The sequence below is a fragment of the Megascapheus bottae genome, chromosome 9, assembly GCF_031878675.1.
Source record: "Megascapheus bottae isolate mThoBot1 chromosome 9, mThoBot2.hap1, whole genome shotgun sequence".
In the NCBI taxonomy this organism is placed as follows: Eukaryota; Metazoa; Chordata; class Mammalia; order Rodentia; family Geomyidae; genus Megascapheus; species Megascapheus bottae.
Genome location: NC_143517.1, coordinates 61,067,134 through 61,189,029, shown reverse-complemented (window position 1 = coordinate 61,189,029; position 121,896 = coordinate 61,067,134). Strand labels below are relative to the sequence as shown.

Below are 121,896 nucleotides of genomic sequence, written 5' to 3'. Positions count from 1 at the left end.
CCCCTCCCAGATCAGCATGGAGTCATTCACATATCAGTGAAAGGAATCTAAAGAAGAAAATTACTTGCCAATAGGCAAGTGGTTTTGAACCTTGGCTTAGAAAACTCAGGCCCAATGATGAAAATAAGTCATCGGATTTCTTTATATTTTCTCAGAGAGGGGTAGTATAAGGCTACATGACCAAAACAGTTAATACATAAAGGTCATGCTGTCAATTAGTTTACCACCTATGCACAGTAAAAACCCAGCTTCAGGACATTCTACCTATGGATATAGGTGTAGTTACTATGATTATTGGGAACTGGGCTGGTAATTTCCAAGGTGGGCTAAACTACACGATCGCATCTATACCCCTTTTTATTTTTTAATTTTTTATTGTGATTAATAGAAGGGTTACATTGTATTCACCAGATAGACGGTGCATAACTTTACAAACATGGATACCCTTTCTTATGACATGGTACCCATTTCCCTCCCACCCTCCTGCTTATCTTGATTTCCCCCCTTCCCTATCAAATTTCAAATAACCAATTAAGCACATATAAAATATATCAGATAATAAGGTGAAATATTGTAACAGTTTGAGATAACCAAGGGATGGCAAAAGAGATGAGAGATAGCATAGTATATTAAGGACAACAGTCACTCATTATATGGCTTTTGTTTCCTTCTCCTGGAGGTCCTTACATTTAGTGTCATACTATTTGGCCTAATGTCTCTAGATTTTGTTCTATTGTAAATCTCTGCTAGGAGAGCCCAAGGTTTCTACTGATTATGACAAATGAGGGAGACTATTGGGCCTATCTTCCTTTGAGTCTGGCTTACTTCACTTAATATGATTTTTTCTAAGTCTTTCCATTTCCTTACAGATGGGGCAATGTCATTCTTTCTGACAGCAGCATAGAATTCCATTGTGTATAAATACCACATTTTCTTGATCTACTCATCAGCTCAGGGGCATTTGGGCTGTTTCCATATCTTTGCAATGGTAAATAGTGCTGCAATGGACATCATTGTGCTAGTGGGTTTGGTATGTCCTTGTTTCTGGACCATAGGGTAAATGCCAAGTAGTGGAATTGTTGGATCATAGGGGAGCTCTATGTTTAGTCTTTTGAGGAACTGCCACGCTGATTTCCATAGTGGTTGAACGAGTTTGCACACCCACCAACAGTGTAGTAGTGATCCCTCCTGGCCACATCCCCTTCAGCATCTGTTATTAGATTTCTTTTTTTTATGTTTTCTCTTTTTTTTATTAAATTTTTTATTGTAATTAGTAAAAGGGTTACATGATATTTGCCAGATAGAAGGTGCATTAATTCACATACATTGATACCCTTGTTATTAGATTTCTTGATCCTGGCCATTCTAACTGGAGTGAGATGAAATCTTAGAGTTGTTTTGATTTGCATTTCTTTTATGGCCAGAGATGTCGAGCATTTCTTCATGTGTTTATAGGCCATTCTTGTTTCTTCTTCAGAGAAGACTCTCTTTAAGTCTTTGGCCCATCTTTTAGTGGGATGGTTATTACTTTGGAGATTAGTTTGGGAGTGATTCAATTTTTTGGGCTGTTGATATATTTTAGATACGAGGCCTTTGTCTATTGTATGGTTAGTGAAGATCTTCTCCCACTCTGTAGACTTTGTAGTTAATTTGCTTGCTATCTCCTTCCAACACTCTGTTCTGATTCCCATTAGGGAAGAACTTGCTATGTTGGTTAAAGGACTTCTAGTCCGTAAAGAAGGAAAAGGAGAAAAACAAATGGAGAAGAATGCTGAAATATGCTGTACTCTCATTGTACCCATGGCCCCTTAAGCATAAAGATGGTTTCTTGTATTTTCTTAGTAAAATGAGGCATCACTCCAACAAGTTCCCATTTCTTTTTTTGTCCCACTAGGGAATACTTCCAAATAAGTTATAAGTTATTCATCTGTTAAAATATCTGTCCAAAGCATTTAATTATCTTGGCCCAAGTCCTGGATTCACTAAGCTATCCTATTCTGGTTTCCCATTTATATTACTAAAAGAAAGAACATTCTGGTACAACCAATGCAGACTCTTGACCTTCCTAACCTTGTGTTTATCACATCAACATTTCTTCTTATATTCTCTCCTCTCATGATTTTATTTATTATGAATATGCTAGCCAGGGCATACCAAAGCATAGCACACTTTTGGGTCCATTTTTGCACAAATTACCAGATGGCCTCACACAATCTCAACCCCATACCCACTGATAAATGAATATGATTTTCATTACATAAACAAAACTGTACTGAGTGCTTGCTATACAGAAGGTGTTTTGCTGGGTGCTGGAATGAAATTGTCACTAACTCAGAATGATGACTGTAACTAAGCTGAGTTATGAGGACAGTAATTAAGTACATAAGCAAGTAAATAAATTATGAATTGCAAGTGCTGTGCAGCACATAGAAAGCATCATGTGGTAAAGAGAAATTTGAGTACATAGATTTATTCACCAAAGCAGCAAATCTTGTCCATCTCTAATGCAGGCCATCAAAACAAACATTCCTTATAGAGAATTTAACAATGATAATGAACTAGTTAAAGTCTGTCCTTTGTTATTACCATATGCTGACTACTGTAAACCATGTTAGGAATAGAATACACTCTGAAAAAAAGTCTCATCAGCCTATTCCCAACAAATTTCTCTGTGGCCAGTTATGAGTTCTAAAGAAGTTATAAATAGTATGTATTAACCTTTAATAAACAATAACATTCTAGATGGAAGTTACTTCAAAGAACTACCAGATGAGAGAAGACTGTATTTAGCTCAGTCTTTGGAGGCCAATTTGGGCAACATAGCAATACTGTATCATGGGGAGAGATAGAGTCTTGAAGAATAGAGAGGGAAGGGGAGGGGAGAATGGAGAGGAAAGATAAGGGAAGGAGAGAAGAGAGGCGGGCCTTGATGCCTATGAGAGTGATTCTGAATTATGCTGGCTTAGAAGCAAGATTCTGACTCCATCTCTGCATCCTAACTCTGTGGTACAGCAGACTTTTGCAATTAATAACCAAATATAAAATCAGTAATAATAGCACTACAAGCAAGAAAAAATTGAAGTGCTTGAATATTTCATGAATGGTGGAAATTTTCGTTTGTACTTAAACTTTGTGTATTGTGAACTGGGAAGAATATATAATTTGCTAAGTGCAAATTTTGTTCTTACATGAAGTAAATATTTTATGTATTCACTCATCACTTTTAAATTGATTGCTACAAAACTAAAAGCAGGTTGATATGCTTTAGTGCTCTTATTGCTTATTTCACCTTATGGGGTGAACCATGTTAAAATGATTTATTCCAGATGGACTTTGAGATGGGCATCTATTGATGTGGTCAGTCCCACATCTCCAGAAAGACATGCTGCACTCACTCCTACATCAGTCCATTCTCCATCTAGAATTGGAGCTGGAGATGCACAAGAAAATAAGCCAGGTACAAAAGTAGAAATGAGCTATTTTGGTTAAAAGACACGTCCAGTCCATAAAGAAGGAAAAGGTAGAATGGGAAGATAAGGAAAGGATCACATATTAAATCTGAGAGGTGGGTACCTACCCTTCTTTCACGGCATCCTCAATCCTGCCAGCTTTGCAGTGGTTTTCACAAGGAGACACAAGCAGAACTCTGAAAAAAAGGAAGAGAAACTTCAGAGGAACATAAAGTGGGGACTTCCAGGTGCAGCTGCCCACCTTTTTTATTGTATTTTATTGTCAGGGTGATGTATAGAGGGATTACAGTTACGTTCGTCAGGTAGTGGGTACGTTACTTTTTGAACACTGTTACCCGCCCCCTTCCCATGTTTTTCTCCCACTTCCTCTCCCCCAACCTCCTCCCACTCATCTTGTTTTTCCCTTTTCCTTCCCTATTTCAAGTAAACAGATTAATGTATAATACCAAAGTCAGATACAACAGCAACATGAGATTAACCATAAGGGAGAAAAAAGAGAAAAGAAATAACTTCATATAGTACACTAAGAACAATCACGAAGATAAACCTGTCATTCAATATCCTGGAGTTCATTTCACTTAGCCTCATCCTATATGGCCATATGTACATAGCTTTTGAGCTATTGTGATCCTTTGCTATGAGAATCCTAGACATACACTAATTATTGTAAATGAGGGAAACCATGGAGCAGCTTTCCTTTCATTTAAAGTTTTCTCATCCAACTATGAACTTTAAAGGTTTGGGGGTTTGCTTTTGTTAAGGAAGATGGAAATCTTTGTAATTTACAGAAACCTCCAATAATGAAAAAACCTCCAATAAATCACCTGAATTTGGTGGTTTAATACTCACTAGTAAGAATGGGGAGAACATTTCCTACGTAGTAGACTAGTTCACAAATAACTGAAGAAGAAACAAGGTCAGAAGACTTTTGAAAAGCCTCTGAGAGTAGAGATACGGCAAACAAAAAAAGAATTTAATCTCCCAAAGATTAAGAGCAAGCCCCAAATAATCCATGAAAATTGGCAAATGAACTTCTCCATTTTTATTTCAACTTTGTTTTAATGAATTGTTCAGAGCTATAGTAAAGTCACTGCACTTCCAAAAGCCAAGCTTGGTGGATTGCAGGGGTCTGAACATAAGGGACCATTAGATGAGTCAGATAAATAAACCCAGCATGAAGAATGAGCCATGTGGAAAGAGGAGAGAGAAAAGCATCCTGGATTTGCACAGATAGGGCTCTTCGTGAACTGTGGAAGCAAGGCAAGAGAATTTTCGTATGACCAACAAGTGCTAGCATTTAGATATTCAATAAATCAATATTACAATCCTCTAACTCAACTGGCAATCTTTTAATAAGTGCCTCCCCTAAGCTTATCTATTTCATTATTCCAAACTATTGCTCTTAGCGATGTCTGATTAGTTTTAAAATAAAGCATGCCTTTGAATCCATGCTAAGACATGTTAATGAATTTTGTAATCATCTCCCATAAATCAAGGATTCTGCAGCTGCTGTGGTGCTGATGCTGGGTTGGGAGAAGCTTTATTTGATGGGATTAGCTGACAGTCTTTGAGGGCTGTACTGATGGTAGCTAGAGAAAAATACAATCTGTCTACAGGAAAAGATAAGCTTTAAAAGGCAATGTCAATTATGGAGAACCTGGAGAAGATAGAATAGTTTTAATAAGAAAATACTAGTTTTGTTCAGTTCATCTCACTACTCATAAATTAAGACTTTTCCTTCTCCCTGTCAGTTTACCTATTCAAGCTTTAATAATCTCAACAGAAAGTTAAGTTAGGAACTTTTATATATATATATATATATATAAATGAAAAATAAAGGCAATTTTAATTTCAAGGCAATAGTGGAGAACATGTAGTTGAAAAGATTACCCGTTCATGACCAGAGATCAAAAAGAGAAAGAAGAAGAGGTAAGAGCCCTACAATTCCTTTAAAGGAACCTGCCATTAGGCCCCACCTTTGCAATGATTGTGCCATGTCTCTCAGTACTAAGGACTAACCCTTTAAGCCTTTAAGTCTATGGGAGCCTTTCAAGAGCTAAACTCTAACAGTTCTTCAAAGAAGAGGGCTTAAGTGCTGGAAAGACAAAAATCAGGTCAAATACACAGCATTTAATTTTAACCTATTAATTTTCTTTTCCTCGCCTTTTCACTGTGAATATCAGTCTTTTTTCCCCCAGAAACATTGCCTTATATAATGTAAATATCCCTCATAAAATCGAAAATATTTTAATCTCTTCTCATAAAGAAGCCAACACAAGGTCACTGCATGTCCCTACCCTACATTGTGTTCAGGTGGTAAAATACATGTAATGGGAATGACATTTCAGAACCTCACTATTGATCCATTGGGTAGAACTTTTTTTTTTTTGCCAGACCTAAGCTTTGGCTCAGGGCCTGAGCACTGTCCTTGGACTTTCTCAAGGCTAGAGCTCTACCACTTGAGCCTCAGCACCAGCATCACTTCTGGCTTTTTTCCTATGTATGTGATACTGAGGAATTGAACCCGGGTCTTCATGCATGCTAGGCAAGCACTCTACCGCTAGGCCAAACTCCCGGCCCCAAAAATCTAACTTTTGTCAATGTTGAAATCCAATGAATCAGAATAGACAAAACAACTTTGATAAAGATGACAGTTGCTAAGCTCACACTTCCCTATTTCAAAATTTTTTGAAAAAATAATCATTTTCAGATGAACTGAAAAGTGGCATTTTATGGAACATGAGTTAGATTTCAATATTTTGAAATAATATATTATCTATATTAGTTTCTATGTTTAGTTTTTGTTGGGTATCACCAAAGACTGGGACTTCTTTCAAACCATTTGTCACTACTACCTCTTTTTAGACAACTGCTCAAAAAGGAGATTCAATCAAGTAAAGCTTTATGACATGGCTTCTTATAAAGTATCTGTCACAAATTTTATATCCTGTAATCCTAGCTACTCAAGAATATGAGATCTGGAAGAGTATGAGCAGAGAAGTCTGTGAGACTCCATCTCCAAAGTAGTTAATTAGACTGGAGGCGTGGCTCAAGTGGTAAGAATGTCTGAATAGAACTGTTCATTTCACATGAGTTCAAATTACACCATTACTCTATTACTGGTTGTAAAGAATCAATATAAGTATATAGCATAAGTCAGGTGCGATGGCTCATGCCTGTAATCCTAGCTACTCAGGAGGCTGAGATGTTAGGATTGCAGTTCAAAGCCAGCCCAGGCACTAAAGACGGTAGGACTCTTATCTCCAATTAGCTACTAGAAAACTGAAGTAGTGCTGTGGCTCAAGGGGTAGGGTGATAGCCTTGAGCTGAAGAGCTCAGGGACAGTGCTCAGGCCCAGAGTTCCATCCCTGCTACTGACAAAAAAATGGCATGATTCAAGTCAGGAACACTTTACAACCCCCGACATAGACATTATCTTTTATTCTTACAAGTTTTATGTACCCTAAGGGGAATCAAGACCCAGATTGTGTTGTTCTGTGATATCAAGCTGTAACACATTTACTTGCTCATATATAAAATAAAATTGCTCCTATGGCCTGTTTTTTTAAAGAAAGAAATCTAACTTTTGCATCCTAATAATCATATGTAATTATATGTTTTCATAGCCACGTATCTCTAAATGATAATTGCTTCCTTGCTCAACTGTGAACTTTTCCAGAGATATAGGTGTAAAACAAATGCTGTTGAATGGTCTAGAATTTAGTCATTATCTATCTTCTGTGGAATAGGTAATCACACAGGAAAAGACTGGAGAGACTCAGGGGTCTCTGTGTCCTCTTCTTCAGAATGAAAGCAGGTATAGAATGCTGAGCTCTGCCACAGACAGATATGGGACACAGATGGCTGTTTAGCTTTCTCATAACACATCAATGCTGCGGGTATTGCCTTTGACAGATGCACATCAGAACCCTTAACAAGGATTTTTTTCTACTTCAGAATTCTTAGCTGCAAGAATTAAAGTCATTTGTGCTGCTATATTCAAACTACCCACATATTTAGTGGTTTAGAAGAATTTTCTGTCCACTCTCATTGTCCCGTGGTTGACTGGGATCAGACACATTCTATGCCTGGTGCATCTCATGTAGTTGTGGTCAGATCTGAGTTAACAGTGTCAGCATGTGAAGACTCACTCCTGTTGGAAATGTCTTTGGATACTGGGGTGTAGAAATAAAGGCACCAGCTTGAGGCACTAGACAAGGCAAAGTTTTGTGCAGAAGGGTGTGCTACCAACAGGAAGCCAAGTATGAAAGTGTGCTGGGTGAGTAGTCCGCCCAGGTTTTATCTCTAATGTGTCATTGCCCTTTGTTCTGATTGGTCAGAACTTCGGTTCATAATCTTGTATGACTGGTTCATTTGATAGGACTTAAAAGTTTATTTGGGCAATTAATCAAAATTGGGACTCCTGCCTAACTAAAGCAGGAACTCAACAGAAAAATAATTTCTTAATCAGTGGGCTCTTCCACTTGAACAGTGCCTGTAGCTCGTAGTAAAACAATTGTTATAGCAGGATCTTGACTAACGAAAACAGCTTTTTGTAAGATGGTGGCAATGCTTAAAATGGTGGTACTTATGTTAAGCAACCACTTTGATAGAAAATGTTTAACTCCTGTGCCCCCTTGATTAGAAATTGATTCTGGCTATCATTTGAGACCTGGGGTGAGGGATGACAATCAAGTGTGTCCACTGTGAATTAAAAAATGTTACTGGAGAAAGATAGTAGAGAAAGGCATCAGTTTTCTTATAGAGTTATCATAGCATAACCCAGGAAAGAAGAAATATTACAGGCAATTTTATGGGTAGGTGTTAGCCATGAGCCATGAGGATATACCAGGGGAAGGTAAAGATGGAAGAGGAGTTCACAGCTTCTCTGAGAGAAAACCTGTCGTGTTAGTACCCTGTCCCCTCTCTCAGGTCACCTCAGTCTTGTGGACTGGACTCACTGATAGGAACCTATCACAGGGAATCTCAATAATAACTGCATCTACCCAAGGCTCAAGTTCTCAGCTACGTGACAACTGGCTTCCAGTCTATCAAGAGTGTGTCATCACAGGTGTGGGGGCGTGCCCCACTCTCAAGCAGATATCCGTTGACAGAGAAATACCAGAAGACCAGATGGAATGTGGGGAGCTCAGAACACAACACAGGCCAGGAGGAATGAGGAAGCCAGTCAGGCCTATCAAGTGGGCCTGATAGAAGGTCGATATGAAAACTCAGCTCTCAAGGTGTTCCTGCAGGTATGAAATTTGAGCCAGGACTCAAGAACCAGACAGACAGTCAGACCACACGGTCCACATAAAGGGAGATCGACAATCATAGAAATCCCTACTAATGCCCCCAAATCCAATCTCCAGCCACAAATCAATGTAGTACCTCTAGGAACCGCAGAGCTATGTTCCTCTGCCTAGCTGCCCACCATGTCTTTATATATCCAGTCCCCAAGAGGTAGCAACAGACTGCGTGATCACATTGTAATGAAACCATCATGAGACACGGAGAAGCCACCACGTAAAAGGCCAAATTATAAGTCTTTATTGGAGAGCCAGAGGACAGCAAACCATTTAGGGAAACCCTCAGGGGAAATCAAGAGCCAATTATCTAGGGGAAGTGTAGATCCAGTCTCCTTACTTCAATATATTCTTTTCTTGGTAAATACTTTTTACCAACTCATGTCTTGAGAAATATCCACAACACATTGGCGCCTCTAGGTAAAGAGTTGGCAGAATTTCTTCATTTTCACAAGTTGGTAAGTTCAAAAGTGTTTGGAAAGATTATAGGATTTTCCAAAATCAAGATTTAGTAACTCAATGTATTAATTCTATAGTTTAGGGATGTTTGTCTGTCAGTAAATTTTGTTTCTGTGTTTGTATATGGTTGATCCTTGTAAGTTTTCAACTTCTTTGACATTGAGTCTTAACCAAGTCAAAGCTTTTTTGACTATCTGGTTATGTCAAAGCCTCTTGTTTTTTCTTTCTTTTGCCAGTTCTTGTTCTTGAACTAAGGGCCACAGAGCCACAGAGCCGCTTGCCAGGTTTGCTGAGTAGTGCCCTGGAGATAAGAATCTCGTGGATTGAAACCAAGATCTCAGATCTCAGCCTCGGGGTTAGCTAGGATTACAGGCACAAGCTACTGGCACATGCTTGTCAAGGTTTCTCAAATGGGCTTTATACCTCTATCCATCCATCTAGCTGGTGAATATAATGGAACCCTTCTATTAATTACAATGAAAATCTATGGAAAAAAGATTTGGTCTTTTTAGCATATTTGAGTCTAACTCCCAGAGATAGAGACAGGAACAGAAACTCCAGAAATGAAAACACATCACAGCAGGGAAGCCACCGTGAGAGATGACCTGCTAATAGGTGGCATAAGACGTTGTGGGCGGGGCAGCCTCAGTGTTGCTTGTGTCCAGCAGGTTACAGTGCGGGTCTTCCTCACTTTATTTATACAGTACATTGTGTGGCATTTCTTTGATGTGGTGGCTATGGGTCACAGTGAACACAGTGAAGAAGAGCTAGTTCAGCAGCTGGACTCTTGCAAGGGGACGTCTGTGGGAATAGCTTGCCTTGTTCTTAAGTGTCAATGATTGATATGAACACAAAACTTGAAGTCTGTAGTTTTTCTGCCAAATGAGACAAACTTATACAAAATAATGCTTACTGATTGTGATGAATACTTACACGTTTGCTCATAACGATGACTATGCGAGTTGTCTAGCTTTCATGTGATTCTAAAAGGACAATGATGAGGCAGGAGGAGTGAATGTAGGGAGAAAAGGAAAGGCTGGAGGGGATGGTTTTGCATCCTTGGGGACCCCTGTGTTGTGAGATAAAGCCTCCCCTTTGCTCCTCAGTTTTCCATCTCCTGGGGTTAGGAGAGTTGTATTGGGGTGTTCAAGGAAAGTAATGGCTGAAAGGACTTGATGTGGTTAAATGGGTATATTTTGTGTGAGAAAAGAAAAAAAATCAGAGAAGAGATAGGCCAGGGACTAAAGTGAAAGAAAATACACACACACACACACACACACACACACACACACACACACACACACACATCCTCATAACAAAAGAACTTTACCCCAACAACAGAAACCAATCCAAATATTCCCTAACCCCCACCATGCACATGATTGTATTTATTTTATAAAGATTTGGCTTCTACTCTGACCTCAAAAGCCCTCAAGGTATTTGGGCTCTTCTGAATGGAGTCACTGGACTGCTGCCAGGCAAGGAGGCTGGGAGGACTTGATGTGGATCCAGGGTTTGATGCCATGGGCTGGTGGTGAAGGTCTCAGGAGTGACCCTTTCCTGCTGCAGACTTGACTGGCTCCAGGTCTGTATCTTCACAGTGGGTTGTGGCTTCCTTATAGCAAGGGGGGTTTACAGCTCCTTCCTCGCGCACTCAGAGATGGCCTGGATTCACTTGTGAATTTCCACTGTGGGCTGGAAAATGCAGTTGCTCCAGGTCCAGTCTGCCAGTGCAGACAGGCGTGTGGTGGAAGGTGGTAGAATGCAGTGCGCCCAGGAATCTGCCTTTGCAGTGAGCAGGAAGTTCTTGGAGAACCCCATATGTGACTGAACCTCCTTATGGGGACAGTTCTTCCTTTCCTCCATCTCTGGACGGCACTTTAAAGACTCATCTCAGAACTTCCCTTGACCTGATTCTCGGGCTCCCATAGGTATAACTGTCTTACCATCTGTAAATTTGATTCTATACTTAGCTTCTCCGCATTTTAATTTCTTGTTTTGAAGTGAGCTATTTGAAGGCAAAAAAATTATACCCTTCTTCAACATTACAGTTTCAGGAGCTCTTTGAAATTATGCTCAATTACTTTTTTTGTTTCAACTCAGATCCTTGTTCTTTCTTAGCTGTTTCCTTTTCTGGTACTCCACCACTTGAACCATGCCCCTTGTCCTGTATATTGCAGGCTATTTTGGAGATGAACTATAGTAGACTTTTCTTCCCAGATTGGGTTTGGACTGTGACCCCCCGGGATCTCAGCCTTCTGGCTAACTAGGATTATAGGCTTGGGCCACCAGCACCCTGCTCAATTATTTTTGTATTAATTTGTATTTAATTTTGATGTGCAAATGTATTTCTGTGCTCTGATGTCTCTCTTTGACCTTCTAATAGGCTATAAACTACTTTAGGGCGCATGTGGCCCTTATGCCTTTTATTACATATTCTAATGTTTGCTACTGGACTGTTTTCTATTTTTGTTGATTGATTTAAAGGAAATTAATTTGTTTGCTCTGGAGAGAAATCACTTGTGGGGTGAAGTGTCTGCTTCTCAACACGAGGTGGCGCCGCAGGCCCGGTGTACAGATGGGAGGAAGCACTTCCTTCCTCAGCCCTGTGGAGGGAAAGATGCCTTTTCATCGTCACCAGAGGTATTCATTTTCTCTTCTCTGAAGTGGTGCTGGAATTGTTGATCAGGGCTCAGGAGGACCTGCACAGTCCCGTATTAGTGATGAGAAACATTTAAATGTATGTCACTCACTAGCCAAGCAAAAGGGCATTTCTGAGAACCCGTCTTTTCAGAAGGGTATCAGTCCCAGCTTCTCCAGGAACAAAGTTTTCCCTGCTCAGCAGGTGCAGAAGGCCCACCAGCCTCAAAGATACCACTAACCCTTCTTGCTGTCCTCCACAGGTATCTACTGGACCTGCTGTTTTCAAGCATAGTTCAAGAGACTACAACAAAATGGCCCCAGAATGCAGATGCTCTGATTTGCAGCTGTGCAGAGCAGGCCATCAGGAAACAGGGAACTTTTCCCATCTTTTCTTTGCTTGAAGTCACCTGGGTGTTCTTTGGGATGTCTGAGGGAGCTGCCTGTGTCATTGTTCACTCCCTGACCTTGCCAATGTGCTCTCTACCTGAGAGATTATGGGGAGACAGTTCTGGTCCAATTGCATCCTGAATTATACCCTCTTAGAAGAAGCCAGAGCTCTTCAGCAAAGCAATCAGAAATGCTCATGCTTTAGTTCAAAGGTCACTTTTCCTATGCAACCTTTCCTGAAATTTCTTTGATAATAGAAATCCACAGGTAGTGAAGGTTCGAAGCCTAACTGGGATTCTCTAACTGTGGATCATGACTTCATCGTGGCCTGAGAACAATGGAACCAGCAGTCTGTGCAGAGACCTTTGACGTTCTGAGCCAAATCAGTCGTTGTTCCTTTTATGTTGTTTAAGTAACAAATGTAGATGGCGAGCAGTTTGTCTTGGGAACCACACCGAGGCGATGGCAGAGCTGGGATTAGAAGGCTGGTTGGATTTGTGTATGTACTTTTGATTGTATATGTCTAACCAATCACACAGGCCCTAGCCTTCACCCTTCCTCCACGCCCCCATGGTTTGTGACATGGCTCCATATACTTACCACAATGATTGCCTAGTGTTTATACTTTTCAGTTGAGTAATAGCCTTCTACAGAATGAGAAGCCTTTGAAATCTGGAACTGTGTTGCTGCCCAACCTCCCAAATTGCTGTTAAATCGGACAGCTACAAGCATGGGCCATTAGGTGGCACTGTTCCTTTAGTGATCGCACTGAGCTGGCTTACCTCACTATTCCCCCTGTGAGAGTGGGCATGTCTGCTGGTACTCAGGCACCTGGGTGCCCCACCTATGCCTGGATGCAGTGCACTTGCAGTCCTTTCCAGGAAGATCTGATAGCCAGGTCACTTCCTGCCCATTTCCTAATAGCTTTCTAATTTGATGAAGGTGTGGGCCACAGTTCTTCCTCCTTCCTTCCTTTCTCCATTCCCCTCTTTGCCTGCAACTCTTCTTATCTTTCTCAAAGAATCCCCTTTCAATGCCCCATGATGTCTTTCTACCTCTATCCTGTGGCCCTATGACGTTCCCAGGAATGTCTCACCTTCCAGCGTTCTTACAGTTCAGTTCTTTTCCAAGGCACTCTTGGATGCCAGGCAGTGGCGGTACCAAGGGCAGCCAGAGAGCCAAACCCGGGGTGGAGGGAATCAGAGGCATGGATGGCAGATGCTGCCTGATGGAACAGTTGGTGGTGGAAGTAGTCTTTGTGGTATGTGGCTTTTTTTCTTTTTCTAAAATGCTCATTAAGCCTAGCCTTACGAAGTTCAGAACTAACAAAACTTTTGTGAGTTCTAAGTTTAATGAGTTCTTTCCACATATTAGGAAACATCAGTTTTTTTTAAATCAAATACTGAGTCCTGGGAGGCTTGTATTTTAGTGACAGGAGAGAAGGACAGCAGATAGTAAAAGAAGAAAAACAAAACCACGTGATCTGTCACGCACTGGTGTCAAGGAGATTAGGAAGAACAAACGTGTTCTTATAATGAAAATATTACAACTTCCTTTCCAGTTATCATGATCCCATTGGCAGGAGAGCTCTCCTCTCTTTTCCTATCTTCTTCTCTCCAGAGAACACGAGAGACAAGAGACGACTGGAGTTGTTGTCTTGTGCATTTTCCCCCGACCCACTGCTGGGAGGTGAGGATACTAGCAGAATCAGAATAGTCCTGTAGAAGATAATCAGAAGATAAACTGCACTGCTCTTGGAGAAGAACATAACAATTGCTAATTAAAATCAGTTTCTATTAGGTATCACTGGCTCATGCTTATAAGCCTCAAGAAGCTGAGATCTGAGGATCTCAGTTCAAAAATCAATGGAACTTTTGTCTCCAATTAACCTCAAAAAACCTCAAAAAGCCCACTACTTGACTTTAGCTCAAGTAGTAGAGCCCCATCCTTGAAGTGGCATGGTCTTGAGTTCAAGCCCTAGGACTGGCACCAAAAAAAAAAAAACAAACCCAAACACATCTGCCACAAGTTACCTCAACGGCTCTTCTTATACTTTGGTCAATTCCTGTATTCTCATCGATCCTATCAGCTTCTTAGCTTTCTTCCAGCAGTCGATCCTCCAGGAAATGAGAGTTTCACCTTCTGTACTTTGTCCTTACTCGGCGGCCCTGCACTGACTCATGCAACCACACCCACATCCTGTTCCTCAGGTACCCGTGTGACCTTGGAGGGTGGAGATTGTCCCAATTCCTCTCACCGCAAGAGCACACCACCTGGCCCTCGGGGAGGGACGAAGATAACCTTTTGGTTATGCACACAGGCGACCCATGGTTAAAAACATAAGCATGGACATGGTTTCTTCATTCCATCTGGGGCCTCAACTGGAGTGACTCAGCCAGCCAAGGGAAGAACCATCTAGAGGTATCTTCATTCACAAATGGAACTCGACAGCTGTGTTCAGCTGAGATTGTCAGCTGAACACCTACACGAGATCCCTTGGTGAGACCTGTGCCTCTCATGGCATGGCGGCTGTGCTGTAAGAGGGAGCATCTATACAGCTAGGAAGAATGCTGTGCTTTCTTAAGCAAGCCCAGAGCCTAGAACCCGGGTTCTTTATTCTGTTGTGATAATAAGCAGGGCAGAAATAGCTCTTGAATAATAAAAACTTCCCAGGGCAGAAGATATTAATATGAATAGCAGAAACCAGAGACACAGCTCTTGAGTTTGGGAGGCATAAAGAAAGTACACTATACCATCATAGTAAAGGCTTATCCTTGAAATGAATGAGTTCACATATCCATTCCCAAGTAGGAGAAAATGACTTGCCTGGACAATGTGGAACACAATACATAGTGACAGATTTATGAACATTTGCAAAAGAGGCACACCAGCTAAGGTATTTGGTGATTTATTCATATTTCAAACTCTGATGAATGGGGCATTGACTAACCCCTCTAACCAAATTCAAATGAAAGGAAAGTATGTTGTCTAAGCCAGGATCAGAAAGACAATGTTCTTACAAATTGGTGATGTTGGTCAATTTTATTTGAACAAATAAAAATGACCTGACACTTTAAAAAAAATTAACACAATAGCTTTATTGAGATACATTCCACATACCAAAGTTCATATCAACATTTACAAACTCTTTCGTGAACCATACAAAGTTACCACTATCAGTAGACTGCTTACAGGCTGTGACAAGAAGCAAATGAGAAGCATAGGTGTCTGTCCAGTCTTATACTAAACAATACCCCTTCCTGCTGGACATTGAGGATGTTTATGAAATTATCTTTCGATCAAGAGTATTAAATACCTTTACTCAATAATGGGATGAGGCACCTTTTTATTTCACTAGTATTTCTTACACGAAAGAGAGCATGCTTACTACTAAGATGCAAAGTTGTACTAGCTTATCTTCAGGAGCTCACAGTCTAAAATTCAAGAAGAGGTACAGGTGTGCTCTCTGCCTTCTGCACTCCTGTTCCTTTGGAAAGCTGTGGAATTAGGAATGCCAGTTTGGGATCTTCAGCTCACAGGAGTAAATAGGGCTATGACTAAGGCTGGATGATGAACTGTTCATCTTCCCCTAGGCCATAGTGATTCATCCAGAAGGATCAATCTGAGTTCTTATTGCGGAACCAGAAGGATTGAGAGGGGCTGCTTATTGGAATAGATAGAAAATGAGATAATTTAATCTGAGACTTGATTGTCTTTTTCTCTTGCTGGGAAAAGGAGCCCTCCATACCCTATAGAGGAAGCATTCAAGAAATGGAGAAAAGCAATAGTAGTAGGTGTGTGGGAGGGAGGTGGGGGGGAGAACAGGGAGAAAGAGAGAGGGAATCAGAGGGAGGAAGAAAAAGAGAAAGCATTTTGATCATCTCAATTTAGCTCTTTCTTTCTTTTTAATTTAAAAATACATTTCATTGTTATTGTTTTCTTTCTTTCTTTTTATTTCTTTCTTTCTTTTTGCCAATCCTGGGGCTTGAATTCAAGGCCTGGGCACTGTCCTTGAGCTCTCAGGCTAGCTTTCTACCACTTGAGCCACCACACCATTTCCATCTTTTTCTTTGTATGTGATATACTGAGGAATTGAACCCTGGGTTTTGTGCATGCTAGGCAAGCATTTTACCACCAGGCCAAGCTTCTGGCCCCTAATTTAGCTTTCTTTGAACACTACTTTAATTTTTTTTTGAAAGCCAGTCCATTCCATTCACCTTCAAGCTAATCTAGCAATCAGATTCCTAGTATTACACAATAGATATCCGAGCATACTCCCAGAGGAACATGTCATGGAGGGATACATTCAGAAGAGGGGCTAATATAGATGCAACATTCTATTAGTTCAGTGGCATTCACAGTTTGATAACTGTACCAACAGTATAGAAAATAATTTAGATTAACCTCATTGTGAAAATACTAATGGCTATGAATATACAAGTTGGTAAATTATAAATATTCATATTAATGGTTATAAATGTCAATAATTCCAAAAGAGGAACCTAGAAAGTGAAGGTACTTTGGGTCCTCAAAGTTCTCACACAAAAGGTCAAGTATTGTTAAGATGATCAACTTCCCCTCCATCCAAGAATTCTGTGTGGGGAAGAATTTGAATCAGGTGAAGTTTTTTTATAACTGATGAAGAAGAGAACTCACCCATAACCTGCTTTTATGAATGTAAGAAAATCCTGTTCTTAACGCTTATGTGAAAGGAACTTGAGGAAATCTTGGTTTCATTTTGGTCAAACAGAATGCATTTTTTTCAATTGCCATGGTTGAGTTTACTCAGGGTCAAGTTGGGATATTATAATCATGAGTGGTGATTGCAAATGATTCATTATCCTTGAGGGAAGTGTCCAAGTGTGGGGAAGGAGGAATTTGGGATCATTTTCATTGAAAGAGAGAAAGGATAGAGTGGTGTGTTATGGATGCGTCAGCGTATCATACTGTGAAACAAACAAACAAACCAACCAACTATCTCTCCAGAAATCAATGTCTAAGCAGCCAGAAGAGCACAGGGTTTGTGGTCAAAAACAGCAGGGCTTTGAAGAATCAATAGCATCAACCCAGTCGATTTGTTTTCTGTGGCACAATGATAGGGAAATTGAAACACAAAATATGCTTTGACTTCACAAGGGACTGTGATTTCCCTCTGGGAATTTGAGAATTTCTCTTAGAGGGAGGGGGTGATTCACCAGATAGTTTGGGAGATCCTAGTGTGTGTATGCAAACAGATAATTCCATCTGTGGAAAGTCTCATGAGGATAAGGAGTCACATGGGTGGGTAACTAAAAGTCGGAACAAATAGACTTTCATCCAAATATTATCTATAATTTTCCAAAGCAGAATGAATCTAAAGGCCCTAGAAGCCTTTGACGTGGTCTAAGAAAGCCTCCCTCAACAAAGGAAAGCTTCAGTAATCGCTGGGGATCTGATTAGAGAGCATGAGATGAGGACTTTGGGGTCAAGAGAAGGGCATGTGTCTCCAAGAGTTACCACTCATATGAGAATACTTACAAGCTGCCAGGTTTTTCCTAGAGATTGTGGCCCATCTTCTTCCAGGTCCTGGAAGTTGACCTTTAAATTTAGACACCTGGCTATAGTTCTCAGCCCAAGAAAATGAAATGGGATATTAATAAAAAGAAGAATAAGAAGAAAAAAGAAACACACATACCAGGATACAGTATTTTCTTCAAATTCATTATCTGCTGAAATTTTACAAATCCTTGTAATAAGTTCTGTCAACTCTGTAGACAGTAGCTGCCAAAACAATTTTTTTCCTGCTGTCTGACAGATTACACTTTCCTTGCTGGCTAGTGAGTGAAAGGACATGTGATCATACGTGTCTGCTAATCAAGGAACAAATGGAGTATACTTCGTATGAGGCCAATCTTGTCTGCAGAAATAATGCAGAAAATTTAGATGAAGACATTAGGTGAGGATGATGATGTCAGGGAACATAAATGAGTACATCATGCCATCAGATCTTGGCCCCATGTTTCCTTTCAATAGTGTGTTTCAGGAAATACATGATGGACGTGATAGCTTGGCTATAATTTTCGGAGCATGGTACTGTAGCCAAGGCATCCATAACCATGACAAGTGGGGATATATCTATGCCATGTGTTTACTATTTTTGTTATATATGTGTGTGTATGTATATATATATATAGTTTTTTAGTTTAAAAATTGGAGCTTCTTTAGATTAATTATTAGATAGTTGGGTTTCTTTGTTGTTTTGATTCATTCATTAGAGAAGCAAATTCAAATGGTTTGAACGCATAAGAACAGGTTAAAACTAAGATCTGGAGCTAATTCCTTCACAAGACTGGGCTGAGTGGAGGGATTCCCAAGTGCTAAGGGGTCAGCAAATGCAAGGAATTCAAGGAATTTGTAGTAAACTTGCCAATTTCAAAAGGAAAAAAAAAACATTCAGTTCAACTCACCCTGAAGAATTATGCATGGCTAGAATCAGTGTGAAGGGAGAGAACAGTAATGAAGATCCATCAGATTATAGAAGGCTTTATATACATTGTTCTAGGTCAGTGGTTTTATTTTTGTCTTTGTTTCTCTTTTGTTATGTCATGGGGCTTGAACTCAGGACCTGGGCACTTCCATGAGTGCTTTTGCTCAAGGCTAACACTTTACCACTTTGAGCTACAGTACCACTTCTAGTTTTCTGGCGGTTAATTGGCGATAGGAGTCTCATGGATTTTTCTACATGGACTAGCTTTGAACCATGATATTCAGATTTTAGCCTCTTGAGTAGCTAGAATTACAGGCATCAGCTACCAGTACTCAGCTTATTCTAGGTCTTCTGTCAGAACTTACTTGCTTGCAACTATCTTCATCTCTACACTCTAAACCAGAGCCAAGAGATGGAAACAACCCAGATGCCCCAGTATAGATGAATGGATACAAAAAATGTGACACACACACACACACACACACACACACACACACACACACACACACACACACAATGGAGTTCTACATGGCAACCAGACAAGATAAAACTTCCCAGCATTAGCTAGGAAGTTGATGGAACAAGAGCAAATCATGTTGAGTGAGATAAGACAAGAGGAAAGGAACAAAAGGAACCTGGTCTCCCTGATCTGTGGGGGTTAGATCTAAACAATACAAGAGCAATGACTGAATACTCTTGTATTTCAGGTCATTGGCATGAATTTGGAGATATAATATATCTACTAGACATTTAGGTCTATGATAGGATATATATTCTATAGACATATATTGGTTTATTATATTATATAGATAGGTAGCTATGGCAAAGATTCAACTTAATTTTAATTATGTTCTTAAGTTTATGGGTTAATGATTACATATAGAGATATTTTTTCTTGAATACTTGATTGTGGAACATGACATTTCAAATATGTTGTAAAAACTCAGCTTTAATAAAAGAAACTTGCTTGCTTGTTTTTTTTTCATTCATTAATCTATTTATTCTTGCTTAACCATTTTTGGTAATAAAAGCATGCATGTGACAAGTGAAAAGTATGGTGAATATTTGTAAGATAAATTGACCCATGTAAACAGTGTCCCAACAAAGTAGCAAAACGAGCACCACAATGCTCTCATCCCTGTTCATGAACTTCATATAAATAGTTGTGTGTTCTCTTTTGTGTCCTTTTCTTTATGGTTGTGAGATTTATCCATACAGATGTGCATATCTATATTTCACTTGTCCCCACTGTGATATTATATTCCCTTACCTACACATTCTGTAGCTTATCCATTTGTTCCACCACAGTAGGTATATGATTCATATTTGGTTTATAGCCTTTTTGCTTCCAGATCATTTTTTTTTGCTGAACACATGTAGACAATAATGTGGCATGTACACTTAGAAATGAAGTTCTTTGTTATATGATACATGGCATTCGATTTCAACAGGTGTTGTTAAACCATCTTGTCCCATGGGTGTGTAATGGATAGCCTATCATTCATTCCTTGTCCCATGGGTGTGTAATGGGTAGCCTATCATTCATTCCTTGTCCCATGGGTGTGTAATGGATAGCCTATCATTCATTCCTTCATGTGTCATACCTTTGTGGCAAGCTTGTTCCGTGTGATGATATCAGGGATCCTAGGGGGGTAGAAAGCAAAAGAATTCATGGCTTTTTGCTTGTAAGGATATCATACTTTAGTGGAAAAACAGGCAGACATACAGTTAATGGGCAGGATGGGAACTACACTCAAGGAAAGAGGTGCACCACAGAGGAAACAGCAAGTAGAAACAACCAATGAGACACCGCAGAGAAAGATGATATAAGGATATCCACTGGAGAGCTTCCTTCTAGTGCTTTGCTAGTCACACAACACTTTTCAGCTGTGGTATGTTATTTAATATTTGCAACTTTCCATAAAGACATCATCCTGATTCTTTTTAAGTTGAAGAAATGGAGTTGTCAGACAGATCAATGGCTTCCTGCAGCTAAGTTGGTGGGTGGTGCAGACGAGATTTGCTGCAAGGCTATCCCGCCCCCAGAGGCATTTCTTAGATGTTTGCCCAGTCCTTTGTTGTCTCAAGAAAGCAGCTTCCGAGAATAAACTAGATGCATAAATAAGGCAGTCCCTTATCAGGAAGTGGAAGGAGCATAAAAAATGGAATCAGAAAAGCTCTGTTTCATACAATGGATTTGTGATCTTAGCTTTGGAATTTCTCAGAGGCTTTGCATTGTCATTCATAAGAATGGGGCTATGATGATTACATTGCAGAGTGATTGTGAGGAGAAAGTGAATGGATATTTGAAAAACCATGTAGTCTATTCACTGGAAATAAGAATTAGTTTCTCAGCATAAAGCAAACCTGATCAAAGATAGAATGACTAATAACAAAGAATCAGTGTGGGCTTAGGGCTAAATATATGTTATCCATGAATGTACTATCTGATTGGAAGCAAAGAAAACTGCTTTGTACTTCTTGCCTTATAGTAAGAATGCCATTATAGGAATTCTTAGATGAATTCTACTCTTCATCCTTCCTTCACTGTTTTATTTACAAAGTGGAATATCAGTAAGACTACAGTTCGTATAATATCATATATAACATTTCCTGAGAGCATTAATAGTGAGATGAGTATCATAAGATGCTGAATAGATTGTCAGCTAAGGTCCAAATGAAGACAAAGGGAAATACGGAGATGGAACACACAAAAGAGCCAAGGGAATCAGATAGCTCTCTCAGACTTAATAAGTTGCTGGATATGTTCTACCAGCCATTCCTGTGCCCTCCATTGTCTTCCCACTCCATAAAGATTGTGAGAGGAAGGAATCCTTCACATCTTCACCAGCATTGAAAACAACATGAATATTGCCCCATACCATGTTGCTTTAGTTTGACTTTTCTAAGTAACTGTGCCCATTGACAAGGTCTGAGCCTACCTGGACAGGTGTAAAGAGAAGGAAAAAGTAGCCAGGGAGTGTGTAGGTCATTAATGCTTATACTCAAATACCAATACATAGCTCAATACACCAACTACATGGGATTCCAATAGAGGCTTTGGACTGATTAAGGAATTCCTATAGCTTATGAGACAATTTCAGAATAGCCGTAACTTATTTATTTATTGTATAAAGTACTTGTATAAGTTCAGTCTGGTTTTCCTGAAAGCTCATTATGGTATTTTTTTTTCTTTTGTTTTCCCCATTGAAGAAAGCCAACTGTGAAAGATAAGGAAGGAGGGAAAACAAGATGAGGGGAGGGGGTGGGGGGAGGGAAATGAGGACAAAAATATGAGAAGGGGTATCAATGTTTGTTAAGTAATGCACCTTCTATCTGACAAATATAATGTAACCCTTCTATTAATTACAATAAAAATATATTAAAAAGAAAGCCAACTGTGAGATATTAAGATATTTAACATCATATGGTAAACAACAGGGAAATGCTAAATCCTAAATTCTGGTCAAGACTATATGACTTCAAAACCCATTTTCTTTCTTTTAACTTTTGAAGGTTTTTTTTAGTTTGCCTCTGGTGGCTTTTGCCCCCATTTTTTCCTTTTGTTACTGTTTTTGATTTTCTGAATCTTTGATTTTAAATATAAGTTTATCTTCTTTGGGGAAGCCCAGAAATGGTGAGACAAAGGATAAACTAATTTAGCAGTGATATTCACTAGACACTATGTTGAAAATGAACTATATAACTTGTGGGAGAGAAGTTTAGGAGGGATAAAACTGGGAGAAAATGAGGGAAGAGTTGACCCTATTAAAAAGAAATGTATTCAATACCTGATTTATATAATTATAACCCCTCTGGTGCATCATTTTTACAATAATATTTTTAAAAAGGAAAATGTATTATCTTTCTATAGTTGCACAGAGCACATTCCATGTAACAAAGCAATTTATAAATATAATGCATCTTAATCAGTGTCAACCCATTGGTATTCTCATCCTCCTCCCTTCTACCCATACCTCCCCTTACTTTTCTTAATTTTGTGGTATATATAATGAATTCTTGACTACATTCTCCATTTTCCCCCTTCGTTTGTCTATGCATCTTCCTTTGGACCCATGCCTCCCTCCCTTTTGCAGGTACTCATTTCCTTTTTGTTGGGCTTTCTAAAACATCGTATTATTTGAACTTTCCATAGAGTACTTCAGTTAATTAATAACTGGTTTGCATATATTACTCATTGTGTTTACTTGTAGATTTATAGGCACATTTTAGCTACCACACATGAGGGAAGACATAGGATGTTTGTTTCTCTGGGTCTGGCTTATGTCATTTAATATTATTTTTCCTAAGCCTTTCCATTTCTTTGCAAATGGTACAATAGTATTCTTTCTGTAAAGAAAGAATTCAATTATGTGAAGTTGGTAATATCCCATCCCCACTTTCCTGGTGGGGATTAGAGGGTATTGAACAAAGACAGAAGACGGGAACAAAGACTGAGCCCCGAGAACCTTCTGGGCTGATATCCAAGTCAGGCCAACAATTAGTTTTCTCTTGAATTAATATTGAACTGAGTACTAAATAAATATTCAATGAATACAGACTCACGAATTCACTGACTGGATCTACTAGCAAGGTATTATCTATGAAAATTCTTTTATTTTTTCTTGACTCTTATGGAACAGGAGATGTAAAGTTATTCCTTTTTTATGTTTAACGCTTGAGCTGGGATATGATACAAAGATCCCTCATGCACCTTCTCCAGGTCCGAGACTTGATGATTTAGAACATTCAGGAAACTATGGTCCTACTTGAGCTGACTTCTTTAATGACCAATTCTGCAAATCTTAAGTGCTACCCTTTCCCTTCAAACTGTGACATTCTCCGGGGAACCTCAGATTATGCTAATTCTGCCAGAAACTTTATGGGCTTTAAAAATTGAATCTTCCCAGAACTCTTTGCTTCTTGCCCATAAAACAAGCAATGACATGCAATTTGTCTTATTTTTAATTTTCACTAAGCATCTAGTAGGAAAGAAGCATATTTTGGAAAGCAATAAAGATTCCTGTGGCTCTTGCTGCGTGGTTTATTTTTCTGTAGTCTTGGAGGAAAGGCATGCCTCCTCTTACTCTGTCTTGCCTGACTGTCAAAGAAGGGTGGATCATTCCTGAATTTCACAGACTGTGATGGAATCCAACATGATACGAATGTCTGTATAACATTCTTTTCCCAGGGAAACCCTTCTTCCCCAGGCATGGAAGGGAAGGGTATTCCCTCTCTCTAGTTTCCAGACTTCATGTTGATAGAAAGTAGTACTGGGGATTTGACTCAGAGTACCCACTTAAGAAACCTCAGGAGAGATTCCCACAGGTTCCAATTATAATGATGGATTGCCAAGAGAATAATGACAAGGAAACAAAGCATGTATGCATGTTCAGGATTACCTTTATTTTAATTTTTATCTCTTAAAAACTTTATTGTAACAGTGATGAATGAGGGGGGGGGTGTCACTGTTATATAAGGTAATGAGTACATGTTTAAAAATTATATTTATTGTTGGGATAATGTATAGAGAGGCTTTATAGTTACATTTGTCAGGTCATGGGCACATTACTTCTTGCACATTGATACCCCTTCTCGTGTTATGAGTACATTATTTTTGTCAGTTCTGGGCTTGAGCTCAGGGCCTGAGCACTGTCCTTGGACTTTCTCAAGGCTAGAGCTCTACCACTTGAGCCACAACACCATTTTCAATAAATTTCTGCCATTTTTAACTTTGTACTAAGATTTCTTCTTGGAGCATACAACCAGCTCACACCTAAAGGGAAACTCAATTTAATTTTTCAAAATCATTTAAATAATATAATATACCATTTTGTTTTATTTTCCACTTTTCTCTATTTTCCTTTTGTATTTTAAATTAAACATTTGTGCCTATATTTTATACCATTCAATGCATCTTGATTAATGTCATCCCTTTTATCATTCTTTCCCATCCCTCCCAATCCTATCTCTCCAATCAATTTTTTTATGCTTGTGGGATAAACACTGAAATTCATGACCGAGTGGGTATGTGACCATGGGCCTAAGAATAGTTGCTGGCTTATAAAATAATTGTCTTTAGATAAATTATACATGGGATTTTAATAGTGCTTAAAATAGTCTATGGGAATAAAGCTATTCCGTTGTAAAAGGTCACTTAACCGTGTCAGTAAAGAAAATGATGCAAGGCACGGTGGCTCATGCCTGTAATCCTAGCTACTCAAGAGGCTGAGATCTGAGGATCAAGGTTCAAAGCCAGCCCAGGCACAAAAGAATCTGAGACTCTTATCTCCAGTTAACCTCTAGAAAGCAGGAGGTGAGGCTTGGCTTGCAGGTAGGGCGGTAGCCTTGAGCTGATGAGCTCAGGGACAGCACTGAGGCCAAGTTCAAGTCCAATGACACACACACACACACACACACACACACACACACACAAAGAGAAATGCATGAAAGATTGTTTCACCAGAAATGAGATAAATCCTAGGACGCATCCTTATGAATGTTAAGTTACAGTTTCTAGTGGAACAGAAAAAAAAATACACATTAACAAAGGATGACTAAATACAAGTTGAACAAACAAAACTTAGCAAGGCTATGCCCAAGAGAAACTAAATGAAATATATTTCTATATTGTCTTATAGAATAGAATATAGAAATATATTATACATTTCTAGAATCCACAATTTAGCTAAGCTAATTTAGCTAAGCAGGGCCCAATGGGAAGGGGTATATTTCAAGGATCAAGGACTTTCTGAGCAATGTAAACACTTGCTGCATTCTAGGAAGCCTTGGGCAAGTCAAGCACCATTCAAAGTCGAAGTATTCCCCATTTACTTTCTCATGGAGCACTGAAAGGTGAGTTACCCAGGGGTGACAGCAGGCAAGAAGATATGAAAATCTAAATTTGTAGCACTGAAGAATTATTTCAGCTTAGAAGCATGCCACTGTTTAAGTACAATTCCCTACAGTGTCCTCAGTGGTGTATAGTATATATATGCTATCAAAAATAAATAAGTATAAAACATGCATTAAGATTTCTTCCCTCCTTATTGCCTCCTTCTCTTTCACACCTTCCTCCACATCTTATTATTTATTCTTCTGATGTTCTACTTGCCTTTATCCCTCTTCTTTCTTTTTACTTCTCTTCCTTTTTTCATCATGTCTCCACATGTAGCAGAGCATCTGACCTTTTGCACACAGCACTCTTCAGTGTGTCTCTCCAAAAGGAGTAGATGGCCTCTCCCTTTTATGTGTGTGTGTCTCTGCTGGTCTCTGTTCCCATCACCTAACACCTGGTTTAACCTGTGCCTGAAAGATCTCTACCATCCACCAAGTTTGCTTCTGAAGTTTGGGGGCTGGTGTTTCTCATATGGGAAATCTGAAATTGGCAGGGTACTATTCTTAGTCCTGTCATTGTTGGAGAAGTCCACAAGTTTGCTCCATTTGAGCAGATTCCAGGAATCTCTGGGTGTATCCAGAATGCAAAGAACTCCAAAGTAATTCCATTCTTGAGTAATTTTATAGTTTCTTGGCTCAGCAGTAACACTATTTTAACACTATTGGTAATTTAAGTAGAACAATTCCCTCTTTTCCAATGACAACAAGAAATAATTCTTTCCTGGAAAAATAGAAAATACTAAAAGCACAAGAGAAAAAGAAAAACAGATTTAATAATATCTTCTAAAGATAACCAGTCAGTACATCGATGCCTGTGTTCCTAGTCTGTTTATGCACATGTGTGTATATATTGTTTTTTTCACAAAACTAAAGATATTAAATACATGACACATTTGTGTATTCATATTTGTAAACACTTCGTCCAATTATTTTGTAGTTACTATGTAACATTTAAGTGTATGGAATGCTGCAGTTTGCATTAAATTCAGTTACAACTTTCTAAATGGATCAAAGCATAATTTTAATACAATGGTAAACATTAACAAAACTCTACACTATCTCTTTTATCCTCACTCCCTATGGCCTCTGGTGCATATGATACTTATGAATTCATCCGTTTCCTTCAGGTCTATGGAGCACCATACTTTCCTGGTTGTCTGTGGTGTTGAATTTGTATTAGAATTTTTCCTGGCCAAGATTTGAGTGCAAGAGTGTCACTTTTGAATGAGGTAGGGAAATAAAACAACTTTTGATGTTTTCACTTTTCTTTTGCTGTCATGAAGGCCTTGCTTGAATAATGGTGTAACGACATGAAGCAGCCTTTATCCTCAGGTCATAACACAGAGCACAGGTGCCCTGTAGAATAGCCAGACCTCTCGATCCCTCTGAGCCTGTGGAGGTGAACTGCTAAGACTTCAGATTGCTTGGTTGTCATCACAGGGCCAGCATTTCCTGACACAGACCCTGGTAGTAATGAATGAGTGAGATTTAGAGCAATTGTCCGATTATGTCAGGAAATAGCAGTTTACTGTTTGTCACTCAGAATTTATTGTCTGAGGATCATAGCTTCAGGTAGAGTGACACTCTAAAAGACACAAACTTGAGAAAGGTGGGCCTGATCCCACAAGTAGTCAGATCAGGATGGCTGTATTACACAATTTCAAACAAGAGAAATATGCTTGCAGAAAATGTATAATTTCCTATAGGCCCTCAGAGAATAGGGTCATTTGGGGACTGATTCTGAAAGCCTGAAACCATAACTATAAGATAGCCATGTGGGCCTGGTGGTGAAGATCTTTCCAGACAAAGAGAACAGCATGCAGGACTCTCAGCATCACTGGTGGCTGCTGTGTGTGTGAGAGACCAGGCTCGATCCTGCAATATAGACTCCCTTGCTGTGCATTGATGACAGTCTCTGGTGGTCTTTTGGAAATATATAAAGTGAGGAGATTGGTGGAAGATGGTGGCAGTTCAGTTTGAGCTCTAGCCAAGATACCAGTTCTAGCACCGTAGGGGAAAGTTCATACCCAAAGATCCATCCTAAGTAAGCTTTAGCACCACAGAGATCTCATCAGAGAGGAGAAAGGCAGGAAACCAGTGCCAGACAGCGTGGAGCGGCGACAGCCAATCAGAGCCACCTCGGAGACAAAGACTCCCTCCGGTACCTGAGCACACAGCACTTCTCAGCAGCACAGACCTCCCGCTCCAGACAGAGCCACAGAGCCTGCGCGAGCCCAGAGCCATCACCGGCCATGGTGCGGACCTGCCAGCTTCATGGAACCAGATAACCCAGCATTTATGAGTACCTCCATGGAGAAGTTTCCACTTTTGCTCCCAGAATGGCATTGGGAGGGAATCGCCTCCCCCACCAGCCAACAGCAGCGACATCTTGACTTCTGGCAAAGACCCTGCCAAACCAACTGGAGCCTGAGAAGTGGTGCTGGCAGCACCATCATTCAAAAGGGCAAAGGTTTATCTTGAGGCAGCTTAGCTGGATATCCACCCCAAGTGCTAGTGGAAGTTCCTCCCCCTGGGCAGGGCCGCACTCCTAGTGAACAAACCTGCTCTCCACTCCACCATTTTTTTTCCCTGCCCAATCAAGCAAACTGATCAGAAAAACTGCAAAGCCAAATCACAAGAGAAAAAGACTCTTTGAAGTGATTGGATCCTGAATTTAGTGGAGACACAGAGACACAAGTTTCTCCCCCTCCCCCCAAAACAAACAAGAATACCCCCTTTTTTTCTATCGTTTTTCATTTGCATTTTTATGTGTTCTTTTTCTTTTGCCATTTTACCTCAACCTTTTTTTTTAATGTTATGATACTTTCCTTCCCCTCTCCCCACTTTCCCTCTGTCATTGTGGTTGTTCCTAGAAACATAGGTATAGCACTTGGTACAGACTGGATACAAATGATATTTTTATTGATACTGTCACCTGCTTTTTAATCTGTTGGTTCTTAACCCTAGTATCTCTCATCTAACAACTCACAATTGTGTGGGATCTCCCCTCACCTTTTCTCTTGTTTTTCTTTTTTTGTTTGTTTGTTTTGTTTATTTTTACTTAAAAAATTTTTATCATTGAACTTTCCTATGTATCTTACTCTTTTCTTTGTATATTCTTCTTATAACTCTTCTTATTTTCATAAGTTTTATCTTATTTCTTCTAAATTTTGTACTCAACTATTTCATCTTTCTATCACGTTAGGTCAGTTATCCTTATGCCATCCATTTTTTTCATTACTATATTAATCTTACACACTCCTACATTACTCTTTTCTTACCTCCCCTCTTGTCTTTCATACTATTTTTCTATCTCCGGTCCTCTGTTCATCCTTCAACTTTTATAATGCATGAATCTACAGTGGATGGTTGTTGAGCAATATTGTATATCTAGGTGTTCAATTATACTGTAGGTCTAGAGGGACTTAAATACAATAGAGATTGGATTGAGGGGTCTTTTTTGTCATAAAACAGTGACCAATGATGGTATTAGATTTGTCTATAAGTGCACAAAAAGAGAGAGAGAGAGTGATAATACCAATTTAAAATTGTGAATATTTATTGTCTGGTCAGCTAAAGAGCTCTAGGTTGGTTATACCTTAAATATTATAATCTTGTGCGGTATAAATCTTGCTCCTATTTTCAAATGGGAAGAACAAGAAAAATGGCAAATCAAGGAATAGCATCTACCACCCAGTATAAATGGGCAATGGAGCAGTCAATGGCAAAACTAGAGGAGAGTCCTCTAATGCTATACAAATGCAACTGATAAATATGATTAATGAAAAGTTTGAAAACATACAGAAACAGATACTTGAAGAAGCCATAGCTAAATGAGATGAAACCATAAACAAGGTGATAAGTGAACAAGAGGAAGCCATAAAGGAGGCCATAATAAAGGATTTACAAAGAAAAATGGAAGAATTCATAGAATCCACAAACAAAAAGCTGACTGAACTCCAACAAATGTCCAGTGAGAATAAAGCTGTTAGCTAACCACTCAAATGGAAATCAAGGAGTTAAAGAAGTCCATGCACTATCTAAAACAAGAGATGCAAAGCATCAAAAATGAGCAATTGGAAGGTAGGGAGAGAAAGAATAAAGTAGAAAGTATTGATAGCAGGTTAGACAATGCAGAAGAAAGAATCTCCGGTGTTGAAGATAATCTAGTTGTTATAGAGAAAGAACAGAAAATGAGTCCAATCAAATCTAGGAAATACAAGAGAATGCTTCAGAAGGTCCAAGATATAATTAGGAAGCCTAATTTAAGGCTAGTTGGTATTGAGGAGAGCCTGGAGAAAGAGGTGAATGGCATTGGAAATATACTTCAGGGAATCATCTCTCAGAGAACTTCCCAAAAATCCAGAAAGACAGGCCCATCCAGATACAAGAAGCTTTTAGAACCCCTAACAGACCTGACCAGAAAAGGACAACCCATCATCACTTTATAATCTGATCAGGATCAATAGAGACCAAAGAAAGGATCCTAAAAGCAGCCAGGGAGAAGGGATCAATCACCTACAAAGGAAAATCAATCAGAATAACCACAGATTTCTCAGCAGATACTATGCAAGCAAGAAGAGATTGGAAGGATACATGTCATGCCTTCAAGACAAATAACTACCAACCATGAATACTGTACCCAGCTAAGGTCTCATTCATAACTGAGGGAACAATAAAAACCTTCTATTCCAAGGATAAATTGCAACATCACATAGCAACCAAACCAGCATTACAGAAAATTCTCAAAGATGTTCTACACATTGAAAACCAACACAAACATGATACTGACAAAGAAATGGCACCTAAAAATAATACCAGTTAAGTACTGCAAGAACTGTCATGCCACAGGCCCTAATGAAAGCTTTTAAAAATGGCAGGAACTAGTAAATATTTTTCAATCCTAACTTTCAATATCAATGGAATTAACTCTCCTATTAAACGGCATAGTCTGTCTAGTTGGATCAAAATCAAGATCCATTGTTCTGCTGTCTTCAAGAGACACATGTTGCTCCCCCCAAAACCAAATATTTTTTGAAAGTGAGAGGTTGGAATAAAGTTTATCAAGCTTACGGCCCCCATAAACAGGCTGGAGTTGCCATCCTCATATCAGATAAAATAGATTTCAAACTAAAATAGTGAGAAAAAACAAAGAAGGTTATTACATACTAATAAATGGATCTCTCCTCCAGGAGGACATAACCATCCTAAATATCTACACACCTAATCCCAGAGCACCAAATTTCATCAAGCAAACTTTACTTTCACTAAAACCACACATAGAAACACAGTGATTGTTGGTGACTTTAACATACCACTCTCAACTATGGACAGATTAACCAGGCAAAAACTCAACAGAGAAACCCCAGAACTGAACAACTGTATAGACAAACTAGATCTAACAGACATCTGCAGATTATTTTATCCAGCAACATCACAATATATGATTTTGTTCAGCAGCACATGGAACATTTTCCAAAATAGACCACATTTTAGGGCATAAGTCAAATCTGTGCAGATTCAGAATCACTGAAATTATTCCCTGCATTCTATGTCCTCTGCCATACAGAAGCTCTGCAGTTTAATGCAGTCCCACTTATCCAGACTTTCTCTGATTTGTTGTTTCTTGGTCCTTATTAAGAAAATTTCCACCTGTGCCAAGGAGGCCTAGTGTATCTCATATTCCTTCTTGTAAAGTTGTCAGTATATCTGCTTTTACCTCTAGGTTTTTGATCCATTTAGAGTTAATCCTGGTGCAGGGTGACAAAGAAGGATCCAACTTTAGTTTTCTGCAGGTGCTTAACCAGTTCTGCCAGCACAACTTGTTGTAGAGGCTGCCTTCCTTCCATTCTATTTTTTTTGCTCCCTTATCAAAGATTAGGTGGCCATAGGTCTGTGGGTCAATATCTGGGTCCTCAGTTCTATTCCATTGGTCCTCAGGTCTGTTCTTGTGCCAGGACCAAGCTGTTTTGGTTACTATAGCTCTGTAGAGTCTAAAGTTTGGTATAGAAATTCCTCCTGTGCTGTTCTTTCTGCTAAGAAGTGTTTTTGGTATATGGGGTCTTCTATTATTGCATATAAAATTTTGGATTGCCTCTTCTATTTCTTTAAAGAATGACATTGGGATATTGATGGGTATTGCATTGACTTTGTAGATAGCCCTTGGCAAGATTTCCATTTTGACAATGTTAATTCTTCCAATCCAGGAGCATGGGAGTTTTGTCCATTTCCTCAGTTCTGCTTTAATTTCCTTTTCCAGGATTTTAAAGTTTTCATCTAAAAGGTCCTTTACATTCTTAGTTAAGGTAATTATTAAGTACTTTACTTTCTTTGAGGCAAATGCAAAAGGAGTTGCTTTCCTAATTTTTGCCTCATTCCTCTCATTGTTTGCACACAGGAAGGTAGTTAATTTTTGAGGGTTAATTTTATACCCTGCTACCTTGCCAAAGTTTTGAGTCAGTTCAAGCAACTTGGGAGTGGAGTCTATAGGATTCTTTAAATACAGAATCATGTCATGTACAAAGAAGAAAAGTTTCACTTCCTCTTTCCCTATTTGGATCCGTTTTATGCTTGCTTCTTGCCTTTTTGCTCTGGCTAGGAATTCTAATACTATGTTAAAGAGGAGTGGAGAAAATGGGCATCCTTGTCTCGCTCCTGATTTTAGAGGAAATGGCTTCAGCTTTTCCCCATTAAGTATAAAGCTGGCTGTGGGTTTGTCATACACAGCCTTTATTATACTGAGCAATGTTCCATGGATTCCTAGTTTCTCCAGAGCTTTTAGCATAAAGGGTTGTTGGATCTTGTCAAATGCCTTTTCTGCATCTATTGAGACAATCATAGGATCACTTTTTTCTATTGCCTTTGCTTTGTCTATTTCTGTTATCAAGGTGGAACAAAAAGTGTTACATTTGGATAAAATGATATGCAGCACAAATTTCCCTGAATTTAGATAAAATACTTGAGATTTGGTCTCTGAGTAGCTATCATCTGTTCTGTAGTCTAGGATAAATCACACTCTTTGGGCTTCACTCCCATTATCGATAAGATACACTAGGAGAGAGTTAAATAGTAGGACTTTAGAATTCTGCAAATTCTATAAACTTGCAAGGAAATTTTATGGAAGAGAGAATCAGAAAACCCCCTCATATAGAGATGAATTTAGATGTATTTTAAAATGATGCAAATGTCATCACAGAAGTTGTATAATTTCCTACAAGGTGTCAGAGGATAGGGTAAATTTGGGGATGGTTTTGAGAATCTGAAACCTTAACTAGGAGATAGCCATGTGAGCATTGTGGTATCTTATAGTTATAGATCTTAAGAAGTAGAATTTCTGAAGCTGGGAGTCCACACTTATTCGAATCCTTAATACAAAGCAGGGACATAACAAATGTCTACCTCCTAGGATTGTATAAAATGAGAAAATATGGCGAGTATTCTGAAGAACAGCATTTTGGGCATATTAAATAATCAAAGGAATGAATTGATATACTACAGAAATTTTCAACACTGCTTGAATGGTTACTAAGTTCCATGGAGGGTCATGAGTCAGATGAAAAAGATCTAGAATAAAAGAAAAATCTGGAAAAAAATCATCTCTTGTGAATATTTTAGGCCTAATATATTTTTATGCATTTAAGGGTATTCAAGGGTTAATAGAACCAAGGCTAGTATTCGCTGTAAAGAACAATAATATCATCCTAGTTGGGAGATTTTAGGTATGATGATAGTCTAAATTTTCTCTTTAATCCATTAATATAGTAGCTTAAAACAAGCAAGAACCACAAAACACTGCCAGAAGTTTGGCCTACTGGTAGAGTGCCTACCTAACATACACAGAGACCTGGGTTCAATTCCTCAGTACCAATAAATAAAAAATCAGAAGTGGTGCTGTGGCCCCAGTGGTAGAGTGCTAGGAAAGAGTGCTTGAGGAAAGCCCAAGGACAGTCCTAGGGCCCTGAGTTCAAGCCCAGGACTGGCAAAATAAACAAACAGATATCTGGCAGTAATACACCTTTAATCAACTAACTAAACATTCCATTTTCTGGATGTCTGCAGTGGTCTTTGTTCACTGGAAGTTGAGAGAATCCTTCAGTTACTGTGTTTATACATTCTGCATTCAGTGCTACCCTCTCTGCCTCAGCTCCTTCAGCATAATTATTGCCATGTATTATTTCTACCTCACAAATAAAGCATATGACCTCTCACACAAAGCCACAATTTTATGAACAAAATTTTATTAACTCATTTGTGGAAAAACTAAGAGTGACATGAAATTTTATGTAAGCATGCACATCTCTTATTAGAAAGTGGAGGGTAAGTAGAGGAGGGAGATGCCAGGAAAGCCACAGCATTTCAGCACCAAGGACAGAGGCACTACCAATCAGGGCTTAATGAGGATTAAAAGAATGAATTTAATACAATAGACATAAATAACTATCCATACTTATTCTTTGATGACTCATTTATTCAGCTACTACAACAAATCAATTATATAGTATCTTTATGCTTTGCATTGGATGTTTAACCTTGAACAATACAAAAAACAGATCATGACTGGCATAAAGCTTATAATCCATCTTCTACATCAACTAAATTTTGTGGAACCAGTCCCATTCCTGTTTATGCCTAGTGGTGGGCATTGTTCTATGTGACCTTCATTTAACATCCACAGAAAGAAGAAAGAGGAAGGAAGTGAACTGTCTGAGACAGAGCACTATTCTGGACAAATTCAGATCTCTGCCATTTTCCCCTGCACACGTGCTCAGCAAACACAGCTGGAGGGAAAATGCATGGACATGCTGTTCTGTTTCAGCTTATAGCTAGGGCCACTAACCTAAAGTGGGTCCTTTATGGTGCCCTGGAATGCTTAAGTTCCTTTCCCATGTACTCCTCAGCCCTTGCTCTCCCTCCCTCCCTCTCTCTCTCTCTCTCTCTCTCTCTCTCTCTCTCTCTCTCTCTCTCTCTCTCTCTCTCTCTCTCTCTCTCTCTCTCTTTTAGACATGGTTTGGAAAGATTATGGTACTTGATGTTATTGTAGCATTTCACTCTCATAATGAAAGCCAATAGCCTGGAGCTGGAGGAGAGAAGCTCACAAAGTTAAGTTTTAGGGATGATTTGTCATGGGAACTAATGATTGATCTCCATGGCTATGTACTTCTTATTACAGAAAATAGGACAAGATCAGAAAAGAGCTCATATGTCATGGTAAAATGCCATTCAAGAAAGAAAACAAATGCCATGGTACCCAGTGATTGTTCCTCTGCAAACAACTGAAGCTGGATGCTGGTGGCTTACGCCTGTAATCCTACCTACTCAGAAACATGAGATCTAAGTATCTCAGTTCAAAGTTAGGCCAGGCAGGAAAGTCTGTGAGATTCTTATCTCCAGTTAACCACTAGAAAACAAGATGTGAAACTGTGGTTCAAGTGGTAAAACAGTAGCTTTAAGCACAAAGCTCAGGGCCAGGGTCCAGGCCCTGAGTGCAAGCCTCAGGACCAGCAAAACTTTTATTTGGACATAATAATTGAGGTACCACTTCCATGCTGCAGCATTTTTCACAGTAGCCAAGATATAGAAGCAACTTAAATGTTCATCAATGGATAATGCATACACATACTCACATATGTGCACATAAAATATATACAGTGGCATACTGTAAAAATTTACACAGGAAGTAACTCCTGACCTTTGGGCTAACATGGATGAAACTAGTAGATATTATACTATATGAAATACGTAGTGGGCTTTGTATACAATATCTGTGTATGAAAATATGGAACTTAGGGCATTGTGGTTTGTTTAATAATATAATGCATGCAAAGAGCTTAGAATAGAGCCTGTGATGCTACCAGTGCTTCACAAGATATAATAATAATATATCAACAACAATCAGTGCATCCAAAAGAAGTCATCGTACCCTGGCAGTATCTTCTGCAGAAGATTGTAGGAAGTTTATAGATAGAACATGGGGCAGATACCATTTGTAAGGAAATGGAAAGACTTAGAAAAGATCATATTAAGTGAAGTAAGCCAGACTCATAGGAATGTAGGCTCAATGGTTTCCCTCATTTGTCATAATCAGAAGAAACCTTGGGCTCTCCTAGTAGAGATTTACAATAGAACAAAACCTAGATACATAAGGCCATATAGAATGATGCTAACTGAAAGGACCTCCAGGATATAGGAACAAAAGCCATATAATGAGTGATTGTTGTCCTTAATGTGCTATGTTATCTCCTATCTCTTTTGCTGTCCCTTGGTTATCTCATATTGTTACAGTATTTTATCCTGTTATCTGATATATTGTGTATATGCTTGTTTGGTTATTTGAAATAGGATAGGGAAGGGGGAAAGCAAGATGAGGGGCAGAGGTTGGGGGAGGGAAATGGGGACCAAGACATGAAAGGGTATCAATGTTTGTAAAGTAATGCACCTTCTATCTGGTGAATATAGTGTAACCCTTCTTTAATTACAATAAAAAAACATAGAAAAAAAGGACATGGGGCAGAGAGCTAAGGAAAGGATAGAGTGAAAATTCCAGAATAAATTGTGGAGCCATATTAAAACAGGGGTCTGAGTAGTTTTGTTTCTGACTACAATTCAGATAGGTCTTCTAAGGATAATCTTCTAGGGTTTGGTGGGCATGTAAAGGAATCATCAATATGTCTGCAGTCAGTATGGAAAGATTAAAAATGTAAACTCAGCATGCAATTCACTCTGTTCAAATCTTGTCTCCAGATCATGCTAACGTTTTGATCTGAGCCATTAAAAAAATCTCTGTATGCTTTAGCTTTTTCATTTATAGGATGATGATAGTAATTCTATATACCTCAATTAATTTGTTTTGAGGGCTCAATGATTATGAGGAAGTACAAAATGCCTAGAATGTAACATAGAATTTCATTTTTTTCTGGTACAATGGGACAAATTTAAGGTCAGAACCATGTAGCTCTTTAGAGAAGTTTTAGAAAAGCTTGGTTGTCTCTTCCCTCCCCACCGTAATCCTTCAGTTGCCCACGCTATAGAAAAAACTGCTTCCTTTTGGTCACATCCAAGCTATCTTTGGTCTTGCTGCACTGTAGGACTATTACTTATGAAATCCCCTCTCACTGCAGGAAATCAGGATTACCTAATATTGAAGTACTTGTGTAAGAAAGAACATAAACTGGAGGTAAGAGGGTAGAAGGGTAGGGCTCTGGCAAAATTGAGAATGCGCCTTTCCATCGTATCAAAAGATGTTCCTGTCCTCACATTATAAATGACAAAGATCCTGCATGACATTAGTGAGAATGTTAATTTATCTTCTAATTCTGTGTCTCTGTGTGATACATTTTTCTTTGATTTATTTTCAAATAAATCTTCACAATGTTGTTCAAGATAATTGATGGTGGAGGCATAGGACATTTCTCAGTAATATACAAACAAAGCTCAACTCAAATCATGTAAATTGTTTCATTCGTGGGATCAAACCAAATTATTTGGCAAGGCAGGGTGTCAGAGAGAACAGAAAAGATCCAGAGGGAGCAGTGGAGGGATGATGAGTGTATTTTCCTTATAATTCCTACATTTATCAAAATGGAATGCACTCCCTTTGTATTTCATATTCTTAGCTCTATATACCAGGCAATCAACAGTGTTATAAATAAGTCTATTTTTGTTATGGGTTTCAGACTGCTCAGGAAATGGAATAAAAAAAATCACTTCCCAGTCTAGCCTCAAAAATCAATTTTTTTCAAATTATTTTTCTTAAGTCATTTCTGTTTGTCTGTTGGAATTTTCTTTCACCTTTGCCTAGTTTAAGGACTTCTGTTTTTGTTGTAATCATTCTTGTAATATGTATCATAAAATCAAGCCCTTAATTATGTCTTGTCCTTGTGCTCAGTGAGAATGCAAGTTCTCTGAAGTCAGGCCGGTTTCGTATACCTCTCTCTCCTATGGAATGTAGAACAAGGCCAGCAAGGAAACAGACATGGAAGAAGGTGAGCTCTTTATGTTTGTCCAAGCTCTGTCATACAGTAATCCCACATACATGGCCATCTCGCTCTGACAGTCTGCCAAGTGTTTCATGTCATTTATTGCCTGCCTGCAGTGCAGTCATGCTAAGGTTCCCTCAACCAAGAAATTCATCTCCTCAGATAAATACTTCTAGGCTGTGAGTGATTGGATTATGGAAGAGAGCATCTTAGCCAATTTAGAATGGTATAATTTACTCTTGTTAATAAGAGCAAAAGGTAATTTATCTCTTAAAATTTTATTTTTAATTCATATATGTCACTAATATGAATTGGTTTTATTGTGATAATTGCATAAATGCATATGGTGTATTTTGAACAAGCTTACCTTCTACTATATTCCCATGTCCCCTCTTTTCCTTCCTTTTAAAGAGTATATTTTTTCATATACACATATATGTATATATGCTTATCTGTCTATCTATTTCTTTGTTTATCACATGCTAGAGACCCGTCCTTTTCATTTTTCTTTTATGTAAATCAATAATGGGACTTGAACTTAGTGCCTGGGTACTATCCCCAAGCTCTTTTGCCTAAGGCTAGTGCTCTAACACTTTTGGCCACAGCACCACTTACAGTTTTCTGGTGCTTCACTGGAGATAAGAATCTCATAGATTTTCTTGCCCAAGTTGGCATTGAACTATGATCCTCAGATCTCAGCCTTCTGAGTAGCTAGGATGACAGATGTGAGCCACTCTTTTAAGATTGGTAATTCCATTTATTAAGTTTCCACTCTCATGACTTGGTCATTTAGCAAAGGTCTATCTCTCCCAATATAACACAAGAGATTCATTGTCAATGTATAAATGTAGGGAGCATAAATATTTTGTCTACAGTAAAGAGTAATTAAAACACAGCCAATCAAATGCTTTCTCATATGAATATCAAGACTAGACAGGAACCTAGGTCTCCAATTTTTTTTTACCGTTCTATAAATAAGGTAATGAGTACATTTCTTTTCAAGAAGTGATACCTCCTCCCTCATTTTCTCATTTTCCCTTCCCCTTTCGCCCCCCCCCACCATGTTGTAAAGTTCATTTCCAACATTGTGTCTAGTGCGCATCTGGTTCACCCTTTGCCCTGCTTCTGTGATTCTTCTTCCCCTCCCCAATTCAGATAAACTTATCTGAAAGATCAAGGGTACCGAAATTAGAAACAGTGACTATGGGAAATAAACCAGAGGAGAAAAAAAATGAAAGGCAAAAGAAATAACTACAAGCACACACACACACACACACACACACACACACACACAAAATAAAGAGAAAAAGAAAAAAACAACCACAAAAAGCTTCTTGTGGGTCTCTTCAGGATATCCCAGTCCTTTACAAAAAGTTTCTATAACTTAGTTCCTTTTGTGAAAGACATAGCTGCACCCTTCTAAGGAAGCCTAACCCTTCCCAACACGGCATACTGATGGCTATATCAAGATAGCAATGTGTTGACATGTGGCTTTGAATAGAAAATTAAAGTGAGTCATTGAGGTTGCAGTCAGGAAGAATTTGAAATTAGCAGGAAGAGAAACTCAAGAAAACAAAAAAATAAGGTAATAGGACTTAATAGTGGCTGACAAATCATAGATACCTTCATGTGGAGCAAAGTTAGATCAATAACCACAGCAAAAATCAAGTGGCAAGACTAGCAATAAGAAATACATCTACTACGTAGTCCCAGAGTCCTTCCTTTTAAACCTCAAAACCTTTCTCAGACCTGATTAGGTCTTAATAGACAGTTTGAACAGAGCTTGAGGAATGCAGTCTCAAAATGCATTAGCACGCATAATTGAATAATTTTGAATCACACAATAAACACATCAGATGTGTAATCTTTGGGTCTCAGAAAAAGGGTAGAATTTGATCCCACATGGACCCTACACACTCATAGCCTATGAAATGAAGTCATGAAGGACACAAGAGAAATAGAAAAAAAATCAACTTTATCAGTACCTAATCCATTAATGGAATACAGCTACACAGAATATGTGTTTTGGACATCGATAAGACTTGTCTCCTGGGATGATGGTCTGGGGAATATGGGAAAATATGGGGATGGGAGAGTGAATTATGTGATGACAGATGCTATTGGTATCCATGGGAAACTGATTTCAGGTTCCTCCACACATACTCACATCTACAGATGTTCAAGCGTCTTCTGTAAAAATGGCATCATATTTGTACATAACTGTGCACTTCCCTCCATCCACTTTACACCATCTACAGATTGCTTGCCATTCCTAATACAATCCAAATGCAATATGAATAATTCTTTTGCTGCATTTCTTAGAGAATGGCGATGAGAAGAAAACATCTGTTCATGTTCTGTACAGACACAAATTGCTTCCCCCCCCAGATATTTTCCAACTCACAAGTGTGGAACCTACAGATGCAGAGGGCTGACTACATATATTTCTAAACTTTTATAAGGGAGGAAAAGAAAGCTTGTATAAAAGTCAAACTATTTCATTTATACATTGCAGATTATGACCAATGGCAATACGATATCATCCCTTTTCTTTTTCTAGATGCTTGTAATTTTCAGAGTCGAATCAGATGCATGGAAGCTAACACTGACATCACTAATGGGGGTAGGGATATGGGGCCAGGGTGAACCTGGAGTCAAGGATGCTCTGTAATCACTGGCAAAGGTTGAATATCCAAGAGCAGAGAAAAGACCAGTAGGCTCTTGACAGCTTTCATGGCATTAGAACCCGTAAGTTATGTGCAATGCAGTGACAAGGCTTGTGCCCAGGCCAGTCCCAAAGATACCTTTCTATAATTGTGTTCTGCTTCAACATATATCCTAGTTATTTCACCAGAAGGTCTTGCCTTTTTTACCACATAATAAAGAAAAGGATTCCTCTATGTTTTTGTTGATTACTCTCTGACAAATACCAATCTGGTTCAAGTTGGTTTAAAAGTACATTACCATCTCACCAAAGCCACAGTCAAATGTCATCATCGAGACCTTCCTCTTTCACATGGATGCATGCTAATCAGTTACCAAGATCCATCAATTCCACTGTCCTATTTTTCTGTATTCCTGCTGTTCTTACTTAAACTTGGGAAATAGTCAATGCTCACTGGCCCAGAATAACAGCTTTCTAACACATTCTCCTTTGCTCAGCTTTCCCCTTTAATACATGTGCATGCTGCAGCCATTGCAAATTTTAATGGAAATTTGATGGTGACTTTTCCCCATTGGCTTCCATTACCCTGGTATCGTTACCCAGTTGGGGATCATTGTCTTTAAGAACTAAAGCCATGGCCACAGAAATCAGAAGAAAAGAAACAAATAATATATTGTCCATGCTCCTTCTCCCAGAGAAGAAGCAAAGGACACCAATAGATATCTGACTGAATTTTTCAGCCCAAATGGACTTGCAGAAAGATGTTAGAGAAAGAGAACAGAAGTTTCTCCTAGGTAAACTGGGTGCCTTTGGTAGAACTTTTTGTGTTTTCTTCCTGGAGCAGGAGGAAGAATATAAGAAGATAAGCAAAGGCCAGGATTGTGGCCCAGTGGTAGAGTGCTCACCTAGCATGCTTGAAGCCCTGAGTTTGATTCCTTGCCAGCACATACACAGAAAAAGCTAGAAGTGGTGTTGTGGCTCATGTGGTAGAGTGCTAGCCTTAAGAGCCCAAGGACAGTTCCTAGGCCCTGAGTTCAAGCCCCAGGACTGGCAAAAAAGAAGATAAGCAACTCTTAGATGCCATTACTTAATAACCAGAGTATTTATATTTGCTGTTCCTTCTTCCAGAGGTGCTTTCTCTCTTATTCCTATCCTCATGAGGACCATGAGAAACACTGTATGACACTGCCTCTCTTTCCACAATAATACTAACCATTCTGTTCACTTGATTCCATCTTCAGATCTTACAGTCATTTACTGTTTCCATTCCACACATTTACCCTTTGTATACTCATCTCAATCTATACTTATCTAGAATTTCCTGGACAAGTGTAGACTCATATTTCCATTTTTTTTGCAATTTCTTGCGATTGTCCTGTCCCTCTCTATTACTCTGGAATCTTGAATTCAAGTTCCCAAGAGCAGGAACATTTGTGTACTGCCATTGCCCTAGGAATAGATGTTGATACTTTAATTTTGCATAGGAGAAACTGTGACAAGAGATACCCAGAGCGTGGACCAAAGTTACACAGTGAGAGCCAGAAATGTGATTGGAACAGATGTTCCACAAAAGCACTGATTTGTTGGCTAACTCATGCTTCTATTATTTCACAGGTGTTAAATGATGAACTTCTATGCTATATAACAAGAAAGAGACATACTAATTCACAGTGCACACAGCTCATAGTTGAAGAGACATGTACACAAGTCAAACACAGGGTGATATTGGAAGTGGAGAGACAGTATTAAACCTTCTTGGGAGGGGATTTTAGAATATGTGGCTTGGCAAAAAGTCCTGGTAAAAGAATAAGAGCATTGGGGATAAAGGGATCAATTGGTGTCAATGCAGAGTCCTAGGTTTCCAGAGGCCATACTAAGACATCAAGGATTGTTTTTGTTTATTTTATTTTTTGTTTGTTTCTTTTGGTTGTGGGCTTGGTCTGAGGGCCTGGGCACTATCCCCAAAGCTCTTCAGCTCAAGGCTACCACCCTATCCCTTGAGCCTCAGTGCTGCTTTTTGTTTTCTGGTGATTAATTGGAGATACGAGTCTCACAGTCTTTAGTGCCTGGGTTGGCTTTGAACAGTGATCCTCAGCTCCAGAGTAGCTAGGATTACAGGTGTGGGCCTCCATGCCCAGCTCAAGCATTGTTTTGAAATAAAGGGGAAGTAAGTAGATATGATAAAAGGGAGTAAGTCTTTTCAGTCCGAAAAGACAGGTAGGGTATGTGGGAGAAGGAGTATGATCCCAGAAAGAGAGGACAGCCATGAACCCTAAAAGTCATCTATTACGTGTGGATGGCATAGATGTAGCATGAGAGTAATGGGTTCACCCCATTTGGTGAGGCCTCTGCCCTCTGGGTCATGGTCCACCTGTGCACATTTATCTGGAAAGTGAAATTCTGCTGAAGTAGTCAGAATCACTGAGCAGCTGTCACTGGCTCTTAGTCTCTAAAGAGTAAAAAGCCAGAGCACTTGCTCAGAAAGGACATTCATCCATGGCATCTCTCCTCCCCTGCTCCCAGACCAAATGGTGCCTTCTCTGACCTGCACGTTCAGAGGGCCACCCCGATGTCAGGCCAGCAGCAGAGGAGTGAAGAAATGGCCCTCCAAAGAAAGAGAAATGACCTTTTTGGTGCAGTAGGTGGCAACCTTGTCTCTGTCTCAGAACTTCAGCAAGTTTGTTTCTTCTTCATCTTAGAAGTGATGTCTCTTTTTGTAAGGAGGAGTGAGAGAGAAATTAACTGAATCAAGATGCAATTAATGCCTATATGAAAATACAGCAAAGACAATCCTATGTGCAATTAATAGGTACAAAATTTAAAAATAGGGTTTAAAAGCGTGATATCTTGTATCCTATGCTAGGAGGATGGAAGGGAGAGAGGAAGGAAGGAAGGAAAGAAGGGAGGAAGGAAGGAAGGAAGGAAGGAAAAAAGGAAGAAATAGCATATATTGACTGAGATGCTTTTGCTTGTCAGTCATGGTCTAGCCATATGCATTTAGAGAATATTTTTCAGTGTATGCAGCTCTTTAGCCCTGGGTTCCCTGTGTGACTCTGTATGCAACTCCTTTCCCCTTTTAAATCTCCTCCACTAGATCAAAGTTGTCAGGGATAGAGGTATTGCTAGGAGCCAGGCACTACACTGAGGCCTCTCAGACATGATCTTATTTAATATTTACAACAGTTTGATGAATTCTGTTGTCCTCCTTTAGCAGATAAGGATGTTGGGCTTCAGAGAGATAAAACAATTTCCCAAGGTTTAACAGGCAAGCCACAAGCCATGGTAGATCAAGAATTTGATATTTAGTCTTTCTGGTCCAGAAATGCCTGTCTTCTTCTGCTCTGTCAAGTTGTTTTTCTAAGTCTCATTTTCTCAGACATGACTTCTCTCTTTCCTAGAGCTGAGAACTTGTGGTCATTATTTCACAGCTCAAATAATGACTAACTTGTAACAAGGAAAGGCTCCTTTGCTTTTTTGCAATAGTTTGAAGGATTCAAGTTGGCCCTTCCCAAAATTCCATGTCTGAGATGTCCTGATCACGTGTTTGTTCCCATTTTCTAGGATCCTCAGCAACAGTAGGCTCTTGGATTAGCTGTGTACCTGTATGTCCTCTGGGTTCCTCCTTACCATCAATCAATGAGTACTTACCTCCATAGCCAAGGTACCAGGTCCAAACCATGTTTGTATACTTAATCTAATAATTCATCAAGGCAACTGTACAGATTCTCATAACACACCCGTTTTATAGGTGCAGAAATAGCCTTATAATGGTTAAATAATATGGGGAAGGCTACCTTGCTGATAAATATCCAAGTCAGGATTTGAACCCATGTTGGCTGACTTCATAGTATGTGCTCCTATCCACCCCCACCCCAGACTGCAATGCCATGGACAGTCAACTGAGTTTTACAGTTGAGTTTCATCATGTTATCATTAGGTGTGTATATTCTTTGTTCAGTGTGCAAACTAGTAGTAGCTTATCTTTTTGAGCTTGCATCTTCTGTGGCCTAATGTAATTATTTTAAAAGAAAAATGATCATGCACCAAGAAATTGTGACTCCATAAAACTGCTTCAAATGTTGGAGCATTTGCTCTCAACTTCTATTCAGCATCTGTTTTGGGGCCAGATTTGGATAGCCATGTCTGCCTGCTCGGACTACTCATGTATAGAGAATGTGTTGCTGAATGAATCCATTGACTTAGGGCTCTTACTAAGAAGACTGGAAATCTGCAAACCCTGGGGCTTTTTTTCCCCTCGAGGGAGATGTTTGATCCTCTTTGCAAAGTGGAGTATTCCATTCATCAGTGGGTGATGATACCTAGGGGCAGAGTAAGCAATAAGTCCGTGTTACCACTGGAAGAGCTAGCTGTTCTTATAGTAGGAGAGACAGATTATGCTAAAACACTCAAAAGCACACCTTCAAAAGCATGCATTATATTTTCATGTACAGATTGGATTTTTCCCGGGGATGATGGACTGTTCTATGGATTCTACAAGGCAGGGCTGTTATTGATGAGGCCTTGGCTAGAATATTATATTTGGAAAAAATGTGATTCTGAAGTTTTTCATTGCAATTAAACATACTGGTTATTTCTGTTGATAAGCAGCAGGAGATTATGAAGAAGTGAGGTTGAAAAAAACATCCCATGTACAAACACAATAAACAGCAGATGTTGGACTTCTGATTCAAGACTCTCATTTGATTTTGAGGAGACTGTTATAGAGGCATTAGTGCCTAGACTGTGTGTGTGTGTGTGTGTGTGTGTGTGTTTGTGTGTATTCCTATATAGTAAACTATATATATGCACATTTTATATATATTAGTTGCTGATAAATGAGCTGAAATGAAAATCTTAATGCCTAACAAAGACAGCTAAGCATTTGTTGAATGTTAGACCTACTCATTTACCAAAGATCTTAGGGTGAGAAGAAGAAAGCAGAAATATCCAGTACTCTGTTTCTGAACTGGCCAAGCATCCATCTACTAGTCTTCTTTAAGTCCAGATGCTTTTTTTCATATATTTTTATTGTAATTAATAGAAGGGTTACATTATATTCACCAGATAGAAGGTGCATTACTTTACAAACATTGATACCCTTTCTCAGGTCTTGGTCCCCATTTCCCTCCCTCCACCCCCGCCTCTCATCCTGTTTTCCCCCTTTCCCTATCCGATTTCAAATAACCAAATATGCATATATACAATATATCAAATAACAAGGTAAAATACTTAAACAATATGAGATAACCAAGGGACAGCAAAAGAGATGAGAGATAACATAGTACATTAAGGACAACAATCACTCATTATATGGTTTTTGTTTCTATATCCTGGAGGTCCTTTCGTTTAGCATCATACTATATAGCCTTATGTATTTAGGTTTTGCTCTATTGTAAATCTCTGCTAGGAGAGCTCAAGTTTTCTACTGATTATGAGAAATGAGAGAAACCACTGAGCCTATGTTCCTTTGAGTCTGGCTTACTTCAGTTAATATGATTTTTTTTCTAAGTCTTTCCAATTCCTTACAAATGGGGCAATGCCATTCTTTCTGACAGCAGCATAAAATTCCATTGTGTATAAATACCACAATTCCATTGTGTAAATGGGATTGGAATAGGGAAGGAAGAAGTAAAACTTCCTTTGTGCAAATGATATGATTCTGTATTTTAAGAACCCTATAAACTCTGCCCCCAACCTACCCAAGCAGATCCTAAATTTTGGCAAACTAGCAGAGTATAAAACAAACCCACAAAAACAGTGGCCTTTCTATATGCAAACAATGAAGAGGTTGAGACTGAAATCAGGAAAGCAACCCCATACAGTAGCCTAAAAATACCTAGAAATTAATTTAACCAAGATTTGAAAGACCTCTTGAAAAGGAAAAAAAGATTTAAGGGGAAGGATAGACTTTCTATGATCTTGGATTTTAGAGAATTAGTATCAGGAAAATGACAATTACTGCCCAAAGCAATTTACAAGTTCAATGAAATGCTTATCAAAATCCTAACAACATTCTTCAATGAGATAGAGAAAGCAATGGAGAAATTCATATGGAATAGCAAAAGACTGCCCAATAGCAAAGGTAATTCCACTGTATTTTGTCACAGATCACTTCCTAGAGAAATAGAATCACATGACAGGAAGGCACCTAAAACAGTCTGTAGAATTTCTGCTAAGTGTGAGTTATTACTTAGATAAGAGAGATTTCACTGTGTCAGAGGAATTCTTCCTGTGTTGTTATTTATGTAAGGATTTTGTGAGTTCAGTTAGGAGTCTGACCTGACAACTCAGAACATTCCCTTAGTTTCCTCAAAGCTGGGCTACACAAATGGGCCATTGCATTTCCCCCAGCACGAAGCTTGAATTCTTACATCCTAACATTAGGAGAGTTAGATTATTTTCAGAGAATTAACTGTGTTATTTTGTGCGACAGTAGGGGCACAAAAATGTTAAACCTAGAGACTCTTAAGATGGTTATGAGCTGAAAATGGTCTTCTCATTCCTGTGTCCTAGAACTTATAATACATTTGCAATTAAGGTCTTTAAGGGGATGATGTAATTAAAATGAGGTCATTGTAGTATGTTGTGATCATTTTGACCAGTATCCTCACCAGACAATGAATTTAGCTACAAAGCTACGAGGGAAAAAAGAATCACGTGAAGATTCAGAGAATGGCCATTTGCAACTGAAGAGGCTCCAAAAAATCTGAGATGTCTACATGATCAGGAATGATCTATTGTTTTAGGCATCATGTCTCATGTACTTTGTTATGGCAGCCAGAGCATCTCATATGCATAGATCTAAGATACTAATCTTGTGTCCTTAGTGTAACCTTAAGGAAACCACAAGATTTCTGTAAATTTAGTTTTCTATGTGGTCAATAATGTTGCTTGTCCTGCCAATGACATTAGTCATTGGTAAGAATTTAGTAGGATCAAGATTGTGAGAGATTATCTTACATTCATTTACTCAGGTCGAGTAGTCACTGTACTAACGGTCTGTCTGTCTTTCTTTTTGTTTCTTCTTCTCTCTCCTTCCCTCCTTTTGTTTTTGACAAGTCCTGGGCTTGAACTCAGGGCCTGGACATTGTCCCTGATCTGCTTTTGCTGAAGGCTTAGCACCTCTACCACTTGAGCTGCTACTTCCAGCTTTTTTTTTCTGTTTATGTGGTACTGAGGCAATTCAAAGCCTGGGCACAGAAAGTTTGTGAGACTATCTCAGATTAGTCACCAAAAAGCTGGTAGTAGAGCTGTGACTCAAGTGGTAGAGTGCTAACCTTGAGCAATAAAGCGCAGGGACAGTGCCCAAATCCTGACTCCAAGCCCCAGAGTCCCCCACCCCCACCCCCATTGTTTTTGCCCTAGGAAGCTGCTATCTAACTAAATCCACATCTCTCTGTGTGTACCTCTATTAGGGCTGTGGGAACTGTGGGAAAGACCTTTGACCTGTTGAAGCTCAATGTGATGATTTGAAAATGGCATTGGATTCCCATATTCTGTTTTTTTTTTTTTAAATCAGCATCCTGTAGAAACAAGCCTCAGTACTGTGTTTAGCACATAGGAAATGCTATGTGAGGGGGAATAAGCAGAGCAGGGCGGCTTCATCTTTGAAAGGAGCCTTGATGGAGTCTTTTTGCTGTCCTTTACAACTTGACCTTGTCTTTTAGGATAGATGGGCTTATCACAAAATGATAATTCAACTATCTTCAGGTCAGGAAGTTTCAGGCCTCTCTTGGAGAAATTATACTTTGATTAATTTTGTAGCTAAATGTCATTTCTGGCTATTTGGTCTGTGGAAAATGATCCAAAGCATTCCATTTCAGGTGACCATCTTGTTGCTTGGAAATATATAGGCTCGAGAGAAGCCATAAAAGGCTAATTTAAAAATACTCTCCTCAGGAGTCAATGTTTACATTTCAGCTGTGCCTTTTTCTAGCTGTCTGGCCCTGACATTCTCTCCTTTGTCACCTATCTGAAATACTTATTCACAATCTGCAAATAACAAATGCTGTGGTTATAATACCTATGCAGCAGATTATCACAAGGAAAACTGACATTTTCTGTGTAAAGTACTTGTCTATTCATCAGTCCTTGGTCAATGATAGCAATTGTAGCTGAAAAGAAAAGGACAGGTTAGGGACTGACAGAACCTGGGTGCCAGTGGCTCATGGCTGTAATCCTAGCAGTTCAGGAGGTTGAGATTTGTGCATTGAATCTTGTAGCCAGCCTATGCTGACAAATCTGAAAGACTTATCTTCAACTAATCAGCAAAAAGGCAGAAGGAGAGGTGTATGGCTCAATGGTAGAATTCCAGCTTTGAGTAGAAAAGCCAAGCAGCAACACAAGGCCTTGATTTCAAATCCCAGTACTACAGTGCACACACACACACACACACACACACACACACACACACACACACACACAATATAAGAGGAAGGATGGAAAGATTCAGGTAGCCAAGGTGAACACTTTTTGAAATTTTGCTTTCCCATATTTTAGAGATTTGCATAATACAATGAGGGACTTTATTTCTTCAAAGATGACAAAGATCTAGCTCTGGGTAATCTGGAACTATCCATAATCCTAGCCACACCCCGTGGGCTGGGATTACAGGCTTTGTATCATCACGCCTGATTCCAAACCATGTTTTATTTAATACCAATATGTATAGAAAGGAGACATGAAGTGTCATCAGAGAAGAAGACATCTAAATAATATCTTAATGAAGTGATGTCAGGGATCTTGAGAGAAAGATCTTGGTAGAATATATAATCATGCCTATAAATTTGAAATTTCTTACACAGTGTGTTTCTACAAGTACGTCATATTCCTTTCATTTTGTAAACAATATCTGCAAACACTTTTGAAAGTCTAAACTATGTACAAAGCCCAGGGCTAAACACTTCATTGTAAAACATATGTCACCTCCACAGTAACTCTGTGAGGAGTGCCCTCATCGCCTCTGGTCAGCTAAGGGGAGATAACACACTGGCCCAAAAATCAAGGGCTTTACACCGTGAAGGAATTCTTCCTGAATGCCATGACTTCTAATACTGTGTTCCTTGTGCACTCTGCGATGTATTTGTTGACATTGCATATCAGTTTCTTCCTCTGCCTTGTGAGAAACTCAGATGCATAAAAGTAAATCTATTTATTTTGGTATTGCTTGTGCATAACAGCTTCAGGCAGGTAAGGTGCCCAGTCGATATATTTGGAAAGAATAAACTTGTGAATTGGGATTTAAGAAAAAAGGAACACAAAAGATGAAGGGGAGGAAAAGGAAACATATTCCTGTGTTGGAGTCTGTGTTGGAGCCACTTCCTTCTTGACCCCCTCTTTGTGCAGAGGCTAAAAGGTGAAAAGCTCCATTTGTAAACATGCCTCCTGCTAATAGGCTCAATCAACCAGGTGACTTGAATGGAACTTTAGGGAGCCCCAAGCCTTGCTATGCTCTTTGTCCTAGAGCCTTTGATTTCTCGTCCCAGGTATGTGTCACTGCTCTCTTCCCTCTTGGTCTTTACTCCAGCCATCCTGATTTTTAACCCCATTCTCTTGTTTAGATCTCTGATCTATTGCTGGGACCTTTATTCTGCTAATTTTATTACTGCATAACTAACTCATACAACTTCTTTATAATTTATCTAATATGGCCCTGTCTCTAAGCAGGGTCACATGATCCCCACAGTTTGGGTTAGGGGTCTTGTTCTATTACATAGACTTCTGAATATGCTTCCAGTGTTATAGCTAGGGCTGATGGAGTGGTTAACTAGCAAGCCTTAGGCCTTGAGTCAAATCTATCCCAGTCCTGTCACAAAATAAAAGTAAAAAACCAACCACGTTCAGTTCAGTAGCCCATGTTTGTAGTTCTAGCATATTGAAAGATGGAGGTAAGAGGATCTCAACCTGGTCCTGGTCTCAGAAAGAGGTCAAGATCCTAGATAAAAACAAACTAAAGCAAAAGATCCAATGGCATAGCTCAAATGGTAACACACACACACACACACACACACACACACACACACACACACACACACAAACCCATGTGATTATATCCATGGTTATTCTATAAAATATGAAACACCAACTGAGGTTCTATTATGAATGAAAATAAGAGTGTAATGAAAATCCCAAGTGAGCTAATATGAAAACAGAAAAGATTCTCTGGGTTAGTCCAGGGTAACCCAAAGTGTACTTCATGACAGGCAGTGGCAATCCAAGAAAAGGAGACCCTCCGCCAGCCCACTCCACAGAAGACAATTCTGTCCATAAACTGAATGAACTTGGAGCAGATTATTTCTCTGAGCCTCCGAATTTGAACCTTACTTTGGCTGCCACTTTGACTTTGTGAGACCTAAGAACCTAGTTATACAATTTAGGCATTTGCCTCACTTAGCCTTCTGCTCTATGAAGCCAGGAGCTTTATTTGAGTGTTAGGTGAGCTACTGAAGTTGCAATAATTTGGCACAGCAAGATAAAAGTAATATCCTTGCTCTCTGATGTCTCACTACTCTGAAACCTTTCTTGCCTCACAGTTGCATAGTAATAATATTATTATTAAATTATGTGTCCAACTAGACTGAGTTTACTTAGAGCTGCGGTGGTCCCAGGCTTTCTCGGATTTGTTTTCCCCAATGCCTAACAGTTCTGGGGACACAGAAGGCACTAAATGAATTCTTGTTAAAATGACAGGATTTCCATAGGGTGGAGGCTGGGGCTAAGATAATGTCTGTGTGTCTCAGTGCAACACTACTTGTGCTATCCTTGTAGAACAGTTTTTCATTAACACAAGAAATGTAGTAACATACCATACAAACTTGGCTTCTGGATATCTGATACTGAGATAAGATACTGGTCACCTTTCTGGGCTTAATTAAAATGAGGAGTTAGAGCTTTCTACATCTGGAATAACTACATGTGAGAGATTCAGAAGTGTTCCTGGGAGCCAAGATGATCATTTTGACTATGTCTCTGGATTTAGAAATCGTCTATTGGATTTGACCTCCACAATTGCCTTTAGTGGACTTACTGAAAGATGATCATCATAGAGTATCATTCTCTGGGAAAAGTAAAGTGTGATTGGCCCTCAGAATATATAGGTTTCACATTCATGGATTCAACTGGCTGCAGGTTGGAAGTATTATGATAATTGTGACTGGACTAAATATATGGACACTTCTTTCCTTCATTGTTTTCCTTCATATTTTCTTTTCCTTCATTGTATCGGGTATTGCAAGCAATCTGTAGATGACTGAGACACCATAGGAAAATATACATAGATTATATATATATGCCCAGATCTTTATGTCTGTGCAATATCCTGGAACAAATGTCTCATGGTGACCAATTATATCTAATTTATTTTTTCCATTGATCTTAATTGAATCTTTGCAAAGTCTCCAGTCATTTTGGCTCTTCAAGGCCATTTCTGTTGAAAAAGCTTGGCTTGCCTGGTCACTTAGGTCAGATAACCACAGGATATTGTTGGATAAAGATGCAAATGATGCATAGTTTGTCACTTTTTTTTGTCAGTTGTGGGACTTGAACTCTGGGCCTGGGCGCTGTCCCTGAGCTCTTCAATTCAAGGCTACTGCCCTATGCCTTGAGCCACAGCCCCGCTTCCAGTTTTCTGGTGGTTAATTAGAGTCCTGGGCTGCCTTTGAACTGTGATCCTCAGATCTCAGCCTCCCGAGTAGCTAGGATTATAGGCGTGAGCCACAGTGCTCAGCACTTTGTCATCTCTTTCCAATTATATTTTTCTGTCTCCATCATCTTAAATCTTTGCTCATTACCATATTCTAAGATTATATACTCAGACCTCATTTCTCTATTTCAGTTCAAGGCCCTGATGGGAAACTCTGACTAATATTTCAGCTTCTTAGGAACCCCCTTTTAGGTTGTCTTCATCCCCTTGGCAAGGCCGAGGCCAACATAGATTTTCTTAAGAACCAGAATTGTCTCTGCATCTCTACATAAACTGCTGTAAATTCTAGAGGAGTAAACATTACTAATTTACCTTGAGATGAGAAAAGGATTAACTTTGCTCTTTTTACACCCCTAGGGATGCTAATTAGCAATCTGAAGTTAATTCTCTGATGTCTGTTTTCTTTTCCTGGAGAAAAACAAATGCAGTTGAAAAGGAGGCTGCAAAGGATTCCTGCAGAGGAGCTAGTTAATGAGTGGGATGTGGAGCAGGGACTGGAGTATGGAGGAGCTTCAGGAACATCACCTACCTAGAAGCTGAAGCAGGCCTGTGCTGTGAATTTGGGGATGGAAAATTGGGACTCTACACCAGGAACCCAATTCAAGCTTTCTAAGCTGGCTAGTGGATAGATAGTAAGGTAACATAGATAGAGTGAATTTGTACAAGTGTCAAACCCAGGCTGGAGTGTATCTGTCACATGTGCTGTGGAGAAGAGTCTTATGTGTGGGGAGGGGTGAGTTCTTTGGATAGTTCTTGAAGCTGGAAATCCTTGAGATTCCACAACCAACCTGTCCTCTTCCAAGATGGAAGGTGATTAGATCTTAGGATTTAGTCCTGGGATTAAGTTTACTTACAGCATCACATAACATTTAATCCAACATCATATCCTCATAACATTGGACCGAGATTGCCAGTATTCAAGACTACAAAGAGTAAGGCAAATTTAAGACCCAATCCCATTTCCATGCAACTGGAAACCCATAAACAATAGGTCTTAGGAAGACAACTCGTGGGTTGACTTCAACTTCTGTATCTATACATTAGGAAGATGAATGAATGCTCTCCAATGTCTGTTTCTATGATTTCATAGAAGCAATGGGATTTTTGGATGAAGTGGATTTGGTCTGGGCTCTGCCTGAGGCCTGAGTGCAGTGCTGGGGTCCAGTGTTCCACATAGATGGAGGCAGGTAGGGCTGCGGATGTGTTTCCAAGGTGTGCCTGTTTTTGTTTTTGTTTTCTTTTAAGGCAGGAACTCTGCCTTTTAAGTTAAACCTTCGGTCATTTTGCCCTGGTTACTTTTGATTCAGGGTCTCACTTTTTGTCCAGGTTGGTCTGGACTGTGATCCTCCTACTGACTTACTTACACTTCCTGCCATAGCTGGTAGTGCACATCACCATGACTGATTGTTTTTTTATATAAAAATTTTTATTGTGATTAATAGAAGGGTTACATTGTATTCACCAGATAGAAGGTGCATAACTTCACAAACATTGGTACCCTTTCTCATGACATGGTCCCCATTTCCCTCCCACCCTCTCCCCGCTTATCTTGATTTCCCCCCTTCCCTATCCAATTTCAAATAACCAATTAAGCACATATAAAATACATCAAATAACAAGGTGAAATATTGTAACAATATGAGATAACCTGAGATACAGTCTTATGAATTCTTTCCCCTAGGCTAGTCTCAAATTAATGTTTACAGTTTCTGCCTCTGTAGTAGGGGTAGCTATGATTACTTGAGTAAGTCATCCAGCTGGATTCAAAGTGTTACTGTTACAGGAATGAGTGAAAGACAGAAGAATAAAATACAGTTCGTTATCCTACAAGAATACAACTATGTTATTCTATACATTTATTGAGTGCTTAGTAATGATTTTAATATCTTTTTGCGTGTGTGTGTGTGTGTGTGTGTGTGTGTGTGTGTGTGTGTGTGTGTGTGTGTGATGGGTATGGAACTCTGGGCCTAGGTGCTGTCCCTGAGCTCTTCAGGTCAAGGCTACTGCCCTATCCCTGAGCCAAAGCCTCCTTTCCAGTTTTCTAGTGTTTAATTGGAGATAAGAATCTCACAGCCTTTAGTGCTGGGCTGGCTTTGAACTACAATCCTCAGATCTCAGTCACCTGAGTCGCTAGGATTGCAGGCGTGAGCCACTGCACCTGGCAATGATCTTAATATCTTGTTCATGGTGATCATGGAGTGTGTGCGTGCGTGTGTGTGTGTGTGTGTGTGTGTGTGTGTGTGTGTGTGTGTGTTTTGTAGAGAATAGTAGATTGTGTAGAGAGGGATACAGAGAGAATCTGGGAAAGTTGTTTAGAACTTCACCTGCTTTAAATTTTAGTTATTACTATTCTACTAATTGCTGATGAGTTCAGTGAAAGCATGGTGGAAACCACAGTGTTACACTGAGGTGGTGCAGAGTCCCTTGACCCTGTGGGTGGATAGATGTGGTTGGTACATTGAGAGTCTTCTATGGACATGACTTCCTCTGTCTATATTCTCTTATTCCCTCATCCAGCATTCCAAGGCATTATTTCCCATCAGATTGTGATTGTGAAGTCCTTCTGGGAAGCATCCACATTTGTCTTATTCAACTTTGTTCAATGAAACACAAAGTGGGATCAGTGGGATCAATATATTTTACAAATGCCTGAAGTGTGGTTCAGAGAGGCCAGTGGCCACTTCCCTTGTAAATGGCTTCAAAATCCCACCAGCTCTATCCACCACAAACTGATTTTTTTTGATCCACCCTAAGGCTTAAAACATTTTCAACATCTGCACTTGGATTGGCCAAATGGGCAAGGTTTAATTCCCCAAAGAAATGGCATTTGAAGGGGCATTTGCAAATGGAAGCCATCATCCTTAGTTCCCACCTGGCTGCCCATGTCATGACTCTGTAAACCCTAGTATGTTGCTTCACTTCTCTAGGTTCCTGGATTTTTGCCTCTAATCAGTGTGGTGGGCAGAGGGATGTGATAGCATAGAGAGATTATTTCAAAGCAAAGCAATGCCATATACTCAGCATTGGCAATCAGTGGGATCTGCTTTCTTCAGTAGGTAATTCTTACTGGGGGCAGGTGAGAAACAAAGAGAATAGTCAGAAAGAACAATGAATGAGCCCGAAAACTACCTGCATTGATTTTGGATTCCACATTAAGATGAAAAAAGGGATCGTAGATGGACAGAAATATTAAAAAGTACTTTTATTGACATTCACTGAGTTGAACATGGGAGGAGCCATTGTGTGCATGCATGCAATACACTATGAACAAATCTAGCCCTTTTACTATCCCTCCTCTCCCTCTTCTTAACACAATTTCAGTAGGTTTCATTTATTTTTACACACACGTGTAAACAATGCTGACCATGTTCATCCTCTCCATTGGCCTTTATTTTCCCATTCCCTGCTGGCATGTACCTCATCCCCAACAGAACCTGCTCTACTTTTTGACATTAATATTTTCATCTCATTTTTAAATGTATGCTCATTACACAAAGGGGTTCACCATGGAACTTTACGTGTGCCTGCATTATACTCTGTGTGTGTGTGTGTGCGTGTGTGTGTGTGTGTGTGTGTGTGTGTGTGTCTTACGGCTTAAAGGCTACCACCCTACCCCTGGGCCTGGGCGTTGTCCTTGATCTCTTCAGCTCTAGGCTACCATCCTACCCTTGAGCCAAGCCTCACTTCCCATTTTCTAGAAGTTAATTGGAGATTATAGTCTCAGGTTCTTTTGTGCCCTGGCTGGCTTTGAACCTTGATCCTCAAGTCTCAGCCTCCTGAATAGCTAGGATTACAGGCCTGAGCCACCCGGCCCGGCCATTGGCTCCCTCTGTCACTTTCTTTCTGCATTTCCTTCCAATTTAATTGTACTTTCAGTGGGATTCTTTACACCATCTACATTCATAGAAACAATGTATCCCAATATCATTCATCCTTCATAATTGATAGAATCTGGATATCTGCACACATCCTTGTCTTTCTCTGCAGGAGAACTCTTATTTTTGTCACATGCTTGAGAAAAAAAACAGTCCTGAATCTCAGGAAGACAAGTGGGACTTGTGTTTCTCAACATGTTTGGCTGCTCCTCATGCTTTATTACTTGCTGAGTGTAGTTCTGTTGCACGTAGCAAGACATAAGTCATTCTGATGGATTTGTGGACAGATGACAAGGCTTCAACTGATGGAGTGGAGTGAAAGAGGCCCTAGGAGGCTGATCCACTTTGCTTGAGGTTCCTAATGAAGCTACAATAATGCCCACAAATAGAGGCAGAGGAAACAGTGGCGGGTGTTTTTAAGGAATGGCTCTTGCCTTCTGAGATTGACAGAGATACCAGAACATGTGCTACTCATCTGTTATCATGAACATATTTTCTGATCATCTCTGTGGATCAGATCACTTTCCTAGGTATTACATTGCCATTGCAAATGGCATTGTGAATTATGTACTAATATTTCCATTTATAAAGTAAATAAACAGTGACTTAGAAATGTAAGGTGACTTCACTGAGGGGTCAGAATTAGTAATCAGGTAATTGAGATCATAAGCCAGATCTATTTGTCTTCAGAACACAAGCCCTGCCCAACAGTGCCATTTAAAATGATGAACTAAACACTTGCATGAACATGACTGTCACCTTTATCACTGCTGCCTGAGATGGTTTGCAAGGATGCTGAGGCTCAGAGTAGTTCCAGTATTCATATCCACATTAAGGAGTCCCTCATTCCTGTATCTTGTATGTAATAATCACACTATTACTCAGACTGGGTTGAAGGTTGCCTTCTGTCTTTGTCCTCCAAGTAGCAGAGATTATAATCAACTATCACTCACAGTATTTTTGAAATGAGAATGAAGGAGGCATTGAGTAAACATTCTTGAATAAGAGACTCCTAAGCAGAGACACATTCAGGAAAAAGAAAGCATCCTGCCCAGTTCATGTAGTAAACCCCAAATCTCAATGTGACTATATATATACATATATATATATATTATTTTTTTTTACCAGGCCTGGGCTTGAGCTTAGGGCCTGAGCACTGTCCTTGGGCTTTCTCAAAGCTAGCGCTTTACTACTTGAGCCATAGCACCACTTCTGCCTATTTTTTACTATGCATGTGGTGCCAAGGAATTGAGCCTGGGTTTTTGTGCATGCTAGGAAAGCACTCTAGGCCAAACTCTCGGCCTGATTTTTTAAAAAATACATACTGTTCATTTATCAATTAAATCTCAGTAAAGGGAGAAACAGCCTATGGATTGATGCACAGTTGGAGTAGATACGTTTTTGTAAATTGTCCTTGAATAGCTGCACAAGTGACTGTACCTGGACAGAGGCTGTGGGGAAGTTATTAGGTCTAGATGAGATGATGAGGATTGGATTAGTGTTTTAGTAAGAGGTGGAATTTTCTACACAGAAGAGGTAGCCTCTACAAGCCAGGAGGAGCGCCCTGAAGGAGGACTGAAGACTTCCTGCTCCTGACCATGGATGTTCATCAGTATCTGTATTGAAGACACTTAGGTTATGGCACTTTGTTATAGATCCTGAGCTATCTAAGACACAGGACTTGAACTTGGTCTAGAAAAGCTGCAGGCTGTGTTTTCTCCCTGTGTGGGATTCTACCAGGAAGGAAAAGTAGAGCTGTTAGCCACATATGGTTTTACAGCCACTCGTTCTGCCTGGGCTTATTCACACATTTTAAGAGTCAGTTAAGAGCCAGTCCAAGGAATGTTATTTGCTTTGTGTGGGGAGAAAGCAATAGACATGTAACCATTAACTGAAATGGTTTGGGACACTGGGTCAATTTCCAGAGGAAATAGGATCTGGATGAACCGGCACTTTTGAGCATATCTGATGATCACTTCTCTTTCATGGTTCTCAATACAATTTCAACAGTAAATATTGTTTGGAAGCAGGTAGTAGCAAATAAATGAAACCCCTCTGGCCTTGAAGAATGGTAGAGAGTAGGAGGGTGACAGAAAGAAAGGGAGAAGGAGGAGAAAGAGGAGGAAGAAGAGGTGGAGGAGGGTGGGGAGGAATAGAAGGACAGAGTGGAGGGAGACAACACATGAGAGAGAGAGAGAGAGAGAGAGAGAGAGAGAGAGAGAGAGAGAGAGAGAGAGAGAGAGAGAGAGAGAGAGAGAGAGAGAGAGAGAGAGAGACTGAGAGACATGGAGAGATAGACTTTGATTCCCAGAAGATACTTTTTCTAGTGTGATTTTTTTTGTTTGTCTGTGTTGATTCAAAGCATGTTAGAGCTTGAGGAAGATTATATATTTAACTAATCTTAAATCTTTGCCTCATAAGTAAGGAACCTGCAACCAAAAGAGGGAAATAACTAGCTGAAGGTCAAGCTGCCTTTAGTGGTAGAGATAGGAAGACAACCCTAATATGTCCATGAGAAGAACAGAAAACACTCTGGGTGTTAGGTGAACACAGTGGCTTAATAAATGAAATGATTGAAGTGTCTGAGCAGCAACACTCAGGCTGAGTTACTGATTTTCTTAAGCTGTGAAATAATCTGGAACTTTAGGAAACTGTCACCAATGATTATGTTCACTTGCCACATCAAAGAAGGGATTTGTAGAAGAAATCCTGGAGATTTCTGTGAAATCTCCCCTCTGTAGAAGTCTGTACCGAGAAGCTATAATATGACCTTTCCTTTGCCTCTTAGACTTATTGGTCTCTACTTGATGCATAATCCTGGTGTGAACCATTCTAGGAACTGGAGTTCCCGGGATCTCAGCCCTTGTGAAATCGGAAAGGGCTTAAAATCAGGCATCCTGACACAACAGATCTACCAACTACTCTCTGCATTTTTGTCTTTTACCCCAATTGAGTGAGTCAGCTTTTCATGACTAATACCTGATATAATCAGCTTATAGAGTGAAAAGGTTTGCTGTGGCTCACAGTTTTCAAAGCTTTGGTCCATTGTCAGTTGGTTCTTTTCTTTTAGGGCTTGTGATGCATCTGTAGTCAAGGAAAAGAATAGTGGTGGATCAATTTATATCATGGCAGGAACACGAAAGACTGGTATCCCTGAATCCCCTTTAGGTGAATTCCCCAGTGCCATACACCCTAGTCCTCTGCCCGGTACTTGCCACCACTTTTTAACAGTGACACGCTGAAGACTGTCTTCCATATGTGGGCCGTGAATGGCTAGTCCAGATTCAAATTTTAGCATCACCCAACTTCCTTTCTTTTCCTTTCCTTTCAAGACGACTTAATGATGGATAATGTTGATTTTCCTTTTCTTAAAAGGCTGAGACCTGGTTTGGTGATACCAGCAGGACTGAACAACATTTTACATTTGGTGTTGTGGTGCAGGTACTTGCAAATAAGCAAAACCAATTATACGGGCAATCTGGGCATGAAAACAAAACACTAATAGAAACATAGGCAAGCATAGTGATAAGTCAAGGTGGGATACATCTAAATTTTTTAAAAATTGTATCCATTTATATTGTAAAGGCTATGTACAGAAGGGTTACAGTTATATAAGTGACGTAAAGAGCACATTTATTGTTGAACAACCTCATATCTTCCCTTGCTTCTCTCCCTGTTTTCTCTCCCATCCCTACATACAAGTTGTATAGTTCATTTTCCACACAGTGTCTACTGAGTAGCATTACTACATTTGTTCACCTTTTCTGCTACCATTTCTTTGGGCCCCCTTACCCTCCTGAAGACAGCTAAATGGACAAATAAGACAAAAAGAAATGAAAAAAAAGACAAAAAAGAAAATAAGCCTCTTATTTCCACCTCCTGGAGATCATTTCAATAAATATTATTTTATATGCTCAGATACAATAGCTATTTTGTGTAAGTGATCCTCTCCTAAAGAATATCCTTCTTTGGTCTTACTCTGTGTGAATGTTTAGAGATCCGTATACTTTTTTTTTAACGTCCTGATGTAGTTTTTTTCTTTTACCATCCAATATGTTTACTTGTGTATTTAAAGGCACCATTCTAGTTACTACAAATGAGGGAAACCATACAACCTTTATTTCTTTGGGTCTAGCTTACTTCACTTAATGTATCTTGTCCAAATCTTTCTATTACCTTATGAATGGTACAATATCATCCTTTCTGATAGATAAGTAGAATTCCATCTCGTGTGTGTGTGTGTGTGTGTGTGTGTGTCTGTGTGTGTGTGTGTGTGTGTGTATTATATACACATGATTTTCACTGAGGGACATTTGTGTTGATTCCACGTCTTGGCTATGGTTATCAATGCTGCAATGAACATGATTGTGCTGATAGTTTTAGTATGGCATTGTTTATGTTCCATTGGAGAAATAAATACCCAAGAGTAGAATTTAATTCAGTCTCTTCTCTTTATTGTCTACCAAACTCTAGACTCTATTCAAACTCTTTGTCCTAGTTATGGGAACAATGAATGTATTCACCTCATAAAGTTTTTGTGTGGAATAATACACATTAATCAATGTGAACATTCATAGCAATTGTAGTCCTATAATCCATTTAAGTTGTTATTAATAATAAATAACCTCAAGATATATTGTATCTGTAAACTATTTTGTTAAATGGAAAATTCTTTGTATAAATATTTAAAGATATCAAAAATGCATAATATCAGAATTTCACTAATTTTATAGAATTCAGTTTTATAGAGGTGACTATACATTCTAGTTTCTTTGAACACAATGGATCAACATAAACTATGAAGTAGCTTGCAAGTGTGGCTGAAGGTGCTACCTTTTCACTGAGCTCCTGGAGTAGCTGTGTCATCCTTCAGCTTAACTACTGGCCCTTTGCTGATCTGAAAGCCCTTGCTGGCCTGGAAAATGGCTAATCTACCTGTTGCTGCTGAATCACTCACTGCTGTGCACAGGAGGCCAGAAGTAGTAAGAAGGCATGTATGAAATTGAATATCTTTCTGTATGAATTACTGGCTAGTAAAATTATGCTACTTCTTCATGGTTATGAAACCTCAAGAGAAAAAAATCAATCAGAATCACCCAGAATGGAAAGAGAAGTCACAGAAATATACTCTCTCTCTCTCTCTCTCTCTCTCTCTCTCTCTCTCTCTCTCTCTCTCTCTCTCTCTCTCTCTCTCTCTCTCTCTCTCTCTCTCTGATTTTTGGCTTTTCCTGGTACTTATGAATCAAACTTGGATCTTTGTGTCTGCTAGGCAAGCACTCTATCATTAGGCCAAACTCCTGGCCTTCTATTCCACCTCTATCTTTCAAATACTAGATAAGCACATGTGCCCAGATATTATCAAAGCCTTACTTTAAAGATATCTGGATAATGCAGTATTTAAAAACTGGATGCTAAGTGTAAGAAAATAAAAAAAAAGCATGAAGTGCAAACTCAACAATCCAACAGGTTTTATTCAAAAGGAAAACCTGGGAAGGGTGACCAAGTCTCCTTCAGCTTGGCTGAAGGGGAATTGACACATCTCCCACGTACAAATAGGAGCCCCTTAAATATTAGGCAGAAAAATGAAGTCAGATGGGTCAGATGGAAGCCGGGTGAGATGGAAGTGGGGTGAGAGAGAAATCTTATCTTGAGTGGAGGTTTCAAGGTTTGAACAGTGTTTGTGACTGTCAGGGGCACTGGCATCAGACATGGCCTTGGTCTCAGGCTCCTTCCCAAGACCCTTTCTTCCAAAACTGGGAGGTGTGTTTGTCAGGAGGAAGGAGAGAGAAGAAGATTCAGTAGGGTTGACAGCAAGGACAGTCTAAGATATGGCTGTCAGGGTAAGTGCTTTCTGTTTAAGTTTTTTTTTCCATCACTAAATCTCAGTCTACTTTATTAATTACTGGGGAAGCCTGGATTTTCTTATCTCTCACATTGACATGGTGAGGTTTCTTCCAGGGGACACATACTCCTTCCATCCACTGCTTCCTCTTATGGGTGGGAACAGCCATATAGTACCTAAGTATAGCCTTTGCTCAGCTACTTTGAGTTACTTCAGTATGTTCTTTCCATCCTTCCATTTTCTAGATGTGCCGTTGTCCAAGTTGGGAGGTCTTGCCTCTATGCAGGAGTGCCTGAAATTGTCCAGCTATGATGGGGCTGGGTGGACAGATATTCCTTAACTCAGCAGTAAAGTTTCAACTTATCCACACAGCTAAGTCATGTGCTCTACACTGATTTATCCCTAGTGAAGATCACATTCGAACTTCCAACTGTCTGACTCGCATTCAATACAATTGATTCTAGACTTAGGGGATAGTGGATGTTATACTGACCCATTAAATTTCTTTTGTATAGTCAAATAATTAACAAAAGAAATACAAAGGAAAGATAGAGAGTGATCAAACTCAGAGGCAATTAAAATCTGATTTGAAAAATACATAAAATATTTATCTAAAATTTTTTATAAAGTTAATTCTCAGTGCATGTAATAATATAGATTCAGGATACTGTTTAATGTATCTATAAATTCATATATTTGGAAAAAGAAATGTTATAATATATTGGAGCCAAATGTTTTCTTTGCCCAGTGATTCTACATTTAAGTACTCCTAGGGGTAAAAATCAGTTATCCATTTCAGTACAATAGACAGTGATGAGGGCAACACAATTGTCTCAAGGTTTTAAAATAAGGCATACATTATGTAATTACAGCATACAGACTATTATAATGCTGTGCAATATTGGGTATTTCAGGTCATCTGGAAATAATCATGACACTATATGGGGTAAGGCATATCATAAAGCTGTGTAGGATTATCTTTAATTAGTATTAGAATATATTTCTCTATATTGATATTTTTGTATTTTTACTGATGTGTTATGCCATCTTTTAAAGTTGTAGATGTGCTTATTATAGTCAAAGCATCTTTGCTGTTACTGCAGGGCCCATTTGCCTGTCTGTGTCTGGATCCTTTGGGGACTTTCTTACAGCCATTGGCTGCACATGGGGGCGGGGGAGAGAGAGAGAGAAAGAAAGAGAGAGAGAGAGAGAGAGAGAGAGAGACAGAGAGAGAGAGAGAGAGAGAGAGAGAGACAGAGAGAGAGACAGAGAGAGAGACAGAGAGAGAGACAGAGAGAGAGACAGAGAGAGAGAGACAGAGACAGAGAGAGAGACAGAGACAGAGAGAGACAGAGAGAGAGAGAGAGAGACAGAGAGAGAGAGAGAGACAGAGAGAGAGACAGAGAGAGAGACAGAGAGAGAGACAGAGAGAGAGACAGAGAGAGAGAGAGACAGAGAGAGAGAGAGCATTCTTGGTGGAGATGGCACAAATGCCCCGGTGGATTAGTCACTTTGCTGATGGTCCTATACCCATTTCCCTGTCCTTGCAGCTTTCTGGAAATCTACTTCACATTTTAAGCCTGGACTAAGGGCCTGGACTAAGGTTCAGACAGTGGCTTTTCCATAGGTCGATGGGCTAAGGAATGTGAAGGGTATTGATGAATATTCAGATCTCTTTTGTTTCTGTCCTTGTGAGTAGCACTTAGAAGATATTCCCCACATCTCTCCTATTATCCCAGGACACTAAAGTTTCGTATTCTCTCTCTAATCTCTATGAGAAAACTCAGGTCATTATTCCTTGCTCCCCAAAAGACTATGACAGCCTTTGTAACCAACCACCAAACAGAGAGAACAGCAGTACATAAGTACACATTATAGCTGTTGGAAAATCCAAATGAGTTAAAAAGCGGAGAGAACTCGAGTCTCTGCCCCTAACATAGTTAGGGCCTGATTTGTGTTAATTCTTCTATTGCTGTTACTGATACCAATGTTGGGTTGAGTGTTCTTTTTCTATCCTCAACTACAGATTAAGATGTTACATAGAACTATTTGAGTGACTTAAATTTGTGGTGAAGTGAGTGCTAATTACTGGTGGAGCATTCTACTCCTTTATTTGGTCTTTCAATCAGGAGAAAGAGCCTCAGGTTTCCAATGGTTGTCATTGATCAATACAGACTATCGATCCTGAGGATCCCAAACATAGCCTGATGTTTGAGTCACCTAGAGAAAGTGCCACAGGCTACTCACCACATATCGATTACACACAATTTGTTTTGAGGGAGCTCAAAAAGAATTATTCTTTCTGGATGTTGATGGGGTGCAAGAGGTTAATAAGATGGGAGCCTCTATATTTTATTTTAGACAAAAAGAAAAATTGGTGAAGAGTGAGATGGGAAGAGGGCATCCCAGGTGGGAATGCTATGTACAAGGTCTTGGGTACAAGTAAGAGACAAAGCACCAGCCTTGCATGTTCAGATTTGCTTCCCTGAGAACAAGCCTTGAATATTGTTTAATGGCCTGGCCAGGGATATATAATGGTCATATAATAAGTAACATTTCTAGAGTCCTTATTTATAAGCCTCTTGCACACCTTGTCTCCCTTAATTTTCATGACAAACTTTGTGGGGTAGGTTCTATTATCCTTGCTTTATAGCTGATGTGCCTGAGGTAGAAGTGCTTTCCAAAAATATATTCCTAGTTGGAAATGCTAAATGCAAACATGTCTTTGCTTATGTGTTTCAAGGGAGCCATCGCTCCTGGGACACATAGGTAAAAACTGAAATTACCAAATGCTTACATATTAATGATACAGAATGATTGACACAGGCACTAAGCAAGCATTCACATGCAGCAAGACATGACACATACTTATGTCTATGCTCTTTTCACTTTTTCAATGTCTAAGGGAATGAAGATTCTACATCAGGTCAGACTGACCAGCAAATGGATCTTCACTGGGCATGCTGGGAGGTATGAAGAGATTTTTAATGCTGTGGCTGCAGCATTTTCTTCCTGTTTCTCTGCTTTGAAGAATAATCTTTTGAAAGGAAAATAAATGCAAAAAAATGAAGATTCAAACTGAAACATAGAAGAATCAACAGATGTCATGGGTATTTTTAATCCAATTACTGAAGTGTTTCAGCAGAAACAGACACATGAAATATAGATATTCCTGAACCAAATTTGATTTATTTCTGAGATCATTCCTTCATCACGGCTCAAATTGCATTCCAGTGTACTTTGTATTCAGAACAAGCCAATGTGCAGTCGGTGTACTCTGGTGGATAGCGACCCTACAGATAATTTACAGGATGAATAATTTGCCATTGGTTTTAATAACAATGAGCACACTGCACTGATTTCCCAACCAGGGCTAAAAGTAGGAAGCACAGATTAGACCTTCCTTACTGCTTAATCAGTGCCTCCAATCTCTGTTCATTTCTCTGTCTCTACCAGGGCAAGTTTTAACAGGAACAGAAACTCTGTGGCCATGACCATCCTGCCTGCAGCATGCAGCCATGGGGTTTTATGATCTGTAACCTCTATACCTTATGGCAGAATTCAGTGCAGGTAGTCCACTGTTTCATGGGAAAGTTAAATGTTCCATGTGACAGGGCTATATCCCATTAGTAAAGACAGATGTTCTGTCTGACTCATTAAAACATAATTATGAGTTTCTAATTTGCTGAGCACTGGGAACACAATTTTGAACAAGGTAGACAGAGGTCATGGCTTTCCAGTAATTTGAGGGGAAGATACTATTTAACAGGAATCAGAAAGTGTGGTAAGTGTTATGAATTTTTTTTTGTTTATCCATCCTCTCTTCTCTTGTTTAAGCCAACAGATCTCAAAATGTGGTTCCTGGCACATCTACTTTCTCTTCTGTCTCCAAACTGGACAGATAAAGTGTGGCTAAAAAAAACCCAAATAAAAAGCAAAAAAAAAAAAAAACCCAAAAACCCAAGCCCAGATACTTGGCTGGGAACGTGGTCTAGTGGTAGAGTGCTCACCTAGCATGCATGAAGCCCTGGGTTCGATTCCTCAGTACGACATATACAGAAGAACGTGGAAATGGTTCTGTGGCTCAAGTGGTATTGTGCTAGCCTTGAAAAAAGCCCAAGGATAGTGCTCATCCCTGAATCCAAATCCAAGGCCTGGCAAAAAAAATACTTGCAAGAATTGACCTGAGCTTAGAATTTGGAGACGAGTTCATAGATGGGTCTGGAAACAGAATCAGGCATTTGTGATACAAACCTGAGATGATAGAGTACTGGCCTGACTATATTTGGGAACAGAGAAAAGTCCAGCATACTTTGGATGCCAGTAAATTGGAAGAATGAATACTTCTATGTAGGTAAAGTAGTAAAATAAAGGTAGGTGGAGGAGAAACCATGGCTTAGGACATGGACACCTCTCAGGCATTGTCCCAACAAGGGCAAGAAGTTGGATGTTTGGAGGCAGTTCTCTTGCTGATGAAAGGACTATTTCTGTTCAGCTTTGCTGCTATCTGGCTAGGATAAACCTGTCTAAACTCCTGGTTTCTGTTACTCAGGGCAGGAGAACTTTATTCTTCTCAAAGTATCATGCCAGTTCACCAGGTAGTGGTGAGGGCTGTTATTTGAAACACTTCACAACCACTTGTATTTTGAAAGAGGAAGGTAAAATGCCTAAGCACAAATAGAAATCTTTTGAACCAGTAAAATACAGCTAAGTTTTGTCTTTTAGGGTCAAGGAAGACAGAGGTTTTTTTTTTTAAATTTCTTCCAGAAATTCATTACAAAAGCCACTCTGCCAAGTCTGGAGTGCTGGCCACATCACCCCAAGGACACTTGTGCTTTTGCCTTCAAGAGGAAAGTGGCTCTGTCAAACCCCTTTTGTTTCAAGAAATGGGTACTTTTGTGGCCATGAGTGCAGTGCTGGGTAGTTTTCTGCCAGAAAGTCCTTCTTTTTTCCCACAAGGGCTTGTGGAGGATGCATTTGTCTGCAGAGAAATCAGAGAGATGCAAAAACTGTATGTGATTTTGATATCTAATGGATTGCATATATGTTTATTTGAAGTAGGTAAGGAAAGGGAAAAGATTAAGTGGTAAAAAAAAGGACAAAGGCTGAACCAGTGTAACAGTGATGCTCACAAGACAATATATTGGAAATGAACTTGACAATTTGGCAGGTGGGGGATGGGGTGGGGATCGCGGTGGAAAGGAAATTGGGGGAAAATGGTGGGAAGGGATAAATGTTTTAGAAGAAATGTATTGATTACCTTACATATGTAACTAACTCTTCTGTCCATCACCCTGACAATAAATTTAATTTAAAAGAAAAATAAGTAGGCGGTGCATACATCTGATTTTCACTGAAGTTTGGCAAATACGCAAGGCCCTTCCCAAAGGGCTAAGGTGTGTGTTCTCCCTAAGCCATCACACTTGTTCTCTAGAATATTGTACCAGAGATTAGATCCAATATTATTTTGCTTTCTTTCTTCCATAACAGAATTTCTGCATCTTTTCTGTCTCCTTGAACTGGTGCCCCACCATGTCCTGGACATTAAGCAATCTGTGGACACACACAGATGGGGACATCTTTACATCAGAACACAAGGATTGGTATCCTATCGCAAGTCCAAAATCACACATTTGAGGGCACTATTGTCCCATTTCCATAAATTTCTGTAGATGTTACTGTCTTGGATATGAGTTCTATCAATTTCTGTACAGTTACCATTTTCCTTTAATACTTATACTTGAAAACTTTATATTAATATCAACTATTATTTTTCAGAGGCACTGGTTTGAACTCAGGGCTTTGGACTTGCTAGGTAGATGTGCTAGTGCTTGTCCTATGCCTCCAGGTCTTTATATTCTCATAGTCTGGGGACAAGAGTTTTATTCTGGCCTTGTCCAAAGTGTTCATTGTGTCCTCTATGGCTCAGGGTTTCTCTGTTGAAATGGAGATCTTGTCAAGTTTGTATACTTGACTGGCCTAGAACTCTATTTCTCCCGATAATGGCCTCTGGAGAACTAGGAATGGAGTCATGAGCCACTGTTACTTTGATGTGGCTGTTTTTTTTTGTAAGTGAAATTTATAAGATGATTTCCAATTTTTTGGAATGCAGTAACACCTGCGTTTGCTTTTTTCAAGTTTTATGATTAAGCTCTTCTTGACCAAAGGCATTCGAATTTAAACTCCTTCATCTATACATGGGAAACCACAGACACATTATGCTCCTCCCCTGGTTGGCATGAAGATTAAGTGAAGGACCACTTGGGACATTCTAGACACAATGTTCTAACCTTACTGCTTCTTAATAAATAGTAGCTCCTACTACTGCCCACAAGTTTAGGGATCTATAGCTGGTGGATGACAAAAATCAGTTGAATAGAAATAACTAACTGGTTTATGCTTGACCTGACAAGCTCTGTGGTCCTTAAGATGGCTGCAGAGAGATGTATTTCTTGAGATTATTCACTTATGCCACGTGTTGTGTGCTGTCTTCCCAGAGATCTCTTAAATTTCCATTTGGGGATTGTTTTATTTGTCTGTTCGTATTTCACTATGTAGCTCATGTTATTTCTCAAACCTGCGATACTACTGAGCTGTTACATTACAAGTGTGCTTGAATATGTTTAGCTGAATTTGGGGAGTTCACCACTGCAATAACAGTCAGTTGATCAGAATCTCTTTTGTTCATTGCCTATTCTGTTAATTCTCAGAGAAGCAGCTAGCCCATAGTGAATGCTCACCATTCGTATGTTGATTGATATTTATGAGTCCCTCTAAATACACGAGTAACAATGTACTCCACAATTTTCTGAAAGGAAGGGGACATACTGGCATTCTGGTGTTGCTTTTCACCAAAGCATTTATTCTTAAGCATTCATTAAATGCTCACTTGGCATTTTGGCATTGTACCAAATCACTGTGCAGGGTACAGATGTAAACTAGGCAAATTATTTATGGAGCAATAAGGGAAATAAGCCATGTTCTAAGTAATGCCTCTGTTCTGCAGGGAAAATGGTAGAAGAGAAAAGGTGTCTGTACAATGTTATTAGAGTTTTCAGATCATGCTTATCTGGCGAAATCAGGACAACAATAATATTTAAATAGACCCTTAAAACGTCTTTGTACATTTTGTTAATCCAACCAGTGGAGGAAAATAACTGGTAACGGAGTAGATAAACTAGTTATACTAAAATATGTACACATATATGTGTACGTACGCACACACATACATGTGTACACACGCACACACTTAACTGTGTCCAGCTGACTTAACCAATTAGTCAATTTCATCAAAAGAACCAAGTTTATTTGGAAATCAGTGCATCAGCATATATCTCCATGTTAAATGAGGATTAGACTGGCTCAGCCTCTTGTCTGACGTCTCCACATTGAGAGTTCTGATTTCAACAATTCATTCAGATCCTGAGTGAATGCGAAGCTTCCTTCCTCCTCTCTCCTTCATTAAGACAGAGTTATTATGCAATCCTACTCCTCTTCTCGGGGCTCAATCTAAAAATGTCCTGTCAATGCTGCCTTTGTGGCTTGCTGTCACTCAGGAGCAGTCATAGACAGAAACAGCTAGCAGGAGTGCCACTCTGGAGTCCAGTTTGGCAGAATTGGCTGGGATGGGTACAGGCCACTTCTAGCCTTAACCACAGGGTAGGACATGGGTCACAATGGGAAGACAAAGGAAGCCAATGGAAGAAGCGCCACGGGTCAATAGACCATTGACTTCTTAGAGCTATTGAGGAGCGTTGTTTTGACACCAGAAGTTTCACTCAGCTGCAGAGTAATATCCTCATGGCGCAGGCTAGAAACTAAGGCCACAGTACAGTGGCCTGGCCTGTTCAAGAGTGGGAAGCTAGGGGTGAGAATGTCCATCAACATCCAACTTTCTTCCATATCCCCCTGTGTCCTGACTTTTCTGTGGAGAAGTGGCCATATGCACATCCAGAGTGAGGCCAGGAGCAGCCTGCTCACAAATGGGATCTCTTGCTTCCTGGCTGCTTTCTGACCAGTTGAATGAAGGGTGCCCATACGTAGCCTGAAAATAAATGCTGTGGGGGAAGGGGAAAGAGGCAAAAGAAAGTACATGTCCAAATGGTACAAAGAAAATTTAAGACTCCTGCCAGCTGCAGGGGTGGCCACTGGGAGCTTCCCAGGCTTCCATTCAGCATTTTCCAAATCGCACATTGATGTCCACTAAACTACACCAAATGTAGTAGTTACTCCAAGTCTGATCTGCCCCAATATCAGGTCTCCCACGCACTCTACACATCTCAATTTACCCAGCTCCAACCCTAGCTAGACTTTCAAATTCCAAAAAGGTGTATCTCCTCCAGAAACAGCATTGTGTGTTTGCATAGTCATCTTGGGCCTGGACAGAGTCAGCACTTGCTTCTTCATCTCTCATGTGAAGCCTGGTTGAACAAGAATCCTCCTTCGCCAGGGCCAGGAGTTTGGCCTAGTGGTTAAAGTGCTTGCCTAGCATGCACGAAGACCCTTGTTCGATTCCTTGGTACCACATATAGAAAAAAGCTGGAAGTGGTGCTGAGGCTCAAGTGGTAGAGCCTTGAGAAAGTCCAAGGACAGTGCTCAGGCCCTAAGCTCAAGCCCAGGACTGGCCAAAAAAAAAAAAAAAAGAATCCTCCTTCATTTCATTGCACCTTCTGTGAACTTCTGAGCAAGACTGGGGCAGGAGGCTCCATGTCTTTTGTAGGTCCTGCCGCAGCTTAGTCCTGTCCCCTTTAACTTGGTGACAAGGCCAGCTCTGCAGACACTCGTGGTCACCCCCTTGGAGAGGATGTGCAGTTCCTAGCAGGGAACAGAGGCCCTTCTGAAGTCTTGCAGTTTTCACCTTGCCTTATTGTAGATGCCCTTACTCATCCTTGGTGCTAATTCCAGATGTGGCTGGGGACGGTGCTAACTCCAGATGTGAGATGGAGATAGAATGAGAGCTGTTCTCAAAGATTTCACAAGCATTGAACTCAGTTACAGTCCTTTTCTTTTCAGATTTCCTACCAGATTAAAAAAATCACATCATGGGAGGCAAGAAAATAATTCGTTGAGCTAGGGTCTTTTTTAGAATGTGTAAAGCTGACAATTACGGGTTGTTAACTATGTACTGGCACTATTCTAAGTGTTTTACATGTTTTGTACGATCCCTGTGGCTTTTTGAAGGAAGTACTCAATATCACACATTTGAAATATGAGAAAATTGAGGTAAAGGGAAGTCAAATAACTTAGTCACATATACAATAAGGGGCGAAGCCAGATCTGAACACAGGCAGGCTTTCACCAAATTGTGTGCTTTTTAGGGCCTCTGTTTTAATTTTACACTGTAGCTCTTTAAATATTAGAAGCCAAGATTATAATATCCCAAGTTCTTTCCAGGACAATTCCCAAATATTTTACTCTGAATGACAGAGATCATAGAGTACAAGGTACATGTGGAGGCTGAGGTGGGAAAAGAGAACAATCAAAATTCAAAAAGTAACTTTATATATCATGTGCATTGATATTCCTATCATTTGATCTATCATCCTTAGAATTATTAAAAACTAGACTTAGGATATCTTCTGACTTTCTTGAGCTTGTTGATGCAAGTTAAAGCCCTCAATCCCGAATCAGTAATACCAAAAATCACAGAGGTCACATAAATTACTTTAATTTTCATTGATCCATTGGTGATTGATCCATCCATCCAATAAAAATCCCAACTCAACACCTTCTCTGTGAACTGCAAAATACATGTCTGTTAGCAGCTTGTGCTGTGTGAGGTACAGAAAGGATGCCAGTCAGTTTGAAGGATAAGGAGGAAGGTACCAGCACTTTGGAGAAGGACCACAATCTAAAGATTTGAACTTAATTGCAATGCATTCTATGAAAAAAGATGCTCTGACATATATTCACATATATTTATTTTAAATGATGCTCTGACATGTATTTATTTAAAGAATACATCTCTAGACCCTTTTAAAGAATGGATTACAGGGCTAAGTTTATTCACAGAGACATTACTTAGAAAGTCACTGTAACAATTCTGGTAAGATGATAGCTTGTCTCGTTCAGGGGCAGCAATGGGGCCTAAAATTTTATTTTAGGCCTAAAGTTTTATTCAGGACATAATATTTAGGTACTATGAATAGGGCTTGTTGATATACAGGGATGGGTAAAGAAAATGAAAGGGATATTACAATTTTGGCTTACATTATTAAACTACTTTGCCATTACCTGAGATAGGGAAAGCTAAGGTTTGTGCAAGTTCAGAGAATCTATGGTCTTACCAGGTGTACCTATCCTTGGCTCCCATTAGAAACCAAGAAAGAACTGCAATGTAGAGAGAATTTGAGGCTAAGCACCTTTGGTGAGCAGGTGCAGGAGTTATGGGAACAAGGGATCTCTGTGCGTGGAACTCCACCATGGACTCAAAGGAGAGATTTCTGCACCTGGGCTGAGTCTTTGAACACACTTCCTGACAGGGCAATGCTCTCTCAGACATGTCTGCCTGGTTGAGAAGTTCACTTTGAATGCCCTTTTACTTGCAGCAGGGTACAGAGGAATGAATTGGAGAAGGGGAAGCGGCTCCAGCCGTACTTGGACAGTGGCCTACTTTCCCAATATACAAAGATCCCAGAACACTAAACATCAAAGAATCAATAACCCAATTAATTGGCCAAGGAGCTAAACACTATTCAGAAGTACAAATGTCTACTGGACACATAAATCTCAACATGGCTCATTATAAAAGAAATATACATCAAAACAGTGCTATGATTCCATCTCACCCCAGGTAGAATGGCCATCATCAAGATCACAAAAACAGCAGATACTGGCAGGAATTCAATGGATAAGGAACCCTAATACACTGTGAGTGGAGATGTTAACTTGTTCACCCAGTCTAGAAAGCAGTTTGGAGATTCCTCAAGAAACTAAGCATATTTTGAAGTCAGGGCCTCATTCTTGCTCAGCTGATTTGCACACTTATTTGACCATCTACCACTTGAGTTATGCCTCCAGTCTAGGCTTTTGCTGTTTATTTTGGAGGTGAATCTAAGGGCTATTCAATCTTTACTTTTTTTCAAAAAAAAACAATTGCTTCTTGGTATTTTGCGTTTTGTTTCATTCATTTGGGCTCTTTTAGTAATTGAGTTCAGCTTGTTCCTGCTTTCTTAAGATGCTGAGGTGAATCATTAGGTTGTTTATTTGAATTCTCTTTTTTTAATGTAGGTACTCATAAACTTCCCTCTTAGAACAGTTTTTAACTGTGTTCCTCAGACTGAGAAGAGGTATTTTCAATTATTTTAATTTCTCCCTTTAATACTTTTCAAGACTTAGTGATCATTTAAAGGCACATTATTCAATCTTAGTCCATTTGTATATTTGTATATTTGTATGATTTGTAGTTTTACTCAATTGTGAGCTGATTTAACACAAGTAATTGTTTGAATTTCAAATGGTATTTATTATTATAGGCTTTCTTTTCTGGTTTGGGACTTTATCTGAGAGGTTTGACGTAATTGTGTTTAGTTTGGCTTCATTAGTCATTTGGTGTGTCTCTCTAGCACTTCTAATATTTCCTGTTTCTGTTCTCTTGGCATTTTAGCAATAATGTTATATGTAGAAGTTCTTTTTCTGGGCAAGTCTGTTAGGGTTTTTCATTGTCTCTCATACCTGGGTGTTTATATATTTACAGAGATTTGGGGAAAATTTCATTAAACAGGGTTTTCTTTGCCTTTAGTTTGTAACTCCACTCTTTCTCTTATCCCATTGGTACCTAAGTTTGTTCTCTTGATCATATCCTGCCGTTCTTGAAAGCTGTGGTAACAATTGCTTTTTAATACTCTTTGTGTCTAAAATTAGTAATTCTTCAATCTTGTCATCAGCTCTGGTCCTGTTGTCCACTGCCACTGAGGTACAACATAGATGATAGTCATAACAACGACAACTGAAAAACAACCAAAAAACTTACAGGTAGTTTAAAACTACAATTGGAGCCATCAATCACGTCACTAGTAAATATATAAATGAAAATAGTTAGGATATGTAATGAGTAAATCAGGATTTTAAATGCTAGTAAGAGTGTTAAGAATTAGATAACAAAAAGAAGAAAGCAATGTGGGGGGTGAGAGAAAATTGGTGAGGTAATAAGGGAGGAAATGTAGATGAGATGAAGGTATTAAAAACAAATAATGAGGGAAAGCACAATGAAAAAAATCCAGAGCAAAAAAAATCAATTAAACAAGTTGATTTTTTTTTCTCCTTCTTGATAGGATGGAGATATTTCATTTTTCTCTTGAGTTTGTCATTTTGCAGTTTGCATGGTTGTGTTTGTGTGATGGAGGCAGGCTATTCAATATTTTCCTTCTCTGAAGTATGAACAAGTTAGACAAAAAGCTGTCCCCAGGTAGAGACAAGCCCTGCCTTTTCTATCAGGATGACTCCTACTTTGACCACTGCTGGCTAAATTCCTAGCCAATTTCTGTACTCAGTCCTGGTACCTCGGGGAGCCCAGAGCTGATGTTAAACTGATCCTACCACCAGACCTGAGGACTTTCCATGACATTCCGCCTAACGAAAGAAACTCTACTACAGTTGGCATGGATACATTTGTTCAAGGAGACTATTGTTTTTTCACATTTTGGATAGTATAGAAAATAGATAAGCCAAAACATTCTATACTGGTGGATATTGAGTAATCTTGGGTGTTTTGACTTCTGACTCAGGACTTTTCTGTATTCACACAGAGTCAATCTTGCTCCTCTTTTTCAGAGATGGGATCACAGGGCTTTTGGCTTCTCTTTGTAACATGCACACTTTCAAGTAGATCTGTGACCTGTGTCCATATTTTCTGTGTAGAAGCAATAAGTTTCCTGGGCTCATGTTCATCTTGGAATGATCAACTGCTTCACCACTGGAAGGCTCTGGGACACATAGATCTAGAAAACCTTTGGGCTCTCCCCTCCTGAATGTCATTAGTATAAGAACTCTCAAGTTAATTCCTACCAGAGCACCAGGGAGAAAGCGAGGAAGTTCTGGTGTCCTTCATGGTATCTCCTTCATATCTCTTGTCTGTGTGCAGTGGCAAAATTGGTGGTTAAATTATCCTATGTGGTATACCCTCCAACAAAGTCTTAGTAGTTCATGCTTTTCAGAGTACATCGGCTTACCTTGTTAGGGCTATATATGGAAAATCAGCATCAACATTTCCTGGGAGTTTTTTGAAAAATGTAAAGTCTCAGGTCCCAGAGATCATGTACTGAGTCAGAGTCTGCATTTTAATAATGATCTACAGGTATTCATAAGACATAACTGAGCTGGTTTCTTTACTCAGTGAAACTTAACAGGGAAAAAAACCGACCATATCAAGCAGACACCAGAGTGTGAAATTTATATAATTTAGGCTTATCTGAAGAAAAAAATATTGGGACTGGGGGTGTGGTCTAGTGGCAAAGTGCTTGCCTCGCATGTGCAAAGCCCTGGGTTCGATTCCTTGGTACCACATATATAAAGACAAAGCTGAAAGTGGCGCTATGGCTCAAGTGGTAGAGCTCTAGCCTTGAGAAAGCCCTCGGACAGTTCCCAGGCCCTGCGTTCAAGCCCCAAGACAAGAAGAAGAAGCAGAAGCAGAAGCAGAAGAAAAGAAAAGAAAAGAAGAAGAAAAACAAGAAGTAAAATTCTGAGTATAAAATTAGGCTTATAAAAGGTGAAAGATTTACATGAGAAACCAGAGTATTTCTTTTTTCTATCTTTTTTTCCCTTTAGTTTGTCCTCGTTGCTATTGTCTTTTTTTTTTTAATTCTGTACCCTTTGTTTAGGAGAAGGAAAGGGAAATCACAGAAATGGTGGGACAAAAGGTGACTCAATTCAACAGTGACATTCTCTAATCATTGTTGGAAATAAACTTAAAAAATTCAGGGGATGACAAGTCAGGGAGAGAATAGAAGAAAACTAGGGAGGGGGGTGATACTATTCAAAAAGAAATATAGTCAATATCTTATGTACCTGTAACCCCTCTGTACATCACCTTTACAATAACATTTAAATAAAAATTAGATATGCATATATGTTTTTATTTGGAAGGATGTGAGAAAAACCCTGAATTTTAAGTTTCATTAAAACTGCATTTGACTGAATTTTCTGAATACTCTCTAATTGTTCACTGCTTTTAGACAAGGTCTGTGTAAGCACATATCAGATGCAGAGATGGATCTGCTGGGTTATTTTATTCTCATTGAGATCAAATCCTAGCCCTGAGGGTGGAACTTGAATGGCAGATAATGAAATCTGCCATACTAGGAATAATGACCCCTCAGAAATTGGCAAGTTCCCCAAACAGACAGGATTTGCCTCTATCCTCTTTGTTCTTTCCATAGCCAGTTAAAATTTTATCACAAAACCATCCATTTCCTCACTGAGCTATGGATTTTTGAGGCAGGCTTTGAGTTTTATTCATGTTTTTGCCTTGGTATTTAAAAATATGTGGTAGGTGTAATATTGCCAAGACAGTAGTAAAATACAATTGTTCTCATCCTTTTTCCATTTTTCATTATAGTGTTGAAGAAAGAAAAAGGTTTTATTATTGGCTTAGCTGTGAGGCACTGGCTATAAAATAGATGATTTGTTGAAACTCTAGAGGGTGAAAATAAACTGATCTTCTTTTAATGGAAGTCTGTTCATACATACATGTAGATGAACCCTTCTGCTTGGATGAAGCACTTGAGGAGGGGACAGTGCAGTGAGAGTTTTGCTATTGGAAAATATAATAGGAAATGAAATAGAGATGCAAAGACAGGGGAGGCTGTGATGGCTTCCTCTGCATAGTGGCTCTTTCAGGATATACAATTGACTTGAAAGATGGCCTGGCATTTCTGGGCAATACTATGACCTACATATAAAGTCCTGTAATCCCTATAAAATCAACCAAGGAAATAAATTCTATGGTGCTGACCTCACTGGCCTTTCAGAGAATTTCTAAACAATGGGTCAGGAGACAACAGGTCCACAGATGGCCATCAAAGGATATGTGAGGGTATCACAGTCAGCTATGAGGTATGGACCTTCCTTATCCCAAAGGATCCCTTTGGAATTAACCTTTCACTGTCTTTATGGCCAACTTTATGCCAGGTAGTATGTGCATTATTTCTCACCACTGATCCCCTTCTCATGTTTTTGTCCCCATTTCCCTCCCCCGATCCCTCCCAATCATCTTGTTTTCCCCCATTCCCTTTCCTATTTCAGATAAACAAATAAACAAATAAACATATATATACATATATATATAATATACCAGGTAACAAAGTCAGACAGTAACAATATGAGATTAATCAAAGGGAAAAAAGAGAGGAGAAATAACATAGTACGTTAAGAACAGCAATCACACAAGGTAAAGCTATTGTTTCCATATCCTAGAGTTCCTTTCATTTAGTTTCATCCTTATGACCTTATGTATTTAGGTTTTACCCTATTGTAATCCTCTGCTAGGAGAGTCCTAGATGTGTACTAATTATTACAAATAAGGGAAACCATTGAGCCTATTTTCCTTTGGGTCTGGCTTACTTCACTTAATATGATTTTTTTCCAAGTCTTTCCAAATGGGGAAATATCATTCTTTCTTATGGCAGCGTAGAATTCCATTGTGTATAAATACCACATCTTGTTAATCCAATCATCTACTGAGGGACATCTGGGTTGGTTCCATATCTTGCTATGGTAAACAGTGCTGCAATAAACATTGTTGTGCTAGTGGATTTAGTATGTCGTTGTTTCTGGACATTTGGGTAAATGCCAAGTAGTGGAATTGCTGGGTCATAGGGGAGTTCTACATTTAGTCTTTTGAGGAACTGCCATACTGCTTTCCATAGTGGTTGAATGAGTTTACACTCCCACCAACAGTGTAGTAATGATCCCTCCTGGCCACATCCTTGCCAGCATCTGTTGTTATTCGATTTCTTGATCTTGGCCATTCTAACTGGAGTGAGGTAGAATCTTAGAGTTGTTTTGATTTGCATTTCTTTTATGGCCAGATACATCAACCATTTCTTCATGTGTGTATAGGCCATTCTTATTTCCTCTTCAGAGAAGTCAGTCTTTAAGTTTTTGGCCCACCTTTTAATGGGATGGTTGTTTTTTGAAGATTTGTTTTGGAGAGATTCAGTTTTTTGAGATGTAGGTATATTTTAGATATGAGGCCTTTGTCTGTTGTATGGCTAGAGAAGATCTTCTCCCACTCTGTGGGCTTTCTATTTAACTTGCTATGTCCTTTTGAGGCCTTCCTTTTGAGGGATATTTTCTGAGACCATGAATAGCCAAGACTTCAGATTTTGAGTAGTTGCAATCCAGTCCACTCAATCCTACTGGCATATTGGAATCCCTTAGGGGAAAATTCTAAACAGATCCAAGGTCTGGGTCTATCTTAGATGTTCTACTTGGTTGGCCTGAGAAGGGGCATAGGCATACTAAGCAAAATCACAAAAGAGTACAAATAATCCAAGAAAGGAAATTGTTATGTACTCAGTAGTGTCAACTAAACTGAGTGCACTTTATAGCTTTTGATTGGTCTTCTTTTAAGTCTAAAGGAGTTGATTTTCCAAGAAAACTTTTCCTCCTTTTCATTGAGGGTCACTTCCCTGCAACCTAAAACTAGAATAGCAAGTCTCATTTTAAGTGAATTAAAGTTGGCCCTGGTGTATTGGCTCTCCTGCTGTTTACTTCTTCATGGCAAATTAGGACAATTACCTAAAGCAGTATGGTGCCTAATTGTCCTCACCCATCCAATAGCTTCAAATATTTCCCTGAATAAGTATACTTTTTAGCCATTTAGGCCCTATGTAGTTTGTCTGTCTGATGATATTGAATCCAACATCTTTGGGAAAAAAACCTGAGGCTGTAATAGAACCTTAAATACTACTGGACTTCTGACCCAGAAACTTCCAGACCCTATGGATTTGACCTTTTCATTAAGCTTAATACAACTGCACCCTCCTCTCAAATGAGGGGCTCATAGGAAGAGGGCGCAAAGTGGAATTATTTAAGAGAAATAATATAAAAATCTTAGTTACATAAAAGATTTTAGTGTCTCATTTTTTTTAACTTAGATGACACTTAATTGCAAGCAAAATAACTAAAACCACTTTGGTAAAAAAATTAGTCTGTCAAATATATTCATTAAATTCATTGAAACCACAGATCTCTTGTTTTGGGAAAAAAACTGTAAATTTTTTCTGAAAATACATTTCTAGTGCTTTTTTTAGAGGTCATTCATACCATTGTATCTGCAGTGGGTTCATACTTTTAAGGAAGGCCATTTGGAACTGAGACTTGCAGTTTGAACATCTTTTTCAGTGTGTGCTGCTGAGGCTGTGTGGGTCACTGGGAGTCCTCTGTGTCAAGGTACTTTAGGATAAAAAATAGCTATTGTGGGGCCGGGAGTTTGGCCTACTGGTTAAAGTGCTTGCCTAGCATGCATGAAGACCCGGGTTCAATTCCTTGGTACCACATACATAGCAAAAAGCCAGAAGTGGTGCTGAGGCTCAAGTGGTAGAGCTCTAGCCTTGAGAAAGTCCAAGGACATTGCTCAGGCCCTGAGCTCAAGCCCAGGACTGGCAAAAAAAAAATAGCTATTGTGGCAATAACAGACCTTCCACCTAAGAAAAGCCCAGGGCCAGATGGATTCACAGCTGAATTCTATAAGGTATTCAAAGCAGAGCTCACACCAATACTCCTCAAGCTCTTCAACAAAATGAAAATGAAGGTTCTTTACCAAACTCATTCTGTGAGGCCAGTATAACCCTCATCCCCAAACCAGACAGAGATTCATCAAAGAAAGAGAACTATAGACCTACATCATTGATGAACATCGATGCAAAACTTCTCAACAAAATACTAGCCAACCGTCTACAACAACTCATCAAAAAAAATTATACACTATGATCAAACACGATTCATCACAGGGAGCCAAAGCTGGTTCAACGTACTCAAATCAATTAATATAATTCACCACATCAACAGGAACAGGGACAAAAATCACATGATTGTCTCAATAGATGCGGAAAAGGCATTTGACAAGATCCAACACCCCTTTATGTTAAAAGCTCTGGAGAAACTAGGAATCCATGGAACATTCCTCAATATAATAAAGGCTGTGTATGACAAACCCACACCTAGTATTATACTTAATGAGGAAAAGCTAAAGCCATTCCCTCTAAAATCAGTAACGAGACAAGGATGCCCACTCTCTCCACTCCTCTTTAACACAGTATTAGAATTCCTAGCCAGAGCAAAGAGGCAAGAAGCAAGCATAAAGGGGATCCAAATAGGGAAAGAGGAAGTAAAACTTTCCCTCTTTGCAAATGACATGATTCTGTATTTAAAGAATCCTATAGACTCTACCCCCAAGCTCCTTGAGCTGATTCAAAACTTTGGAAGGATAGCAGGGTATAAAATTAACCCTCAAAAATCAACTGCCTTCCTCTACGCCAACAGTGAGAGGAACGAGGCAACAATCAGGAAAGCAACTCCTTTTGCAATAGCCTCAAAGAAAATAAAGTACCTAGGAATTAGCTTAACTAAGAATGTAAAGGACCTTTTTGATGAAAACTTTAAAACCCTGAAAAAGGAAATTAAAGCAGAACTGAGGAAATGGAAAAACCTCCCATGCTCCTGGATTGGAAGAATTAACATTGAGAAAATGACAATCTTGCCAAGGGCTATCTACAAATTCAATGCAATACCCATCAATATCCCAATGTCATTCTTTAAAGAAATAGAAGAGGCAATCCAAAATTTCATATGGAATAATATAAGACCCCGTATAGCAAAAACACTTCTTAGCAGAAAGAACAGCGCTGGAGGAATTTCAATTCCAAACTTTAGATTCTATTACAGGGCTATAATTCTCAAAACAGCTTGGTACTGGCACAAGAACAGGCCTGAAGACCAATGGAATAGAACTGAGGACCCAGATATTAAACCACAGACCTATGGCCACCTAATCTTTGACAAGGGAGCCAAAAAAATAGAATGGAAGAAAGACAGCCTCTTCAACAAGTTGTGCTGGCAGAACTGGTTAAGCACCTGCAGAAAACTAAAGTTGGATCCTTCTTTGTCACCTTGCACCAGGATTAACTCCAAATGGATCAAACCTGGAGGTAAAAGCTGACACACTGAAAACTTTACAGGAAGGAATAGGAGATACCCTAGGCCTCCTTGGCACAGGTTGAAACTTTCTTAATAAGGACCAAGAATCACAACAAATCAGAGAAAGGCTGGATAAGTGGGACTGCACTAAACTGCAGAGCTTTTGTATGGCAAAGGACATAGCTAGTAAACTAATCAGGAAGCCTACAGAGTGGGAGAAGATCTTCACCAACCAAACAACAAACAAAGGCCTCATATCTAAAATATATCAACAGCTCAAAAAATTGAATCACTCCAAAACTAATCTCCAAAGTAACAACTATCCCATTAAAAGATGGGCCAAAGACTTAAAGAGAGTCTTCTCTGAAGAAGAAATAAAAATGGCCTATAGACACATGAAAAATGCTCAACATTTCTGGTCATAAAAGAAATGCAAATCAAAACAACTCTAAGTTTCCACCTCACTCCAGTTAGAATCAAGAAAATTAATAACAACAGATGCTGGAGGGGATGTGGCCAGGAGGGATCACTACTACACTGCTGGTGGGAGTGGAAACTCGTTCAACGACTATGGAAAGCAGTATGGCAGTTCCTCAAGACTAAACATAGGGCTTCCCTATGACCCCAACAATTCCACTACTTGGCATTTACCCAATCATCCAGAAACAAGGACATACTGAATCCACCAATACAACAATGTTCATTGCAGCACTATTTACCATAGCAAAGATGTGGAACCAACCTAGATGTCCCTCAGTTGATGAGTGGATCAACAAGATGTGGTATTCGTACACAATGGAATTCTATGCTGCCATCAGAAAGAACAACATCGCCCCATTTGTTAGGAAATGGAAAGACTTAGAAAAAAAATCATATTAAGAGAAGTAAGCCAGACTCAAAAGAACTTAGGCTCAATGGTTTCCCTCATTTGTCATAATCAGTAGAAACCTTGGGCTCTCCTAGCAGAGATTTGCAATAGAGCAAAACCTTGATACAAAAGGCCATATAGTAGGACGCTAAATGAAAGGATCTCTAGGATATAGAAACAAAACCATATAATGAATGATTGTTGTCCTTAAGGTACTATGTTATCTCTCATCTCTTTTGCTGTCCCTTGGTTATCTCATATTGTTACGGTATCTCACTTTGTTATCTGATATATCGGATATATTTGTATTTGGTTATTTGAAATTGGATAGGGAAGGGGGAAAACAAGATGAGGGGTGGGGTGGGGGGGAGGGTAATGGGGAGCAAGACATGTGAAAGGGTATCAATGTATGGGAATTACTGCACCTTCTCTGGCAAATATCATGTAACCCTTCTATTTATTACAATAAAAATATATGAAAAAAAGCTATTTTAAGTCTTTCTGTAGATTAGAATTTTGCTGTCCTGGGAAGCTGCCAGTGGTTGCTTAGATGCAAGACGGCTAATGTCTGTCAGTTTTCAGGAATTAGCTGATCTTTCTCTGGGCAGTCCCCTTTCTTTCTGCAATTCTTCTTTATTCTCTTCACAGCTATGCTCAGTCAATCCACCCAGAAGGCTTTACAACAAATGCCACTGGAAACTTGTATGAGTGGCTTTGCTAATTATTTCTCCCTCCTTCCCTCTCTCTCTCTCTTCTCTTTCTTCCTCCCCCCACCCCTCCCCCACGCCTCTCTGGCTTTTGTTCCATGTTACCTCAAGGGTTACTGAGGATGGGATCCTGTGGTCAGATTTCCTCTTCTTTTCAGAGCTCTGATGGGGCTGCTCCTCTGAGCAGGGAGCTGCAGCCAGCTAGTAGCTTAAGACAGAAGGGGTGGTGCTTTTAGAACACTGAAATAATGCAGAACTGTGAAACTGTACTCTTCCCACCACACATCTATGTAACTCCAAAGAAGAACCCAGCCTCGCTTCCTTTGTTACTTCTTGGATTTCTATGTAGAAATGTAGGATTACATGTCTTTCTCAAAATTTCACTCTATATCTTCCTTCCTTGCTTTGTTCATTAACACTATGGTAACGTCATAAATATTAGTCTGTGGGCAAGAGATACTAAGATTATAGAGAAAAAAATAGGCAAAATTGCTTTCCAGCTATTTTATAGTTAAAGAAACTCTAGAGTATGGGCTCATATGTCTACTTTCATAAGCAAAAACATAGTATCCCAGTAAGGGGAAATAACCTATCCAAGGTCATAGCCAATTAGTGGAAACTGTGGGCCAAGCCCAAGTCTATTGACTTCTGGCATCCTTTGGACCTCATATCGTTTATTTGGAGGGTTGATGGTGCTGGGGAGGGAAGAATCTTGGCCTGAGCCATTTGCTTTTGGCAGACAACCTTAGTGCACTCTGTTGATCCTGATCTGGAGCAAGTCTCCTGCTTTTCCTTATCTTTGGCCTGGGCCAGCTGAAGGTCTCAACTGTAAGCTGGCCATGTGGAGCAGGCGGACTAAGCATTTTCATTTCTTAGGTCATTAGCTCCTGGCACAGGTTCTTTTCCAGTATCCTTGAATGCCTCGGAGAAAGATGTTATGATCTGGGAATCTGGTTGATGAAGCCTGCCAATTGGGTTGATTTTGGCCGGCAGAAAACTTGCTGCCATGGATTGTCATGAGCCTCACTCAGAGAGAAGCCTAGTTTTATTTTTTCCCTCCCCAAAGCCCCTGTTTATCTACTATTTTCCAAAATCAGATAGTTGCAAGGGGAGAAGAGTAAAGGACAGAAAACAATGAGGAGAAAAAAGAAATCAAATCCCACTGTCAATAGGAGAAAGAGACATTCACAGAGAAAAAGAAAATAAAATGACTGAGTGACCAGGAAAAGGAGAAAATGTAATAGATGAAAAAGACAAACAATGTCACAAAATAGAATTTAAAGATTCTGTTCAACCCTTCTTTTGGGATTTATTTCCCCAAGTTTATATGAAACTGAAAAATAACTCAGAAACTAGACTCCCAAGGGCATGTCTATAATACGACAATCTTCTAATTATTAAATAGGTGATTCCAATCACTGATCACTTATGTAGATGCTGTCTGTACAGCTTTGTAAAACAGAACATACACTATACTGAGTGTATACATGAGGATTCTGAAGGCATCAGTAGCTAGAGAGGAACTCTAGATTTCTCCCTCACTGGTTAACCACAGGCAATGAACACCAGCTTAATAAATGAATAGATAAAGAAATCACTGGGGTTAAAATTTTCTGTATAGAGGGGAAGGGTGACGTCCCAAAGCAAATATATTCTTTACCTCCCATATGTAACATCACCTTCATATTACCAATAAGGCATTAAAAATCTTATATCTATTATTTAAGACTTTTAGATTATAGGACTTACTATGATCTTTATATTTCATATTTAACTAGTTAGATACTTTGGGATAAATTATAATGTTAAGGCCACAAATCATGTCTTCTTTACCATTGTTTTCCCCCAAACAATTTTTTGAGGAAGAAGCACTGAAATACGTAAGTTGCGGCCAGGCCCAAGGGATAAATAAATGAGACATCTTGGCAACTAGGTGTACAATATAGAGAATATAGAAATTTAACCCAGCATCCATTGACTGGAGTGTTAGTGAACACATTTGCTACATTTATGTGTGTGTGTGTGTGTGTGTGTGTGTGTGTGTGTATCACAGAATAAAATAATATATGTGTCTTTTACTTCATTCTTCCATACTTTTTAAAATATATATTACAAGGGTACAATGGTACCCCAGCAAAATTTCCAGAGTAACCGTAGATGTTGCTATGAAATCCAGAGTTTTTTCCTAGACATGCGGGGGCCTTGTCTGTAATGAAGGGCTGGTCTAAATGGGCCAGAGTCACTGCCCTCCTCATGGAGTTTGACAGGAAAACCTCGAGAATCTCCTTGTCCTTGCTGTCTTCAAGAATACGTGGATGAAAGCAATAGACATAGCTTTTGAAAAGAAAAATGCAGATGTGACTTTAAAGGAAATGCAATTTTAGATTTGTAATGAGCTCTTGAGGAAAGGTTAAATAGGGAAAACAGGATTGTTAGTTATTCTTGTGCATGGATGAGAGTAGGAGTGTCTTTGGAATTCTGGGAGAATTCCTGGTAAAATAATATTTCAGTTACTGTGTTATGTGCTTCTCATAGTCATAACTAGCTCATTTAATCTCTACAGAATAGAAATGATGTCAATGGAATTATTGTTTTCCGATTTTGTAGGTGAGAAAGCAGAGGTACAAAGAGGTTGAGTAGTTTCCACGGTTGAAAGCATGAAGTCCAAAGCATTTTGGGAGTGCTCACAAGTTCTATTAATAAAGAGACCACTACTGTCGTCAGATGAAACCCACTATCAAGTTAACTTTCCTTGATTTACATGCAGTGATAGGAATAGTCATAATTTTCACACAAGGATTCAATTATGTACATGACAGCAAAGAAAAACAATAAAAATATCTCCATTGAAGGAAGACCTGGGCAAAGTTTGGCTTTACTGTTTGATTCCCTATTTCCAAACCATTATTTGCCCCCTTTAGTGGGAGGAAAACTGGCTGGCCTGAGGATTAGTGTCTGGCAATAGGGAAATGGATTCCACTAATGGGTATCATGACTGATCTGAAAGCCACTATTTGTCCATGCATCATTCTCAGCAGAGGATGAGTCTCTGAGTCATTGATATTACATAGGATTCAAAGGTTCTATCCTTATTTTCTGTCTGAAAACAAATATGAGCTCATGAGAACCACAGTTTCAATAGTGAGGGTTTAGTGAATATCCTTCTTTAGCAACAGCATCTTTTTCAATTCATCATACTTTTGCTATGACCTTGTGAGCAGAGACACAGAGAGGTAAGGTGATTTACTCAAGGGCACTGAGATGGGAAGCCATGTAGTCAGAATTGGAACTCAGAAGCATTGCAACAGCAGTGCCCCTGTAAGAAACCATCACACTGTGATGTTCTCTTTTGGATGAAGCAGCAGTGGCCAACAGTGTGGAAATTATATCCAAAGGTGACTGGTTAGTGGAGAGTAGAGTAAGACTTCTGATCTCCTAGGCCAGAGTACACCATGCAAGCAATTCCAGGTTATTTTCTTCAATTGTTCAGTTTTTGTTATTTTGTTTCCAAATATGGTTCAATCACCAAGAAACTGAAGATCATTTTTCAGTGTCTCACCTTTATGTTTTCAGAGAAAGAGAGTATAAAACAGAGTCAGCAGTTTGGAAAATGAAACTTTCTGCCCTTGTCTCCGGAACGTGACTGGGCTGAGTTGTAATTCAAATCACCCTTTGGGCTGCCTGGTCATAAATCCCTCCAAACTGAACTACCCTTAAAATGAATGGGAGAGCAAAGTCAGTTCTTCAATTATAGTGAAGCAATTCCCCCACATCATCCCTCTTCTTGGTTTCGGGGCCAATCTCAGGGGGAGATGACTTCTGCCCTTAGAAAGGACCCCAGCTCATGGTCCCTGTAGCATGCCCTGTGTGTTACAGGTTGTCTTGCATATCTCATTCTTGACATGTTTTGTGAGTGAATTAGAAAAAGGCACCGTCTGAGTGATGAAGAGCTCAGCTCTTCTTGGCTCTGTTGCTACCCTACCCTATGTAATCCATACCTAATTAGGAGTGTGAAATGTTCTTGCCATCGTCTCCATCCTCTCATTCATAAAACTCTACATAGGGCACTGTAACCATGCTTTCTGAGGACTAGACAACACATTCATTTTTTGGCTGTCCCTGAGATCTGACTCCCGCCTTATTGTATCACTTACCCCAAGAACTTAAGGTGAGATGCTCCATCTCACTTCTGAAATGCAATATACATATCTTGCCAAAATCACTGGATGGAATTATGTTTGTCCTGGGATGACATAATAAATAAGCAAAGATCACCTTTGCTGTCTCTTTCTTTTGGTGGTTGTAGCTAGTCTCCCATGTTCTTGGCCTTGTAGACATACATGATACATTTAGTTTAATTTATTCCCCTTGGGTCACATGACCAGTTGCTGTAAATCTCTGGATCTCTGTATGCAATTTCTTTTCTCTTATAAGAATAATGGTCATTGAAGCTGGGCACTGGGGGCTCCAGTAATCCTAGCTACTCGGGAGGCTAAGATCTGAGGATTGTGGTTCAAAGCCAGCCCAGGAACAAAAGTCTGTCAGACTCTTATCTCCAATTAACCACCAGAAAACCAGAAGTGGTGCTGTGGTTCAAGTGGTAGAACACTAGACTTGAGCTGAACAGCTCCCAAGCCCAGAGTTCAGGTACCGTGACCGACCAAAAAACAAAAAGATAAAAAGAAAAATGGTCACTGGATTTTAGGGCTACCCTAATGAAAAAAATTCACATACACATGCATCAGGAATTATGACCCAGACATACCTCATTGCAAAATACAAGTCAATGCAGCAGATATAAACCCAGCACCCAGCACTTAGGGATCAATGTTGTGTGAGGCCAGGAGAAGTGGAAAGAGTGATACACAGAAAGCAAAATGTATGAAGCTATTTTGGGGTATAAAGCAATTATAATTATCAAATGTAGTGCTTGATATTTACTTGGTGCTTCTGATGAGTATTTCAGCACTCTTTTTTCTTACTTTCCAAAATTGTCAAAAGTGGAGCCAGTATGAAAGGTTTGTATTCACTTTACAGATGAAGAAATTTTGGCACTGATTTATTACACAATCTACTGAGCATATCCACCTATGAAGAAGCTGAAAGGGAATGAGAATGAGAGAGAAGATAGGGAAGATAGGAGTTGATAGGAAAAATCAAAATGTTGGCAGAGAGGGCTTTTTTGTTAACTAACAACAATATGGAAGGCACTGAAAACTTAGATTACTCTAATTTTGTGTTTTGGGTATCACCTCCCAAAATAAACCAAGTAACATTCTGAGCTGCAGAGTGACTTTTCCAAGCTCATTAACTAGTAAATAGAAGGCTATATTTTGACCTAAAATATTTAGGCTTATCCTGTTTTACCCCAAGAAGCTCTGTTTTTCAAATATAAATCAATGACAAAACTAGATTAGACTCGCAAGTATTTTTTTCATGATATGCAGTTTCAGGTAATTAGATTGGTTAGAAGCCTTCTCATCTAATAGCCACCCCTATAAGCACAGCCTTTGCAACACATCTAGCTGTGATATAGCTGGACCCTTCTTAATCAGTGGAAGCAGATTCCCAGGGCTATGTAATTATCCACCTACTGAAGGGGGTCAAGGATACACTGCTACAACCACAATTATGCCTGCAAAGTTGTCTAGAGAATTGTCTTGTGTCTGGAGGGTGGTGTTTCTTAGCCAGTGGCCTCTGCCCTGAATAGAGACTGGGCAAAAGCAATGAAGTCAATACCTCTGTGAGAACTGTTGGCAAAATTGGCCCTTAGCAAACATTTTGGAACTTGCCTAATAAATTATCCCTTACACTGACATAAAATTTTCCGTGAACAATGAGAACAGATCCTTAGTTTGTACCAAGTGTGGTTTATGCTTATCATTTACTTTCTTTCGGGGAGACAGGAATTTTAGTGCTTGCTTTGGCAGCATGTATACTTAAAATAGGCAAAGACTGCATACATAACCATCCCTCAGTCAAAACCTCGGGTGCTGGGTCTTTCATGAGCTTCAGTTGATATATGTCATCATCACCTGTGTCTGGAGACGCTCATGTCCTTTGTGACTCCACAGAGGAAAGAACAAGACCTGGAACCTTAATGCTGCTTTATTCTGTACATTGGCCATTTTCCTTTTAGGATTGTGCTTCATCAACTCACTGTCATATGTCATCATAATGAACACAATGGTGGGCTGAGTCTTTTGAACCTTCTAGACAATCACTGAATCTTTTGACTCTATCACAAGGTCTTTCTTTTTTTTGACATATTATAAATTTTTTATTTTATTTATTTTTTATTGTAATTAGTAAAAGGGTTACATGATATTTGCCAGCTAGAAGATGCATTAATTCACATACATTGACACCCTTTCACATGTCTTGGTACCCATTACCCTCCCCCCCACATCCCCCACCCATCTTGGTTTTACCCCCTTCCCTATCAAATTTCAAATAACCAAATACAAATAAATTCAATATATCAGATAACAAAATGAGATACTATAACAATATGAGATAACCAAGGGACAGCAAAGGAGATGAGAGACAACGTAGTACATTAAAGGACAACAATCATTCGTTATATGGATTTTGTTTCAATATCCTGGAGGTCCTTTCAATTAGCTTCATACTATATGGCCTTATGTATCAAGATTTTGCTCTATTGCAGATCTCTGCTAGTAGAGCCCAAGGTTTCTACTGATTATGACTAATGAGGGAAACCATTGAGCCTAAGTTCCTTTGAGTCTGGCTTACTTCACTTAATATGATTTTTTCTAAGTCTTTCCATTTCCTAACAAATGGGGCGATGTCATTCTTTCTGACAGCAGCATAGAATTCCATTGTGTACAAATACCACAACTTGTTGATCCACTCATCAACTGAGGGACATCTAGGTTGGTTCCATATCTTTGCTATGGTGAATAGTGCTGCAATGAACATTGTTGTGCTGGTGGATTTAGTATTTCCTTGTTTCTGGATGGTTGGGTAAATGCCAAGTAGTGGAATTGCTGGGTCATAGGGGAGTTCTATGTTTAGTCTTCTGAGGCACTGCCACACTGCTTTCCATAGTGGTTGAATGAGTTTCCACTCCCACCAACAGTGTAGTAGTGATCCCTCCTGGCCACATCCCCTCCAGCATCTGTTATTATTCGTTTTCCTGATCCTGGCCATTCTAACTGGAGTGAGGTGGAATCTTAGAGTTGTTTTGATTTGCATTTCTTTTATGACCAGAGATGTTGAGCATTTCTTCATGTGTCTATAGGCCATTTTTGTTTCTTCTTCAGAGAAGACTCTCTAAGTCTTTGGCCCATCTTTTAATGGGATGGTTGTTACTTTGGAGATTAGTTTTGGAGTGATTCAATTTTTTGAGCTGTTGATATATTTTAGATATGAGGCCTTTGTCTGTTGTCTGTGTTGGTGAAGATCTTCTCCCACTCTGTAGGCTTCCTAATTAATTTACTAACTATGTCCTTTGCCATACAAAAGGTCTGCAGTTTAATGCAGTCCCACTTATCCAGCTTTTCTCTGATTTGTTGTGATTCTTGGTCCTTATTAAGAAAGTTTCAACTTGTGCCAAGGAGGCCTAGTGTATCTCCTATTCCTTCCTGTAAAGTTTTCAGTGTGTCAGCTTTTACCTCCAGGTCTTTGATCCATTTGAAGTTAATTCTAGTGCAAGGTGACAAAGAAGGATCCAACTTATCTTTAAACCAAACTATGGCATAAGAAGTTTTTCATATACTCGTGGCGACATTTCCCATTGTTTTATGTTTCTGGAAGATGTACTAAAAGGAAGTGCCTCTAGTTGGAATTCTACCACTTTCATAAATGATGTCTGACTACGTTAACTTGGTAGTGCTTCTCACTAGTGATACATCTAGGACTTGATTATTTCATCTATGTCTGAATTCATTTTGTTTTATTTTTCTTTATTTTCATTGTTATCATAAATGTGATACAAGAGTCAGGTAATGAATACATTTCTTTTGGGTAATGTCTCACCCCTGCTTTCATTCTCTAAGTTTTTCCCTCCTCTACCCACCTACAAGTTTCAATATAGTGTCTAGTGAGTACCACTGCTACATTTACTTACCCTTCGTCCCTCCATTTCTGTTTTTCTGCTTAATTTAATTTGGATGAGGAGTTAAATTTGAATATATTTTAGAAGACAATAAGTGATCTTACCTGAGATTATATTTACTAGCATTCCACTATGAAGTGAGATGCACCTCCTTATCATCCCCGGAACTATGTGCTCAGAGGTTGACAGAGAGACAGAATTCAAGATGAGGATTCCTATGTTTTGGGCTGAGGACGCCCATACTAGGTGAGGTAATGTGGGGTGTAGTCCAAATAAGTCATCCTAGAAGAGAATAGTGACTTGGCTGTTGATGGAAACAAAGGGAACAAATGCATCCTCCTCTTTTCCTTGACTTTACTCCTTAAACCATCATTTTCTCTGTTATTTAAGATAATTCATTTGAGAACATATACCAAATAAAACAAAGCATAGTGATGTATTACTGTAATGCCAGCCACTCAAGAAGACATGATTAAGATGATAGTTTGAGGACAGCTTGGTCAAAAGTTAGCAAGACCTCATCTCATGTTGAAACCATGTCTTGAGGGAGTGGTTCTCTGGTCTGAGCAACACAGAAGGGTCATGATCAGAACATGAGACATTATCTTTTTATCTTTAGTTAATTAATTAATTGCTTATTTTATTTTAGTTTTTGTCTGTTGTGGGGCTTGAACTCTGGGCCTGGACACTGTCCCTAAACCCTTCAGCTCAAGGCTACTGCCAATCCCTTGAGCCATAGCACCAATTTCAGTTTTCTGGTGGTTAATTGGAGATAAGAGTTTCACAGACTTTAGTGCCTGGGGTGGCTTTGAACTGAAATCCTCAGATCTCAGCCTCCTGAGTAGTCAGGATTATAGGCGTGGAGCCACCATGTCTGGCTTATGTGTTTTTTTTTAAGCTAAATTAAAGAAGACCAGAGGTGTGATGAAGTAGTTAAGTGTGAGGCTATGAGTTGAAATTGAACTGCTACCAATAAGACAAAGGAAATAAACGAGGAGGAGAAGCGGCAGGGGATATATACATGTCAAATCATATTTTCTTTTCTTTTTTTAAATATTATTTTTTGTTGGGGTGATATCCAGAGGATTACAGTTATATTTATCAGGTAGTAGATACATTACTTCTTGAACACTGTTACCCCTTCCCATGTTTTTAATACTAAAATAAGGCAACATGCCAACAATATGCTTTTATTTTTCAAGAATAGCATATTGGAAGCACAAGCAAGAATTGGAAACCTAGTACGGGAAATAAAAGGGAAAAGAGGTGATAGGGCTTACTTAAGGTCTCTCCTAGGTAGTGTGGGTTTGCTTGAAGTCTCTCTCAGTTAATGGAGGATGAAATTAGATTGAGTCTCTGAGGATGTCTCTCCTTTCCTATCTGATTCCTCACTGATTGCATTGATGTCTTACAGCATGAGTTTATGCTCTCTCCTCCTTACTCCCTCAACAGAGACTCAAATGACTTCAAGTGAAAATGTCATTTAGATCAAAATATTAAAGACGTATTAAGACATCTAAAATTGCACACAGATCAAAGTATATGAAGTAATATATTCTCTGGGTCCTCTCAGGACTATCATCAAAATAATAAAGAAGCCACTTCCCACCTCCCACACTCATTCTACCATAATCACAACACAGTTATATATTTGCTTTTTCAGAATTGGATTTGTGAAATTATGAGAAGAAATGAGTACATTGTCAGTCCCTGGGGTTTCTGAGAAAGAGGCGTGCATCATGCTGGCATGATAGGTTGTGGAGGAGTCTCTGGGCTCTAATTTAACTAGTATATGCCACAGAATAAGTTTATCCATTGTCTTCTATATCCAGGTAGCACAATCTCATTCAGCTATTAAGGCTTTCCGCATCCTTTCAGCGAAAAGCAAAAACAAACAAACAAACAAATGTAATCTCAAAGCCCAAACCCAAACAAAACAAGCAAAAACCCAAACCTCTTTCCTGTGGCAGACATCTATAGTATCTAGGTCTGGTATCTTCCAATAAAGTTTTTACTGATACAAGAACCCCGCTTTTTGTCAGCATTTTTCTGCTAATGGTTGGCTCTCTTCTACTTCAGCCCCAGCTTTGACCTAGCATTGTTACTGGTTAATTAGAGAGTCTCCTGGATTCTTCTACCTGGTCTGCTGCTGGACTGTGATCCTCACATTGTAGCTTCTCTTGTAGCTAGGATTACAGGCATGAAATAAATAGCTACATCTGATACCAATGGATGTTTTAGAGTGATGAAAAACTGATGTGCCTTAAAATTAGAAAACCAGATATGCATTTTTAGTAAAACTATGTAGGAATCTCTCTAATGAGTTCAGTGCACAGACATTTGCAAGCCTGGAAGTATTTATACTTGGTGGTTGGCTTCTGGTGATGTACTGAGGCAAACCATAACTCAGAAACCATTTTTCTAACAGACCATTGGATGACTATAAAGGAAAGAATGTTCTCCTTGACTGTTATCGGAAAGCTTTTTATGATACTATCGGGTAACCGAGCAATAAAACAGGAGCACAGGAAGAATCAGGAAATCAGTACCATGATTGAAATGTCTGTGACCACAGCAGAGTGACCCCTCAAAAACAATGGAGATGAGGAGGTCTGAGTCTGCTGCTGTTAACTCTCATGGAGGAAAGACCTCATAGGCACACATTCCAGAGGAGATGCTCAGAAAGGTCAACATTCTCCCTGTAAGGAAGCCCTCTCATCATACAAAGGTGAGGAGATCTTCTCACTAGGATGGTGAATAGGGATGGATTCAGCATGGGAGGGTATTTGTAGAGTCCTCTAAAAGGCCTAAGGACAATCAAAAGCATAGTCAATGTCTCAGCCTCAGTGATGCCATGTGTAGCTGTGGGAAGCAAAAAGCAAAGCCATTGAGATAGCTCTAGAATAATCTGTAACCTGTTCCCAGTGATTCCAGGCAATTTTTTTTATTCACGAAGATGCTGATAAAACAACTGTGGTGAAGATTTATATAATATTTTTTGCTGAGTACTAAAATAAGCACATTATTTTCATCACCACTTATGTAGGAGTAAACTAAATCTTAGAGAATTTGCATAATTGTCCATAGATTATGTAGTTAACTGTAAATCTAGGGGTCAATTCTGTGCTATTATCTTATCATGAACATTCTTTCTGACAGTGGTGAAAAACAAGCTTCCCCTCCCCATTCTTCCAAATTAGTATGAGAAAATCCCTTCCTTTTTCCCCTAATATACCCAAGGCATTTTATCTGATCAATCTCTGCTTCCATCATCTTCACTCATAGTACATGAAAATACTCCCCACATAATTCATCAGCAATTCTTTCAAGAAATGAAATCATTAAAACTTGACTGGAAAAGTTTCATATGGAACTATCTTTATAAGACTCAAGTCCCAGAAACCTGTTGCAAGTACCTTTGTGCTCCATCTTAGATATTTCTCCAAATAAAGGTGCACTAGAATTTAAAATGAGATCTCAGATTGTGTATATAAAATGACAAGTCGATCTAGAAAATATACAGGAGACATATCTATTCTTCTCTTACATGAAAGCTATTCCATAAATATCTCTCCTTATACTCTAGTTAGCAGAAATATAAAATTTAACTGTTAAGAAATTCAACATAAAGAAAACAGAATTATGTCCCATCCAGAAATGTAAAAAAATAGGTATTTGGTCTTACAGTGTATTTGGAGCATGATTTCAGCAAACTTTGGTTTGAATCCCAGATAGCCATTAGGTGGCTTTAAGGTCTTAGCAAAATGACTGACCTCTATGATTTTCCACCTTCTTGCTCTGTAGAGTATGTCAAATCTCACCTACACTTTTCTCCTGATTTATAATTTGCTACACAAAGCTTTGGAAAATGGTATAAGGAGAGGCAGTTTTATGAAGAAGCCTCTTTCACATCAGAACGTAAACATTCTTCAGAATCCATGGAAATTTCATTCAGTCACGTTGCCTGAATGTTGGGGAGCCATCTCTGCACAAGAGGTCAGAAGTCTTTAGTTGGTATTCTTTGGGGACAACAATAACTTCTCTCTGCTATGTTTGGTCTCTGCTTGCCTGGATTCCATATCTCTCCTTCTCTCAGTGGATAACTACTCATTATTCTATAAATTTTTTTTCAGTGTAGACTCTCAAGAAAGAAAATTTGCTAAGCAACAGATCTATTTCCACGATATTTTTTACATGTGAAATAAAGCTTCTAATAGAACTAATGATTAATTACTTCCTCAGAAGTCATGACCTGTTTTCCAAGATACCAGTGGAAATTCATTTGTATTTTTCTTTCCTTCTGTATGTTTCTACTTCATCATAATGGAGATCAATACCTAAATCCTAAAATATTTTAACATTTACCTAGTTCAGATTATTATCACCTATCTTCATTTTTTTCGAGAAGAAACCCTACTATTATTTATCTGTAGGGTTGATGATTGCAAGCTGTTGACTTTTAAAAGTGGCTGTGTTTGATTTAATTAATGAGTAATGATTGAACAGTAACATTGAAGAATAAGCTATGTTATGGAATGGATGCTGACTCCGCATGGTGGTGGCAGTTAGGTTAACATTGCCTTCCTGTTAGTTTAGATTCAGATGGGTTTCTTCCCAACCAAAGAGCAAAGCGTTGACCTTGACCTGTGTCTACGCAGGTCTTCATTGCTCTATCTGCAAAATAGCTAAAAAATATTTTTACCTTTACAAACTGCATCTGTTTGACAAAGACAGATAAGGTAGGTGAGGAGTCTATACAGAAAAAGCTCCTATCTTTAGTAAGGAAGGCAAGTTGGAATGACATTGTGTTCATATTCTTTTTGTTTTTGTTGTTTTGCCAGTTCTGGGCTTGAGCTCAGGGCCTGAGTCTTTCTCAAGGCTAGAGCTCTACCGCTTGAACTCAGAACCACTTCTGGCTTTTTTCTATGTATGTGGTACTGAGGAATTGAACCTGGATCTTCGTGCATGCTAGGCAAGCACTCTACCACTAGGCCAAACTCCTGGCCCCTCATATTCTTCATTTTGTTCAAAAATTCAATATGAATTAGGAAGGCCACAATAGAATTTTGTTCTCTAAGCCATTCAGAGGTTCCAGTTCAATGGACTAATCTAAGATTTTCTTCAAATGAGCAGGACTAAACAATCTGGATTGTTTATTTGCTTTGTGCAATTCTTTTAAATCCTCTTGTGGCCCATTTCCACTGTCCTAGGTTAGGCTGAACAGATTTAAGAGTGATGTTCATTGGACCGGCATTCTGTTAAACATGAGTGCTGTGTGGAGAACATGAGGAAAGGGGCCACAGATCATTTTTGTCCCTGTTTAGAGCCCACTAGCAAGATCCTGTATTTGCCTGCTTTGGTCAGTCACTCCTTCCTTTTCCTGGAAGATGAGGAGATTTAAGCCAAAGTCTAGCTTGTTCTAGACATAGAGAAACATAAATTAGTAACTGTTTTGTAGATTTGTAATGTAGCATAGAACCCTGAGTTGACAGGCCTGGCACTGAATGGCAGCTTTCTGTAGGTCACTGTTAGAATTGCCTATGGTGGTTTCTCCCTCACTTTCTTTTGTAACATTTGGGAAATGGAAACAATCATGCCATCTGTCAGGCTTTCACGGAGTGTGATAGATACTCATCAGAACCTCCTGATGGTATGGCTCACCCTATAATCCTACCTGCTCATGAGCTGAGATCTGAAAAATAGTCTTAAAACCAGCCTGGATACACAAATCCTTGAGACTTTTTATCTCCAATTAGGCAACAAAAAATGTGGAAATAAAGCAGATTCAAATGGTAGAGTGCCGGTCTTGAGTGAAACATTCAAGTAAGAATGTGGAATGCTGAGTATGAATCCCAGTACAGGCATACACACACACACACACACACACACACACACACACACACACACACACACACACACGAACCTCACTATACTTATTCTTTCCTGCCTGTTTCTCAGAGCAACCTGAGAACACTCATATATTGGGTGGCAAGGAGTCACTAGAATAACTTTTCACTTCCTGGAAAACAGAGAGGAAAAGGAGAGTGGGTACATTGTCATTCTGCTTTGAATGTGAAAGTTTCCTAGAGCTGGACTGTCTTGCAAGATAGGGGAAAATCTGAGAGGGAGCAACAGAAAGAAAGCAGGTACCAGGGCCCCTGTGACAATAGATCTGAAGGAAAGCCAAAATTTTGCCATCACTGCATTTCTATACATGCCTAAGCTCACACATGTTCTCAACATACTCCTTACGATAGAGTAAACAACGTAGCACTAATAACTTGCACAGAACAAAGCTTGGGAAAATGAATATCTAATAAATATATCCTATTTCTCATAGCTGCATTGAATGTGATAGAGACTCATCAGTATTACTTTTAATAACATAACAAATATTAAATATCAGCAACATGGTAGATACTTCTAGAGATACTGCAACACAAAGGTGAGAAGGGTTGAATTACTATATCTAGTCACGAGCTGCTCAGAATCCTGATGAAAAGACCCTGAGTACTCATCAGTGGGTCAAGAGTACCAGTGTGGGGAAATACCCATGATGCTTTGGGATCTGGATGTAGAAGACTAATGATTAACAACAGCAACACAAATGTATTAGGGAAAGAGAAGTCTTCCCATGCAGGAAGAGAGTGCCCACCAGCAAGCCTGAGAAGATAAGAAGATACTGCTATGTCATAGCAATGAGTAGCACAGAAATTTAACCCCAAGGTTCTGAAATTAGTACTACTACTCTTACTGCTACTATTACTAATAGTAATCAGCTAATAGTTAGGGATTCTTTCCTTGGTATCTGGTACTTATCAAGTATTGTGGCATCTTATTATCACAATGACTTCCTGAGTTAAAATGATTAATCACTTCCCTTTGCGCAGAAGAGAAGTCTGTGAGTCATTGAAGTCAAGTGATTTGGCCGAAGCCACACAGGCTATATGAACGGTGTTGCCAGGACTGGGATTTTGTGCAACATCACTGCAAGACAGTGTCTGAGACTTGAGTACTTATGGGTCCTGAGATGTACTCTTTTCAGTACTGGGATTTGGGCCTAGGACACAGCTCTTTCACTTGAGTCATTCCCTCAGTACACTCCTCCATTTAACTTGTTTTTCAAGTGGGATCTGGATAACTGTGATGGGGTTGGCATGGAACTGTGATCCTTCTACCTGGTAGCTGGGATTGTAACCATATCTCACCATGCTCGGCACAAGAAATACTTACGTTTGTGACATTCTTTCCCTCTTAGTGAGGTTACTATGTTAAGACCTGGTGTTTGCAACTCTTACCTGTGCAAGGTAGGAAGTGAAGGCCAAGAAGTTACCTTTATTTTAATTGGTTCTGATTTTGCCTGTCATATTTTCAGGAACTAATAAATTTAGAGAAAATGGGAATCCTGAGGTTTCAGAACTGGGAGTTAATTCAAAGGAGGAATAGAAGATTTCCAGTGTTTGGTGGACACAGTGAATGGAAGACTTTGAGAAATACATGGGATTTGAGCCTACACTTAATTTTGTTGGTTCAAACTAATATTGCTTCAGGCCAAGCGCTAAATCTACCATAGTGATTTAAGGTCTAGCTTTGAAATTCTATTTCGGTCTTATGGATTTTTGTGGGATAAGCCAGTTGAGTCTGAAGAATAATTCATCTCAGAAATCCCTTATAAAATTGAAAAAAATCATGCAGGGAAAGTTCATGGCACAATATTCTTGGACTCCCAACAGTATTTTCAATGTTCTTTTACAGTGTTTCAATACAATGTGTATGCATGGTTTTTATGTCTGCAAAGCAGTATGTATGCACTATCTACTTGAACTTGTTCAGATGCATGGACATTAAGTAGAAATTTTAATTTCTGTTTCGCTGATGAGGAACTAAGGCTCAGTCATGTTAAATGTGTGTGGCCATCTAGCTAGGAAATGGTCTAGGATGGTATTTGTGAACTCCAGGTTCCATGAACTTTTCAGAACATGATACTTGTTCTGACTGCAGCCCAGGTACCTAAACTCACATAGGTTTGAGTAGTTTATTTCCATTCTCAGGAAACTGGCTGCTTTGTGACAACCAGAAGTCAGTCACACACAAGAATAAGAAGTTGACATTAGTGTGAGTGGGGGGCGGGGGGGCGGTCAGAGAATAGCATGTGAAAGTTGTGATTTCCAAAAAGGGCTCCTGAGTAGTTTTCATGGAACCCTCAGATCTGAAGATACTGGCATAGACTTTGGAAATAGGAAGTACCACTAGATTAGATTCCTTTAGCATCTCCTAAGTAGATGCTAGGCATGTGATATGTGCTAGAGGGCAACAACCTGAGTGAGATGCTGCAGCATGCTAGCTGGGGGAGAGACAAACAGTTCAATACGTACTTTCAGCCCTTGTAAGGAGGAGGCATATAGAATGCAGGAGCGTATGGGAACAGAACTAACATAGAACCGAAAGGCTTGGAATAAAGTTCTTCTGAGAGAGGGAGCATCTTGAGCGAGGTTTCATGAATAGAAAGAGTTTAATGGAGCGACAGAGGACAAGAACAGTTGCATGGGTCTGGAGGACAGCATGAGCTTGCCCTCACCTTCTACTCTGATTCTTCTAGAAACATTCTCTGTCAGCAAGGACGGTGGTCCAGCCCTTTTCCCTCTTTGCTTTCTGTCTCACCATACTCCAGCATTTATGCAGATGACCAAGAAGTGTTCCTTCTCTAAATCACAGCATTTTATTTGAACATTTCAGGCAGATTTGAGAAAGCACTGCTTTCCTATTCTTCTAGGTAGTTGGTAGATACTAGGATAATGGCAATATCCTCCACTATGGGATTCATCTAAAGGATAAACGGATGTGGTCAGGTACAATTTCCCATTTAGAAACTGGTCTTAAGAGCCCCAAGGTTCTGGGAATGAGGCTGTCAGCATACATTGGGTCTGAGTAACCTTCTGGGAGGAGAAACATGAGGTTCTCTGAACAATTCATTTTTGTTATTCAACCAATAGTTCTTTAGTGGCTAGACATAATCTTCACAGACTTTAGCTGGAAGAAATCACCCTAAACAAAGGGATTTGTTCAAGTGGCCTGAGTCCAGCAGTGTTGCTGAGGAAATGCTTATCCTGGTAGTGTGTGAGTAGTACTGGAGGTCAGTGATACACTGGTAAGCATCCAACCCCTGGTTTGAAAAACAGTTTGCACAGGTTTGCTCTGATTCTATAAAGAATGGGTGGCACAGGTTACAAATAATCAGAAAATATAGGATAGTCTGTATTACAACTTTTATACAGTCATTAGATTCCTAAAGAATATGTTTTCTCAATTTGTTTTTCCAGACTCTTGTGTCTACAGTCAACTTGTGACTATAATTGATGAATGAGTATTGTTTCAACATGAATAGTTGACTTAAACGTTCATAAATGTTGGAGATTAAGTTGAGTGTTGAAACAATAAGTAAAAAGTAATCTTCCTTCACTGAGTAATATAATTCTGAATAATGGAAGGAAAGATACTGTTAAATTTGTATTTATTGTAATGGCAACAGGCAAGCCAGACTTCTAAGTTCAATTTATGTTGTTTGTTTCACCATAACTTTCTTTAGTCTAGACAATAAAAAGCAATTCTTAAAAACTTTACACACTTTAGAGGAGGGAAAGGAAACAGAATTTTCTGGGGATGGAGTCACTAAATATTGCAAACAAGGAAGATTGCAGGGTGGAAGTTTATTCTCATAGCTTTGAACATTTAACCATGAACTCAACTACTGTTAGTGCTGGTTCTTCTCTGTGCCAGTCTGCTAATAGTTTGTTGGTTCATGGAAATGTAACTTGAATGTCTGTAAGGTACTCTACCTCTGTGCATGAATGTCCCAAATTTCTTACTTTTAGAAAGGCGTTTGCCGTATTAGATTTGAGGCCATCCTGATGACCTCATTTTAATTCAGCTACTTCTGTGAAGCCCTTCTCTCTTCTAACAAAGTCTCATTCTAATTTACTGGAGTTAGAACTCAAACAGAAGAATACGTTGGAGAATTTAACTCAATACTACAGAGCACTCTTCAGTGAAAACAATGGAATTTTTTCTAATTTAGACATGGAGGAAGATGAGTGATCAACATAAAGTTCTCAAGTGATATTTCATTTATCCAAAAAATCTGAAACAATTCCATTTATTCCAGATCTGGGGTAACTATCTGTCTTAATCAGTTTACAATGCTACAAAAGAAGCCCAAGACTAAAAATAAATGATAAACAACAGAAAGTTATTTCTTACAGTCTTGGAGACTGAAGTCCAAATCAAGCTAACCATATCTAGTGAGTCACTTCATCTCTGTTTCCAAGATGGCACCCTGAACACGCATTTACCACATGCAAGGAAAAGCCAAAAGCAAAACTGGCTTGAGGTATCTCACTCTAGTCCTTCCATAAAGCACAAAGCTCTTTGTGAGGGCGAAGCTCTCATGACTGAAGGCCCATTTCTTAACACCACCACATTAAATTTCAACTATTGGTTGGAAGTAAGAATACTTTCAAATTACACTGTCATTCCTTGTATGTAACCCCATGTTTCCCGAATCATTCTTTTTCTTATTTATTTTTCTTTTGTCACTCATGGGCCTTCAACTCTGGGTCTGGCACTGTCTCTGAGCTCTTCAGCTCAAGGCTAGTGCTCAGCCATGTGCCACTTCTGGTTTTCTGGTGGTTAATTGGAGATAAGTATCTAGCAGACTTTTGTGCTCAGGCTGGCTTTGAACTGTGATCCTCAGATCTTAGCCTCATGAGTAGCTAGGATTACAGGTGCTTATCAAAGGAGTCTAATGACATTATTCCAAGCAGTGTTAGGTTCTCCTTAATCAGCAGGAACATATTTGGTTGACATCTCAATTGGATATTGGGCTTCTCTATAGAATTTGATGCAGTGAAGTATTAAGCTACTGTGATAACCAAATATTCGGATAACCAGGGCTCTACAAGGAGAAAGAAAGGAACTTTTTTTCTGGTGTTAGCTCTTTAATGGCTGAGCAATGATTTTAATTCATCTGCCACCTTGTCCTCTTTATTCAGACCAGAATCAGTCATATTACCCAAGAGTCTTGTGTATCTTTGTTCTTACCCATCAATATACAAACTCCACACTCAGGGACAACATCCTAATTTTCTTTGGGGAAGCTATCTTTCTTTTACTTAGCTTTATTTATGTGTACACCATTAAACAGTGAATGTGTCTCCTCAATCTTTTTATAACTAATAGTTTGGGAGGAGAATGTTGCCCAGGTCATTTTAATCACAGGTAATCTGGAAACATTACAGAAGTCTCTCTTCTCATGAGCTTGGAGTATGAAAGCCTAGAATCATATAAATACCAACTATTACATTGTCCTAACTGGAATCCTCAGGGTTTCTCTGAAATTTCAGCTGATGAGATCTAGTGACGTGTCCTCTCCAAGGGAGAAATCTTTGTAGAAACTCGATATTTAAGGCTGCATTGCTTTCCATTGAATCTCTAGTTCTGTGTCCTTTGCCTAGTGACTACCTAAATAGATGATGTCTGAAATTCTGTCTTTTAATTTCATAATTCAAGCATTCCTTGTTTCCCAGGATTATTGAGCACTCTAGTTTCTGAATAGACTCCTTCAAAATTTCTTTATTGAAAATGCCTCTCGACATTACCAATAATCTTGGGACAAACACACTTTGGATCTGTGCCTCATGACTTGCCCTCTGACCTAGTTTCAAGACTCCCAATTTTCTTCTAGCCAAAGCTTTCTTTCACTGACCCAGCAGGTTTCTGGAGCAAACAAGGATGAGCTATGTCTCAGAGTCATCTTGTCTAGTTCACTGCCATCTCCAGTTCACAGGCTGATAGTCCCAGGGCATTCAGAGGATCCTTTTGCCGATGGGCTGCTATTCTGGGATGATTGTGCTTGACATCCATGGTGGCTTCCTGGCTGACTCACTTCCCAATTGAGCCCCCATTGTGCTGGGCAAGAGCCTGTTTTGATCCCCCTAATCAAAGAGCCACATCCTGAAATCTTGCAGTCAGCCCTGTGGACTGGACCGGGGAGCAATGATGGGTGCTAAATTTAACCAGTGACACTTAGAAATGAGAAGCTGAGAAAAAAAAAGAAATGAGAAGCAAAGAGATTTTGAGAATGGAAACTTGAATTTTTCTCATTTTTTTTTTTAGGTTTCAATTGGCTGAGTTACATTTAAAAAAAAACTATTTCTTACCAGCTGTGTGACTTAGGAAAGTCACTTGACTCTCCTGAGGACAACTTATCCCCCCCTCCCCTCCCTCTGATCAAATGGCCATAATAAAATCCACGTATCAAGGTTCTTTAAAAGATCGTTAACTGATCTATTGGGACTCATCAGTGGCTTGGCATACCATGGGTTGCCATGTCATCTTTAGTTCTCCTTAAATTCCAGTGTCTACATATGAATTAACACCAGGAGGTACCCTCAAATGTCTCAGAATAGATCCCCAAAAGAATGAGTGTGTGTGTGGAGGCGTAGTTGAATGAATGTTGACACCATAGCCCTCATTCTATTTTTAACCCTTTAGCTGAGCTGTATGATCCATATGAATGCAAACCAAAGGCCCTGGTCCCATCCTCCATGTGAGGGATGCTGAGTCCATCCTGACCCCTCCCTGGGAGCTCATAGCTTACACATGTGCTTTCTCTCCCAGCTTCCAGTCCTGAATGCTGAACTCCTGAACTGTGACACTTTTGTCATGGGCCCACTTTCCTGGGGTTCTTTCAGATGCCCCCTGCTTAATGACATCTGCACTACCACTCTGAGGTCATCTAAAAGCTCAGCTTTTAGGTGACTCTCCTTAAACACACATATTACATCCTTCAGTCCAGGGGCCTGCTGCTGGGAACAAATGCTCTCCACAATAAAAATAAATCTCATTATTGCCCCAGTAGAGCCTTTTCATTCTACATTCCTGGCTCTAGACATTGTCTGCTAAACACACTGTTGGACATACTCATTAGTTATTACTGTTATTAATCATATCAATTTTTTAATCCTTACATTTTCCCCATTTTCCATTGCCCTATGTAAAGCTATAACTGCTTTTATAACTTTTAACTTCAGCAACAACAAGCTACAAGAAGAAAGACAGCAGTGCTACCACAATGGCACTTACGTTAGCAGCAGACATTCACAAAGCACCAACAGGGAGCCAGGTACAGTGCTGCAAGCTTTCCTGCTTTCTGTGCACTAACTCCTCCACGAGTCTCATAGCAACTTAATGAGTCAGGCAGACCTCTTCCAATTTTACAAGTCAGTCAGCTGAGGCATTTAGAATGTTAAGAAATACCAGATATTACAAAATGCAAAAACAGGATGTAAATCCACAAATTATGACTAGCTTTTGCTGAGGAAACAAAAGTTAGGACAGGAGATAGAAAGTGGGTTAAGTGTAGCAGACTCCAGTAAGAGTATGTGGCAATTTCGTATGAGACCTGAAAACTAATTAGAAATCATTGGAAGTGCTCAAGATATAACACATCTTTCTCAATTACTCAATTTCATGATCAAGATCCAACCTACTCTGTGCCTCTCGTGTTAGCCAGTTTTATTTGTGTGATATATTCTGAAAGTACCTATATAAGTTGAGTATAAGGAAGCATAATGTCTATTTTATGAATTGTTTTCTTTTTATTTTACAAGTTTTGTGCTAGTTCCAGTTGTAACCAATGCAGAGAAAGTCAGGAATGGTGGGGCATGTCAGTAATTCTACATTTTGGGAGGCTCAGGCTGAAGATTTGTGAGACTGGGCAAGACTGGGCTATATAGCAACAGCCCATCCTGATAAAAGGGGAAAATGAGGAGAGAGAAAAGAGAGTGAAAGAGAGAGAATACCAGCACCATATATACTTGCATGCATAGTTTCTATTAAAAAGTGGTATCTTGGACGGGGAGTTTGGCCTAGGGGTAGAGTGCTTGCCTAGCATGCACAAAGACTGGGTTCGATTCCTCATTACCACATACATAGAAAAAAGCCAGAAGTGGTGCAGAGGCTCAAGTGGTAGAGCCCTAGCCTTGAGAAAGTCTGAGACAGTGCTCAGGCCCTGAGCTCAAACCCAGGACTGGCAAAAAAAGTAGTATCTTACATTGCTATAACACAATATCACAAACAGAAAATGGAAATCCATAAAGCCCTTTGACTTTATTTACAATTTACCAATTTCTGTGTGAACTGTGTGTGTATATATGCATGCATATGGTTGTATCTATTTGTGCTGATAATTTTATCATGAGATTTCTAACCCTAAATATGAAATATCCTCATTCTTACATTCTTTAAAATGAATCTTTCTCAAATTTCATAAATATAAACTCCAGAGATAGTTTTTCTGACTTCAGACATGGAGAGCCCAGACTATTGAATAATATTGCAAGTATTCAACTTCAGTTTCCACAATCATAGTTCTGTTTGCATCCCTGGATAATTTTTTTAATCAGGCAACTTTCATTTTAGTGGCAAAACAGCTGCTAACAGGCCAAGATTCATATGCCCACAGCTTCACAGCTTCAGAGCTGGGTGTGCAGAAGTCTTAGGAGCTAGCTTTGCTAGCTCAGCCCCATTGCTGAGTCTGTCCCTTTAGGATGCAGTACTCTGATTTTTCTTGGTGAAGGAATTATGGTTAGTTTCATCTTTCCCATGTTAGAATCAGAGAGAAGGGGGATGGCATGAAATCCAAGGGTCCTGAGAAGCCCTTGACCTCTCCCACTCCCATTGCCTTCTTTCATGCACAGGAGACCCAGACCACATGCTCCATGCCTCCTTTTTGGTCATGCTTAACTGTCAGGGTGAAGGACAAGAGAGAAAACAATCTGAGTAAAGAGTAATGCTTGGAGCAGACTGATATTTCTCAGCAGATGGTCAAGGAAAGAATAAGTTCAGTAGTAAAATATCCTCTAATGGTCAAAAAAACCCAAAGTCAGTTTTTCAAAGTAAAATAACCCCTGTGTAGCTAGCCATGACAGGAAAGAGGACCCGAGATTTCTGTCACGTTAGAAATACACTGCCAAGTGGACCATGTATCACAATTTCTTTGTACTCAGGGTTCTGAAAAGAAAATGAGCCCCCTCAGAGGAGGTAACTGGAATGTCTGACAATTACTTAATCTTAGTAAGGAGCGACATCCTTGGCTTTACTCAGCAAGAAGAGTGAGTTTCAGAAACTTGGAAGTCATGGAGGGAATTCTCTTGCCAAAGTGGTCATTGGAAATTCTCCAGTTCAGTGCGTCAGTGATGAGTTTGTTGGGCTTCACCTTGAAAGCAATGACCCCCTGAAAGTGAAATGAATTAATTCCAAACTACTTCCTCCAATTTTCCTTTGTATTAGATAAGTTATATAATTATTGATAAGCATGAGTGTCCAAATATTTGTCTGAAGAGCAATTTAAACTCTTCGATTTATATTCATGAGTTATTAAGTAGCTGCATAGTTCTTTGGCATTTTCCTTCTTAGCATAATGTTTAATTGAAGTTTAAATGCAGATTTAAAGATATTTTTCCCATTTTTCCTGGTATGCTGTCTTCTTCTCTCCAGAAATAATAATTATGCACTGTGAGACTATAAAGAAAGCAGGAAAAAGAGGGGAAAAGTTTTGGGTTTCTTCACTTACCTTTTTTTTCCCCATGGAATTCTTATCTTTGGCAAGTATTCAACTTCTATCTATGCTGAAGTCCAGTGACAACATACTGAGTTATGGGCTTCCCAGCCTAGAGGAACCCGAGTAGAAAAGAGAGCATCAGAAGTTGCCTGCTCTTACCACTCCATTCTTTACTGTAAAAGAGTCCACAGGTCTGAACACTTCTAAATATACCACCAGCAATGTAGTTGAGAAACACTGCCAAGACACTTACCTCTTCCTTAAATAATGCCCCAGTGGCAGCATTTTCAGTATTCTGTGAAGATATCCAATTTGTTTGGAAGATAGAGTGTGTAATCATGTGAACACACTCGCATCCACGCACACACAAACACATACGTGCACATCTGTTTTTCAATACAAACTCTTAATAAGCCTTCTGAGAAGTTGTTCATTGAAATCAGGAAAATATCCTGGGTCTCTTCCCAAAGAATTATAATGAAAGAAAGAAGAAAATGTAGAGTGTGATATTCTCCTCAACTTTCTGTGTTACAGAATAGCCAAGACACGCACCAAACCCGTTTTTTTTTCTAATAAGTCTCCTAGAGTACACATCCTGGTCTTCCTTGCAGGGACTGTGATCAGTAAATAGAAGGAAATGATGTATCCCACTTTTATGTCTGACAATAAGTCTATGAAATAATCTTGTAGTGATTTGTGTCCCTAGATGGTTGTATAGCCTGTTGATCCCCTATGCAAAGCAAAGCCCAAATCCTTTATGCTTGTCTCATGGAACTATAACATGAGAAAGAACTTGATTTTTTATAGATGGAAAAAGTAAATGTGCTTAATAAAGTAAATGAACTTATATATTAATATTTTTCAATAATGCACAATAACCCAATATTTTAATATAATGTATTGTTACAAGTTGTATTTAACATGAATTTATTTCTGTGTAAATAAAATGCTATCTACCATACTTCTGACTTTTCTATATAAAATATATAAATGAAATACTATTACCCAAGTTTGAATTTTTTTTAAAAATTGATTTTGTGTTAAAGCACAGATTTTGAATTGTTAACACACAACTGACTTGGGTAATCTTGGCTTCTCACATTTCTTAGATACTAGCACAAGTAACCAATATTTCAATATAGAACTATTCTATCCCAGATTTTCTCTGATATCTTCAATTTACCAAACCTAGGCAATTTTTCTGTCCATTCTTGTTTACTGTGATTTCAGCCACAATTTTGTCACATACTTGGACAGACCAAACATGCCAAGAATGATTTTGAAGAACAATCTTCTATTGCCATAGAAATGATAGATTTGTTTACAGCAGAATGAGAAGCCAAGAAATTTGTGTAGACAGTTGTGCTCTGAAGTTTGGCATACTTGTTGTGCTAACAGATCTTGTGGCTCACAAATGGGTAGGCTTCCTTGAAGAAGAGCTAAGCACATAAACCAAAGGTAACAGTATATGCCTTTGAGACTCAATGCCCTCTATTAAGAGACTCAACCACTTTAGCAAAAGAGAAACACCAAGAACTTGAACTTCAAGATGGAGTAACCCTATTACTTAAAGAGCAGTGACTTTTTGTCCCAAAATCAAGACCTAACCATCAAAACCCACATTCTTCTTCTCCCACTTCTTGCCAATCATGTTCCACTGGGAATGGAAAACATTGACATATTAAAGTCAGTAGAAGTAGAACTTGGGAATTTCCATGGTAGTCATAATCAATGTTATTCCAAATTGGAGAAAAAGAAAGAAAATGTCAGGAAGAAAAATAAAAATCTCTCTGGAAAGTCCTCCATCAAGGAAAATGACCACTCAAAGAAAAAAATAAACATTAAAAAAACAAGAAACAACATCTTTAGGTAGGGAATGGATAGGTGAGAAGTTGAAAGTGGTGACCTTGATCAAGATAACATTGCAATCATGAGTTGTTTCATTAAATGGTAACTCCATTGTACCACTTAAAGATAATGGCAAAAGCAACTCTTTAGGTTAAAGCCATTGTAGAAAGACTGGAAAGAATTCAGGCTAAGGCCATGGAAGTAAAGTAACTCCAGGTGGAGTTACACCATTCAGATTACCTGAATTCTGAACCCTGTTCCCTGGGGTATTGGTTTACATGGAAGCTGATCCACCAGTGATGTTCCACCCACAGTGCCATGCGGAGATAGAAGAGCCACTTGTTGAACTCCCTTGGGCCATTTCACAGCAATGTCAGCTTCCAAAGGCCAGGCGGAGGACCTTATGCTCAACTGGATGAACAAGCTGATGAGGAGCTGGTGAAACTCCAGGCACAGGTGGGTAGTTACTTCATGGAGAGAACGCGAAAGTTGGAGAAGGTGGGTTTCCCTTGGCATGGCTAGAGGAGTATGAGGGTAGGATTTACTGGAGAGAATCACAAAACTTCCAGAACAAGCTGCTTTCCCAAAGGTATCTAAATAGTGGAGAAATTCCAGTAACATCTCTTATTGTAGTCCAGACTGTCCAAATGAGGGAGTAAATAGCATTGCATCTGCTCCGGCCATGTGAAATTCCAATGCTTTGAAAATTAATATCATATTCACTAGGTTGTGCCTGCTATAGTAAATTATATCCCTCCCCTCATAAGAGACTCTTTGAAATTACTCCACTTCTCATCTGATTAGTTTTAATAGATTACCATGTTTAGCTATCTGAAAGCCCCCGCATTATGATTGTTTTATATTTAGAGGCATGTGTCATTTTGATTTTGATTCAGTTCCTTCAGCATTATTTTAATCCTTGTTGCTGAGCTAAAATAGGATAGAAGTATTTAAGGGCCTAGCTTTGATCCTAGTGTTTCAAAGCGAAAAAAAATAATAAATGATGGGCCACCAACTACATGGGCAGGGTATTTTTAGAACAGGTAAATTCAGAAAAGGAAGATGAAGAATGATACTTAATGTCTAATCAAAACCATTTAATGTCTGAGAGAAGTGTTGAACACGCACATGTTATTTTATGCAATCATTTAAAAAGACACAAAAATTACTATGTGGAACAGGGCGAGACTGGGAAGAGAAAATGCAAAAATAGCAGGTTGAATTATCTAGTTCGATCTCACTGGAAACATAGTGGAAATTGTTTATGGTAGATCACAGTAGGAAAAAAGAATGTGTGAAGGGCCAGAAAAAGCCAACTGGACTTTTGTCTTTAATTTGCCCTAGTTTTAGTTTTCTCTTGAATTTTTTTTTGCCAGTCCTTAAGCTCAGGGCCTGAACACTGGTTTTCTCAAGGCTAGAGCCCTACTACTTGAGCCACAGCACCACTTCTGGCTTTTCTATGTATGTGGAGTCAAACCAAGGTCTTCATGAATGCTAAGCAAGTACTCTACCACTAGGCAAAATTTCCAGTTCCCCTCTTGAGTTCTCGTTAGTATACACACACTCTCAGACACAGACACACACACACACATACAACACATATAAGCATATTATGTATGTATCATTTTAATATGATCTTTTGTCCTTAATCAATGACTTGACTATATTTAGACAACAAAAATATTTCTTTTTGGGGGGAGTTGGGGGGATTATAGGGCTTGAACTCTGGCCTGGGCACTGTCCCTGAGCTCTTCAGCTCGAGACTACCTACCTAGCCTTGAGCCACAGCCCCACTTCCTGTTTTCTAGTGATTAATTGGAGATAAGTCTCTTGGTTTTGTATTGCTGGGGCTGGCTTTGGACCTTGATCTTCAGATCTCAGCCTCCTGAACAGCCAGGATTATAGGTGTGAGCCACCATGCTCCGCCCAACAAAGATATTTCCATGGGGAGAATCAACAAACAGATAATACTGTTGCTTTTGATTTTCCAAGCAACTGGTGTAATTTCTTCCTAAAGTTATGTGTAAGTATCTGTTTTAGATTGTCACATTAATTATCCCATCACAATATATTTAAAATTTTTAAACTGATTTTTCAAAGTTCATTAATCACATAATGCTTACACTTGGCCACTAGTGTATATATATATTACATATTTATATACATATATATATATACATTTATATATATGTATATATATGTTGCTAGTCCTGGGGCTTGAACTTAGGGCCTGGGCATTTTTTGCTCAAGGCTAATGCTCTGCCACTTGAGTCACAGTTCTACTTCTGGCTTTTTCTGAGTATGTGGTACTGGGGAATCAAACCCAGGGTTTTGTGTGTGCTAGGTAAGCACTCTACCACTAGGTTATGTTCCCTGTCCTGCTTATATTTTTATACACAGTGAATATGTATAAACATATTGTATTGCATCATGAAATACGCCAACCAAAATTATCTTAAATTACCATGTGCTTATGAGAACAGAAAGAAAATACAATAATAGTGTCTAAAAGTCATTGTATCTTTCAAGCAGGGAGATTAAACATTACAGTTGTCATGGTAAATACAAGCATTGGTCAGAATTAGGGATAATATCATAATTCTCTTTCTTCTGTGCTTTTGAAACAGAACCTCACATTGGCTAACTTTGAATTCATTATCCTCCTTCCTCTTCTATACCAAAGAGCTGGAATTACAAGCATGACTCACCACCCTTGGTCATTTACTGTATTTAATTGACTTCATTGTTTTTATGTCCTTCATAAATGTGTATGTGATTTTAGTTTTCAGGTTGAAAACATTTTGGGGGGAATGCATGTAGATTTTCACTTTCATATACTTTATGTACATTATGAAAAAAATTAGAAAACTTTGAGAAACCTCTGGTCCATTTGGAGAAACAAACTGTATTCATCCATTTCCCCTTTCATTTTCTATTTTTTTGTTCGATGGACCTTCACACTTATTTAAATAATTAGAGTTATCCTGAATATACATTTTTTGACAAAGTTTTTTCAAAGCACATAGACTTAGTGTGTAAGGACCTCTGATGGAAGTAATTGGTTTTACTTGCACCTTTTATTCATTGGAAAAATATAAAGCTACATGTTCAGTATTGTTTGAAACATGGTTGTGCAAGTTGCAAAATTGTGTAGTGATGTATAACCATGCTTACAGAAGAATCACCTGTTGTACATTCTGAAAGGGCTATTATTCCTGTTATAAGAATAAAGAATAGAGGATTCTGATTTGCAACTTGATTAAGGTAGAATAATAAATGGTGTTTAAGTCTGCCTTTACAAGTAATTACTCCAAATTCTCCAATTCTCCAGCCCTGGGAGGCATGCAGTCAAGGTTATTTGTCAACTTAATGAAGCTATTCTCTCTTTTATCCTTAAGGAATAAATCTTTTCCAGCTTTAGGTGAATGGATGACCTTTCATTTGCTAAAGAAGAGTCACTGTCCATCTTGTTGAGGGGGAAGCATATCTTTCTTAGCATCTGTGTGAATGGGTGTCAGTGAGCAGGCAGGAGGTGGAGTGCACCAGAGAATTGTGGAATGACGAAGTATGAGATCTTCTTCACTTCTCAGCCAGATGCATTTTTAGTGTATAAAAAGATATTCTAAAGTCTCAAGGGCAGAGATCAGGAGCCTTAGTAGGTCAGTGGGTGAACTACAAATAGGGTATTTGGAGTGTCTAGTATAGTGCTGAGAACATCAGTAATTGCTTACTAAATAGACAAATTAAATGGATGCGTGCCATAATGATATTAAGGTGGAAGGGGCAAAATGACGTACCCATTATGCATGTAATATACTCCTTATCCCCACTATGTTCACAGCACTTTTGGGAGTTGGTCTTATTATAACCTTTTATGGAGAAGGTCATGGATGTTGGGCCCTTGCTTCTTATGTCTGTCTCTCTTGGGCTGATGGTGATGATAGATATTATGAAGAGAAGTGTTTAAGACATAAAGTATTATTCACTTTGGGAGCTCAGTGCTGTAACTCAAAAGAATACACTTAAAACACAACACAATCAAGACAAAAGACTGAAACATTCAAATCGAGTGGCACTTCTGGTATGTTTACTGTGAAATTGTATATTTTTAATTTTTATTTTGAATCACAGTGTTGCCATGTTATAAGGATGGATGAATAAGTGAATCTTTTTTGATGCGCTCTCACTTATAAAAAGACTATGAAGTTTAAAATTTGCATACATTACCTTATTAAATCAATAAAACCACAGAACTAGTTAATTGCTACTATGCAGATGGAGAGATTTTTAGTGATTAGGCAACCAACTAAACTAAGATGTTATTTGTAATTTAGTCTTAGTCAAGATGATCTTGATGATTCAGCCATTCAAACTCTTTTCTTCCTTGCTATCTAACTTTACCTTACAACAACCACAAAAAAAAATCATCATTGGAATATTCATGACATTGAGGCATGACTCCATTTTTTATAAGTTGTGCCAATGTGGGAGAATTTTAGAGGTAGAATCAGAAGGCTAAAGGAGCAGAAAGATGCTTTGAGATTACTCAGACTAGAGGATATGAATTTATATTTTTCTTCCAAGCTTTCCCAATTCTTGCAAAATGGTGCTTTCAGAAACCATAATCCCAGTAGGGAAGCTTCTACATAGAATCCTGATTGGTAATTCCATTAGAGGAGAAGGTTCCAGACCCCTTTTTGCCTTTGACTCAAGGACAATAAGTACAGGAAACTTATAAAATGAGACAGTTTACTAAAGGAATTTAGAAGAGAACCAAAAATCGATTGTGGAGATTGGATTTCCCCTGAGATGTCCATTACAGTTTATCCATACAATAAACCCTCATTTACAGAATTAATTTGTGTAATTTTTGGGTCTTTAAATCAATCCAATCATTCATCAGCTGATGAATGGATAAATAAAATGTGGTTTATCCATTTAACAGAATACTACTCCAACTTAAAAAGGAATATATTTCTGAGTCATATCACATCAATGAATTGTGCATTGTCAGTGAAAAATCCATATATTCCATGACTGTTTATATTCGTAAGAAATGCCAAGGATAGAGAGAGGTAAAATATAGATCTGTAGTTCTCAGAGGCTGAAGGAAGGGAAAATTGCTAATATGTATGGGGTCTCTATGAATAATGAATATGAATAAGAAAAATATTCTAAAATTATTTAGCAGTGATTTCTGCAAAGACTGAAAAGACTATAAATTATTAGTTGAAATGGTAAGTTTTACAGCATGGTACTTGTACTTTAGTAAAGCTATTAGATGAAGAAAAAAGCACATATGGAAGAGTTATGCCATATGCACAGTTTATCAGAATTCATTTGCATACACTTGGAAAAAAGAAAAAGTGAGGCATGTTATGTCACTTAATTCCAAATTATGAACTGTTTCTCTGTTATTTAGTCAAAAAATAATGATCCATTTAGTACTGAAAAAAGCTGGTTCTACATACAGAAATGCTATGTTATAACCAAGTCATATACAAGATGTTTCTTAGGTGATTTAAGGGGTTTTAATGGGTAATTTGTTGTTTTGTTTTTCATTATTACACATATTGCACTGTGATTGTTTGTTTAAAAAATAAGGACTGAAGTTTCTGAAGCAATAGGAACACCAATTTTTATTTCCTTGTTCCAAACTATAAGTCCTATATCTTTTACCTCCTTTCATAAGCTTATTTATCAAAGGATGTTTGTATTACCAGTCCTAGCCTGCTTTCAGTAAAATTTTGCAATCATCCAGTAAAATCCATCTATCCACATAGCTATTGAATTATTGTGGTCATCTACTAGGAGAATCATGGATATGTACTACTTAATGCAAATGAAGGAAACCATGAAGCCTTTGTTTCTTTGGGTCTGGCTTATTTTACTTAATATGATTTTTACCAAGTCTTTCCATAACCTTACAAATGGTGTGCTGCCATCTTTCTGATGGCAACACAGAATTCCATTGTGTATAAATACACCTCTTGTTTCATTCGTCTACTGAGGGACATCTGAGTTGGTTCCACATTTTAATTACAGTAAATAATGGTGCAATGAACATGGTTGTGCTAGTAGCTTCAGTATGTCCTTGTTTCTGGATGTTTAGGTAAATTTCAAGTAATGGAATTGCTGGGTCATATGGGATCCCTACGTTTAGCCTTTTGAGGAACTGCCATAATGCTTTCCAGAGTGGCTGAATTAGTTTACTATGTGGATATAAGGATGAGGATAAGCAAAATGAACTTCAGGATACAGAAACAATAGCTTGATCTTTTTTGTTTGTTGTTCTCAACCTGGGTGAAGTTTTATTCTCTCTCTCTCTCTCTCTCTCTCTCTCTCTCTCTCTCTCTCTCTCTCTCTCTCTCTGTCTCTTCTTTTTTTTGTTTTGTTTCTCTCCTTATGGTTTATCTCAGATCACTGTATCTGACTTTGGTACCTGGTGTATTGTGTATATGTTTGTTTATTTGAAATGGGTAAGTGAAAAGGGAAAAACAAGATGATTGGGAAGTAGAGGGAAAGTGGGAGAAAAACATGGGAAGGGGTATCAATGTTTAAGAAGTAATGTACCCACTACCCAATGAATGCAAATCTAACCCCTCTTTACATCACCCCAAGAATAAAATACAATTTAAAAATCCAATACATTTATCAATCATCTATTCATCATCTGTACATTTCATTCTCTCTCCACCTATTTATTCATCCATCACCCACCTACCCATCATCCATCTGCCCAGCTATAAACTGATTCATACTGTAAAAGAGAATGATGCTATGCATATACTGTTGGGGGAAAAAGCATTATAGCTTTCAAGGATTTCACAGTCTGATGGAGGAATTCATGACCATACTTATTTTAGCATATAAATTTGTCTTGGCCAATGTTGATTTGGAAAAGCTATGAAACATTTTCAACATTGGAATGACACATTTTTCTCTGTAAGTCTAAGCATGAGAGCTTCTAAGTATTAGTGTTTTACCCTCTAAATGTGAAACAACGGTGTTCAAATGGAAAGGTTAGTGAAGAAATCAATAGTGTGAACCAATGTGTGAGCTACAGGGCTTTGATCACAAGACAGGGCATCCATCTCTGTCATGATGGAAGTCATGTTTCTGAAACATTGGATACCTATTTACAATCCCAAGTCTTTGGGCTCTGAGCTGTCAAATGTGGTCCTTCACACAATTCTGTATGCATTTATTTTAACGATGTCTGATATATATATAAGCCCAACTATATCATCTGTAAAACATAAATCACTGTTCATAAATTTTTTTTAAAATTAGATTTTTGATAAACAACGAGAAGCTAGGAATCTCTTCCATGATTCCCATTTAACAGACATTGAGGGCCTCAGACAACTGTAAGAGCAGGAACTCACCACACATTTCCTCAATGCAGGAAAGTGTTCTATGAAGCTTTTCTGCCTTCAGTGGAACTAAGTTTTAACAATGTGACATTTTCTTAATAAGGAGGAAATGGCTGTTTCTTATGTCTTCCCTAGCTAAAGCTTTTGGGATGAAAGCAGTTAGACTTGTTTCATAACCCAAACTCTCTGTTCCTTGTTTGTAAAGTGAGACCTGTCTGCATTCACGTAACCGATTTATGAAGAAGAATGCATACTGTATGTATCAAATCTTAGCAGACATCCTGGTTCAGGGCATCAACCTGTCCTTGAGCATTTATCACTGTTGTTAGTACTATCATGGTCTGTCTAGACAGTAAATTTGCCATGGCGAATCTAACTTTTCTTTCTTCTTCTGTGATTGGGTAGAAAGGATGCCAAATGATGTAGTACAGACATTTTCTAGGAAGAGAATATTCAGTTCTGGCTTTTTACCATAATTACTGATGTGTATTTTGCTTTTTATTGCTTTGGTTATTTATTAAGATATTTTATAAAAATATTGATGCAAGTTAGGGTCATAGTTCAAGGAAGTGTTCTAACCCAGACCCACCCACCAAAAATAAATAAATAAATAAATAAATAAATAAATAAATAAATAAATAAATAGAAAATAGTCAAGGGAACACCATGGATGATCAATCTGCCAACAAGATGTTCTCTTCCTGCAGAATGACAGATGCATGCATTCATTTGATATATTTTATGTATTTAAGTTCTCCAAATTGTTTTGCATATCATTTATTCTAAACTTAAGAACATTTGCTATGAACCCATAGAAGGCATTTCTGTGGAATGTTCCATTGTACTGATGTTCTGAAATTTTGGGAAACTATTTCCTGATTCAGTAAGTTGTATCAGGACCTGGTTGGGCAGGGAGACCTTGAAAGTCTGTTTACAGCCTCTGACTGTAGGTCATACTGCATCAGAAACTCTTATTCATGCATCACTGTGCACAGATACTTGCAGAATGAAACTCTTAAATGGGAATTCTGAGTTGGAGCTTCACATTTCCAAACATCTTCAGAAAAGATTCTTAATTGATTTTTACTAATAACTCTCTCCCCAAGTCAAATTCATAATCTTTATCAGTAAGTAAAAAATAGCAAGGCTCTAATGTTTATGATCAATTTATATCAATTAGCAAGTAAAAATTATTTAATTTTCTGTGACATTTATATCTGTACTCTGTGAGTTTTCCCCATAGATATTTACTGAATATTTTTGATACAGAAGTGGTAAGTATTAAAAATCTGCTTTCCTGTTCATCTTGTGCTTTTGGCTTCTCTGCTTTGGCTTGCAGTATCAATTTTGAAGTTGTGTCCTTGTTATTTCTAGGAGAGCACCATGCTTGCCTCTTTTCTGCTTTATTTATAACTTGGGAATGTGGCTCAAATGATAGTGTGCTGAAGAGCTCAGGGACAGTGCCAAGGCCCAGAGTTCAAGCCCTACAACCAATAAAAAAAGTTGTATTCTTTATTTCCATCCTGAGTTTCCATTTTCTGCTGATTAAAATGGAGACTGCTAAAGAACAGGTAGGGGCATTGTCATTTATATATCATTTTGTCCAAGTCGGTACATATGGGTCTAGAAATGGTAGCTATGTATTATGGGTACCATAATGTTTAACCATAAAGATGTTAATTCCCAGAGTTCATAAATGCATTCTCAAGAGAATATTATGGGAGTTGTCCTTTCCAGCTCTCTCCACCAGTATAATGTTGTGAAAAGTTTCAAATTTGAGTTTGTTGAATATTAGAAAGGATGATATTGCATCATTTAGGGAAAAAATGGAAGGATGGGGACAAATAATGTTACATGAAGTTGGTCAGGCTCAGAGAAACGAAGGTGCATGTTTTTTCTCTCCTGTAGAAGCTAGAGTTAGTCTATAAATTTATAAATCAATAATTTGGGTGGTATGGAAGTGAATGCAGATATATTAACTGAAATATGGTAGATTCAGAGGAGAACTCAAATAATGCAGAGTTCCTTAAAAAGCCAAAGTCTTAGTTGAACAAAACAAACACCAGGAAATGGGTACTTGAAAGTGAAGGGATTATGACAATAAGACAGGGATAGAGAAGAAAGGGGAAATGCAGTCAAGAATTCATGTATATCTAATACAATTAAGAAAAGGGAAGGAAGAGGTGGGTTGGGAGGAATGGGTGAGGATATCGAAAGAGATTACATCCATTAAGATGCATTATATTCATTAATTACTTCGTTGAATGGCAATTACTCTGCACAACTACTTAAAGATAAAAATTTAAAAAATGATGTCTCCTTGCGATCTTAGTTTTATTTTCTTTTATTTCTAATGAGTTTAAGCACAGTTTCTTTGACAAGTTGAAAATACCTGCTTGTTGAAGTATCTACCCATTTTTTTAAAAACTATTCTTTGCCAAGTTGTTTGAATTTTGCTTATTGGTTTATAGGAATTTTTCATATATCTTGGCTATGAATGACTTGACAGTTATGTATATAATAACTTCTATCAGTCTTTGAATTGTTCGTTAATCTCCCACTAAGGACATAAGATAAATATATCTTAGGTATGATAACTTTCTTTATGGCTAGCTTTTCACATTCAGTTTGAGAAAGTCATTAGGCACAAAAGACCAATACAAATTTTCCAGTGCTTGGGCTTAGTTACTCAGAACTAGAGACCATAGCTTCAATTTAGAGAAGATAAGACATTGCACATAAAAGCTTGGAAAAGGGCTGGGAATGTGGCCTCGTGGTAGAGTGCTTGCCTAGCATGCTCGAAGCCATGAGTTTGATTTCTGGGCACTACATACACAGAAAAAGCTGGAAGTGCTGCTGTGGCTCAAGTGCTAGCCTTAAAAAGCTCAAGAACAGTGATCAAGTCCTGAGTTCAAGCCCCAAGACTGGCAAAGACAAAAGCTTGGAGAAGGAGGGCTAGCTGATCACAGGGTTGCTCATGTGAACAGTGGTGTGTGGTGTGCACTATGAATTTGTGTGTGGTATGTACTGTGAATTTGTGTGGATAGCTTGGTAACACACAGAACCGAGTTCTGTCATTCGAGGCCTTTTCTGAGGTAGTCTCCTGAAAAAATGTCTCAGTAAAAATTGCCTTATTCTCATGTCACAGACTTTGTTGAGCGGATAGACTGAGTTAATATTGTCAAAGTAATATATGCAATGCCAAGCACATATACACAAAAATAAGCTTTGGATTTTTATAAAGCAGCTAGTGATAAGGGGAAAACAGAGATTCTAAAAGTAGTTGAAGATGTTATCTAAATTCACTGGTGATATAACAGGTGAATTACCTTGAGGAAAAATTAGTATTTCAGAGTCCTTTCTGCAAAACCATGATAGCTCAAATACTTTCTTTAAAGGGAAAGGGCATGTATGCTCATTCTAAACTGTATTATATAAATATTTGATGATTTTTGTCATCTTTCTCCCTGCTTTCTCCTTCTCAGACTACAACATAAAAATATAAATCAGGTACATTTTCATGTTAGTTATAAAATCTGACTAATGTGTGTTTGGCTTGAATATTTGAATCTTATGTATATTCATGAAGATAAGTGAGGGGAAAATTGCTTCCTGCCCAACATATTCCAATGAGGATTTTGATACTCAGGACAATCATTTAATTGGTACATTTCTATTTCTACTAGTGTCAGACTGGGACAAGAGGCTCTTATGCAAATCAAGAGGATTGAGGAAATGGATGCTGATTTTTTTGATTACACAATGATAAATTAACATATTTTTTCTGACCCTAGGAATTCAGCTCAAAGAGTAAGGTCAAAGACACTAGTTCCAAAGTGAGACAGCATATACAGGAGTGGGACCAAGACTAACAACCATAATTTATTTACTATGCGATACATGACTACAACACATATACTGTTAGACATTGCTGTGGATGTAGTTGTGCTCCCCCAAATTCCTGTGCTGAAATGCTAATGTTCAGTGTGGCTATTTGAAGAGTAGGCCCTTAGAGGGAATAATTAATGTTACATGAGGTCCTAAAGGTTGGGTGGCAATCTCTCCCTCTTTCGCCTCTCCTTTCTCTCTCTCTGATCTCTCATTAAAAAGGAATCAAAGAACATATAGGAGAATATCTTTTGATAATTCGGGAAATGTCAGAAAGTGCTTATTTTGAAAACCAATATTTGAATGATATTTTTTCTGGAAATTTTTCTGGAAATCCCAGGCAAATGCAATAGCATATGCAAAAGCTGGAAGGGAAATGGGGAAAATTCAGAGAAGTCTGAAGCAGTTTGTGTGTATGGGAAGGGAATGGTAAGGGAAGAGAAAGGAAAAAACTGTGGAAAGGCAAACACAAAGTGAACTCCATGAGTTGTCTAACATTCTAGGAACAGAAACTGGAAATTTTCAGAATTTATAATGAAAGTTTTCTTTAAAAATTTAGAGCTCCTCTGTTAGATGATACATATATATACATATATATATATATATACATATTTATGTCATTGCTATTCTTTTAGCTTTTTAGCTATGTCCTTTGTCATAGAGAAATATTTGAGTTTGATACAATCCTGTATGTCAAATTTCAGCCAGGATTTCTTACTCTTTCTTCCCCATTGTAGTGTGTGTGTGTGTGTGTGTGTGTGTGTGTGTGTGTGTCCGTGTGTCCATACCATTGGTGGTTCTTTGTAAGTCTGCTAAGACATAACCACTTCTCTCTCTCATTCTTTCCTCCCTTCCTTCCTTCCTTCCTTCCTTCCTTCCTCCCTCCCTCCCTCCTTCCCTCCCTCCCTTCCTTCCTTCCTTCCTTCCTTCCTTCCCTCCAATATTCTGAGTAATCATAACTTACAAACATTCAAATTCAGTATTTTGCCTACTAATTCAAATACTCCATTGGATATTTAAGTGAATTCACTATTTTAGTCAGTGTACCATTTGCAGAATATTTGGTTCTTAAAAATAACACAAATATTCTCTTTCTAATTAGAGTCTCTATTCGGTGAAACATTTTTCCATACTTCCTTCAGTTTCTTGAGAAATGTTTTCTTTTTGGTTCATCACATACATTTATAATTTTTGTATAATAAGTTTCTGTGGAAGGGCCTATATTGGCTATTGTTTTATTCTGCGACCTATCACTTATTTATTCTCCATAAGCCACTATCTCTAGTGCAATAGGTATGAAGCTGTGGTTGGAACCACAGTTTCTGAGCACTGACCATAGAATAAACCTGGTCATGAAGATGTTAGTGGTTTTTCTGAACAATGGATATTTGAAATCGTACTACAGTTGAGTGCCACTGGCTCACCCTTCTAGTCCTAGTTCCTAAGAGAGTTGAGATCTAAATATCATAACACAAAACTAGATAGGAAGAAAAATCCATGAGATTCTTATCTCCAATAAACCAGGAAAACCGGAAGTAAAAGTATGATTCAAGTGGTAGAGTATTAGCCTTGAATGAAAAAGCCAGGCAAGCTCATGAGGCCCTGAGTTCAAGCCACAGTACTGACATAAATAACTAATAAAATAGCATTGCTGGTCACGTTCATACTAAGTCCTCTAATCTTGTAGGTTTGCAGCAATTTTTTTGTTCTCGTTGTTTTAGAAGATTTCCTGGAGTTCTTCAAAGTCTGTAGTCTTTGGTGTATGAAGTCATTGAACCTCCTAATGCTCACGTAGTAAATAGAAAGACATAAATTTAATGTTTTAAATGAAGAAGTGGGAAGACCTTTTCCTAGATAAAAATATTTTGTCAGTTTTTGTTTTATGTTCTTAGGCTCTTGATGTTCTTAAGGCAAATTGATGTCACACAGTTCAAAGGACTGCACAGGTCTGAGATTATTATCCTGAATGTGAAGGGGGCTGCAACACAATGGGCCATTTAGCAGTTTAAAAAATTTCAGGTTTTTGCTAACTTCATAAGTACTCCACATGGCAGTACCTGTAAGCAACTGTAACATTAAACTGCTCTGGTTCTCATAAATATCTCCAAATTTCTAGGTTTCATGTGAACCAGGAAAAAATGAATGCAAGTCCTATATAATGTGACTTTTTCATAAATGCAATTCTCTTTAGAGTAATTGTTAAATTATGTTTTCAAATGACTGGCCTGTTGTGTTCCCCAAATTCCATATTTGATGGTGAGTGGGGGGTTGTGACTAATGGAACTTGAACTCAGGGTCCAATGTTCTGGCTTGGTTTTTTTTCTCTCAAGGCTTGCATTCTACTCTGGTGTTTTGTTGTGAGTCTGTTGGAGGTAAGAGTCTCATGGACTTTTCTGCTCATGCTAGCTTCAAACCTTGATCTTCAGATCTCATCCTTCCAAGCAGCTAGGATTAGGGACAAAAGTTACTAGCAACTGGGAGAAGTCCCATAATTTTAAGCCTGTTAGAATTTTAAGGCTTTCATACATGCCCAAAGGAAATTACAAAATGTTTATTGAATTATTGTTTACAATAGCCAAGGAAGGACAACAACCTAAGTATCCATTAATTGATGAATGAGTAAGGATATCATAGTACCTACATCCAATGGAGTGGAAAATAATGCAATCTTATTGTTTCCAACAACC

General features: G+C 38.8%; 1 long non-coding RNA gene across 1 annotated transcript; it reads right to left on the bottom strand.

The window, feature by feature from the left end:
• Positions 1 to 1,653: 1,653 nt before the first annotated feature.
• On the bottom strand, positions 1,654 to 103,702 carry LOC150059256 (uncharacterized). The gene is made up of 3 exons (XR_016536623.1): positions 103,619 to 103,702; positions 3,578 to 3,646; positions 1,654 to 1,725 (listed from the first exon to the last, which is right to left on the bottom strand). It is a non-coding gene; the product is annotated as an uncharacterized LOC150059256 (long non-coding RNA).
• Positions 103,703 to 121,896: the final 18,194 nt, after the last annotated feature.